This window comes from Leptosomus discolor, chromosome 20, assembly GCF_034619465.1.
Source record: "Leptosomus discolor isolate bLepDis1 chromosome 20, bLepDis1.hap2, whole genome shotgun sequence".
NCBI lineage: Eukaryota > Metazoa > Chordata > Aves > Leptosomiformes > Leptosomidae > Leptosomus > Leptosomus discolor.
In genome coordinates this window covers 5,914,098-6,056,222 of record NC_141410.1, presented here as the reverse complement: position 1 = coordinate 6,056,222, position 142,125 = coordinate 5,914,098, and the positions used below count along the sequence as shown (strand labels likewise).

The 142,125-nt window shown below is 44.4% G+C and overlaps 7 protein-coding genes across 8 annotated transcripts in view; 2 read left to right on the top strand and 5 right to left on the bottom strand.

Moving 5' to 3' along the window:
- The window catches only part of MASP2 (MBL associated serine protease 2), a 10,938-nt gene extending 8,455 nt beyond the window's left edge, over window positions 1-2,483 (bottom strand). Inside the window, exons 1-4 of the mRNA XM_086476034.1 lie at window positions 2,479-2,483; window positions 1,983-2,202; window positions 433-610; window positions 51-182 (exon numbers count right to left, since the gene is read on the bottom strand). Coding sequence (XP_086332160.1) covers window positions 51-182; window positions 433-610; window positions 1,983-2,202; window positions 2,479-2,483 — 535 coding nt within the window. The remainder of the gene's footprint in view (window positions 1-50; window positions 183-432; window positions 611-1,982; window positions 2,203-2,478) is intronic.
- Window positions 2,484-19,519: 17,036 nt separating this feature from the next.
- On the bottom strand, window positions 19,520-23,008 carry CORT (cortistatin). The gene is made up of 2 exons (XM_009955437.2): window positions 22,907-23,008; window positions 19,520-19,735 (listed from the first exon to the last, which is right to left on the bottom strand). Exons 1-2 carry the CDS (start codon window positions 23,006-23,008, stop codon window positions 19,520-19,522), a joined length of 318 nt encoding a protein of 105 aa, XP_009953739.1.
- An 8,380-nt stretch (window positions 23,009-31,388) lies between these two features.
- Window positions 31,389-37,062, bottom strand: SRM (spermidine synthase). The gene is made up of 8 exons (XM_086476172.1): window positions 36,902-37,062; window positions 36,594-36,714; window positions 36,155-36,247; window positions 34,789-34,942; window positions 33,847-33,930; window positions 33,379-33,524; window positions 32,333-32,455; window positions 31,389-31,748 (listed from the first exon to the last, which is right to left on the bottom strand). The coding sequence occupies exons 1-8, from the start codon at window positions 37,045-37,047 to the stop codon at window positions 31,731-31,733; spliced, it is 885 nt and encodes a 294-aa protein (XP_086332298.1). The 5' UTR covers window positions 37,048-37,062; the 3' UTR covers window positions 31,389-31,730.
- A 2,362-nt stretch (window positions 37,063-39,424) lies between these two features.
- Window positions 39,425-54,700, bottom strand: EXOSC10 (exosome component 10). Its single transcript, XM_086475975.1, has 25 exons — window positions 54,542-54,700; window positions 53,596-53,732; window positions 53,012-53,135; window positions 52,452-52,556; window positions 51,863-52,028; window positions 50,977-51,088; window positions 50,611-50,686; window positions 50,358-50,468; window positions 49,788-49,931; window positions 49,265-49,455; window positions 48,391-48,547; window positions 47,575-47,723; window positions 47,214-47,264; window positions 46,319-46,430; window positions 45,615-45,665; window positions 44,974-45,052; window positions 44,691-44,812; window positions 44,269-44,364; window positions 43,559-43,633; window positions 42,995-43,082; window positions 42,684-42,757; window positions 41,981-42,149; window positions 41,466-41,527; window positions 40,197-40,276; window positions 39,425-39,614 (listed from the first exon to the last, which is right to left on the bottom strand). The coding sequence occupies exons 1-25, from the start codon at window positions 54,698-54,700 to the stop codon at window positions 39,584-39,586; spliced, it is 2,721 nt and encodes a 906-aa protein (XP_086332101.1). The 3' UTR covers window positions 39,425-39,583.
- A 752-nt stretch (window positions 54,701-55,452) lies between these two features.
- MTOR (mechanistic target of rapamycin kinase) lies at window positions 55,453-123,151 on the bottom strand. The gene is made up of 58 exons (XM_086476208.1): window positions 123,032-123,151; window positions 122,558-122,666; window positions 121,038-121,270; window positions 120,486-120,686; window positions 119,605-119,739; window positions 117,753-118,028; window positions 117,319-117,427; window positions 116,224-116,410; window positions 115,905-116,033; window positions 114,851-115,095; window positions 114,457-114,672; window positions 113,584-113,789; window positions 112,922-113,044; window positions 112,476-112,565; window positions 112,290-112,382; window positions 111,647-111,781; window positions 111,171-111,300; window positions 110,697-110,947; window positions 109,788-109,829; window positions 108,592-108,678; window positions 107,831-107,998; window positions 107,458-107,570; window positions 106,823-106,985; window positions 106,470-106,562; window positions 105,598-105,744; window positions 104,642-104,784; window positions 103,330-103,492; window positions 103,051-103,196; window positions 86,557-86,632; window positions 84,479-84,618; window positions 81,812-81,912; window positions 80,429-80,544; window positions 78,996-79,073; window positions 78,501-78,608; window positions 76,277-76,402; window positions 75,506-75,637; window positions 71,854-71,969; window positions 70,440-70,557; window positions 69,455-69,661; window positions 68,658-68,758; window positions 68,299-68,395; window positions 67,554-67,652; window positions 66,851-66,973; window positions 66,040-66,222; window positions 65,237-65,371; window positions 64,784-64,958; window positions 64,417-64,552; window positions 63,585-63,732; window positions 62,750-62,872; window positions 62,210-62,292; window positions 60,612-60,684; window positions 60,016-60,090; window positions 59,377-59,512; window positions 58,916-58,981; window positions 58,126-58,206; window positions 57,745-57,825; window positions 56,996-57,101; window positions 55,453-56,442 (listed from the first exon to the last, which is right to left on the bottom strand). Exons 1-58 carry the CDS (start codon window positions 123,149-123,151, stop codon window positions 56,427-56,429), a joined length of 7,608 nt encoding a protein of 2,535 aa, XP_086332334.1. The 3' UTR covers window positions 55,453-56,426.
- ANGPTL7 (angiopoietin like 7) lies at window positions 95,965-100,856 on the top strand. 2 transcript variants are annotated; one of them, XM_009962187.2, is made up of 5 exons: window positions 95,965-96,343; window positions 98,012-98,112; window positions 98,448-98,642; window positions 99,491-99,689; window positions 100,687-100,856. In XM_009962187.2, the coding sequence occupies exons 1-5, from the start codon at window positions 95,965-95,967 to the stop codon at window positions 100,854-100,856; spliced, it is 1,044 nt and encodes a 347-aa protein (XP_009960489.1). The 2 variants fall into 2 exon arrangements, with proteins under 2 accessions (XP_009960489.1, XP_086332347.1); XM_086476221.1 differs by having other exon boundaries at window positions 98,009-98,112.
- A 2,349-nt stretch (window positions 123,152-125,500) lies between the features above and the next one.
- On the top strand, window positions 125,501-127,891 carry UBIAD1 (UbiA prenyltransferase domain containing 1). The gene is made up of 2 exons (XM_009958090.2): window positions 125,501-126,056; window positions 126,979-127,891. Exons 1-2 carry the CDS (start codon window positions 125,534-125,536, stop codon window positions 127,476-127,478), a joined length of 1,023 nt encoding a protein of 340 aa, XP_009956392.2. The 5' UTR covers window positions 125,501-125,533; the 3' UTR covers window positions 127,479-127,891.
- The last annotated feature ends 14,234 nt before the right edge of the window (window positions 127,892-142,125 follow it).

The following is a 142,125-nucleotide window of genomic DNA, read 5'->3' as shown; positions in this document are numbered from 1 at the left end:
AAGTGGGTGCTGTAGGTAGGGAAGTATCTCCCGACCTAGCAAGAGCTCACCTGTGCACGTCCTCTTATTTTCATGCAGCGTGTAGCCAATCCGACAGCTGCAATAGTAGCCCCCCACGTAGTTGTGACAGTGATGATTGCAGAGGGGTTCACCATCAAACAGCTGTCTGCACTCATCAATATCTAATGGGTGAAGCACAGAATTAGGCAACCAACACCCTTCAACAACACATTGTCTTAGTCTGAGCCACTCGGTGTTTTGTGAGGTCAGCTCGTTTGCCTTTGCTTGCTGTGCCCTTCTGCATCTGCCTCCGTACAATGAGGCCGCCTTCTCCCACCTCACACCAGCAGCCACCGTCTATGAGAGCACAGGGAAGCACCAACCCCACCAGAGCTGTGTCTCTTTGATCCACAAGAGGGGCTGGTCTCTTACCTTCAGCGGCATAAAAGGCCTCAAAGCCTGTGAATGGTTTCTCATTGGAGTAATCAGACCGAAACACTACCATGAGGTTGTTGTCAACAGAGACGTATGTCTTGTTGCCCGGAGCCTCCTCAGTGTCTGTACTGTCTTTGCCACACAGCGTAGCCAAGGTCCTCCCACCAGAGCTCAGCTGCAAAATAGGCAGACAAATCTACCAGATGAGCTCAGAGCTTTGCTCTTCCCAACCTGCTGCCACGGCTTGGAAAGTGTGTGTTTAATGGTGTGAGAAAGGAGGCCTGGATGCTCTCAAAAGGTGCTTCTGGAGGTCAGTCCAGATCCAGGGACAGATAAAAGAAGATTTCCCCTGTTCTCTGTGACTTAGGCCCATATTTTTGTCTCCCTTTTTCATCTGAGAGGCCCACGTGAAGCTGCGATGCCAGCTGGGGCTATCAGCACCATGCTTTGTTTATAATGCTCTTGTTAACTCGGCACTCTCAGGGACAATCACATCTTGGTAAAGCCAGAGACAACTGAGGTAAAAGCTTTCCATGCACTGATAAATTCAAATGTGTAGTAAAAGGCCTCTCTAAGCTAGTAACTCACTTGCTCTACGATTCACTTATTGCAGTTCCAGCTCTTCATTCATCTGGTGTTTTTAATACACCAGAAATGTTCTGACACACGGGGTTCACGTTGTACATGGCAGTGACAGGACTGTGTACTACAGACCTACCAGAACTGAGTACTCTGTCCTGCCCAAAGGGAGCTACTTTAAGAACAACAGGATTTGGGGAATGGGAGCAACTTTGCCATATAAAACCGCAGCAACGAGATCTTCCTAAATGGGAACAAGGCTGCCTGACTGATTCCGAAGTACTGCTCATGCCCTGGTTTTGCACGCTCCCCGTGTATACAGCTCTCCATTTAATGTACCAGGCCCACGCAAACAACAAGATGAGTACAGAGGCAGCGTGGCCTCAAGTCAGTGACAGGGCCCCCCAGACTACAGCACATGGAGTACAAACCTCCCAGGGACAGGGCTGATGGCCCAAAAACTTCCTGAAGACAGTATCTGTTTCTTTTCCTGAGGTTGTTTCTCACATTAGCTAGCAAACACACCACAGCAAGTGTTGCAAGTGCACGTTTAGACAAGCTGACAGTATCTTGTTTAGACAATCACTTACACTTCTATGGTCTCCCATTATACACCGTGTAAAGCACTACTTTTTAATTCAAAATGCACACTGTAACTTCAGCAAAATGAAGCTCAAATGTTGTTTTGGGCAAAATTTCAAACCTTTTGCTTCACGAGAGAGGAACATCAGAATTCTCTGAGCACAAACAACTCAAGTTTCAGATGTTCCAACATGACAACCAATTCTACTTCCTGGTCCCATGGGCCTCAATAAACACATCATTTAGAAATCAGCTGAGCCTGAACTTTACTAAGAGATTACAATCAAGTGCTTGCAACAGTTATGTTGGTCCTGCATGTGCCCAGGATCACATACATACAGCTTTTAACAACTCAGCCTGCTACATGTCGCCGGCCCTACACATACCTTCACGTAATCGTATTCACACAGGTAGGACAGCTCCAGGTTGAAATGGGTGAAGTAGATGCGGACAGAATAGCCCTTGGGGACAGTAATATTCCAGATTCTCTCCTTGTGATTTGGGTAGACGTTTGGGAAGCTGGGGGATGTGATCCTCCCATACATTTTCTGCAGCACAATGCTGCTGCTTACTCCACTGTAAAGCGTAGCTAGCAAGACGAACAGCCTGTGTCAAAGGATTAACGGAGAAAGACTGAGCATCAACTCTGATCGTACCCCAAACGCCACATATCCGAACTGCCAGTCTCGATACCAAATCAGGTACCTCTCTGTTAGCTGAAATCTTTACGCCAACACCCTGATCACTTGACAATGGAAAAAATCAGGAGGTATCAGCGGAGTCATACAGCCAGACAAGATGAGAATCACACTCGTGCCTTCCAATGCCTGCGCAAAGCCGAGTGGCCAGAGGAGCTGGGGAGGCCCCTGCGACTGTACTCACCTCATTGTGCTGCCCTCTTGTTGGAGCCTGCTCTGCTCTCAGCCCTGGGGAAGGAATCTCTTCTGATGTATTTGCATTCGGGGGCGGACGTATTTATTGTGTGTGCTCTGCTGTGTTTGTCTGGATGTTGAACTCTTGATGTTTATCTCCCTTCCACCCCCTTCAGCCTGCTGAGTTCTGGGAACAGCAATTACTAAAAACCAGGCTTGTGTTCAGCGCATGAGGCCTCAGTCAACGACAGGGAGAGGCAGACAGAGATGGAGCGGATGAATTAGGAATGCTGCAGGCTCTTGGAGGGAGCCATAGTATCGCTGCTCTGCAGGAAGGCAGGCAGTGGGAGGAGGTACAAAGTGTCTGCATGGGGGAATGAGGGGAGCTGGGCAACGCTCTTTCCCTCTAACCAACTCATCTACAACTCCTATTAATGCAAACAGCATGTTACTTTACTGGAAGCACAGTTTCTTCCGTTGTCAGAACAGGAAGGTGTTGAAAACAAAATAACAGGGCACATCACAGGACTTCAGAATAGTGAGTGAGCCTGGTTAGATGGATCTGTGCAACGGGACAGCAGTACTCAGGCAAGACAACACCACAGCAGACACAGGCACAAGTTTAAGAGATGCCAGTTTTCAGCTGCACGTTTTAACCCAGTGCAAGCTTGTGTTGACTGAAACCTGGTCCATGCCTTGTTTATACACATGGATTGCTTTTTATCCTGTCCACCCCGGAACACCCATATGGTAAAAAGTCGTACTTAATAAATGATGTCTTTTGAACCTGGCTTGCTACAGAACCAAGACAAAACTCTGTGCTCACACCTGCCTGTGTAACCTAGCTTACTAACTTTAAAAAAGCCCAACGGTCAATTTCTATCAAATTTGGCAGAAGAGAAGCAGTTCCAAGGATATCGGTGCAACAGAGACAGGCAGATGGATAAAAAAAATTAATTCCTATTACTGGGGATTCTCTGAGGAAAAAACTGAAAAATGAACTCAAATTTCTTTTAAACATTTGTGGATGTCCACAGGGATTTCACACCACTGTAAGACGCCAGGGAATTCAACTGGGAGAGCCAACACTATAGGACATAAAGCTTTACTAATTCCACTGCTTGCAGACTGCTTCTTTCCAAGTCAGCATTTATGTTTCCAACAAAACTCCTATTCCAGCGCATACGGAGATAGGCCTAAATTTATAGAGGGTGAAAAGCCAGATATGTTAATGCCGAACCCAGGTCCCACTTCTTCCCTGACAAAAATGGACAGAAAGCAGGAAAACTGATGTGCAGCAGGGAACAGACTACTGCACCATACAGGCAGGAAATTTATGCTGAGATATCCTGTAATTAAATGGACACCTTTCGATGCTCATTTTTGAACAGCCAAAAAATCATTACCTCAGGCAGTGAGGCTGGTGCTGGCAGGAAAGCAGGAGTTATTACATGAACAAAACTAAAGCCAACAAACCATTCAGCAGACTGCAAACAGAAAACATCATTTAATAAAGGCAAAGGAGAAACCAATAGCAGTAACAATTAATTGTGTAGCAGCAGTACCTACAAGCATGGTTAACAGACATGAGCTAGAGGGGACCAGCTTTTCCCATGGCCCACTAGCTGCTAAAACTATCCTACCAACACATGTAAGATGTGGACTTTATACTGGCTGGAAATGAGGGAAGAGAAAGAAAATTCTGCAAAAAAAATCAATCCGTGCCTAACCAAGCTGGTGCCCAATTCCCACAGACATAAATACTTCCAGAAGCATCCCACATCAGGCTTCCTGCTCAGTTCAGTAGCAGAGGCATGAAGAGTCAATTCTGATCTGAGGTCTAAAAAGTTTCTCACAGCCCCAGAATCTGATGAGGCCCCAGAATTCGATGGTTGACACCTAGCACTGAAATAAGAAAGCTGACTTAGTAAGTTGTAATCCTGGAGACTACGGAACTGAGTGCTTGGTGCTCATACTGGCTTTCCTCTGGCACGGTCTGCGGAGAGGCAAGACTACTGTGATTTTAGTCCTCAGCACCTGATGTGAACAACGCCAAAAACATTGTCCCTGTTTCTTTGCCCAGAAACCTTCCACTTCCAAAAGGCTGCTGGGCACCACCTAGCCAGGTGCAGCAGTACCTTGAGAGCAGGGTGACAGCTAACCTCAGGCCCCACAGATGCTCCTCTCGCCCACAATTTCCCTTTCGTCTGCACAGGACTAAGCCAGCCGGAAGGCTGAGTGGACTTCATCGGTGTCACTGTTTCCAGCGCTCTGTAACTTGCTGAGTTACCGATCCACTTTAGGAAGTTTGGGTGTTATCTGAAATGACAGATGTCTCTTGAGAAGTCTGCCCAGCTCCTTGTGCCCCTGTCTCCTTCCATGCTTGAGGGCTCAGGTAGCACAAAGGCGAGCCATCATTTTCAAGAGATTCCAAGAGAACCACCACCACGTGTGAAAGCCAAGGTTCAGAGAAACGACTTCCCCTTGGGAAAAAAAAAAAAAGGTCTTCTGTGGAATGGAGGAATATGGAATGACACAGACATACTGGAGAGACCACACACTCCCTCAGACCTTGTACAGTCTCTCCCAATACGCTTTTACTACTCAACACACTGAGGTCTGTCAAGGAAAGATTTCAGATCCCTCCTGTGGCAAGAGCAAGTGCAGACAGCTAAGCCAGACACATGAATAAATCAGCAAGAGCAGAGCTGCTCAGACAACACAGTGCCCCTCAGGCTGGTACCACTAAGATCCAGAGACCTGATCTCCACTTTCCCTGCAAAACCAGACAGCAGCAGTAACCGACCGAAAAGATGAGAAGGCTGGAAACCAGCTGTGCAGGTAGGGCCTTCACCAAAGTTGTGTGCGATCCAGGCTAAGTCCCAGGGCAGCTCTTCAGCTCACATTTCCCTCTGCCCCAAGTTTTGAAACTGCAAAAACGTTACCTGCGGTAAATTCTGCCACAGCTATGTTCCTATAGAAAGAGCTTCAGCTATGACAAACTGAGATGCTGTAAAAATAAAGTCAACACAGCCCCACTTAATCAAGAAGGTCCCAGACAGCTCTATTCTCAATGCAAAACCACACACTGCCTCAGAAAATCATCTTGTGCCAGGGAGAAAACCATCTCTGGGCCTCTGAAAGGCAGCTCCTGCGTTCTGACAGCCATTTCAGGAAAAGCACTGCAACGACTGATCGAAGTCAGGACCGGGTGTTTCAGGTGTAATAAACAGGATGGATCTGCCCGATCCAACACGCAGGTACAGCGCCAAAGCAAGGGGCTGGTTAATGAATGGAGGAAAAGCATGCACAGGCCTTCCTGGCTTCTAGGATGAGACAATACAGTCATTTAACATAGCAGTGGCTATCATTGCATCACAAACCAGGAGAGCAAATGAGCATAATAGCTGCTTGCTGTGATCCCTGAAGACATTGCTCCCCACTGCCCCTTATTTCTCAAAAGCCAGCTGCCTCTGCAGAGCCCTAAGAGATTGCTCGGATGCTTGCTGTTCCATGGCTAAATCCAATCCTCCTGCATTGAGGGGTTCAGAGGACTGGGGGGAGCAAAGGCAGCAGAGGAAAAGGCATTCTGTTTCCTCATTACAAATCAAATAGCGTGACTGACATCAAAAGACAAGCACACAGACGGAGCAAGCAGAGCATGGAGTGGGGTAGGGGGAAGAGCCTGGCTGCTGTGAACCAGGAAAAAAAAATTCTTCCTGGGGAAAAACAGCAGGCAGAGGAAGCGCATACAGTGGGACAAGATACCTTCTTCAGTTAGGGCATTCTTTCCTCCTTCCCACACTGTCTACTGCTACCTCACTGGTTTATATTCTGGTTGCAAAGAGGGACTCCAGCTGCTATAGAGTGCTAAGGTGCATTTCTCCAGCAGCAAAAATATCACCGGACTTGTCCTCTCTACCCTGCAAAAACTGACTTCCACAGGACACCCAATGCAATTCTACAGTGTCATCCTCACCTGAAAGCACTTGGACCTGAGCTCAAACCGGCTAGGAAGATCCACAAAAAACTCTGAGGTAAAGATACTGGTTGACAACTTTGTTCATCTGGCATGGACAGAGCTCTCAAGAACAAGGGTAACCATCACCTGTGTGGGGCTGGTCTCAGGCTGTGAAACATGACCTCTCCAGGAGCACCACAAAGCTCAGAGTGCAAAGCACAAGTCTCTGAACATGTGTGTCTCTGTGTGTGCGTACGCGCGTGTGTGTATGTTGGAGACACGCACACACAATTTCTACACTATGTACGTATACACACTCAAAATGATAACGTGTAAATACCTCTGTAACTTCTGTTCAACCACACTGCTGCAGAATCCAACAGCACGTAATTTTCACATAGGCCAGCCCATTTCAACCACTGCACGGCTGTATGTGCATGTACTTGTGCATGTGACTGTACAAATTCTGGGGCAAACTTCTGCACACAGTCATCCCCTTGGGAAGACAATATGACAGCACACAAGTTAAGAGATGCTGGTCAACATTACTCTGCCTTCTCCTGGAAAGAACTCCCACTCTGCCATGGAGAAGACAGCATAAGAACTGCATAGGTCAGAATCTCTCTTCCTCTTGCCTGTCTCCCCAGTGCCATTAGGCTGGCTCTCAAAAATTGAACTAGCTCACAAGCTACCGTCTCACTCCCGCCCACATCCTTGGTAGCTGCAGCATGTCTGCTGGGCTGGCTCCAAGTCTGTGACTTCACTAGAGCAGCTGTTTGTGCTGGGAAGAGAATTTGGTTACCATTCAGATTCAGCTAGAGCCAAAGCTATGAAATAAAGTGCTGTCTTCTCTCCAAGCAAAGATTCTATGCACGTTACCAGAACAGCCAACACACTTTCCTTGGGTAAGGCTGCCTCCAAACAGCTAAGAGGAACAAAGGGTGTGGGTGAATTACACACGTCTAACATGTACCTCTTGTCCAATGTGAAGTCTCAAAGCAGGGAAGGCAGACTGGGGGAGACAACAAAAAAAAGGCAAGAAAAATATGACAAAACTCTACTAGAGGACGCAAAGACCACCAAGGAGCCCATGAGGAACTCCCTATTGTGAACAGGGCAAGGCTAATCAAAAGCCTCCACTGAACCTATGATAGGTTCATGCCATAACCTCATTCAGCAAGCAGCTTGGCCCTGCAAAGTAATTAGGAGACTTTTCAGCTCCCAGAACAGCACCTAGGAACGACAATCTCATTTAGAGAGAGTAGTTTGGGCTTACACACCTGCCACGATGACTGGAAGGCCTGGAACATCACTTGCCAGCTTAGAAAAGGCTATTAACATGTGCCGTTCCCTCCAGCACAGTCTCCAACAACAGGATCCACTTGAGCAGTAGCCTCTCTCCAAAATCATTCTTTGTCAAGGGAGAACTGAAAAGCAAGCTTGGCAGAAGAACCACATCCATCTCCTGCTGGAGTTTCCATATAATCCTTCACTGTTACAGCCTTTTTTAAACAAAGCTTAAACTCTTTCCTATCTGCAGAACCTGACTGCAAAGTACAGTGACCACCACTAAGTTTGGGATGAAGCCCTGGTTTTCGAAAGAAGGGGAACCCAGACTTCATCTTCCACACCAAAACCACAGCAGACAAGTTGCCCTCAGCTGAGACCACAAGGTCTGCCTTTGGAAGTCAGAGCTGGGCTGCTTGGCTGTGTTTCCATCTCCCTTTCATTTCTTCCTTCTTCATGACTGCTCTTCCTCTACATGCAATAATTAACACTGTGAAGAACTGTATTCACCTCCCAAATGTATAACTTTCTGAGACTGGAGGAGACAGTAAATTCTTGAGGCTCCCTCCCGCCTCAGGAAGAGGGAGAAGCTGAGAATTGTTCTGAAGAACAGGTTTCAATAGCATGAGGACTGGCAAATTCATTAACCTGCTTGCAACAGGCTCCTTCTCCATACATACATCCAAATACATTTTCTACTTGCCCCTGCTCAAGTCAAAACCATTTTTTACCATTTCTCTTCCTCTGCAACTGTCCGTAATCTCGTTTTTTTCTAACAAAGAGGCTATTACTCCACTAATCTAAATAAACAGTAAAGCCAGCCCAAAGCACTCCCAAAATAAGAGCTACTGTTCAGACATTGAAGAGTTAGTATGATACATCGAAATGGACAAAACTTCCCTCTGGCAAAATCTCTCACTGGAAACACAAACCATTCCTGCCTTGGAGAAAATAGATTGAAGGCCGTGTCAGAGCCAACAGTCGCATCAATCAGAACCCGTATATTAAAGTGCCTGTAGCACTCCAGGAAAAAAAAAAACAAACCTACCGTGCAACCAGCTGTGCTAAACTTTGGCTTACCCCCTCAATGGAATAATACGCCCTTCCCAACCATTTAAAATTGACCCCCCTTCACAGAAGTCTGGGACCCCTGATCATTCTCCTCTCTTGGGAGGAGAAATTAGGGATACCTTCTAGGTACTAGGTACCTTCTAGATGCTTTGCCTTTCACAAAGACTGGCCTTATCTATCTTATTTTTAAGGCAGGAACGCCAAATCTGTTGCTGCCCAAAAGAACTGGAAGTGTTCAAAGCAAACAATGCCTTTCAGTCTAGATCTAAGCTCATTTTTGCCAGAATTCCACCCTGCAGCTTTTGTTTCTTGCCCTAAGGAAAAAAAAAAAAACAGCAGCCCACCAAAATGCAAGGCAAGAGTTCTGTGCTGCAGACACTTTACTCCTCAGCTTCTCTGCTCATTTTTGCTTCTCTCACAGAAATCTTCACAAAGTGATAACCAGCAAAACATCCTTTGCTCCTGTGTGCTTTTGTTTTGGGTGATGTCAAACACTTGGGTTTGAGGTGAGAGTGCTATTGTTTCATAGAGAAATTTAACTGTCTTTTAAATGAGTGGGACACTTACTTGGGCTTCCTTCTCCTCACTTTTCAACAGTTAGTGAAATCTACAACACTGAAGTTTTGGCAGGAGTCATGCCTAAAACTTGAACAATGGAGGAAATGTGGAAAAAGAAAATAACAGCTTTTAAATACAGTTTTCAACAAAACACAATTAAACAGAAGCATTACAGAGGAGTGAGCTCGTGCCAACGCAGCACTGTCTTCTGTCTCAGAAAAATCTGCACTTCAGAGATAGACAGAACTATAACCTGGCTGTACAAAAACAAATGCTCTCGTGTCGGTACTCTCCCTGGATTAAGAGGTTACCTGACTGCTGAACATAAGTGATTACATACGTGACTTTTTCATGCATGCTGGACATATTCCCACCTCTTTTTCCAGCAGACCCATCACTAGTTGAGTCTCAAAGCTGTATGCAGAAAAAGCCCATCAAAAACTGTTGTCATACCCTGGAGGCGTCGGGCCTGCTGGCAAGGGAAGGGAGATTTGGCAGATGCCATAGCCCTCTAACTTAAAACTAGGTAGAGAGTCTATGAAACTCTATCCTAAATTGCCCCAGCCGTAACAGCTGCCAGTGACTTCCGCTAGCCACCAAACACTTGCAAGAGCTCACTTTTCTCCAGCAATGCTCAGCTCCACTAGGAAGGCAAACAAAACCATTTAGCTATATGCAGAGTTAACTTGATACAAGGATATTGGATCTAACCTGGATTCCAACCTGAATGCCAAGGCACTCACTCACAGCACAGAGTGAGCCCTTGACTAAGGGCTTTAGTGAAGCTCTGAGCCTCCTTAGCTAACAATTAAAACTGAAAGAAGAAACTCTGGGGGGTCAAAATGAAAACACTTCAGATACATCTCTGTGGGGCAGGCAAAAGGGACAGTCTTGCTATAGCATGTGTTTACCTGAAATGGCAAGAGCAATACAGAATCACCAACCAGCCAGCAAATTAAAAGATCATTGCACGTAACTTAAATGTTTGGCTGGGATCCCCTAAGGTCCGTAGGAAGAATCTCTGAGGAAAGGAAGATATTTTGTTTGATGCATTAGCAAGGAGGAAACTGAGCCAGAGTGCTAGCACAGCTGGAAGAATTACTCTTGCTGAAGTCAGATTACTTTAACTTGTCTGTTAGCCTCTGCTTAGCAGCACTGTAACGACCCAAAATTGCAGCTGACAGATTGGTGCTGAGAGTTTGTCTCATTGAGGCTACCGCGTGCGGATGGGCCATTATTCTTTCAATTTTGGTCTCTGATGCCTGTTAACATACATTAGGCTTCTCCATATGCTGCTTCTTAGCCTGGTGTCCAGGGCAGCTGCCTGGGCCTCTGTCCCCACCCACATGCTCAGGCCCTGTCTAATGAAAATAGATGATGGCCCCAGCTTAGTAATAGGACACAGATGGACCAAATGGTTTTTCGCTTTGAAACATATTTTCATTTAAGAAAGTCTCCACAGACTGTGAGGTTTTTATTCTTATATCACTAATATTCCCCCCTAATATACTGCAATCTTCAGACAGGTGAGGAATTCAAAGTAGCAAACTTTCAGTTCAACTGGATCTGGAAGTCTACAGACCAATGTCCTATTCTACTACTGCTATCCTGCTGATGGCCTTGACAGTCACTTGCATGTTCTTCACTTTCTTCCTCTCCTATCTCATCCCTTCTACTCCCACTGAAAGATCTTCAGCATGAGAAGCAGCATTTTTGGGCAGATCTCTTAGAAGAAGGCCTGACAGGCTGTGGAATCAGCCTCACCTGAGGGACTGTACTGCCTCTTGCAATACAGATAGTAATGATAAACTAAACAACTCTTTTATTATTATGAAAGTCTTATGCAGACACAGCAAAAGGCAGCTCCACAGCCACATGTGAGAACACATGACTGAGGGGACTGTGCAATAGGCAGGGCAATCAAGGGTCATTTCCCAGCAGGACTCCTTATTCTTCAAGTTATCCTTCTTGTTAATAACACTTGTATTCCAAGAACAAATGGGCACAAGCAGAGTCCAAATGCCAGAGAAGAGCCAAACACTTCCACAGAATTTGTGGGAAAACAAAGCTCACCTTTTAGATGACATCAGCGTAGCACCGTACACCCACCAACAAACGTGCAGAGTTATGGTAAGCGGCAGGCAAACCGCTGCAAGATGGGAGTCATCTGTATCTTGGGCCAAGCGTTCTGTGCCGTCAGTTGCCACTGCAAGCCTACAGCCCAGTAGGGTTTTGCAAGCATCATTTCACAGGCCTGTTAAGCGAACTTGGTCTTGGTGGCCAGCCTGGGGCATCTTATACTCAATTCCATGCAGACTAGACAGGATTCAGCTGCAGCCTGCATTGCCACAGCGGTTTGGGAACTACAGAAGGAACTCTCCTCTGCTGACTGCTCTGGTGACCCACTTGCTCTGCAGTACACCTTCTAGGAGATGGAGTGCCGCTGTATTCTGCGTCTGTATTCTGCACTGGGAAGTTCCCAGGGGCTCATGAGGCTGTCTCCAACTTTCCAAAGTGCTTCTTGTTATTTACGGTTTCTGCCCTCGTGCCAAGTCTTTTCAAATAATTTGGAAATAATCCCCTTAACGCTAGGGCAGTGCTTGCCCATGACATCTCATTTACCAGGCAGTCTATCTTCCTAGAGATGTGAAGCCTAGTTAAATGTTTCTGAGGGACAGGGACAAGTGTCTGTATGTGCACATGTGAAAATGGGACGGGACTCGGGAAAACAATTCTCCTAGAATCTCTCAGCCTTCATTACAATTCTTCTTTCAAGTGCCAGCTCTGATTTATGGGCTGCCACTCAGAGGCTACGAAGGCCCGCAGCCAGAACTGACCAGCTGTCAGAACAGGGCTTACAGAAACAGCAAACACATTAACCTGTCTCTCCGCTGCCTAGATCCTGCAACTGATACACAAGCTGACAAAGATGGGCTGTTCTTGGCACCTTACTTCCACCCAGAGCACTGCCTGGGGCTGTGACTGTTCGAAGGTGGAGACACCCAGAACCACATGAAGACTCCCCAGGAGCAGTAATTTGGATACAGCTGTACCTTGTGCCCCAAGAGACTTCTGGGTCGTGGTCCTGACCCTTCTGCTTGCTTCCTGTAGGACCTTTGATACGTTGGCTGGGACTTTGGTTTGTCTCCTATTAAACGGAAATAATCATTCTTGTCTGATGCACAAGAATGTTGGCAAAGGTGGATCATCTCACGAAGACTCCTCCATGAAAACTCCTAGTTAAACAAAAGTGGAAGCAACTACTTATCTGAAAAGAAGAACACGCACATACACACGTGCACAGCCACTTTCTCCTTGCAGCAGTAACACTCAGTAATCTCATATTTTATGTCAAGCCTCAGTAATAACATAAGAGGACTGACAAAATGCAAGCCTGCCTGTGACTACATGGTTAAAGGGAGGGAGGACATTCCCTTACCTCACTCTATCAGGTTTATGCACCCTCTCGCACAGCTTCCAAGTCACACACTATTTAGACAGCTTTGCAATACGCAGGCATTCAAATTTTTATTCTGGAATGAAGGAAAAGGCAACCAGTGGCATTTCTTCCCAATTGTTCTGCTTCCAGCCCACTCCATCCCATGCCATGACAAGCTCTCTTCCAGCACTGAATAGGGTTCAGTTATCCTTTTCGGAAGAGCAATCATGAGGCACTTTCCAGCCCACTGGCTCCCAGCAGTGGGTAAATTCATCAGTTCACAGACAAAGATGAGCATTGCTTGCAAGCCAGTATTTTAGAGCATAAAGACTGCTGTTTGCTCCCCATGGTTCTGGGCTGCTAAAGTGTAAATCCATGGCTTTGCAGGCAGCTGCAGCTCCCTGTGTGTACACCTGCACCTCAGCTTCTGGCAGGGCACCTCTCACCATGGGACTGATTTACCTCTGGCTACACTAACAGCACAAGGTCAAGGACAGAAGCAGAGCTCTCAGAGCAAAAAAGGCTTACGTGGAGACATGTCCTGACCTCTGACTTTCACTCTGAGCAGGGGATTCCCTGCACATAGTCTTGTCCCAACTGGAGGAGTGAAAAGCTCTGTACAAAATATTATCACAGAAATACTCTCCTTTCCCTTTCTCTATTAATTAACCTTCTGCCTGTGCTAGGTTCACTAAAGCAGACCAATACACCCAGTGCTATCTAGACAATCTACTCTTGTTCAAACAGATAAATAAAGTCACAGCGAAATCAAACAGATTGGAAGACCCTTCCTTCTATCCAACAGTGACTGAAGCTACAATGTGCCTAAAATGATGAACCCTAAAACTATCATCTAAGGGACCAAAAGTCCCCTGGACGATTTCTGGAATGCTCAAGCCAGGAATGGGCAGCTTTCCATAGCCATAAATCCTTGGCTTCTTCCTCTCTGTCAAGAAGGGACTAAAATACACCAGCCAAGTACGGCCCAGTGAAACTGAAGACATACATAGACTTACCTAACCAGCAAACAATCTTACAATAGGAAGTAGGCCTGACCTCAAGCCAAATTCAACAAGGTCCCAGCTGTAAAGACTGCTTATATTTTTTTTTTTAACACTAAACATTAATTTGTTTAAAACAAGAGTCCTCCAGGTCCCCAAGGTACTGCTAGAACAGAAATTCCTCATTCCCAGCTGAATGCCCAGAGCCCAGGGAAACAGTATGCTCTCTCCTCTGGCACAGCTACACACTGTGGTCCTGCTAGACAACACCCTTACCCAGCCCAGCCTACCACTTAAGACTAAGACATTCTCTGTGGAGCTGGAAGACATGGATTTGAATTGTTCAGCTTTCCTTCACCTCCCAAATGCTTCCACTGAGACCTTCTATGAGCCCTACATAATTTTAACAAGTGGGAAGCAGACATGCTGGAAGATTTGAATATAGATTCAAACAGCTCTCTCCAAAGCCCCTATCTTAAGGGACTGAAATGCTGGCTTTTCTCTCCAAAGCTCCTGTCTTAAGGGACTGAAATGCTGGCTTTTCTTCTTCTGCTACCTCCCTTCCAAGGCTGCAAAAGGAGATACAAATCCAAGAGTGAGAACTCAGTCAGCTCCAAGGGTGCTGGAGTTAGCAAAGAGGAATACACAGATCAGACGTACCTGTTAAAGAAGGCCCAAGGCTCACCACGTGTAGTTAAACTGATCTCCCTTTGCATGGGGTACAGCTGCTCTGCAGCAGCCTGGGTTACAGGCTGATAGCTTCCAGAGTCTTTGCTTGTATTCACAGGCTTTTGCAAAGGGCTTATTCAAAAATCTGATTAACAGCAGTGTGCTTTTCTCCATGATACAGGCCCTTTGACTCCCAAAGATTTCCTACTCTAAAGCCTCAGTGATTACGATGAAAAGCAACTTTAACCACAACAGATATTCTGCAGTAATGCTCTGTCAGAATCTTCATTCTGAAAGCTCCCTCTATGCTGACAAGTCTCCGTTTGCTGTGTGTCTCTGGCTAACTGATTTTTACCTACCCACACTTCATCATCTGCTGCCTTAGTGGCAACTCTGACTGTGAACCTCTGAAGAAAAGCTACATCTCTTAAATCCTTGTTGGAACAGCAGAGAGCACCTTCTGCTTTCCCATCTCTCAGGCATTTACAGCACACAGACCTTCACACTAAAAAGCAAAACACATTAACACTGCCTGTCCTTCTGACCTAGTCTACAAAAACTAGAGTGCTCTGGCAACTCCCTCTCACTCCCTGGCATCCTCCTCTCAAACGCCTGCAAGTTCTATCAGGGTTCAGCAAAGACAGGAAAAATCCACTGTGTAAGACATCCTCCCAATTCACCAAGAGCTTGCACTGGGGATTTCCTATGTTGCACAGGTCTTGCACGAAACACATTCTGAATGATCAAGGCAATAGTTCTTTCACAGAGCAGTCTTCATGGAATATAAAATGCATTTACAGCCTGCTGTGGCTGAGGGTTTTGTGAGTACAGGAGCTCAGAGAAGTAACTGAAGTTAAACCGTCAAAGCCCACTTACTTCACAAGTAAGAGAGGCTTTCAGAGCTCAGAGAACAAGGTGACTGAACAAACTATTTACAGTGAGTAACAAATAGACGGTGAACAAATCCCTTGTTTGAGCTGTGCTATTCTTCCACCCAACAGAACCTAGTGTGGCAGGGAAGTCAGCAGAGCCACAGGCAGAGGTACACGTGGCATCATGGCTAGGACAAGACACAAAGCATGTCTCTTGGAACAGTATCTCCCACCAACATGCCTAAGGCATAAGGCAAACATCCCAGCCCATACCCAAGAAAGATAAACAAAAGCAGCACTTCTGTGTCACACAGATGTTGTCAAGTTTGTTGCTGTCTAAACCACCAGTTTATCAGGTGAAGGTTGTCAAAAACAAGCATCCCATCAGAACACATTCTGTGAGCCACTACACCAATCTACGGCTAAGAGTAACAGCAGAATTCACTCCACTTGGTGGAGAAAAGATTCCCCTTTAGTGCAAACCCAGTTACTCTTTTCCCAGTTTGTACCTGACTGCTTATAACACTTGCATCTGACTGCTTATATACCATCAACCTAAAAACAAATATTTTTTTAAATAAATGGGACTCACTGCTTTTCAAACACACGTTTACTGTTTCTGAGCAGAGCCAAGCATGATAACAACATAAGACAAAAGACACCCTGTGCAACCTTATGCTTCATTCTCCCTGCAATATCAGGTTTAACCTTAATTTTCTGTAGCTGTAATCAATGCTAAAGGTCCTCATAGCCCACACATTGTTTGAGAATAACAGACCTAGGACCACCAGTACTGCTGTGTTCCTGCTAAATTTAACTCCATTTGCCAGCTACCTGCAGACAGACAGTATCTTTGTGAAGTCAGGTCAGATTGCAACTCTCTCCTTTGTCCACGGCTGAAAATTCACACAGTGAAGCACTGACTCCCTGCTAGCTTACCTGAGGGTATATATTAAAACAAGATCTTTGCTACTAAAAGCACGTACAAACAAGTCACCGTGGAGAGTACTAAATTTCAGATTAATACCTCCCTACTTCCTCTCTTGTATCTGTCCAAAGATGCTGCACATGCTTTGATCTCAGAGTAAATGAGATTTATTCTGTTTTCATCAAGGAATAAGCTACCTTGGACTATCTCACATTTATCATGGGATAGGATATGCACACACGGAGTTACCCCTGGGTACTGAATATACTGTAGGTTCACAGCTGAGCTTGTCCCCATGATAATTTCTTCACTTGCCTGCAGCTTGATGCATAACCATGAGCTAGCTTGAGGTTAAAAAAAAAAAAAAAAATAGTAATAAAAAAAAAATACAGTGAATGCCACTGGATTGTGCATTGAATTAGGTGAGGTCATCACTGTGTGTGCTAGCTGCCTTTAAAAGTTTGCCTTCTGGCATCTTTCTTACTTTCTAACATGTCCTTTTTGCTTTTTTAACAATCTGAAGATCGATCATAGGTATCATCCACTTGCTCACACACACGCACACAATTATTTTGAGCTGTGACAAGATTTTAAAATGCACTGGCTATTGCATCTGAAAAAAAAAGTAACATACTCTCGCTCCCTTGTACTCAACACATTACCATCATAAGACTCACAATTCTTTTGTGAAAATTTAAACAGGAAATGCCCATATATGACCTGTTACTTATAACCCTTTGCTAAGCCCCTCCCACTGAACCCGATTTATCATGCTCCACTCCCTAGTATTAAATGCCATCATTAGGCAGGATATCATATTGCTTCAGCCTCAGCACATTGACTTACTACGGAAACTGCAAAATTAAATCCAACTCAAACACTGATTTCAGCACTGATGAAAGAAGCTGCCTCAACTGTGCTGGCCCCTCTCCACAGCACGTGCAGCGGCGATGCAGACTTCCTGCTTGGTGCTCAGCCAGCGTGCCTCAGCCCACATTAGCAGGAACCATCTGTAGGGATGGAAGAAGAGCTCAACTTCCAAATTTACTTCCAACCTTGAGACTAGCTGGAGTACCGTCTCATCCAGGAATCACTAAATAATACAGCATACATATAGTTTGCTGAACAGGCAGTCTCTGTTAGGGGCAATCCCTATGTCCACGTGCTGTGGGGTTTCTCATTTTCACTACACGTTGTCTTGAACATTACTATCACAGACAAGATTTAATGGTGGATAATAAGGCAACTCTTATGGGAACACTTGTAAGGTACTAGCAGCCTGGTTGGTCTCATACTGCTACAGAGGTCTTAGTAACAATAATAGCTATAATTAGCTTGTCACTTGCACTCAGCTTGTCACACATCACTTGTCACCCATGTATCATAAGAAAAATTATAAAGAGACAACAGCTACCACCCCATTTTAAAAACAGGGAAACTGAGGTATTGAAAGGGAGGTTAATGATAAAACATGAATGCCAAAAGCAAAGTGAGGCATAAAACCATGTCTCCTCTGTCCTAGCTGGGTGCTCCAGGCAACACAGTCGGAAAGCTCCATATCCCATTATCCATATACTGAGTTGCTGAGTTCCCCCAGCAAGGATCTTATTTTTCATTATGGAGTGAAAAATAAAACAAGCCACAGAGCTCTAACTCCTCCTGCAAGCCAGACACACACCCCCAGAAATTTCTACAGCAAACGATGCAGTGAAAATGCAGCCTGACACAGAGCAAAGTGGCTGTGGCAAGCCAGCCCATCTAGGTGCCGGAGTGGCTGTATCACTCATTATTCAGGGAGAGCAGGGGAGTTCGAAGCGTCACTTCAACTATAAGAAAACAGGCTGGCTGCTGATTAATCCAAAATGCTGCTACCGAGATGAGCGACCTCATGGTCACCGGCCTCTAAAAACAAAATGTAAAGGTTCAAAAGCAAGCCATTACAAATAACTACCTTCTCATTCTCATGAGTGGCCAGTCAGGCCTTGGAGACAGGCTCAGTAACATACAGCTGCTACTTTGTGTGGTCATTCCTGGCAATGTAATATAGCTGCAAAACGTGACTTACTAATCCTAAAAATTAAAGCCAATACAGCAACTGAATATCATACCCTTTTTCTTGTGAACATGTGCGACCAAGGTCTTGGCAGTCTCCTTTAAAGAGAAATACCTGTGCTGAAATCAAACACATCTACCTTTCATATCTCTACACTACCTGTTGGTTCTAAAAATAAGGTTCAAAAAGCTCCTAATCAAGACAAAATAAATAAACCAACAGACCCTATTGCCCTCCGGACAGCATATGGCACCCAAGAAGGTAAGTAAGAGAAATCAGGTGTTTTGTGTTTTTAAGCAAGATGACAAAAGACACCAAGAAACCATGAGAGCACGAGAGCAGAGTCAGAGCCCCGGGGATCACAACCAGTTTATTTCAATCCGTTTCAGATGCAGAGCCCAGCATTTCAGGGGCACATGCAGCCCTGGGAACTGCCCTGGAGATACCTGCCGGCAAACCAGAGCAGGCCAGGGCCCAGCTCTGGGCATGTCTCCCCCTCCCACATCCCCAACAACCCCCAGACGAGGTCCCTGCACCCCCCACCTGCGGGGCACTGCCTGGAGCACTGCTCAGCCACTCAAGTCACAGCCAACATGGAAAGGAGCACTGGGGGCTGCTCTCCCACGTACCTAGGACCAAACCCTCCTCTCCAAACCGTGGCATGGCACCTTATCCTGACGAGGGGCTAGCACAGAGGGCCCTGCTCATGAGGCACAACCCCTGCTGTCCAGGCCTGGGCCTCACCCCACCCACGCACAGAGCGGACACCCACACCCACCTGGTCCCTCAGAGGCCGAGGGGGCAGCTGCAGCAGCTTTAAGGACGGCTGCGGCCCCCCTCCCACCGAGATGCTCCACCCGGCGGGGGAAAGAGCCTCATCCCCACCGCTCACCCCTCGCCGCTCCGAAGCCCCTTTCCAAAATGGCCGCCCCCCACCATGGCCGCCCCACAAGATGGCCGCCGCCGCCACCACCACCGGCTCCCGACGGCCCCCGCGCGGCCGGTCCCACCCGTCTTCGCCGGGGCGGCCGCCCGCGCCCCGCACCACCCCGGCGCGGCCCGGCGGGGGCAGAGAGGCAGAGACGAGTCCCCGAGGCGCAATGCTTTATTCTCAGGGGTGGAGAAGAAAAGGAAGGGAGCTCGGGGGGACGCGGGTGGCCGAGGGGAGGGTGCTGGCGGGCGGGCGGCCCGGCGGGGCCAGGGCGGGCGGCACTAGCAGGAGGTGAAGGTTTTCCAGAAGAAGTTTTTGCAGGGGGCCTTGCGGTCCCGCTGCGATAGCTGGGCGAGCCGCCCCAGCACCACCCGCTCCTCCTCCAGCTTGCCCTCCTCTTCTACGTCCGGGGAGGCCACCTCACGCCCCACGTCCACGCCGTCCAGCAGGCCCGCCAGCATCTTCAGGATGGCGTCTTTCCGGACTGTGCTCTGTTCCTGCGGGCAGAGAGCAGGAGAGAGTGACAGATGGAGGCCCTGTCCCCCACGGCCCTCAAGGCAGGGGGATGTTGCAGGGTGCGAGCATCCCCCTGTAGGGTCCCTTCTCATTTCCCTGCCTTCCCTGGCGCCCTGGCCTCGCAGCTGATGCTTTTCCCATCAGCAGAGCTGTGCTGGAGCTGAGGAATCTGTGGCTGCAGAGGTCACTCCTCCCTTCTCCTGTCCCTTGTCCAGCTCAGCTGGCTGGACACGGGGACGGGCACACACGCCGTGTTGTAACTACTGATAAATACATATGAACTGGCTGTAAAGTCCCTTGCTGCCTGCGCTAATTAAATTTCAGAGAATGCCAAGCTGCCTTCTCTCATAGTAAGACCATGCTCCCTGCACTGCTCTAACTGCCCAGCATCTGCTGTGGGACAGTCGGGGAAGAGGCACGGAGTCCTGAGCAATATTAAATTAAGCACACAGAGGGTTGCAACCAACCCTAAAATGCTGAGAATGAGATGTAACAAAGGGGAGGGCTGGGTTGGTGAGGGGAAGAGATGCCCGAAGTGTCTGGAGCAAAATATTTAATCAGTGGAGGCAGACAGCTTGTATTTCAAGAACAAGAACCCGTATTTCAATGCCCTGACCTTGGGGGAAGGCAGAATGAAAGAGAGGTTGCTGAGCTCCAACCCTTTGCCATAGCAGTATACGAAAGAGCGTAGCCTGTGGTTTGGGGCTTGTGAGATTTCCATTGGTAACAAGCTGTGAGCTACCTTGTTTCTCTTAACTTTGCATCGCAAATTACCTCTTGCCTGGGCATTCCTGGTCTCTGCAACTCATTAACAGAGACAGATGGTACTGGACAAGGTGGGATAGATGGTCTGACAGGAGCAGATCCTGTTTCCCATGTGGATGGGAATCTTGGAAGCACATTTTCACATCATTTCTCACAAATGCCATGTTTACGGCTGGGACTGATGTATCTAGCTGATGGCTCTGTCAGCACCAGCATTCGCTAAGGACCACTTGGTGAGCAACTCAAAAGATGGATAAATACAGGCAGCAGCAACTATTCTGAGTTTACATTACAGAGTGTTATGGATATTTTTTACTACTTTCTTAGCTCTAGTAACTTACCCTGCTTCCACACAAGAGAAACCAAGGCAAAAAAAAAAAATAAAAAATCACATGATGTTTGTAGCAGAAGAAAAGATAAAAGCCAGTTTGTGCCCATCCTGATTCCTACTCATGTGCTGCAAGTACGGAAATGTCTTAAGCCTTTGGGAGATGTATTGAGACTGGGGAACTCAGCTAAATGTGTCTCCTTGGTCACATCTCCCTGGTAAGCTTTTTTCCTAGCTGCAAGCGCTATGTCTCGAAATAACCTGCTCCAAGCAGAGCCAGCAGCTTCAGACTCAGGGGTGGGGAAGGCAAAACTCGGCCTGCCGCTAGGGGATATTCCGCATGCATGATCGGCTGTGGCTGTTAGCGACACTAGGCAGCTCTTCCCTCGCAGTAATCCATTGCTAACATCCTTTCTGCTTATAGCTGTTCCCAAGCTGCAAGAGATCAAGACTCTTTGGCAGCAGCTAGAGATCTTAGCATGGGGGGGGCTGTGGCACACCTTTGGGTAGCTGCTCACTTTCCTGTACTACATCCACCAGTGCATCAGAATGCACAGATCTTTCTTTTGCATATTCGTTTTATGGTGGTTTATATGTAAAATCCTGATATTCTTCATGCTTAAAACATTTGCCTGAGTTACAGCAGTGGTGACTGCAAGGATCGGTTAATCACTATCTAACAATTTTTCAGTTTGCAGAATGCTCTAAAGAGAATCCTTATATCTATTCTAATGTAGAAGACTAAGTCATTACACTTTAATTCATTTTTACCAAAGCCTTATTTACTGATTTATTCCCTACAACTTGTTTCTTTCTTCCCCAGCAACTAGCATTTGCACCAGAAAGAGTTTACTTTTTAAGTACTGGATTTTTTATTGTGAGAATGTACAGCTGAAAGTTTACAGTTATCCCCAGAAGGGTTAATCCCAGCCAGCTGCAAAAGCAGAGATCAGGATCTCTAACAGAATGCTAGCCCAAGCACCTCACACTATGTACGTTTCTTTCTTGCAGCCAGTTTTGTTGTTAATGGGATGTGAGCCCACTCCTGAAGCAGTAAGACACTGATGGATGAGCTGGAGCCAATGCTAAGACAGAAAAAACGATGTGGATACGCACAAAGGAGAAGTTAGTGCTGAAACCAACATTGGGATCCTTCACTTCTCTGGGTAGCTCCTCTGCAGGGCTGTACGGACACAGCTGTGACCCGGACTGGCAGAGTGTGGGGTGACTAACCACGGCTCAGAGGAACATCAGGGATGGCAAGGAACATGCAGGTGAGAAAACTGCAGAGCGAGGGCAAGCGGAACAGAGCATTTGCTTGTGATTATGTTATGCTATTGCTTCCTACCTCTTTGGCCTCTTAGGGAAATAGTCCAGCAAAACAAAGTTATTACAGCGCTATAGCCATTATAATATTAGAGTTTTTCCAGTTGGTACGATAATTATATTGCTATAATAAGTTCTGCCACTGCATATAGCTGTGCTGGTTCAGAGTGTAATTATTCTAGCAGAACTATGTCAGTATAACTCCCCTTGTGAATACTACTCTGGAAAAAGCAATTTTATTCTGATATAATTACTTCATTTATTATTCCTCTGTTACTTTCCTACTGAACCCATCTTTTAAACATTTGCCCTTCCCATGAGTCCTATTTAAAATATCATCTCCCTTGATCATTTTACCAATTACGTATCTTTTCTCTCCCTCCCTAGTACTCTGCTCTATTCTCCCATGCTGTACTCTTTCAGCAATATTATTTTCTCCCTTTTCCTTCTCCTCTCTGTTCTTTTTGCCAGTTTTTGCTTAGCTCAAGACTTCACTTTTGCAGCTCTCTGGCATCTGCCCTGGTACCTTTCCTAAATAAACCGGCTAGTAAGCTGTAGTAATAGCCCGTGCTTCAGCAGTGCATGAAGCTGTATTGCCTTGGAATATAAAGGGGTGGAAGAGTTGTTTGCATCAGGTAAAGCCTAATTGCCCTTATTACCCCTCCCCTGGCTCCAGCCTGCTTCTGCGTGCTCCCACCTCACCCAGCTCCTGCACAGGGTGCATTATACTCACCCTAGGGTTCTGCATCGCGAGTCTCTCTTCTCCGGGCAGGGCAGTGGCTCTCACGCTCCATACCAGCAGCAGAACGGACACCAGGCTGGCCACCAGCTGCATGATGTACAGGCTGTGACTACTGTGCTGAACGAGGAAGACTGGGAGAGGGAGCTGTTTCTGGGCTCTCTTCTGCCTCAGACAATGGCTGCAGCCCCTTTTATAGCCCTCCCCCTAGCCCAGTGGGTGACGCAAACAATTAAGTCTATATCAAAGGCAAATTAGACTTTAGAGAGGTTGTTAACACTTGGCTGCTTGAGTGGGATACTTCAGTGCCTCTGGGCTTTCCATGTGCCAGACCTGCAGAGACTGAGGAAGCAAAGGTTTGGGACTCTCCAGTAACATGCTGTTTCTTCACGCCAAGAAATTGTAGGCACTATCCGTGCCTCTCCCAGGTAGCTGAATTCTGCTTGGGAACATAATGTTGGATAGAATAGGCCACCAGCTTGCACAAACCTATGGCCAGTGCTGGATGATTCAGAGGGAAGAGGTAAAACTTCTGGCCACCAGTACTTACATATGGGCTTGGACCCTGTGTGTCCAAACAGCTCCAGACTCTAGGGGTATTTGGAGCTGGATCTTTGCATCCAGTGATGCGTCTCACTGTGGAATGCCAATATGCCCGGCTTTCCCTTTATGGTAACACGGGGACACAGGCTGCAGCTATGCAGTAGTATAATCTGTCTTGCAAACGTGGATAAGACTACCTGGAAGCCAGTTGGAGGTTACTGGTTTTTGTTCCTAGCACTGTTTCAATACGACTCGAACCTATCCCAGAAGTATAGGTCAACACAGTGAATCCCGACTTGGAGATGTTGGGTTTAAATGCACTGAAGGGAAAACAGAGTACTGAAAGGCTGGTCAGAGCTGGAGCTGCTCTGGCTCAGTGAGGCTTCAGAAAAAGGCTCATGGTATGCTGGCACCGAGTGCAGGCTGCGGAGTAATTTCCTACCGTTTCTGATCTCTGGTTAGCAGTTGTTAATGCTTCTCCCTGTGCCCAAAATGCTGTCCTACCTGTGAGAATGGTTTGTGGGCCAGCAGAAGGTGCTATTAAGCACTGCTCTCTGCTTTGCATTGTCCCCATCATGCAGGGATGGCATCCACTGCCACACGCCTGTGAGACGCAGAGAGCGCTAAGATCCCATCTCACCACTAGCCCTTTCTCCAGAAGCACTTGCCTCAGGGCAAGTCCTCTTCTGACCCTGACGACAGTCAAAAGGTAAATTGTTATCCTAATCTAGCACGTAAAAAAACCCACGACAGTGAGGTGACTTGGCCAAGGGGATGCTGTGGCAGAACTAAGAACCGAAGGCAGAAAAACCTGTTCCCCTCTTCTATCACTTACCTGCATTACAGTTCCTGGAAAGAGCATGATGAACCTTTGCCTGCAAATAATCCAGCTGCTAATGCCGGTTACACCACCCTGGATGCTCTTGAGGAAAAAAATGCCATTACTTCCATGCATATTTGAAAAGAAATGCTGGATTCCCTCACTGAAAGATACAAAGAAAACAAATTTTTCAGAGTTGTGGAGAAAGGTGACAATCTAGCCATTTCTAGAAATGAATTTTCCTCAGGAAACTTTGTAACCTCATTGTTTCTTTCCACAACCACCACCCCCTCCCCTTGTGAGAGCTGGCTTTCATGCAGTTTCAGATGAAACATTATCCGTTTCCTTTAAAACCGATCTTGCTAGTTTATCAGAATTGCTGTTAGCCCTTCGTAATGGGTTCTGTCAAACACTTCCCAGCCAGTCTGGGGCTCGAGACAGAGAGCAATGAAGTACCAGGCTCCAGCAAGCAGACAAATCACAGGGACTTGCCAAATGACCCGCAGCTGATTTGCTCCAGGAGAGGTAAAAGTAGGGGAATAGCAAATGGAGAAAGCACACTTGGTTGCTCAAGAGGAAGGAAGGGCAGGTACCTGTGAGTGTGAGATGTGCCTGGGCTGACAGGCAGGCAGAAGGTGAATCCTGTACTGGTGGTTATGAGGCAGGACTAAACCTCGTGGGCCTACTAGCCCAAAAGCTAGACAGACAGCAGAAGCAGTGCAGCCAGGTCTCCATGCTGGGGGCCATCTGGTCTAACCAAACTGCTTGTTCTAATAAATATGGTTTTGTTTGCAGCTTTGCCTTCTGAATGGGCTGTTTTCCACAATGCTTCACTGAGCAAATGGGGTCACAAGTATGACAGTGCTCTTCTACCAGAGAAAGGATGATGTGCTGAGCCAGAGATCAACTTCTGGGGAGGCCCACAGGGATGTAAACAGTGACCAGGCTGCCCTGAATCTGTCCTGGGATTAAAGAGCACTAATAAACATAATTGTTACCTCTTCAGGGGGTTGGTTTTGGAGAGAGTTTCTGCCCAGATATGCCAGCACCAAACCTGTGGCCCTGCTGATGAGCACAGCGCAGCCAAAACCTGTACGTCTAGCCTGGGTGTCTCTTCCCAGCTGGGAGGGAGGGGAATCGGGACACATCAAAGCGCTTACACTCTAGTGCCCCCAGTAGGACTGGATCTCTAAATCTAAACAAGTTCCCTCTGGGCTCTGCTGCACCAGCCCTCAGTATCAGATGCCTCTTTTCCAGATTCCTTCATCTTCCCTAGTGCCCTTCCCTTTCCTCACATTCCCTCTGCTGCTTCCCCTATGTTAGTCTGTCCTCCTCAAGCTCTGGTCCTCTGGCCCCTTTTCAGAGACCCTGCTGGTTTTGCTACCACCACTGCTGACCATCTCCCTGTCATAGGCTATGGCACCATCTCCTTTTCCAAACGAAGTAAAATAACTCTGTGGTGATAAAATTTGCTTTTTAGTAACTGGGAAGAGTTTAGCATATAGCAATGTTCTTCATTCCTACCGTTCCCTGTCGCATTGGCTGACTGACCTTTAAAAAGGCCCCAATTATTTTTTTTTGCCAACCCTTAGTGCTTATCACTCTGTACTGGAAAAGTTAAAGGTCTTCCCTTGGAGGAATAAACATTTCTGACAATTCTTTCCTTGATTTCCTCGTACCACTTTCTCTCTCTGTTAGCTGACTCACCCCTTTAGAAGTCTTCTTCCTTGATGCTCTCTTCTGTCCAGAGTTGCACACAGTCTGAGTGGGTTTCCACCCCTGTACAGTGCAGGTAGATCTATCTGAAATCAGCATACCCATGAACGAGTCCATGGGAGCCTGGCAAGGGTGGGGATGCTCCAGAAGGAAGTTCAGCATACAGTAACTTGAAAAGGCCTGGCTATCCAAGGATTTTGGCTCACAGTTATCGTGGCTTCAGCAGAGATGCCGAGTGGGTTCAGAAGTACAGCAGAATGCACCTACACAATCACATAAGACAACCTCCATCTTTTTGTGATGAAGAGTGCACATGCAATGTGGAATGGGAGAGGTTTTATCTTTCAAGAAAGAGGTCCCTGGCCTCTCCTCAGTGCGTCTGTACAGCAGCAGCAAAGACTGGGCATTGCTGGAACGAAAAAGCTGAGACTATGTCTGGCACCAAATGCCACATTAAGGAATGAGGTGATTTCTCAATTGCTTTCCTCTATGGCCTGGATATTTGCTGTCTTCTGGCCATTTCTTGACCAGTCTGGGTTCAGATCACCGTGTCTTGAAGCACATAGCAGGATTGCATCGGGCTTCCAGAATGAAGTCTGGTTCCCAAAGGTGAGGCACTCAGCTGCAGCTGAAGGAAGGGTTCAAATGCTTCTGCTTTCCTGTCACTGGAATCCTTTCTCTCTGCCCTCAAGAGTCCCTAGCTGCAAAGGCCAATGCAATAAATAAAGCAATAGTCAGCTGACAGTTGTGAGCCTTCCTGGAAGGGGAAACCAATTTGTTCATAGGCCTGAAATCACAGCTCATTTATCAGGCCAGGCTTGCAGCATTCCCTCGCGCTGCACTCCCCAGGGGCCTCCGAGAAGCATGCAGGTGGCTGTTCCAGCCATGGCTTTTCATCGGCACTAATCTAACAAACCCAAGGAAGAAGCTGCGGGAGCGTGGGCTGGAGCCTACTGCTCGGGCTCATCTCTGCGAAGAGCTGCAGAGCAGGTGCAGGGAGGAGGAGGGGAGTACCGCAGGGATGCTGCTGTCAGAGCACGCTCCACTACGAGCCTGTTACAGCTCTCTAGGGAGGTGGAGCGGGGGGAGTTGTGCTGCCTTCTCTGTCAACCCCAAAGGGACTGCAGGAGGATGAAGGGAGGGCGAACATAACGCTTCAGTGCTACGCTCAAACCCTTTTGTTATTTCAAAACGCGTGCAAAGTTAAACGTATCAGTTATTCCACCAAAAATCTTCCTCAAAAATAACTACTTGCTACGAAACGCTTCTATTTCAAAATACTTCTATTTTCCACAGAAAATGCTTTGCCTGGGTTCAGGTAGGAGGCATTTCTGGCTGTGAAGCAGGCTGAGAATGCTTGGGGTTACCACCTACTGACAGATCAACTGAGCTCTGTTACACCAGACTCGTCCCACTGGTGGCAAGATTAACTGTTAAAGTCTTGTCCAGCCAAAGTGCTTCTTTACCATTTGGATTTCCTGCGGGATGGCGTACGCCCTGTGTCTTGTGGGAACCGAGTCAGAAAGAGCTCACCAGGGACGTTAACTCACGAGACTGCCAGCGCCGCAGAAGGGACCGCTCGGCTGGGAGAGCTTTAAACAGGAATTCACGTGCTCCAGATAGCGTGGGCTGCTGGTTACTCCTCTCCTACAGCTGAAGGGGGGATGAAACACATGCAGGGTCATCGTACCTTGCCCTTACCCCCGCACACAGACTTAACAGCAGCAGCCATTCAGTACCAAGGAGAGGACAGCCCCCTCCTGCGGGTCCCTGCTCCGGCCAGCCCTTGGTCCTCACCTCCCGCGCTTCAGACCCCATTAGCCACCGAGCTGCGTCCTCGAAAGGCCTGCTGCTGAGATCCCGAACATTCATAATAATCTACCCCCCCTTTATCTGCTTCACACATCACTGTGCTATAATTGAGATTCCCTGGTTCCAATACCCCACCTTTTGCATATTTTAAGTACTTAAGTCCATCCTATACGTGACCAGGGAAGAGCATCACCTAGACTTCTCAGTATTTCATTTAGACTAAATATCTTACGTTTTAACAACATTTTGTCTGACTCTTTTGCTAGACCTCAGCTGCTGTTTCATGCTTCTGTCCACACTCTTCCCTCTTCTTCCCACACTGTTTTATCAAAGCAACTTTCCTCTCCCTGAACTTGGTGGCACTTGTTATTACTTTTCTGACTGTTTGCTCACTGAGGCTGCTGTTCTCTGATGAAAGATGAATTGTCATTCTTACTTCAGCAGTCTCTTGCTCCAGCAAAGCTCCATCAATAATTCAGCCAGGCCTTGATAACATTAGCTCTGGGTGAATACAACATGCCAATTAACTGGGTGAAAGGGCTCAAGAGATACAGGCAAGAGACCTCTCAATTTTTTAAGTTCTTTTCTGAATTTCTAAAAATTAAGTGAGTTCAATGAGTAAAGCACAGGGAGTCTGACACAGTTCAAAAGGCGCCAAGAGGCTTAAGCAATTGACGTGCTGAAGCCCATCAGGCTCTGTTCCCTCGCTTGTCTCCACCTGCTTTGACTGATATTACATTGTATGTTACTTGGGACAAAGCCTATCCCTGTTCAAATGCTCCTAGCTTAATAAGGTGCTGGAACATGACTGCAGCATGTCTAGACAAACAACATCTTTGTGGATTTTGTTTTATGAACAGCCTTGCTTGACTAGCCTTGGGCAAAAGCCAGCTAAATCTCAGGAAAAGGTACTCAAGTATTTTAGTTGCTCACCTGGAGACACTGCAAAGATTGCTTTTGAGTGTCCAGTGCTCAGTTCTATACAAGGCCCCATTAGTTTTCTCCTGTTGGGCATTACCCAACTTGCCAGTCTCTCTTCAATCCCCAGCACCCTTGGGCACAGCAGCCTGCAGTAACAACTCAGACCTCATACATTTGGGGAAGGGATAATCAATCTGCAGACACAAGTGCCTGAGATGACTGCCACGCCAAATACTATCCTAGCAGCTTAAATGGCATGTAGACCTCGTGGCAGCTCTCAGCACAGGGGTGACTAACAGTCATAAAGCGCTCAGAGCTGCTCAGATGGAACTAGCTGCAGATGCACAAGCTCTTGCTCCCTCTCTCTTGCTGCATTGTTAATGAGTGCTTAGTTCAGGCACTGATCTCCATCTTCAACTATTGCAGGGCAATGAAGTATTTGAAACTGCCTGTAAAGAACAGTGATTTGGAGTGACTCAGAAACTATACATAGGACCTTACGGACAAAGTATGTGCGACTTAGATGGCAAAATCAGCCTTGTCTTCCTGCTCTCATCACTGGCCACTCACTGAACTTACACATTTGGAGAGAGCTTAGGGAAACAGAAGGAAAAAAATTAGTTGTGTGGAGGCTAGTAACAGGTTTGAGGAAGGTCTTTCCCTCCTGGGCATTGTTTACTCACCAAGGAGGGCTTGAACTTGTTACTAGTTGGCAGCTGCTCTAAGGCCTTCCTGGATGACAGTCCTGATCGTGATTCCTATTCCAGGGGACAGAAAGCGCCAGAGGTAGTTTTCTGTCAGGGATGAAGGGCTGAATGGGGTTCAGGTCCCACAGCAATTTAAACAGGAGTAGCTAGAACCAGCTTCCATTACTGGTCTGCTCTTTATAGTGAAAGTACAGGAGCTGAGCAATGAAAATGCCTCAATAGGCCTGACTATCAGTGGCTGTGGGAGAAAGGGGACAGCTACCCAGACAATTAAGGGACAAAATGGGTGTAATTTCTCAACACAAGAATACAAAGGAGATCCAGACTCAGCTCTGCAGCTTAGCAATGCTTTGCAAACCCTTAGGACCACAAAGCAGCTGTACTGGTACTGGTAGTAGAAGGGGGCACTGGGAAAGAAGTGGTAAATCTCATCAGAGAGGGGAGAAAGTAGGAGGGCTGGTACTGACACCACAGAAGCCCCTTGCTGTAAGCGTGCAGTGGCTGCCCCACCTGTGCTGCTAGGTAGGGTCACAGTTATGGTAAAGACCAACCTCAACCTTTGCAAAGGTTTGCTCCTTCTAGTTCTCTCTTATCAAGGCAAAAACCTCCCTCAGAAGGAGCTTTTTTGTCTTCTCCTGATGCCATCTAGTGACTGTTCCCAGCCTATTCAGCTTGAGCTTAGTACTTCGTTCAGGCCCTCGGAGCCACAGCAATTTTTGCAGAGGAAAGGATGGTACAACAGAGTGGGGCCAGGGATTGACAGGAATTATGGGATGCTACCAGGGAGATGGGCAGCTAGAAAACAGCTTGGAAAGCTGTACCAGAGGCAGCATTTGGACCAGAGAATAGCTGGGAGAGAAGGTACTGACTTCTGCAGCATGAAGGATGACAGAAGCTGGAGCTATTAGGCAGTCAGGTTACAATACAAACATACAACGGGATCACTCTTCAGAGCTTATTTTTGATGATAACTTGTCATCCCTAGAGACAAGGGAGAGAGGAAGTCAGACCAACTACAGAGCGCCCCTGGACGTCTTCTGACAAGCACAGCAAAACTTTCAGGGTCTCTGTTCCCACCCCCACATTCTCCCCAAAGAAGCACACTGACCCACACCGATGTCACCTTAACCAGAGCCGAGTGTTTAATTGATTGCAAGGGAGTGACAACCGCACAGTGGTTGTGCTGGGAAGATACCCACTGCACAGCGGTGGTATGGAGTCTTTAAAACAAAAGTAAAGAAGTGGAGGCAGATCCATCTCACAAGAGAATACAACGAAAACCAACTTATGCATCTGGGGATTCTGGGGGCAGCATTAGAAACAACGATGCCTCCCAAGGACTAGCAAATACCCAGGCCTCAGGCATCTCAGCATGACTGAGATGAGACATTTGTCAGCACAACTGACTCCCCAACATCAGTACTTAACAGCAGGCAATGGATCTAAGGTTTGTTTTTTATATATATATATATATATTTATATTTATATATATAAAGCGCCTATCACCATATTGATAAACATTCTTTGGAACCACTCTGACAGCAGAGGTAAGAACAGGAGTCAGCCTGTCGGTACCTCAGCACTTCTGTTTCCAACCAATTTAAAAAAAAAAAAAAAAAAAAGCCACAAGACTGCTGCCAGCCTGCCTGGCTGGTGTTTAATACTGCTACTCCATCAGGGTTGGAGGGAGACCTATTGTGAATGGCAACAGTTTGCACTGTGACTTCTCCAACTGTGCTGCAGAACAGTGCAGGTGTCGCAGAAGGGCAGTGGGACACGAAGGCTCAGACCCGTTACCAGTCAAAACGTCTCAGCAGCAGGGAGCTCCTATTAGGAGAGAGCAAGCTAACTTTACGCACAAAGCTCTCGCTCTCTGTGCTTAAGGCTGAGTCAGTGACCCTTCTGGACTCTTCCCAGGTTTCAGAAGATCACCAGACAGAAATAGGTGTCAGTTATAAATACATCATGTCAGTTGCAGGGGGTGGAGGTGGGAAGGGGACAAGGGGAGGGGAGAATTTAGAATGGGTGCAGGGAGGAGAGAAAGGAAAAAGACATCTTACGTTTCCAGCACTGGAAAGAACAGTTTTGACCTCACGCAATAAGTCACTGGACCTTTTCAATAGTCTTATCTGGCTTATGCCCCATCATCTTTAACACATCATCAAAGGGAATGTTGGCTGGCAAAGGGTTAAACAATCCCACACAGTGGAGAGTAAATCTGCAGTCTGCTGGGAAGGTCCCAACCACATCACTGGCGATCTCAGGGTCCAACTTGAAGGAAGGAAGCAGCTTCTCAGTCTCACACATCGCTCAGGGCCTGGAGACAGCCGAAGACAAAAAGGTGTCAGCATGGACCTGCTGCAGCTCTACCAGTTCTCAACAGAAATATGGCTCTGAAACACAACCATGGCATTTGCCTTCACCCCTAGGACACTCTAAGGTCTTTACCAGAACCTGCAGTTGCAACCCCGTTAGGAGATGATGGAATGATGCAGAAATAGACTACGCTTCAAGAGGATGGACTGAACTATGCTAGAGCATCCTTTCTTTACCCTCTGGTTTGGGCTAGAAACCACAACCACATTTTGTCTAAAGCTTTTGGAGCTTTCCAATGGGAAACACCAGTTCTGCAGCCTCTTGGATTTAGTTTTGGTAGGTGAAGTAGGAGCGATTTGCCATCAAGGCATGGGATATCAACCTGAAGAACAGTTCCAAACTGAACTCCAGTCTTCCCAGACTGACTCATACTCCTCTATGTCATACAAAACGCTGTCCTGCTCCAACTTGCCCACAGAAGCCTCTAGGGCTGCAGGAAATCCTTAGTCCTGTATACTCCCACTCCTGCCAAAGAAAAGTCATACCTCATCCTTGATGGAGGAGTAACAGCACAACCTTGCTTACCTTCCGTGCAAACTCTGGCAGAATGAAAGCTGCCCGATGAATGTCAGAGTTGTAGTATTTCAGACTCCTCTCCTCTACTTGTTGCTGTGAGAGCTGCTGCACAGGCTCCCGGAAATTTGTGTTCTGCAAAACAAGGAGCCAGGTAGCTCAGCAGCGTTTGGATAACGGGCAAAAGTCTGTATGATGGGCATCCCGATTCATGGCAGAGAAGCAAGAGGACTCGCAGCAAAACAGATGACTTTCTGTTCTAGTATGAGGTCAAAGGTTCTGCACAGCTCCAGCCCCAAAGGCTGGAGTTTACACTCCGTACCTCGTGTGACTAGCTCTTATTCACAGATGTCAGCGTATGAGGTCAGACTGCGTGTGAGCCATGTGCCAGATGAAGCTGTCAGATTCTGCCTGAGCATCTAAGCAGCAAGGCTTTTGCTCTGCAGAGCAGAATCCACATCTGCATTAAGTCAGGCACAGCACACACTGCCAGTGCCCCAGAAAAATCAAACACAGCAGCAGAAGTGCCACTGACTCCCTAAACCAAAGTGACAGTTGCATTACAGGCTTGCTGTAATGCAGCAGATTGGGAAGAGACCAGACCTCAGTGGTCTGACAGAGCTACCAGCCCACACCCTAACACTGACTCTCACTTGGAGGCCTCTGTACGAGCAGATTACCAGTCGCAAGCTGATTCTTATCAAGCAGCTGCCAACTTTATAACAACCAGCATCAATAAGCCAAAGCCTTAACAGGCTCTGGAAATTGGTAGTGGCTTCCTCCTTTCCAAGTCTGTTGCATTAGAGAGAAAACCATGTCCTTTTCTAAGGCAACTGGTTACGTTACTGGTCGATTCCACACTTCATTCAGCACTGAGCAAGCTGCACGGCAGCTCTGGGGCCCTGGGCTGGCAGAGACAGGGCCCAGCATGAGTCTAGAGGCCCCGCGGCTGGGAGAGCTCAGCGCCACAGCTCAGGCTCTGCAAGCGACAGCCTGAGGCACGCTCTGCGGGTGCTTTCAGGGAGTGGAAAAGGGCACTTCAGGTGCCTGAAACTCACCGGGTTCTTGCTGCAGAGCATGAAGCCAATCTGCCCGCTGGGATATGTGGGGATGGTGCAATAGGCGTATTCCACAACAGGGAACAGAGACTTGCAGAACTGACGCATCTCCTTAATGAGATCCAGGTGCAGCCACTGGCACTCACCTACAGGGAGAAAGGAAGACAGGAGGCAAGGTGAGAGCTGCCCCTCTTCTCTGCACAGGCCTGGGCCAGGCTAACAGTGGTTCCAAGTCCAAACCTGCTCTACTCTGCACGGCTCATGTGGTTTCAAAGGCAAGATAAGACCCTTATGGCAGTTTTACTAAGCACAGTCCAGCAGTTAACGAGTTGACGTACACAGATCAAAAATGCTGAAAGGGGTTTCAGTCCTTGTGTCACGTCTCCCCAGGAAGAGAGTCCCGTTTGTGCCTTGTACTTTGCATGCAATGATCTGGCGTCAGCCTCTGCCCAGAGACAGCAGCCTCACCTTGGCAGCAAAGAATCCCATCTTCTCGCAGGGCTGTCTTCATCAGCTGGTAGTAAGATTCTTTGAATAAGCTTTCTGCAGGACCTGGGAGAACAGTGAGTAAAGAGATATGTCTAGAGAGGGACTAAGATGATAGGCTTCTGAGAGTTTTCTGAATGCCCAGGGTACACAGGGACTGCACTGGAAAAAGAGACATTTCAAATAGCTTTTCAGCAATCACAAGTGTTGGAAGATAATCTGGAAGAGAAAAATTTTGACCCTGGATTCACCCAGCCTGCACCCAGCATAGCAAAACCATCAGGACTTTAGCTTTGCTCAACAGCAAGCCCAGGACCTTTATCCAAGAAAGTCCTAGCAGCTGCCTCTTGCTTCAGTAAGCATTTTTTAAACTGAACTCCTGCTCCAAACTGCCTTTTAGAGATGCCTCTCCCTGTATCAACTACAGTAACAGTGAAGGTGACTCAGGCACTTGTCATTAGGTCACTAAAACAAGGTGCCACAACTACATTTGGTCCCTCTCTACCTCAGTTTTCCCCTTCAGAAATACAGCAACCTCACTACAGCCATCTTTACGCTAGGTAGCTACACCAACAGCATGTGAGCCACTGCTTCATTAGCGGACACATGTACAAAGCCGTCTTTGCCAGCATGGTGCTGTATCCCCCACGGGATTGCTGGACTCAAGGATCAACTCTCTGCCAGAAGTAATAGCTGCTGGAGTTGAATTTTAGGAGGAAAACATGACAGCTGGCTTGATGCCCTGCTAATACAATTTTCTGGTCTTCATCCTTCCCTTTCTCTACAAAAAGAACTATGTCAGTAACATTCTTTTCACTTGCAAGGAGCCTCGGCAGGCTGGCTTTACTTCTAAGAGGTAGGCAGAAGAGAAAAGGAGGAGGAGGAGTGCAGAAAGCACTGCCCTTTTATGGCCAGAACTCTTACCCATGGGGTCAGATGAGTCCGTGATAATCACATCAAAGGCTTCTTGATTTTGTTTCATGAACTCAAAACCATCTCCCACATGCAAGGTCAGCTTAGCGCTGGAATACCCCACTGCCATCCCTGGGAGGTATTTCTTAGATACCTGGATCACATCCTGCAACACAGAGAGCACAAGTGGGTCAGTGGGGGCTCCAAGGAGCTGCTTCTCAGGCTACTGTGCAGCTGCAGCCAAAAGAACAGCACAATGAGTCATTTCCTTCCATGCCTTCAGCACAAATCCGACTCACTAGCTAGATCCTCAAGAGCTGTGAGCATCTTTAGCCAACAAGCTACACTCAGCCCTTTCCTATGGCCCCAGGGTTCAGTGACACTGTTAGTCTGTCCTTGCCAAACTCAACAAGAAGAACTTGAGGCTTCAAAAGCTTCCTGAGGAATTAAGAGGACACGATTACAGATCTGACTGCTCTGTGCACCTTTTCCCCACGGACATCACTTACAGAGGTGATCTCAGCTAAAGACCGACTGGTGGGTTTTTTTTCTTCCTAAATAAAATCACGCCAGCAGGTTTCTGGATGCAAGATGAGAAATATCCCCACCTCTGCTCTATAGTCATTACATCAATCCCCCTATAAGATAAGAGTTTTTTCTCCAAAATGGTTAGACAGCCACTGCCCTAGGCCCAGCAATTGTACTGAACACTACCAGCTTCCCACAGCTGGCAGAGACAAAAAAATATGCTGGTGTCAGGCAGTGCTTGTTCAAAACCAGGCACATATGCCTACTTAGCTTGGCAGTCAGAGGACAGAGTCTCATATAGCAGTGTTTCCCATTCCAAATACAGCCTCGCTTTGAGGAGACAGCAAAACTTTCTAAGAAAGTAAAATATCAGAACAAATTGACCAAGAGAAGGAGGACCAGCCCATCTATCACGGAAACAAATACCCCCCGCTTATTTCCTGCTTTGAGTCCCAGCAGACCGCTTAACAAAGTGACTCTCCTCCTCCGGCAGGAGCAGCACTCCGTTCTGCACTGGGGGAAAGGGAAAAGCAGCACCTTCACAAAGCCAGAGCTCTCCTCCTCCAGATCCCATGCTTGGCCCACGCTGGCCTGGAAGGGCCTCTACGGTACGTGTGTGAACGAAAGAGGCAGCCAGCTGCCACGTAGATGACTCGTAAGGCAAAGAGGTGGCGCTGTCAGTGTCACGCCAGCAGAGCCGGCAGCAAACGCACTCGCTACTGACAAGGGACAGCAGGTGAAGCAGCCGCTCCCCTGGATGCTGTGAAGAAGGGGCTGCTTTTTGCTGGGCGGCCTGACCGTCTGACCGAAGCCCCGGGGCACTTCCACGCAGCCGGGGAGCCCAACGCACCTCATCGATTTCGCACTGCACCACGGACTCCACGGTCGGGTGTTTCACCACCTCTCGCAGCACTCCCCCGTCGCCGCCACCGATGATCAGCACCTGGGAGAGGAAGGAGAGGGCAGAAAACCGGCCGTCAGCGGGGTCGGCTCACGGGGGGAACTTTCACAGCACGGCCTCAAGGGGACGGCTCGACACTCAGGAGCCCTCCGGGCTCGTCCTGCCCCGGCGCTTGGAGATGTGCTCCGGGGGCCCAGCGAGGGCTGCCTGCGACGCTCTGTCAAGCTCCCAGTGCCGGTGCCCCAGAAACGCCAGCCCACGCCAGCCTCTCGCCGCGGCAGCCCTGACAGGGCCGGTCGGTAGGACGGGGGCCGGTCTGCGGGCCCCGGGGCCGGCTCGCAGGCCCCGCCTGGGGAAGACCCCGCGGAGGGGGCCGGGGACGACTCACCTTGCGGGGGTCGGGGTGGCTGCAGAGGGGCAGGTTGGCGATCATTTCCTGGTAGGAGAACTCGTCCCGCTCCGTGCACTGGATCACCCCGTCCAGGACCAGGACGTTGCCGTAGGTGGTGCTGGGCAGAGCGGGGAAGCGGGGTTGGAGCCGGCCCGCGCCCCGCGCCCGGAGCCGCGCTCCCCCGCCCCCTCCCAGCGCCGCTAGGCCCTACCGCATGGCGCTGGGCGCCGCTTCCCCGCTCCCCCCCCCCCCCCCCCGCAGCCGCCGCCGCAGCCCCCCGGGCCGCTCTCCCGGCCGCGCCGCACCTGCGGAAGACAAGTATCTCCTGGTAGCGGGAGCGCTGGTGGTGCAGGAGCTCCTCCACCTGCAGCGACATGGCCTGCCCCGGCCACAGCCGGCACGTCTCGCGGAACCAGCCCTCGCGGATCAGCGCCGCCGCGCCGCGCTCCATCCCGGCCCGGCCGCCCCCGCCGCCCCGCGCCGCCGCCGGGCACCTGCGCGCCGCCGCCGCCGCCGCCGCCTGACCCCGCCGGCGCGGGAGCCGAGCAGAGGGGCCCACGCGCCGCCCCGCCCCCGGCCGCCACCGCGCGGCGCCGAGCTCCGATTGGCGAGCCGCGCGGCGCCGCGCCCCCATTGGCCGAGGGCGGCGGTGACGCCGGTGCCAGCAGGGTAGGGCGGCCGGCGCCCCGGGGCCACGTGGGGCGGCGCGCCCGCAGCGGAGCCGTCTCCGCCCCGGCGGTGGAAGGGCGCGTCGCCCCCCCCCCCGCTCCGCCGCCGCGCCTCCGCGCCCGACCCGCGCAGGGGCGGCCGGCTACACCCCCCCCCCCAAAGGCGGAGCCCGGACGGCGGGGACAGCCGCAGGCGGGCGGAAGGCGAGGCGCTGCCCGAGCGGGCGGCAGAGCTCCGCCGCCTGCAGAAACGCGAGTGACGAACGGCCTTCGGGGGGAAAAAAAAAAAAGTCTCCCGGGGATGGTTTAAGCGCTGGGTGTTCCCCACGCAGCCGCCGCGCTCCCGTTCCGGAGCCCTGGCGGGCGCTCAGAAGCCTCGCAACGCGCGGCGCCCACTGGCTGCGGGAGAAACTCCGGTTCTACCGGGAGCGCTCCTCCAGCCAGGCTGCGGCTGGATCCGCAGCCACCGCTGCACGGCAGCGAACCTGCCTTCGGTGACGGGACTCCAGTGCTACACCTTCCCCGAGTCAGGGGTGTAACCCGGTGAATAGAGCACGCACGGGTTTACCAGTCACTTCCATTAAAGGCGTTTTTAGAACCTACGGCAGTAAGCTGCAACTCGTAAATGGAAACCAGAAAAAGAGACTAAAATTAAGATCATGCTTGAACTGTCACCTTGCATGGAATTTTAACTAAAGGGCTTAAAGAAACTACAGACATTTTAATAGCTCTGCAGCCTGTGGGGCTTTTGGTAAGACTTTCTCATTCTTCCAGTTACAGACATACCAGAAGTGGTGAAGTTGACAAGAAGGGGAATGGGCAGCCCCTGCAAATGCACTTAGAGACAATTGCTATTTAAGTGCCTCTTTTCAAAAACATTCTCCAATATTCAGCCGTGCAAGCAGATTTTATGAGCAGAAAGGGACTCTGTTCTACCATTACAATGCTGCCCAGTCAGCGCTGTTCACACTAAGGTACCCAAGAAGAAAAACCCTTCCTCTGTTCCCTTCCCCTCCCTACTCCCCAGAAATAGGGGAAAAGATTGAAAACAAACAAACAAAATCATTCTCCAATACTCTCCAAGTCTTTGTAAGAGAGAAATCCCAAACCAAACAAACGGACAAAATCCCAAGTCTTTGTAAAAGAGAGCCCTCGGGTTAGGAACAGAAAGGGAAGTTTTTACCACTGCCCACTTGGTCCTTGCACCTACCCTAACAGTCAGAGAAGTAAATTCTGTCATTGCCAAAACAGGTGAGCATGAAATGGAAAATCCTGACTCGGAAAAGGAATTCACAAAGTAAAGACAAGGCCTTTGGGAAGGGCAGCAAGATCTATTGGCCAGGGCAGTGACCAGTAACCCAAGCAGCAGCTCTGCCACCGATTCAGTGTGGCTTCAAGCAAAGTCCCATCAGCCCCACCCTTCAGTACTCCCGACTGTTAAACTGCAACATTACTTACCCCTTTCCCAGCAGCGTTATCAGCCTTCAGTTGCCGGCATTTAGAATAAGCTTTGCCATCCATCCATCAAATTATGGGCTGATACTCTTTCTACAAAGACCTCAGGAGAGCTCACTGTGGGCATTTAAAACTTTGAAATGTTAGTAGAGCTGTACTGGGATTCAGCTGCAGCAGAGCCTCACTGGCTTTCCCCAACCCAGTATTGCACTCTTGTGTTTTTACCTTCTACCTAATGCTATCGATTTCACTCTATGGTGAAACTACTGGTCTCTGATCCAAAAAGTACTCTTTTTTTTTTTCCCCTTAAAATCAAATTTTTGCTTAAAAATACACAGACACTGCCAGGTAAACACACTAATTATTCATAATACCTTGTCTTGTAAGAGAAGAGCTGGGCAGTTCGATTTGTAACCAGGGTCTAACAGAAAAGACAGTCTGGCCTTATTTCCTCCTCCGGACTGCTGGGGTTTGAGTCACATCTACTGAATCTATTATTTTTGTGCTGGCTTTAGAGATGCCAAGAGGTTCCTTCCTCATACTCCACTGACATGCTGGTTCTGGTCTTGAAGCAACTCCAAGAAGTGACAAGTTCAGCCTAACTGTGTTTAAGGACACAGGATAAACTTTCAAAATTAGAAACAAAGCAACACTGCGAGTATAATTAGAAAAAAACCACTGGGAATATAACAAAAATGACATCAATTAAGATGTTTTTCCTTTTGGAAAAAAAAGGATTTTAATGGGTTTAAAAACATTTCTGTACAAAAACTGCTCCATGACCGGTATTTGCCTTCCCATGGTGACAATGCTTCTGACAATTGTTTCGTTCAGCAGCAACTCCCACAGGTCCTGTAACAAGGACTATCTCTTTGGCCAGTGGTGCCTGGAACCCCTGCAAAAGACAGCAACAGAAAGACTTTTAACTCTTGCTCTAGAGTCACTCAAGACTGAAAACCTATGTATGATAGATTATGATTCTATTGAGAAAGGGTCATGATGCAGACAGAACCTTTCTCCCCCCAATGCTGCCCTTAGGTAGCGCTGCTCTTTTATGACTAAAAAATACCCAAGGATCAAGCCTTGTAAGCTACACATTACGTATCTATTCGGAACAAGAATGTTCATATTTGGCAGTAGTTATTTATCCTCCTCCCAAGCTAGGGAAATGTTCTCCCCACCTCTACCCATCTTTGTGGCCACAGAGACTCCCACATCTATTAACACAAACTTTTACTTCAGCATTTCAAACCTTCCACCCAGAATTGTCTTTGATTGCACTAATCCTGACCAAGCTTTTTTCTTCCTTTTTTCCTTTAAGCTGACGTCAAGCTGTGATGCAATCTCTTCCTATTAAACATGTGCTTAAGCTCCCACAGCAATAGAGGACAATAGCTATGCTTTGCCCATAGCTCCAGGGCACAGGCATGAGAACACTCCACCACTGCGACGAGATGAGCGCAGGCTGACAACACACCTATCAGCTTTCCCCGCCAGGTAGGACATGCTTCGGTTTCCAGATTGTTGAAGTTTGTTAGCTCCAGCTCCAGCAAATTTCTGCACAGAAAAAAAAAACAACACACCACCACCACAGTGAAGTCCCTGCCAAATACAGTACATTCCGTGAGATTCATGGGCTGTCAGGTCCCTCCAACTTCAAGGAACACTGCTCGTTTACAGGCGAGCTTTTAAGTTTTAGGATTTCTTTATATGCACATGCACTGAATGCATCTGAGTTAGTGCTGTTCTACTGGTCTAACCTTGACAGGTGAGGCACAACACCCCACTGACGACAAATCTTACCCTTCTAGACAGAAAGATCTGCACAGGTTGTCCCAAATTCACAAACTCGTTTCTTTTTTTACCTCCCGAAACAAGTTTCAACTGACACAGCAAAAGGACTGCACAGAAAACTGTTTCCTACACTATCAGGCATAAACTTGTTCAGCTTCTAAAATACAACTTTTAATGAATATCTAAGATGCTTCCAGGTACCATTTGCCCTCTGGCTGAATTTGCAGGAAGGAGGCTGAAATGCAAGAAATGAGCTTCAGATCGTAAAATTAATGCTCAAGCGCCTCATGAGTTCACACATGGGCACCCTATTACTTCATGCCTGAACACCCACTGACGTCACACATCAGCACCCAAACGCTCCATGCATGAGCACGATGCAGAGTGTACATGGGGGGGTTTAGGTAACCCAGATCTGCAGTGAGGGGCTGGTCACAGGTCTCCCTAAGTATGTCTCTGTTTTCTCTCTTCTCTTCATCTCTCAATCTCAATTAGCAATAAATTAAGTAAAAATTCTCTGAGCTGAGACTGTTCTCCTAATGACAGTACCTGGTGGAGAATGTGGGTAACACACAGACCTGACATGGCCTGGAACGACTGGACTGACTTTGAGATTTTTGGCAGTGCCTTGAATTTGGTTTGGGAATTTGTGGTGCTGGGCTGTGGTCCAAGTGTCATGCCTGTGACGTTTGGAAGCGGAGGTGTGAACAATGTATGAAGAGGTGGGAAACAACAGGAGAGTCTGAGAGTTCCCAAGAAAGCCCTTTCTGAATGGGAAGAGGGGATAATATAAAGTATGAGCTTGTGATTGGAAGCTGCATCTCAGCACCAGGTGCTGTCAGGGAACATTCTATAGATCCAGAAAAAAACTCATCTGCCCTCCCCAGCGCGTCCCCAGCTGGGTATGTGCTATTGTCAACACTTCTGTTCTTCTTGCATGTCATGCCCGTACCTTGCCTGCGTAAGCTTGCTTGGCAGGATCAAATTGTGGCGACTGCTTTGATTTGCTGCTTCCTAAGGGAGAAAGAAGAGAAGCTGTCACTAAAATTTTCCATAAACCCCAGTACATTACACAGTGTTCCTCTGTCTCTCACATGCTAAAAATCAGAACAGTCTCTTAAGGGCAGGAGATGCATTTGAATAGATACTTGTCACAAAGGAGTTGAATCTCCTTTGCCTCCTAGTTCCTGGGGTCCAATTAAACAGGTAACTTCCTCTACAGAGAAAAGAAGCAAAATCCAAATCCACAATCCCCTTGGCCAACTCATTCAGGATTTTGCTTCCAAATTGAAAAAGGGATGATAAACTGCAAGTTCCCCAAGTTAATTTCTTTTAGTGTTCCCTCATTGTAAGGTAAGTGCATTGTAACAGTGCCTTGGCACCCACATTCATACACAGCCTTCTCGGGGCTCAGCTGGCAACGTTTTCCACAGCCTGCAGCACTCCAGCAAGAGATCCACATCTTACCCGCAAACACTTTGAAGTTGGACTTGCTGTAATCAAAGGGGGTAAACTGCTTCGGTGCTTCCAGCTCCTCTGGTTGCTGGGAGGCTTTTGGCCGCTTCTTCTCTTGTTTTGGCAACTCTGTTCCTGTTTCACTCATGACTCTTTCCCTCTTCTTATTAGCTTGTTCCTGCTGTGAAAGCAACCCACAGAACAGAAGCAAGGACAAGTTCAGGAGAGGAGAATGAAACATCCTTGCGTAGGCATGAACACCACCAGGCAGACAAACTGCCCAACGGACCTAGGCCCCAGTGACAGCTATTGCCTGTGGTAATAACAGTGCAGGGAGAAAGCACTGTGTTCTTCCTTGGGCCTAAACTGCTTGCTTTGGGTTTCTTCCTCACAGCAGGCACTTTTCAGACGAAAAGCCAAGTTGTCATTGCACAGGATACTAGAGACTGAGATCTGCTGTGGCCCCACACAGGCAGACTTGAGGGAACCTAGGCAAGCGAGGAGCAGAAAACACTCCCTACTGAAGAGATGGAGGGATGCAAAGATTTGCACAGCACAGTTCCTAGGGACCTGTTGCTACACACAGGGCAGAACGACAGAAAGTCCGCTATCAAAAGACTGTCATTCAGGTCTTTCAGAGGTGAGGGTTTCTTTCTGAACTATATATAAAGATCAAAAGGGGCAAAGGCTGGAAGTAGGGAATTCAATGACATACCATAGCTTGCTGACGAACAGACACGATATTTTCTGCTGCCTCTTTATACACCTTCTGTGCCTGGTCACGAGCAGCTATGGAAACAAACAAGCATTACTGTAAAAAGCAGGTGTATGTTAGCCAGGAGGTCAGAAAAAGCAAGCAAACCAGCTTGTAGCAAGTCTCAAACTAAACTGAGGACGACCTTTGTCACACCATCTCATCCATCACGAAATACATCACCTGAGGTTTTCTTATAAGTGGAAAACAAACTATGCGCATTGGGAAAAGCATGCTAGCCAACACATTGAGGAAGGGAAGAACGGCTGTACCTGACTGCTGGGCTGCTTTCTTTTTGGTTGCATCCTTGGACTCCTTCTGTACTTGTGTCTGACTCATCAACTTCCATCGATTGCTGATCTGCAATGAAAAAAAAATTACCTGGGATCACTTTCTTTGAACTTTTACGGCAAAAGGGAGTTTATAAACTTGCTACCACATGCTGGTCTTCATTAAGAGCACAAAAGATCAAATTGGATTGTAAAGGAGATTAAGATCTGCTGCACCAGGTAAAGTAAAACCACGCGCTGTAAAAGCTCTGAGCTACAAACAAGCCATGAGAACAAAGGCAGATACAGACTTCAGCAGTAGTCTGAAGCTTCCACAGACAGGGAGCATACAGCGGAATGTCTCCAATCCCTGGTTCTTCAAAGGGTACAAGTGCTACAGAAACAATGAACTACAGATTCAAAACCATGTCAAGTTTCTCAAAACTTTTTCTAAAGAGAATCCAAGGCGAAAAAAAAAAAATCTATATTGTTGAGGTTCCCAAAAAAGAATATACTTATATCTTTCTTTTTATACTACTTGGCAGGAAATTATAGCATGAGTCTTACTTCATAAATTTTTGATGATGGGTCAAACTTCGCAGCTTGTGAGACATAGGCAGGATTCTGTTCTGAAGGTAGGTACTGTAGAGAGGAAAAAAACCATTTCACTTTAAACACAGCACATGACATTCAGCTCATTGCTAAAATGCTACTTGAAATGTTTCAAATAAAGTTTATATTTAAGAAATGTTCTACAGACAGAACATCTTTTGGAAAAATAAATGTTACCACAGTTATGCCCAAGAGAAAAGTTAAACAAAAAACAAACAAACAAACAAAAACCAAAAAAACCAACCCCCAACCACACCAGCAAAAGTTGTTTTGATATTGTTTCCTAGTAATTTGCCACTCCAAATCTGTAATAAAGTATTCTATTGTTCTTCTGATTCATTAGAAGGGTAAAATCAGCTCACCAACTCTAGCCATAGAGATGAAAGTCTGATGCAAATTAAAAAAACCCTCAAACTTGACTAAAAAAAAAACAAAACAGTGAAAGGTCTGTTTACTATGTAGAAAGACATATATCTAAGAGGCATTTCAACGTGTTTTGAAAACAAGTCCACACGTGTGTGCTTTGCAAGGACAATCTCTCTATTCCAGTAAGAGAGCAGCAGGTGATCAAGCTCTTCCAGACACCCCTGAAAAAACAGCTCAGAGCACCCTCTGCACTAGGTAGTTTATGAGTCCCATTACAAACATGTATTGGGAGCTTTTACCATTCTAAATGGATTTTCAAAGGATTCCATTATACGCTGAGCTTTCTGCTGTGCAGTTGTTAAAGTCTTCTCATTTCCTCCTTCTTCATCACATTCCTAAAAAAAAAAAAAAAGAAGAAAAAAAGGGAAGAAATATTAACAATAATAATTTTGGGGTTTGACTACTGCCGTTTCATGCATGTTCCTTCTCACTCCATCTGAAACTCCACTGATGGCAGTAACCCTCCAGAGAGATGTAATTAACCTGCTGGCCTCCTAACCTAGGTGTCCTGGTTATGCCATACGCTTGACAGGAAGCCAGTACCATTTCCATGCTTGTCCCACCTTACTATTTCTTGCAACACTTTCATACAGTTTTATCAGATTATTAAGTATGTTTTCTAACACCTAAATACTGACATTATCACAAAGTTGTTGCTTACACTGAATATGCTGACAGTGGCAGTCGCAACAAGACATGTTGACTCTGGTTGAACACCCTGAATATTCATTGTCCTCTCACTGTCTGAAAAGAGACAACCATGTTCCAAAATTGGTGCAGGCTCTATGTGAAAAGGAGACAAAATTTTTATCAGATACTTGAATATTTTACTGCTCTTTTGTATAACGAGATTTCACTGAAAATTTCTTCAGGGCTGCTTATTTCCCCATATCAAAGCCACGTCATGTCATTATTAGCACAGTTTTAGGTTAAGTCCAAATTACCCAAGGCAGTGTTGTTCTGAAAATCATCCATAGGAATCCGGGAACTGTCATGTGGTCCAAAGAAGGTATTCTCCAGCCTCTGCAGAGAGATTCAAATTACAAACCATTAATATTAATATACTACTCTATGCATCTGTATATGTTTTCACATATTGCAGAGACACATTAATGTAAATTCAAATAAAAGCATGAAATTCAGAGACTGAATATTCTTAATACAGCTCACCTGCCAGAGCACATTGCATCTGGCATCAAAAGTCTATCTGTGCAAACACCCACGGGCTCAGGGAGATACTTTTCTTCGTAGGCACAAGGAGAGTAAACAAGTCAGCCTGGGAAACTCACCCGAAACTTCTCTTCTTACCAATCAGTCAATATAGGCTAACACACATGAAACTGTCCAGCATGTAGAGAGTTTGCTTATGAAGCCTTAAGTGCTGTTATTATGGTGGTTTGTAAAATAATACCAATTTACAGCTGGTAATGTTATGAGTCTGGCACAGAAAAGTAACATTAAACTAAAGTGGAGAGACCTGTAAAATGGATGAGAGTAAACAATTCACTAGAAGCTAGAATTCTGCTACATTTGTTTCTGAGTTTAAGGCTTAAAGCATTAGGAAACAAATACTACACAACAGTACCTCAGGGTTGGATAGAGGCGCTCTCTTCTTGACTGACAAAGCAATCTCCGACTAGAATGGGAGAGAAAGAGAAGTCACTTAAATGCACTTGCCCTATTTCTCCTAAGCTGGCTCCTTTTCAATGGTTTCAACACATTTATGACAAGCTATCAGGTTGTAATAAATTTACAGCCTGTCGTCTTCTCCTGCAGGGTTTGCAGACGGATACATTTAAACACCTCACACAGAAAGGACACATCCCTGCTCACAAACGGTTGTTTCACTGAAGGAGCAAGACTGTATTAATATCAACATGCTGACGATGCATTTTAACTAAGGAACCTCTTGCACCTAGAGGGTTCTTTTGCTTCTCCATAGCTGTAAAAGATTTAAGAATCCATTTACATGGCCAGTGAATTCCACAAGGTCCAGTTCTTCCTCACGCAGGCAAACATGATGTGCAATGTGAGACAGACAACCGCACCCTGTTCAAGTAGTGTCTCTTATCGCTCTAGTTCTGCAGGAAACTACACTGTGTGTAAGCCAGTACACAGCAGACAACAGGCAAGAAGGAGTTGCAATATATCTTTCTGCTCTACACTACACTCACAGTGTTCAAAAAGCAAACCTCAGCGTACACACCACCACAGGTCACCATTTAGCTCCTGTCCCTGGCTTACAGAAAGCAAGTGATGAGTCTCTTGCGTGGTACGAGCTACTCCTACCTTAAGCAAAGGCATCTCCCGGGCCTGCTGGATGAGAAGATGCAATTCATTAATCTGCTGGCGAACTAGTGGTGGGACTGGATTACAGCAAGCAATGATGCCCTGGGGTTCTCTAAAGAGAGATGAGAAAAATTCAGTGTGCTGTATTTATGGCCAATATGTCAGGCATTTGCATTCAAAGGATGTGCAACCAGATAGAACCACGTCCTGACTGTGACAGAATAAGACAAGTCACATGAATCTGTCAGAGTCTATTCTCTGTGATGGAAAATTCTTCTGTATTAGGTTTGTGCAGACAAGGAGAAACCATCAGCTCAGCTCAGCTCTCCTCTCACTTGTCTTTTCTGTGGTCGGTCTGTCTGTCCTCATCTTCACTTCATTCCTTGTTCAGTATTCATCTATAGAAGCTGAGCCCAGCATTGGAATTGCATTTAAAGATGCATTTTTATTATTCTCAGGTATGGATAGTAGATGATGAGTGCCAAGTGTTTGAGGAATATGTTGTATAAATTGAGTGTTCTAAGGAATCTGCCCCTTGCCCCCCCCCCAATCTCTTTGGGAACTGAAAAAAGGCCCAAATAAATGTTACAGGGAAGTCATCCCTCTCTTGCTCTGTAATACTGTAGGAATCTCAGGGGGGACGTGTGACATACAGCAATGCAAAGGAATGTGTTTTACTAGTGGAAGAAAATCAGAGATAGATGTATCCCAGAAAAGGTTTGGAGCCTTCTGAAGGAGTATTGCTATTTATTTCTCCTCCAAACTGTGTAACTATAGAGAAAAGCAGTATTGACACTGGAAATAAGGGACCAACCGCAGTAGTAATTACCCACTAGGAAACAACTTGCTGGATAGTAAAATCAAATGACACTCCTCAAGGGTGAACAAAACTTACTTGGGCAGCTCCTCCGCTATCTTCAATAGCATATGATTTGGTAGCACATATCTACAACACAAAGAGGCAGTGTCAATGTAACAATGTTAAAAACTCTTAAAAATACCTTCAAACTGCACAAGTCTGCCCCAATTACAAGGTCTGAAAAGACAAAATCAGTTAAAGAAATTAAGTAGGGCTGATCTAGATACCTGTAAGAATGTACTGCTAACGTAACAGGACTTCTGTGTAAAAAGCAGCCTGAGGTACTTACACTAATTTCTACAGGTAACAAAGTGGGTCCAGCTCAGGGGTGGGAGGGGCACAATCCAAGAGACTCACTGAAGTATTAAGTCAGTGTCTGTAACAAAAGACTTCTTACCCTGTACTCTCATCCTCTTGACGCGCCATCTTGTCTCTCCATGCAAACAGCAACCTAAATGCTGCCAGCTGCTGTGTGTTGAGGTGTTTTTTCTGCCTCCTGTAGAGCTCAAGGTAGGACTCATCTGTAAAGAGGGGCTTGATGTATTTCTGGACAGCAAAAAAAGAAACACTCATGATCAGTATCAGATTTGTGCTTTCTAGTTTGGCTTGCTTCACTAAGACACGTAGAATCTCACACAGACATAAGGGGACTGAATAAACTTGGGTACAGCATGTCTTGGAGCTTTTACCCTAAACTACTGGTAGGAGCCTATCCCTGGAAAACATACATCTCTCCTGTTTTTAGGGGAAAAGCACCCTCACCAACTCCAGGAGCAGCTTCAGACATAGAACATTTTCAAGCTAAAGTAGCCTGAAGTAGTAAACTCCATTAGACAAATCCTACTTTCATAGACAGTACTTTCCACAGGCAGAATGCAATTATCTCATAATGCAACTCCAGCTAGGCTTTGAACTTCTAGGAACACCCAGTAGAACTGGAAATGTAACATCTCTCCTGGAAAAGACACACCTGAAAGCATTGGGAGGCCAAGGAGTGCTAGCATTCAAAAAACAGCAAGAAGGTATATGAATCCAAGGATTTTAGCTAGTGAAACAAGTGACTGCACACAACTGAGAGTGTGTACAGGTGTTTTCAGACACACAAGGAGGAAGAAAACCTGCACCTATGCAACAGACGTAGAATAGGTCAAGGACTTTCTGTCCTACTAAGCCCATACTCTGATCCAGGTAATCCAACCAGGTGAAGCTTTACCTTCAGGCAGATGTCCCTGCTGCGTTGCCACACAACCTGCAGCTGAGTGGGCTGCTCGTTCCCTCTCTCCCACAGCGCCTCCCTCACTTTATCATAGATGTAGAGCAAGTAGTGAGTATCATCACGGGCATACCGAATCATTCCTTCTGGCAAAGGGCTAGAAAAAGAGCCAAAATTACACTAACACATTTCAGCTGACTTGCCAAACCCTCACTTTCCTCTTGCAAGGCATATTAGGGCAAACTGCACATAAAACATGCCAAGAAATAATATGGAAATTCTTCTGTTTCCTTACTGAAGGATTCATTGGGCAACAGCAGTAACAGGCTGTGTGCTCTCCAATTCAGATGGCATCTTGTTCACAAGCCAGAGAGCAAGACTGCCACGTAGCTTAGAACTGCAAGCTAAGAACTGCTTGCTATGGTATTTGTCATCTCTCCTCTCTGCAGAGCCCACACAAAGTAGACCTTGGATCTCTGGGGTATGCAGGGTCCATCTGCACAGCCAAGCTCATTGCTCCAACGGCACACTGCTCCACCTAGTGTGGGCGACTAAATGTTTTTGGGGGGGCTCTAGAGGTGCAAATACTGACTTTCTCCACAATACCGCAGTGTTTAAGCGCTGTTCCTAAGAAGTGAGCTTCCAGGAGCTTTTCATTACTTAGTCTTCCCAAAAGAACTAGTTTTCTAAAGAAACACGGGAAAATGTACACTCTTAAAAGAACTTAAGTACAGCCAGGTAAATTCTGTGCTTGTTCACTTTGAGACTAACCTACAACTATGGGGCTTGCAACTAGAAACACGCTCCTGCTCTAACAATACAAACAAGGATAAACGCTATGCAGCGCTAGCCCGTTTAAGGGGTCAGTTTTTACCGTATCCTCCAGTCAGCCAGCTGGTACTGCTTGTCAGAATCTACATTGCAATACAGCTTTAGCAAGTGGTCCAAAGAGTGCCTGCCAAGATTGAGGAGACGAGCAGCTTGGTGAGTATCAAACATGTTCACCAAGTACAGGCCAAAGTCTTTTTGCAGCCATTCCACATCTGAATCAGCACCATGAAGGACCTTGAAAAGCAAAACAAATTGAGAGTGATATAAAGAACATTTCTGCTCCAGACTGGCCGCGTTGTGGTTTCATATCCTTACATCTAGGACCAGATTTCTTTTCTCTCTGTCCTTCACTGTTAAGTGCAGAACTACTAAATGAGTGCACTTGGCAAGTAACTCGCCACTTACATGCAGGAAACAGGCACACGAATAATTACAATGAAAGCAGAGCCAAGTGACCAAGACAGAGCACACAGTGTGCTTTTAACTATAACAAAGCTTAAACTAAGGGGAGGAAAAAAAAAGAAAAAAGGAATTCTGGTGGTGAATTGGCGAATTTGGCAGCTGACCTTCACAATTGCAGGGTCTGTGAAGGTCTCATTGAGAATGTTCATGTCGCTGCGCAATTCCAGCGCATCAATGATGAAGTCCTCTGTTCGGGTGGAAATCTGCATCAGACATGTCAAGCCCAGGAAGCTCCTGTAGGAATGGTGCTGAAAACCACGGATGAGAGATGTAAGCTAGGATCCATTACAGAAGTAATACTATAAAACAAACAGTGCCCCAAATGAAGGAAGAAAAAGTAACAGAGGACTTCTTAAAGAAAAAGACAATTGGATGAGCAAGCTTTCTCTTTGCAGTCACTAACATGACACAAAAAACCATGGGATGAATTGAAAAAAGATCAAATTCAGCATGAAGTGTGCAGCCAGTAAATTGGAAAACTTGTAATACCGACACAGTTTAATCCAACCTTCTTTATAATATTTGACAGATCAGGGTAATGAACTGTCTTTTCATGTCAAAGTACAAAAAGCAGGAGAAAGAGAAGACTACAGAACAGACTAGAAGAATATAACCATCTCCTAGGTACTAACAGTACATATGTAACTTTCAAACAGAAAAGGCAATTTGATTACCTCTAAGTCCAGGGCAAATTCTTTACAGTTCATAAGCTTTTCATTTAGTTCTACCAGCTCATCCAGTGTGGTGATAAAATGACAGGGTGTTTCCTTGATGGGTCTGTACATCTGGCAGAGCAAATAATTAGGCATGGTATGTTCTCTGTTAATCCCACCCCTGGCCTCCACCCTCAATTCTGAAATTCGCCAGGTATGGTCATCTATAAACTCACTGCATCTGCAGTAAGTTTAAATTAATGTGGCCACCAACCTGGGGTTCTGGTTTCGTGAGAACTCCATCTGGTGGAGAAAAATGCTCCAGTTCATACTGGTAAGGGTGAGCAAACCTGTGGAAATTAGGAAGACAGGCACAGACTAAATTTCAGTCATCTTTATGAAGCCAGAGCACAGAGACTTTGAGAGCTACGGCAGTTTCCCTACTGAGTAGAAATTCCATCTCTTATTAAGCATAAGTTTAAAATAACCGTAGATGTCTAAAGCAAATCACGCACAACAGTGTGAGGACACAAACACATGCAGAGCTGTTACATGTCAGTAGCATCAGCACAACGGGACCATACAAGTGCCTGTTCACCAACGGTACTCCAAGCACCTTGCTGTCAGTTTAATATCTTACATGTCTTGCTCAGTTTGCTGCGTCCTCTGCTGGTGTATGAAGTCTGCCAAAGCAGCTGGCACATCCAAGTCTTCAGGGCGCTCCTTTCGTTCCCGTCCACTTTTTGTGAGGGCTGAACAACCAATATGGAACAACTGGACTGGGTCCCACACATAACATGTTCTCAGCCTACTACTCTCTCCCCCTCCACCCACCACAAGATCCTATTAAAATCATAAAATATCAAAAATCTTAACAAAGTAGACCTGCAGCTTCTGCTGTCAGCAAGATTCCTGTCTGAACCTCTAATGACAACTCAGTTACTAGGTTTTACCAGGCTGTTGTTAAGCAAGACACAAGGTGGTTCTGCTCAAGAGCTTGGAAGGAGATTGAAAAATCTTCAGAAAAATCTTTCAATCACTCCCAGTTACTAAAAGAACAACCACATCAGTGAGGACTAAGGATGAATCACCAGCAGCAGAATGACATGTTGCTGGGACAGGATGTCAGGCTTTGATAAAGCACCCAAAGCAAAGGCAGGTCTAACCATACCCCTGGTGCTCCTAACTAATCAGAAAGAAGCATTTGTAAAGCCAATGAGACTAGTCAAGACCACTTCTGGTGCCAGAGTGACTCTTATTGTGTACGTTAAATGGTGGTAAAGAGAAGCAGAATATCTGTTTGTAACAGATTATCTACTGTACACCAACAAGAAGATGCTGCATGCTGACCTACCCTTACACTACACATGTGTAATTAACAGAGTCACAGAGCTTACAACACCTAAACGGTCAACACCTCCTGCTATTATTTGTTTTTACAGTCAATGATTTCTCCTCTAGACTGTGAGGACAGATGTGTGTCAAATACTCCCAACAGGTTACCTAACAAAAAATAAACCCCTTACCTTCAGGCAAAGGTTTCAAAGCATTTGGCTTGATAAAAAGTTTAGGTACAAAGGGAGTGTTGGAGTTGTCAATCTTTTCCCGAAACTTAAGCTGTGGTCGAGAGATATTCTTGGCATGAAGCAGTCGGAAGGTCTCGGACTGAGCTCTCTTGTGGGATTCTCCCGCCTATTTAAAAAAAGGTAAACCACAGGTAAAACTCACATGACTTAACAGACATTCAGTTTCTTTTACTCACCCTGACCCAACATTCAGAGGAATAAAGTTAGACCTCAAACTCAAAACCGAGTCACTCTCTTGCAGTAAGTGCAGCACCTAAGAATGAAAGTTCTCTGAATCAGGATCCTGAATTTATATGAATAAGCAAAAGAAAGGCTGTTGTGTACATGAAACTGAAACAGCAATGGAAAGCATACAGAATCCAGAATCAAGTTTGAATAAATTGGAAAAGGAAAAAAAGAGAGGGAGTTGGGACATGTCAAAAACCATGACAGAACATTTAACTGTTAGTCAGCTCCACTGGAAAATCAGTAGTGACAATGCTGGGAAAAAAGCTAAGGTAACAGAGCAGCCCGAGTGTAGAGGCCTCACCTTGCGGTTCCAGCTGGAAATGATCGTCTGTGGGGGCTGTAACCCAGCAGGGAGGACCGGTTGCTGGTTTTTGTTCACTCCTGCTGCCTCGTCCAATAAAATACCCTAAATTCCAGAAAAACGTGGTGAAAACCAAACACCTGTTAAATCACCACGCTCAGCCACTCTAGTCAGACCGAATAAAGTCACACAGGTAGGTACCTCCCACAGCCGTTTCCCCTCAATTCCGTGCAACACGAGACAGACAAATGTGGGAGGAGTATGTTGAACATCAGGGGTAGGAAGAGTTTCCTCAGAGAAGCAGCTTTATGAATTTACAGATCTGTTCTCAGGTTGTGAGGTTCTTGTGCCAAACTGTATTTAGTTTCCTCGTAAGCCTTAGATGCTGTGACCACTGGTCTATCACATGGAAATGTTTTTAAAATAAAAAGGAAAATGACCAGATTGAGGAGACACTAAATGTAACTGGGCAAGCACTACCACTGAAATTCTTGCAATGAAAAAAGAACTTGTGGTCCCTAAAAGTTTATAAGAGCAACATCCAGAAATAATCTGCTTACCACTCTTTCAAGAATGACGTCATTGGAGTCAACCAGCATGTCAAATTTATCTTCTAGCTCTGTCACTTTGCTGCGATCTTTTATGTGGCTATGGCAGCCATGGTATTGCATCACCTTGCTCATGCTTGCAAGAGAACAGCAAAGCTATTAGCAATCTGAAAGCAGGCTTTCAAATTTTTTGTACTGAACACTAAACTGCCCAATTCTCTTCAACTTTCCGCATCTTCAAAGTTTAAAAATAAATCAAATGCAGTGCCTATAGATAACATCGCATGAGCAGTGAATAGAAGAAACACCTATACATTACGTTAGAATTCATTTCTTCTGAACCACGTGACTTTTAACATAGATAACCTAATATGCTTTATATCAGCCTCTGCTCTCTGCACAGCTCTTTATCCGAATCATTACGGAATGCCCTCTTTAAACTTTTTACTTAAACTGAAAAAAAGGAGCTAAAATTAGGTATGTGAAATAAAACATCTTTTTATCTACAGCAAGCTTAGTCTCCAAAGAAAAGTACTACCTTCTGGTTTGGACTGGAAGCTATTAGCAACAGCCCAGAGATGCAAGAACACCCTTACCACTGAAGGAGACGGTCACCCTGTCTTTCACAGTACGCCCGGAAGCCAGGGAAGCTTCGGTAGAAGTCGTACTCATCGCCAGGCTGAGGAAGCCCATTAGATGCCTTTGTCGCAGCTACCACCGTGCCAAGAGCATACTGTGCAAAAATACCACATTATTAGAGGTTTTTTTCAGTATTTTGTTCCTCCGTTTACCCAGGATACTGTTTGGTAGAAATACATTTTGCCTAGCTGTTGGACTGCATGGTTCTAATGCAGAATATCATGGGGCTGTTCAACAGAAGTGAGTTTACAGTCAGTTAGTTCATATTGTCTATTTAAAGACCTTTAAAGTGATGAAAGTCTAATAACAAGACTTAAAACTCGAGTTTGGTGTTTAAGGTCTGAAAGAAAGTTTGTCAAATCAGCAGGAACGCAGTAATTACTTTGTTATTTTAACAAAAAAAACCACCCTGCAATGCTTCCTGCTTGAGACCGGGGAGGCGTTCCCTCTCTGGGAAGCAGCAGCGTGCCCAGGCGCAACCCAGCGTAGCCGACACCGAGAACTGCCATCGAAGGGGCAATGCCCGCGGCCACACGCCCAGCAGCGGCCCTCACGAGGGTCCCGGTTCCTCTGTACTTCAACGACTCGCGTCGGGGAGGCGGCAAACCCCCACTCCGGGCCGGTGCGCTCACAAATCCGTGCTCAGGACGAGAGGCCCAACCCCGGGGCGGTAACAGACCCCCAAGGCGCCGCTCTGGTCCCCGGCACCCTCCCTGCCGCGCATGGCGGGGAGCGCCCACGGGGGCTCCTCACAGGTGGCACCTGCTGAAGTGGGGGTCCTCAGGGAGCCCCTCAGGGAAGAAAACTACAGCTCCCAGCACGCCCCGCGCCGCGCACGGCACGCCGGGAGAGGTAGTGCACGGCGCCCGCCCCGCTCCACCCAACCCACCCCCCGCCGCGCACCTTGACGAAGGCGTCGGCATCGTCAAAGCCAGGCAGCGCCGCCGCCGCGCTGCCCCCCGCCGCCTCCGCGGGCGGCCCCGCCGCTCCACCGCGTCCCTCCTGTCCCGCGGGGCTCTCCGCTGCCGCGCTGCCGCTCCCCCCACCGGCGGCCGCCGCCATGTTGCCCCCGCAGCCACGCGACGCTCAGACGCTCTCGCGAGAACGCGTCCGTTGGATGGGGGGGGGCGGCGGTTAGGAAGGACGGGGGAAACGCATGCGCAGGGGCAGAGGGCGCCAGCTCCGCTCTCTGGCGCCCCCAGGCGGCGCGACGGAACAGGCCCCTGGGCGGGAAGAAAGGGGGGCCCCCGGGGGGGGGGGGGCGCTGAGAGACACCCCACAGGGTTTAAAAGGAGCGAGACCCCCGGCCCTCTTCCCCCACAAGGCCAGGGCTGCCCACAGAGCAGTCCCCGTGACAGCCACACCAGGGCCCGGGGGCATTTCCGCCCAAAGCCCCTGCCTGCCACCTCCCTATTCCCATTTTCAGGGGGCAGCACCAGCACAAGCGGCTGGGGAAGGCCACAGAACCCTGGCCAGGACAGTGATACACCCCACACTGTCCCTCGAGCTGGGGCTGTGACCCTGAGAGCAAGAAAGCTGATGGTCTTACCGCACGGATGACATCACAGCTGCTGGAAACTAAAATTTTGGGGTTGTACGGTCAAGTTTCTTTTATACAAGTGACAGACATCATTCAGTCTTGGTAATTTTGCCTCCAGCTGCTATCAAAAGGGAAATATAGCCAACCACCTGAACTGATGCAGAAAAAGACAAGTGAAATCCATGGCAAGAGGAAACATAAAAAAAAATAAAAATCTTAATTTGCTTTCCTGGCTCTTCCTAAGAATGGAACAAACAAGAACACAGTCAAAATGTTTACATTTTGGTGTAATTTATTGGCACAAAAATATTCAAATACAACATGGCATCTAAACATGGCTACTCTGTTGTATTTTGTGCATTGTTTTTAATATGTTTAATTCATAAATCATAACTTTATCTTCACCCTCATGTTTAATAACGAATATTTTCTGTTTCAAGTTATGACCAGTTCTCCCCATGTCTGCCTCCTGTGCCAAGCACTACCTTTCCCTGGTTTTTTCCCAATACTGATTTTTAATCCAGACACTGCAGGAAGCTCCCAAGTGGTATTTCATTTGTACCCTGCATCCAGTTTGCCACCGATCAATCCGCACGGAGGCGCCTGACTTTGCTCAGCTCAAGGTCTTCAATTCTTGGACTTGCTCTGACAATCCTGATCTAGTCTGAAGCACGACTCCTGCACTAGTGTAATGGGCGGATATACAGTTTCCAATTTTGGGGCAAGAATCGAGTTTGAAAGCAAGGTAACAGGATGAAACAATGGTAAAATTCTGCATCTCATTCTTTCCAGTTATCCAGCTCACTCCCAAACCTAAATGAAGCCTCCTGCACAAGCACGTTGAACTCACTGCAACCACACCAACAGGACTGACCAGGGCAATAATGAATCTGAAAATGACTTAGTTACATTACAAAGTAAGTCAAAACCCGTATATACTTATTTTCAGTGGATCACCAGTTCCCCAAAGACCAAGTGGAACCATAGACATCTGTGGTACAATCAGTCTTCACTGTCCTGGAAACCCAAATCAAGTGTTGTGTTTCAGACAGCTTGTGTTTCTCCAACAGCAGCTATACATTGGCTTAAACCAACTTTTAATATACAATAACTCTTTTCATTTACATTTGAAAATATTTGACAAAGGCTGTATTTCAGTCCAACGTTCAGTTTGTGTTTGTAGAAGAGCAAGTTTGGAGTGCAAAAGCCTCCAGAATAAAATGCTGTGGATACTTTGGAATTCTTCTGTTACCAGAAAGGACACCTAAAGAAAACAAAGATACTGTCGTAATGCTGACTTGCATATAGTTTCACAAAGGCAACACTGAGAAGGACTGAGATTCCATACTAACTAGGCACCATTTTAAGTATACGAAAAGTTGACAGGTGATGCCCACGCTTCTTTCCAGGTAACTAATGTTCAAAAATGCTAAAAGATCTATTTCCTTAAGCATAGTCCAAAGTTAGCTAACTCTCAAAATGACAGTAAATCATCTTGGTTTACTTTAGAACACGTGGTTCCTCACTGTAACTGAAATCAGTGACAACCACATGTTGCATTTCAAACACTTCAAATGTGGAGGCTGATTGTGGTTTAAATATTCTAAAATCTCTGTCACTATTTGTAACAACAACTTTCTTACAGAGGACTGGCTATGGGATCACTGTCATAGGCTCTCAAAATTTACCAGAGCAGATGCAACATGTGGTAAGGCTCCTACATATAACTAACTACACAAGTGACATTTTCCTTAGCTGTTCTCTGCTCAGATTATTCAGAGAAGAATTTTGCAAGGTTAGCTGAATGAGAAACTCACCATCCAATGTAGCACTGGCACAGATTCTCATGAGAAGTAGCTTGCTTAATGAGCAGTTCTACTTGTGTCGGTACATCAAGAGTTTCGTCATGAGAGAAGTCTCGACCTTTGAAATGAAAGGATGAGAAAAACCGTAAATGGAAGTCACAAATCATATAACCTAACTCGCTTCTGGGTGGCAGCTTAAGGGCTGATAGGACTTTTAACTACCCTTCCCTTACAGTACATAAAATACAAGATTTTCCAAACATTGAGAACTTCTAAAGACCCAGAACCCTGCTTTCCCCATTATTGTGTTTTCTTCCTTTTATCTTCTCCCAATAATGGATAACTAACAATAAGTAACTTTCCAGTAGTTGGAATCCTGGTCCTAATCCCTTCAAGTACGTTATTTGGCAGGTGGGGGGATCATTTCTTACAAACTTCAAGAGTATAAAATTTCACAACTAAATGCTGCGAACTATAAAGCCAGGACAGTAGAAATTCAGCTTCCACTAAACAAGCTAAGACATGCAAAATATGAAGCCTGTTTAGTTACAATCACCTCTGTACTCTTCAAATCAGGCTCCTTTGTATCTAAATGCAGGCACCAGTACTTAAGTGTCAGACAAAGCAGGAAAACGGCCTCATCCACTTAATCAGAGTATGTTACAGTCAAGGACTAACACACAGTACAAACACTGAAAGTAGTGCTGATCCATCCCATCAGATTGTATCTTTACCTTATAGAAACATAAAAACGTGCTCACCAGTAAGCTTATCTCGAACCCTGTTGATGATCTGAATTGCCTTCTTATTTAGAGCTTCTGGCTTCACTAGACCATCTCCTACTAAAAGACAGAAGTGGGAAAGAGAATTAGGACTTCATCTGAACAATAAACACCTTTGTATGGTGTTACATCTGCCCTTCCCAAATACCGCAAATACCATTTTGAGACCAAAGAAACCCAGATACCTGTACATTTTCTGCCTTCTTTTCTGGAGTTGAGAACACAGGTAATTATATTCCTCATTTATGCTGACAAGGAACTGTATCTGTCCCGTCTCATTTAATTGTATCTGGATCATGATGAAATTTTCTGATCCAAGAACAATTTCTGCATCAGTATAGAAACAACCATGACACTTACTGAAAGAATGGATGGATTCAGGCACTGTGGTCCCAGTTTTCTTGTGGGCTGTCTCACCCAATTCCACACTGTCCAACATTTCTATTGAAAAAAACGTGAAAACATAAAAGCATAAATGTGAAGCTGAAAAGCAGATAAAATAATATTCTTCTGGAAACGTTAACGAAACTGTTAACCAGCTCATCTGAAAAGCATATTTGACTGTGACCAAATGTACCACACATCTCTGTCGCTAATGGAAGCATATCACAGGAGCAAACATCATTTTTCCTCTAACATACTAAAAGGCCTGATCCAACTTTTAGGAACATTTTGTATATAAGTGTAATTGAAAGACATTTTGAAATGACGTACAATTAACCTAAAACTACAATGAAATAAGTATGTTTATTTGCAGAGCTCTCCTGAAGCACTGTCCCCATTCTGCAGTCCAGTAGCAAACAACTGCTAAGTTTCAAGGCAAAGCTCTCAATATTCAGTCAGATGACTGCTTGCCAGGTTTCACACACTAATATTCGGTGGCTAAGTAAGCAACTACCACGTATCAGTGACAGCTTGGATTACATCCGTTCGTACGTGCTCCCGAAGAGTGTTAATGTAACTGTAAAGGAGCATTCACTTCTTGAGCCAAAGTACGGAACTCACCACTTCCAGACCTAAAGCTAACGATAATAAGCTGCTTATTTGTCTGCTTTTGAGAAGAGGACTGAAAATATTTACCCAGTCTTGTGCACTGCTAAAAAAAACCACGCTCCAAACATTCGTGACATACACCATCATTTCCACTCACCTACTGACTGACTAGCTGAGTAGGAGTCTGTTCGTGTTCGTGAGCGCTTATTGCCCTTTGTGTTTGCTGCAAGAAAATAAGGAGTTGAAAATAGGAACCGAAGTTTCAGTGTTTCATAGCAAGTTTGTCCACAAACAATAGAGATTTGACTGCCTTTCTCCTTCTCTAGATTTTGTCACCTGAAAAGAGTTTTCCACCTCCTGACAACAACTAATACAAAATCAACCCAAACAATTTTGCTTGTAGCTTCGTTCTGTGTCTGTGCTTAAGGGCAAAAGGGTTTTCATCACTGTGGTAATTTCACATTACAATCCCTAAAACCATGTGCGCAAAGAAGGAGCATATGCAAACCAACAATTTTAGATTGTCTTCAGACAGACATTGGATTTCAGGCTTCTGGATTTCTTGTATGAAATCAGACTGATTCCTCTCTTGCTGTCACTGTTACCAGAATCACTTACTGTCCATCAGCCGCCAGTTCAGTAACGGATCATACACAAAGGCTTCAAGCACAGCCATGACGCTGTCCTTATGCTCGCGCAGGACTTCCATCACCGTGTGACAGGTGATTCTGTAATTGCCATCGAGGCCCGTCACCTTCAAAAGAGAAAGAAGCGAATCCACCACGCCGCTCCCGTTCACTATGCAACTCCAACCCTAACGCTCAGGGAGCGGGAAGTGGCTTGTGCTTTGGACCAGAATTCACTGTCCTTTGGTCATTAAGAGAACAAGACAGCTGGTCATTACAAACTAAGAAGCTCTCTTCTGCCATTAAGGTGATCTTTCTGAAATACCATGCCATTGGCTGTATCTGGGTGATGCAAACAGCTACTTGAAACGAGGAAACTAAGTAAGGCCTAAGAAATTGTGAGAAATTTCAGGGGTTTTTGCATCAATGAAAAAGTTGCTTTCAGCTGTAATGTATTGTAGAGATCGCAGGAGATACTTTAACTTACAGAAAATGCAGCTGAAATATTAACACCTTTGGTTCTTACAGGAGTGGAGAGGTTCAGCCACAAGAGAAAATACAGGAAAACTGGAGAATCTGGTGCCATTTTCCCTAGGAACAATGCCCTTCACAATAAAAAGGGGATGCTTACCTCCATAGCATTTGTCAGCATCCTCGTTAACCTAAATGGAATCTTCTCAGGGAACTTTTCTCTTGTCATCGCAACCTAAACACAAGACAATGGAGAACTACTAAATTAATAGCTAACTTATTATTTCAGAGTTAATAAGCATTGGGTTGTTTTGCTACAGCCTTCGAGGTTGTTATTACAAAGAGAAAATAAAGTCCCAGCTTTAGGTTCCTCAGTTTCCACAAATTTTGGGGGAAAAACTAGATAATTAGCTTGATAACACAGAGGGAAAACTCAAGTGTGTGTCCAGTTGCTAGTGCCAAGTAACACAGATTGCCTATCAGCAGCTTAAATTGCTCCAAGAAATTTTATGGAAAAGTGATGTTAGCACGTCTTTGCTTGTTCTAGTGGTTAGCTAATCCCCAAGACATGCCTCTGAGGTAAAATACCTATTATTTTCATCTTGCCTGTAGGTAAAGGAAGCCCAAAAGAGAGCTAAAGGGCTTGCCCAGGATCACACTCCAAGGTCATTTTGTCCTGACTCATAGATTCATTTCTGTTCCACCAGAAAATGTGAAATATTACAGAAAATTTAATGTTCAAATACAAAGATTTACCTCAAAACAGTCCCCAAAGTCAATATGCAGGATCTTTCCACTCAGTCTGTCTAACATCAGATTGGAGGGGTGTCTTTGATGAAGGAGTAGGAGAAAAAACAGAGTGACAGACCATTATAAAAATCCAAAGTAAATCTCAGCAGCTCCAGTCTGAAATGATATTTATCTTCATGAACAAGAACAGCCAGTGACAGCTTGCTTGTCTGAGATCTTCAGTCTCAGGATGAACAGAATAGCCTCCTGACAGTGCATCTATCACATTATTTTTGTAATTACCTCTCAGCAGTTACAGATCTTCTCACCTTGGAAGATAAACAACCTATTGGACCAAAGCCATCAGTACATTTCTTGGATACGGACATTTATTTTTCAGTTAGGAGAAATTCTTCTACTTGTTTTATGCTTTTTCATTTTTTTCAGTACAGAAAATTGTAATGAATTATGCTCCAGGTGAAGTAATGCAAATCGGATTGCCACCAGAAGAGAAGAGAATCAAACCAGACTAGGAAAACCATGGCACTGATATTCATGCTGACTTGTTCCAGTTTTGCTTTAATTCAGTTTTCAAAGGTTTATAATTTCACTATAAACACCTTTAAGTTCAGGAATAACAGCTTTTGTTACGAAAACATTTGAGGGTTTAGCTGTTTTTTGCATTACAGACTTTAAATCTAAAATACATTGTCTTCAAAAGTATTTTGGAAATTATGATGTCCCCTTTTGAGAGTAAGCCATATACTAAACAAAACATTTGTTCATTTTACTTTTTTAAATTTCATTATTTGCCCAATCCATTTGGATTGTACATACTTCACTCCAGAACATGTCTGCATTGCAGATCAGAAAAAGCACCGCGTTAAGTAATAGCTAAACCAACATTAACTTTCATTTGTTTTAAGTCTAGTGCAGTCTGTGGGGAGTATTTATGGGGACTTCACGTGTGTCTCTCCAACAACTGCTGTGAGCATATATAGCTATAGAGGTTCCTGCTTCACAGAATAAATATCCACCAGGCAAAAAAAGCATGCAAAGTAAGTAGTGTCACTGAACCCCTTTGGAGGGAGAATCAGAAGACCTCTGCCACTAAATACTTCCTGGATTTCTTTTTGCTACTTCAGAGAACAAACACTGATGCTTGATCATGGTGCTTCTTTCCTCCCCAAAAAGCTGGATGTACGTGTACAGCCCTAACAAACTTTGCAAAAGAACTGCCATCTCATATGCATGAAGCACACATGAGCACACAGATTGGTGGCAAAAGTCAACAACATTTCTGTTTTATAAAATGGACGCAGAAAGACTTCCCATTCTGTGAGTGAAAGGACAAAATTAGAACTGATGGTCCTTGATGTAATCCTGTGTGTATTCCTCTCAAAATGGAAGAAACTCTTATTTGTACTCAAGATAGACAAACCCTACACCTGACGACCGCAGTGCTGAAAATAATGGCAGCACAATTAGGTCCTGAAAGATGGTATCATTACAACTCAGCAATAACCACAATGAAAGATGTTATGATAAGAACAGATCCAAGGAATTAATTGATAGGCTGACACAGTCTGTGCTTTTATTTAAAAGAAACCTTTAATTTCACTTACCTGTCCCCAAGGCCCAAAATGTACCCAACCATTGACATCACAGCTAGTGAACGAGTGTAGTTTGTTCTTCTGTCAAACCACACCTACGAGTGGAGACAAAGCGGAAAAAGTCAGGCAGGCACGTTGCATGTTTCAGCTTATGTTTTAATTTATACATTAACCACTTGCATCTTGCACAAAGCAAAACTGTGATATGCTTAGGTTCAATACACTCCGTAGCCTGAGGCGTTTCAGACATGCTGTGGCCTTGATTTAGATGTCTAAGCCATTAAGAGAATATATTCTGAGGCTCCTGCTTTTCTCTCCCCCTGCAAGTATACGGAGCTCCAGTCTCCAGTCTTGGGCTTCGGACGGCATTCTGGCAGCCATCGTGATCTGAGCCTTGTAAGACCCCTTGTGAGCGGACGCCCATGTGTGGATACATGTTCTGCAGTGATTTATCTGGAGTTTATGATGAATAAACACCACTCATTCTGCAAAGCAGGTTAATTCCACATTTGCTGGATGCCGAACACAAGCCATTACATGTGCTGAACTCACCTCTGAGCTTGGACTTTTCAACCACAGTAGTTTGGCAAGGTCATCACCAGCTGTGTTATTGACAGCATGTTCAAATACTTCTACTTTCTGCATCAGAGTCAGGTGGTCATAATCTGGAGCCATCTATAATTGAAAAGTGACACTCAGCAACTTAAAGAAACCACCTCCAGTAATCCCTAGTTGTACTATGAGAAAAATCAGTAATCATAAGCAATTTCACATCAAATTTATATTGAAATTATTTGTAGACTGACCAGTATGTTCCCAAACACAGTGACTTGAGCACCCAACAGCAAAGAATTCATTGTAAACGAGATAGTAAATGATTTACCACCCACACAAAGTGCTCCATAGCCATATTTAATTAAAACACTGCAAAGGTAATTATGTTTCAAAAACCATTATCCAAATAAGTCTTCTGGGTTGGCACATGCCTTCCTTTTTGGCAGGCAATTCCAGCTTTTCTAGTCATGTTCAGTTTCTCCAGTCTGTCTAATTTTGGCCCTGTTGCTTAGACACATTTGTAAATGCCAGCAGCATGGCACCTTGTATAAGGCACATCATAGTCACACAAAATTCCAAATGCATTTTAGTCACCAGATGGTAACAACTTGCAGTCACTGCTAAAACAGGAAAGGAGAAACAAATAAATGTATGGCCAATTTTACCTCTTGGTAGCATTTTATAACTCATCTGATACTTTTGCATTTATTACTGGTACCAACGACAATCAGAAAACAGGCAAAGGAAGAACAAGCTGCACACCATTATTCTTCGTTAAGACAGTCGAGTCTTACAAGAATGTACCAAAAACTCTACCAGCTTTGCCCTTTACCCTCAGCATGATGCGATGTTCAATGTTGAGCAAGATCTTTTTCTTCTCTCTGTAGTCTCGGATGAGGGCATGCAGTGTGTCACAGTGGGGGACCCAACCAATCAAGCCTGAATTTGTAGACAGTGGAATAACAGCATATCTCTGGATGCTACAGGGGAAAAAAAGAAGGAGAATCAGATCTCAAATTGGCGTATGTTGTGAATCGTCACATTTCAAGACGCTTAAAACAACTACTACTAAATCGGATTCTGATCCAAATTCTCTTCAGTAGTTGCCCTGCTCTTCTTTTCAAACAGACCTGAAACATCCATATGGACAGATTGCTGCCAGATAATCTACAGACGTTCTCAAAGCTTACGTGGTTTTCACTGAAAGACTGCTTTCAGAAGGGACATGTCACGTCACCCACCATGATCTATTATTTGCACATGATTGAAAGACTTTGTAGAGAATTGCAGGCAGTTACTATTTACTAAGCTATTTAGTGACTGTAATAAAAAACCCTTGACAAAAACCCCTGTTCTCAGGCTCCTAAGGTAGCAGTCAAGCTATCTTGAAATTTGGGTTGCCTGAAAGACCAGAACTATTTATGAGATGGGACTTCAATTAAATAAAACAAACAATCTCCTCAGGATATATTTCCTCCAAGTTTGAATTCTATGGATGTTTTTATTCTTTCTCTCTCTCTCTCTCTTTTTAAAAATTAACTTAGTACCAAGATTCACCATTTCCTCACAAACCATCTCATTGTGCCAAGGGTTACTTGGAAACTGCGCCTATGTAGGGAGTCACTTGTGTGTAAGCACATTCAGTGATTATCCACAACACGTACCTGAGGTTTTTACGAAGAGAAGTTGGATCATTTGCTAGTAGAGTATTGACCAACCCAAAAAGCTGCATCACTCTCTCATCTTGGCGAAGGTCTTCATGACCTTTCAGAAGGAATACAAACTCATGCCCATTGCTTCCTGCAAGAGAATTAATACACAAAAGTTTGCTCTTGCTGAACAAACAGACAAGAGTAAATACATGTGCCCCCAAGAACTGGAGAGTGTGGCAGTCAGACTGACCAGACCACTAAGTACCACCTCACTTGAAAGGAAATGTTGGAGAGGCTTTCCTGGTAAATACACAGTTTGACCTAAAAGCAACCACTGTTTAAATACTAGAACAGCCGAGTGAAAACCGCGCTCTCTTACCCATTAATGTCAACTTCCTGGGCCGCTGCTTGGAGGTGATGACCTGCAGTGAGGGTGCAATGGACTGAATGCGTATGATGGGCTGGTTGGGATCATATGTTCCTGGCACTGCCAATTCCAGGTCCCGGCACATTAAGAGTTTTGGTGACACATACTGTAGTTCCAAAGAAGTGAGCTACCAAAAAGAAAAAAAAATACAACCCCCCCGAATTTCAGTTAAATCTCACAGAAACATCTGAAGAGTTTACGTTGTTGAGGGACCTAAACCAGTTCAGTCAGCCGTCAATACTTCAGATGCTTGCAGGAAGTGCAGCAAACTTGCAGCAAATCATATGCAGGTATTTCCAGAACACTGAATTTGAACGTTTTGAATAACCAGAAAACATGAAACAAAGATCAGTCTTGACAACTTGCACTCTAAGACCCACAACAGAACTGTACCTCTCCCCCCACCTGAGGCAGCTGCTTTGATATACGCCGGAACACATGGTAATAGAGATCCCAAGCCTGAGTTAGGTCTTTGACATTTCCCGATTTCATGTACTTCCTGCACCATTCCTGAGCTTCCATCAGATCTCTGCCATAGGCCTAGGGAGGAAGTGAAAGACAACAGAAGAAAAACATTTCTACAGACTATAGCGGAACAGGTGGAGACTACTTAGTACCTACAAAGAGCATCACAGTCTGTCTTCAAATGCCATTACAAGTACTTGATCTCACATTTTTATAGCCTATCAAAATTAAAGATCCAGAAATTCCTGGATCCAAGACACACACCGAGTTTATTAGGCAACGTTGCTCACAAATAGACTTCATGATAGGAGGCAACAGAATGAACAGAATCACCCTTTAACAGTAGGCTCACAAGCTCAGATTAATTCCTTTTCCTGGCTTGACAGAGGTGATGTCTACTATCTGTGCTAGTGGTTACCATGAAGCAAAGCAGACTGGAGTGAGAAGAATTAACTGCAGAGCACTCTTATGTTTTCTAGACCCTATCACACCCAGCTGATCTAAGACTCCAGGGCAACCTGTACTACCATGGCTCCTGTAGTACTGTAGTCACCAAAAGCGATAGAGATCTGAAGATAAATGTCAATAATGAAGTCTGAAGTCTGCAACTAACGTAGTGAGTCCCAAGAGATCTACTCTTTGTGTCAGGTTGCAAAGCTCCTTGTAACACATCTGGGCAGGTGGCTGTCCTGCCTGGTTTTGAGGGCGTGCAGGAGGCTCTGCTCTTGGCCGTTCGCTGATACCTGATTGAAGGATGTCTCTTTCAAAGTCTGAGGCCCACGCTCCATCATTGCATGAAGTGGTTCCAGCACCTCAAACATTCCCTTCACGTTCCTTTCTCCGAAGTATAGACGAGAAGCTTCTTCCAGCCCTTCATGCCACATCTCATGCCATAGGATGGCTACACGGATTAGCTCTTCACTCACCTATTTTAGGACAGGAAAAAAGATTAAATGCCTAAAGAAAAACCCTGTGACTGTACACTGACTAACAAACGCAAAACTACTTTCTTCTCTAATGATTATGAAATATTTGTTGCTGGCAGCTAGAGGGAGCCACAAGAGCTCCCACAATGCTGCCGCACTTTTCTGCAAGAAGCTGATCAGGCCTTTCCCACCGTATTTGTTGCCTTTGAAATTTTCTATGTATTTGTATAGCTTGGCCTGAAAGCATTACTTTTCAATTATTCATAAAAATCTTTAGTAAATGAATTAAATTACCCTTTCTACGCTATGCTGAGTAAATTTTGTTTCCACTTTTCATTAAGCAAAAACACCTCTTTACAGAGCAATGATTCCTCATTTATTCTCTAAATTTATTCATAAGGAGACAGTGTTTGAAGAACTCAAAGTGTCTGAACGTTATGGTCCTTTTTAAAAATTAAAGCATTCTCTTGAAATTATACTAATACTGTAACTTCTACCAATTGCAAAAAAAAACCCAAACTAATTGTACTTGAACAAAATTAACAATGAATGGTAATTTTGTGTTGTTATATCTGTGGTACATCCATTCCTGAAACACAATACACTTCATGGTACACTAAGTACTCACCATCATTGCCTGCTGCACCAGAGTGTTACTGTGCTCACACATGTTTTTCAAGATCTTGTTCGCAGCGTTGTGGCGAGCAGTGGTTGTAGATTTAGAGGCCACAGTCAAAGGATAGATCAAAGCCTACCAGGGACATCAACCAATAATATTTTAGAACCACATAGAAGAGCTACATAAATGGAAAGCTTAGCAAAGCATTAATAAATAGCAGACAAGAGAAAGCAACTTGCTTTTGAAAAAGGTGATAGGAATTTGCCATTTAAAGTCTTCCAATCTGAAAAGCTTACAAGACTTTAATTCACTGAGTAGCAGAATGACTTTGAATGCCTGTATGAAACTGGAAGAACAAAAAACTGGTTCTAGCATTTTGTCATTTTCCACACCCTAGGAAGAAATTCAGACAAAATATTGTGAGGGAGCCTCTTAATAGTCACTTTATGAGATTTAAGAAGGTGATTTGCACTACTCAGTATTCTATTAGACAGAGAGAACTTCCCCCGCTGCATGGCTCATGCCCCTCTTTCCATTTTTATGTGAACAATGCTGAGGTGAAAGAAGCAGCAGCAGAAATAGCCCCGTCCTCACTGGCTGTGACTTCCAGTGCAGGCATCCAGACCAGGTGAAATGGAACGTAGGAAATGCCCATCAGTATAGGAAAGGCTATCTCAGCCTACAGAAATTCCTCCTCTAGGCCAAAGCGTACCTGGGGATGGTACCGTCCGATATCGGTGAGGAGCTGATGAATGAGACGTCCTACTAACGGTCGAGGGGTGTCAATTCTTGCGATGAGCTGAGGGATAACCTAGTAGTAAGAATAAGTAAAATAAACATCCCTGTCATCACACGTGTTTAGTCACAAGCTGTTCTGCCTTCTGCTACAGACCTCAGCCTCTAAAGGAGACAGAGAGGCCCACCACTCGTTTTTGAGATGGTCAGAGGATAACACAAAGTTCCAAACAGGATCAGAAAAGCAGAACAGCTCAGTGAGATCACACCTGTTCCGTGCAAAACTGTTACTCTTTCCGTAAGAGGATCCTGTAAGATGTGTCTTAAAGAGTAATGCTTAAATAAGAAATAAAGCCTTTTTTATTTATTTACAGGAGTCATTCTACAAGGCAATCCTGAAATAGACTATCTGAATTACATCAGAGCAGCACAGTGGTGTTTTGTCCTTGATCACCACTGAACGCATGTCAGCTTCAATTTCAAAATTTTCATTCTTTCTCATTCATATGCATTAATTTGCATATAAATACAGAAATGCATGCAAGAACGTTTCTCATGTCTCTGTTCAAGATGCTTGTTAAATCAGTTACAAATTGTACTGCACACTGCTCTCACCACTCACCCTCAGAGGATTGCTTAGTGGAGGATCATCATGGATATGCAACAAAACCCCCACGCTCCCCCCAGAACTGAGATTTGCCTCGGCCCTTTGTGTTCCTTACCTGCAGCCAAGTGTCTATCTGGATTGCCTTGACTCCTTCTACCAAAGCCTCATTCACATCAGGCCAGTGACCATAGTCAAACCACAGAGTAAGGACTCTGAAAGAGAGAAATACATTTCTTAGGAATGAAACATAAAAGCCCCACTCCAGTAAAATACCTTCAGACCCATTTACAACTGACTCTTCTTCCCCAAACCTAGAGATACAGGATAAGGGCTAACCCACCTAAACAAATTAGTTGGACTGAAGCATTCACTTGGTTTAACCGTAACGAAAAAGAGCAGAAACAGGTTTTACCTAATCTTAAACAATGTGCCCTTATCAGTTGGATTTCATTTACTATGTGCTTTATCACGTACCTTAGAGTGTCTTGCAGATTGTTTCCTCGAGACAGAGATATGGATCGGAAGAAACCCTGGACAGCAGGGACTGTGTACATCAAGAGAGTCTTGGATAAATCCTTTTGGAATGAAAATTGCTGCATTAGTTCTACACAAGCACATCAGTCCACGTGAATCCTAAACTTATCAAGGGGAAAGAGGGAGAAATATGTGGAAACACGGATCTAATCCACATTATAGTTCTGCTCATACTTCTCACAGGACATGTTGCTCCTGGAATTTATGTTTTGCTTGACTACACATAGGTCTTTCAGCCTGGCAGGGGACATACCGTGAAGTGTTTTTATACTTGTTTGTTGGCAAGACTACAGACAGCAAAGCAGCCTGAAAACTACAACCCTACTATAACTGGTAAGAGATTCTTCAGTCTTTCATGAAGGATTCAAGCAGCAGAACTTGTTAATGCACACTGTACCACCTATGACAGCCATCCATGCCTTTGCTTTAGTTCACAGCTAACTTACCATCATTTGCAGTAATGTAGTCTTCTTCCCTCAAGGCTGAGTTAACCTGAACTTCCTCACTTCTGGTGTAAGCTACAAGCACGCATGCACACATACACAGACAGACAGCTATAAGCACGCATGCACGCATACACAGACAGACAGCTATAAGCACGCATGCACGCATACACAGACAGACAGACAGCCAGCTTCCACAAGCCCGGTATGCACAGTAGCTTGTTCCCTGCCATAACATGTTCCTGCATCCAAGCAGTGAGTACCAATCTCTCAACATGACCAGGAAGAAGGTACCTCAGTGACCTTCTTCTGCACTGGAGACGGGATGGGACTGTTCTCTGTGCTCTCTGCATCACTCTCGCTGTTGCTGCCCTCAGTGTTAGCGCTGGTGATGCTGGCTCCACTGGCATGACGTAGTTTCTTCTTCTCATCTCTGGCCTGGTTTTGATGTTTGTAGTGAAGCACTGCTTCAAAGTTCATCACTGCCCAGGCGTGCCAGGCCTGCCAACAAGAAAGAAGGGAACATGAGTCCTTTCTGCAACCTGTACTTTCTGATTATTAGAGATAATAATCTGAAGTTTCTGAGTCTGCAGACAACAGTAGCAAGTAACACCCTGCAGACAACACAATGCTTTGCTTTCTCTAATTGCTTGTAGTTTTAACTGTCTTATTATCTTAAATAATGCCATGGTGAGTTCTTGGCCAGGAGCTCCCTGTTGGAAATTAAGGCAAAGGAACTCAGTAGCAAAAATTATATCCAACTCCATTCACGTACACCTTAATTTTTCAAAGCTTAAAATGAAGATTAACGTTTAGGACTAGGGGAGGTGCAACAGGAAGACATACAGGAGATGGCTGCCCCAGAGAAGATCTGGCACCAAATATTAACTGAAATTTCACAACTCTGAAATCAAAGGCTCTTTGAGGAATTGGCAACAAGGCTACTTTCCTAGTTCAAGTATACTGAGTGAGAACAAGTTAAATCTTTTTCCATTTAGGTTATCCTTTCTCCTTCACTGACAGGAGAGAAAGTCCCAAAAGCAAGAACAGAAACTGAACTGTGGCCTAGTTTTACCAGCCAGATAAAATTCTAAACAAGAATCTCATGGTTGCCTTGGTCTGCTTTCTCTGGGATTTTTTTTTTTAATCCTACTTGCAGTAACAAGACAGATAGTTATAAGAGATCTTCCTAGTGAACACCTTCCTTTCCTGGAGTATGGGATGTGACCAAATTTACTGATCTGTCTGTAATGGTGCCTGGAACCTTTTCCTTACTGACCTTGTACCAGTTGCGATCATGCTCTGTTGCAGCACTGTAGTATTGCAAGACTTTGGGGATGGTACTCTCATTGATGCCTTGCAGGTTCAGCTGCCACTCACCCAGTTTCAGGAAACACCTGGATAAGCAAAGGGATTATTGACTCAGAACTAGAATGAAAACGAAGCCTGCTGGATTAAGAAACAGACTTCTTATCTGAAGTCTGAAAGACATTTCATGGGGTAAACCCACTCAGTAAGTCTCTTTGCAGACACATAAGTTTCAAAACACCTATATCCTGCTTGCAAGTGTGGAACTAACTAGTTAATAGTTTAATTTTTAGTGTGAAAGGTGAGAGTCAAACTTTGTTCCTCATTTATATCAGTTATAGAATAAACATAAGTAGCAGCTAACAGGAGCATCGGAAGACTTCATCAGTATCGATAAAATGCACACAGCATATGTGCTGGCTAGCTATACTTATCACCATATGAAGTAGCCTTCTGGAGAGAACACTGCGACAGACAAACAGTGGAAACACAGAGCAACTGCTCTTCCCCCAAGCCAGAACCCCATTAAGTCATCCCCTCTCAGAGGAAAGGAAAAATAACATATTTTTACTGCAGCAGGGTGGGGCTGTGAAGGTTTGTGCAAAACTTAATACTTTGCTCCCTCAGCAGGCTTTAAATACCACAGTTACACAGCTGTCCTTTCTATATTTTGTTTTCCAGAAAGCACTGTGCCATAAAAATACTGTGCACAACTCATTGTTAGTTTGTCTTCCATGATAGTCACTCTGAAAAAAAATAAGATGATGGTGTTATCACGTTCCCATTCTCAAAAAAGCAAATTAAGTGCACGCCTCCCTTTAAAAAAAGCAAACCTTCAATAGTAAGCACAATGCGATTTCTTCTTTAAATTTGAAACGACAGATCTGGCACCTCCAGATCATAGAGGAAAATGGAGATTATAAGATGTGATTTTAATGCAACAATATTTCAAGAGACCATCACATGCTGGGCATCTGTTGCCCAAAGCACTGCTGTTGTATTAAGGGCACATGCTGCCAAGCACAGATGTGCCAGGCATGTGGGAAGTGTTTATTTCCTACTGACTGGACCTCCTGAAAACCAAAGAAATAGCCATGCTGAGAGCTCTGCCTTCTGCCAGTGAGCCACAGGGCTGGAAAAATACAACCAGGGTCAAATACAAGCTTGTTTATGCTGATGTGTCACAGTAACATTTACTGAAAATTACATGATAGATAAGAATGCAATACCAAATGGGTCTCTAGCACCTAATGAGAAATTCCCTATTCCTTTTAATCAAAGCACGGGCCTTGTCTGAAATGTGTCATCTGCATGGACCCTGCCACCTCAGGAAAGACACCACTTTCACTATATAGCTAAAGGGCGTCCCAGGAGCAGGTGCTGACCGTGCCATGAGCTTGTGGAGTTCCTGCTTGTGCTGCTGGTCCTCAGTGGCAATAGCATGCTGTGCCTGCTGCTGCATCGTCTGCACAAAGTGCTGCATGTGCTGGAATGCATCAATCTGTAATTGAATGATGGTTGCGTTAAGGACCGCAGGGGTTAAAAAACAACTTCACAAGAGAGGAAGACAATGAGGAAATAAATTTTCACTGAAAGCAAGAAATACAGTTTTGTTTTCTTTCAAAGCTTTCTAGCCATTTACATCCTCTAAAATCAGTTTATACTCTGCATATGTAGCACTGAATAAATGAAGAGGTTAGAGACTCTTGATGTCTCAGAAATCTGGCCATTGAATTGCTACACTGAGGAACAAATAGCTGCACCCTTCCAATGCTAGGCACACCTTCATGTCATACATACAGTCAACAGCATGACCAACCATAGCATAAGCTAACATTGTGCTCTGACGTGCAAGAACTCAACTCTGGCAAAGTGACAAGGCCACCTGCACAAGAAGAAAACTTCAGCAGCAGAGAATGTCCTGTTACTGCTCACGCAGTGAGATTCTAGTAATGATATAGAGAGGTCTCATTTGCAATTGAGCGTGCACAAAGACAGTCCAGCAATTCCAACAATCAAACAAATGTTCATAGCTTACAAACTGTATCTGACCTTGCCACTATCATAATACACAGAATCACAAATCCAGAGAAGCCTGTCTATAATATGCTATGGCCTGGGGGAGGGGGAAAAAAAAAAGACAAAATACACACACAAAAAATTCAATTTGAGAAAATAATGCCTAAAGGAAAACTTTCAGCTTCCTGATCTTCCCTCCTAACCCCTCAGCTTTGGCCAGGCTTACAGTACACACCATGGGATGTAAACTTTGAGTTGTTTCAACAAATTAAGTCTAGATTTCTCCTAAGGTTGTTTAAGAAGCACAAGTTTATATTGCTCCTTTGCCAGCAGATTACATAAGGCAGTAGTATCAAAGCAACTTGTATTACCAAATTTTGTTGGAAGACTCTTTTCGAAATTCCTTGGAAAGAATTATGGTGTAAGAAAAATTAAAGATTTAAGAAAAAACGTATGCACACTTCAGGGGAAACAGAGTAAAGCTCTCGCAATCTGCAAGGTCATTTCAAGTCAGAAACTGCACAATATGCCACTACGAGTCCAATCTACTTCTGTTCCATCTACAGGAATGAGCTACTTTAGAGCAACACAAGAGTCACCTGAGCTGAAATGCCTCATCTATCCTGTTCAAATGTCAGCATGCACAAGCCAATTGCCACAAAAAAGGGTATTAGCCCAGGGTGAAATAAAAGAAAGTATCGCACCGGTAACATTAACAGGGTGCATTCCACAGATTGTAACCTAGACAATCGGTTAGAAGTGGGCAGGGGGGGAAATAACAACCTTATAAATAGTTATACTGTTATGCCAGGTCTTTTCAAAAACATAGACAAAAAGTTATTGCCGAACAGTTATGTTCCCCTCTCGTATCTAGACACACCCAACAGTCTGCTCTTCAGTTTCCGTTAATATTGAAAACTGATCACCATAAACTGACAGGCAGAGCACTTCAGAGTGAAAGCAGTAAGTTTTCTTTAACAACTGAATTCCTAAGTTTGTATGTGGCCTTGTTGTATGTCTGTAGAATGCAGCTACTAGCAAAGGTCCTTGTTAGAAGAAATGCAACAGGGTTTACTTATCCATCTTCTCATCTGTTGTTTAAGCTCTGCAAATGACTGTTGTGCAGCTCTGCAAATGCTATGTGGGTGGTTTCCATCTAGATGCTAGTTCTTTTCCTGCTGGATCTGGCAAGTGCCAAAATGGAGGTAAGGAAAACTTTTTAGGTCAACCAAGCCACCTTGAACTCCTCAGCTAGAGAAAATGGTCATTTCCTACCATACCAGCCTACCTCAGTAGCTTATTACTTCGGATACCAAATCAAGTGAACACACACAGTTTTCTAATGCTCGTCTACATACATCACTAGGTATAACTATGCATTATTTAGTTAATAATAGTCACCCAAACAGGGCATAAGGATATACCCAACCATGTAATGCTCCTGGTACCAGGAGAACTCCCTAAACACTTTCAGGGTTTGGTGCAAACGAACACTTAAGTCTCACTCCAGACTGCAAACTCTACTGTACCCTAACACAACCCCTTCTGTCACAGAGCTGCACCTTTAACATGAATTTCAAAAACAAGCATCTACTTTGTAAGTGCCACAAAGGACTGAGTCATTGAGTCAGCCCTTCCAGCAGAAGAGTGCTCAGAGACTTGCATGCAGGTCTAGGATTAGTGCTACTTTGGCTAAAGTGTTTCTCCCTCAGCACTGTAAAAGGTGCTGCAAACACTGTAAAATTGGGTGTAAAAAACACCCAGTTTTAGTATGTTAGAAAGAAGAAGAAAAAAAGCCCCTAAGCACAGAGTCTGTGTACTGTATTTAAATAGGAAATCATTCAACAAGCAAGAAAAGGTGATTCTAACCACATCTGTTCCTCCTTCTCATCTTTGCTGCTTTTCTAATTTTCTTTTTTCCTGTCTTCACTGGCTCCACGTATTCTTGCATCAGTTTATTTTAGGTACGTTCTCTTACCCCATCCCCTTAATCTTTGTGCCTTCTTTCATTCGGCTTTCTAGAACTGCGCCCCTTTCCTGCATCTTGTCTATTTCTTTATCACAGATCAAACACAGGAAAGTCCACTTTCACTCAAAGAGGCAGGCAGAGAAGACCCACACACTTCTTGGGTCATTTACTGAAGAAAGTAAGAGACCATTACACTGTTTTACAATGCCAGTAGAACACGGCCTCATCAGCAGCTCCTTCTGGTTTTTAAATTCAAATAAAGAATAGTTAGGTCATGGCAATGTTCCCATAGCAGTGGCTCTGCTCCAGTGCTGGCAACCCCAAAGACAGGAAAAATAAAAAAGATGTGGCAGAATATGAGAATAAACGGAGGCTTTAATGTATATTAAAAAAAAGATAAGTTACCCAGTCTGGAGCTTATTGGATTTGATTATGTAAATTCTCCCTGTGTTGCAATGTCAAAAACATTCACCCTAGGCTCTTTGGAGACAAATTGTTCCCATGACAAAACCCTATGTACTTTTCAGCTGTCTTTCAGCTAGAAATTTTCAATAATGTCCTTAATAAAAGTCAGTTCTGCTCAGCAACTAAGTACAAACTGTTCAGGATATTTTTCTAAAAGTGCTAATAAAAACCCCTTACTCTTTCAGCATGTAACCCTGACCATAGGTACAGTGTGGAGACCTGGCCATCAGAACGGTGGATGAAAAGTCAAGTAACAAGCCTACGCAGTAAAATTCTGGTCAGGACAGAAGAGCTACTATCGGCCGTTAATCTTGGCTGCATCCCTTGGGTACCTGGTTTAGCAAAAATAATCTTTCCACATAGGAAACAGAAATAGCGGCAGGCCTTCTCTGTCACTGCAGTTTGAAAGGAAAATTTCAAAAGCTTATCTTCTGAATAACAATAAGGAAAGGGATTAGTTACTCTTTTTTAGGTGAGCAAAAATAAAACCTTCAGCCTTGACTTTGCTCTGTGGGGATTATGAAGGCATGCCAGCGCACAACACCGGAGCAATGAAGCGTAGAGAGTACTATGTTCTTTTGTACCTTACGGGCGCTCTTCCACATGTGTTTCATGTATGCGTAAGTCACTTGGGGATGTACTGTTGGCAGCGGGTGATCCAGCTGTCGAGATGGGTCTACTCCCAAGAGCAGGACAAGTGTCTTATGGGCCAAAGCCTGGATAAAGTTGCAAAGAGAAAAGGCAGGTGAAAACAAGGTCATTCTTACCTCCATTTCATATTGGCCACAGAATTGCCTGCCACTAAAATCACCTTCAACACTCCAGAAAAAACACAGACATAGCAGCCTTATTACCACTCCCTGGACTCATAAGAATACCCCACGATAAACCATATGTATTCATCTGGATCAGAGTGTTCCGTTTCAGAAGCCAGTAGAGAGTGTGAAGTCTCCGTTCCAATTATTTTTGCTAATAAAACTATTGGTGAATGTTGAAATAGGATTGTAATATTCAATGATAACAACATCACATTCATGATTTGACAGAGTGCTTTAGCAGAGACAGCTATTATTAATAATTACCAGTGCTGCGTAAGAACTTTCAGGTATAGTATGCAACAAAAAATTGGCTCTGAGGCATAACACTCATCTCAAAAAATAACCTTGGCTACAAGCATAAACTCCATGCTGGTTACAATTTTAGCATTTCAACAATTTCTGACCAGTCCCCTCCTCGGAGGAAAGCCCATCCCACTTGGGCAAAGAAAGTATTTGGAAATGCTCAGGTTTGAAGGAGCATGACAAAGCCAATCATCTAAAAATGTTCTGTACAGGGTAGAGCTTGATAATGCTCACCAGTCTCCCACTCTTGCCACACAAGCTGGCATACTTGAGCCAAGTTCTCATGTCCTCATGAGGATTCACCACGAGAGATCGGACCATCAATATTCTTTGCCAGTCCTCCACAATTCGTTGACAGCCCTGAGAGAAAAAGGAAGAGAACTTGTCAGCGTTTTATCTACAATCTACTCCACAAAGCCTTAATTCAGAATCTGAGGGGCCTTTTCCCAAAATGGAGAGATTTCGGTACCCATAATTCACAGCAGGCCAGCATTACAAACCAGCTGGCTATTTCTTTAATACTGCAATGTGTCAAGAAGGTTAAGTCCTTGACTCTTATCCTCTGCAGCCAGCTCAGTGTTTGCAGTCTAACGATATCCTCTAATGGAAAAAGGAGGAAAACTTCTAAAGCAGAAATGCATCCAAAAATCAGGAAAGCTCTTTGTGCAATTCCAAAACGAGTCAAGAGTTTTGTAACCCTTCTCAACCTTGCCTATTTGTCATTTAAATAGTGACAAAGCTCAATATGGAGATGGTACAAAACCAAATGTTTGCAAAGATATTTTTGTTATCGCCCTTTTTCTTCTCCTTGCGTGTGTTGCTTTTAGAGGCTGGCATGACCGAGCTGATATTCTGCCAGAAACTGCAGCTCCAACTGCTATGCCGCTTGTGCAAGCACTGTCTGGTTCTTGTCTGTCTGAAGGGAGAGGCATAACAAAATTGTCAGTCAGAGCAGGGTGAGTCTGTATTTCAAATGTTCAAGGATGCTACAGAGAAGCCGAATTGTGGAAGTGACAGTAACAATCAAACACATGGTGCTTGCTCTAATGGCCAAGTACTTCAGGGTAACAGTGATGCTCTGAAGGTCGTATTGATCCAGAGGTGACTTAGACTTAGTTTTGTGGTAAACAAAAGAATTTCCAATGGCAGCAAGCACCTTAGCACCACAGCACCTATTTCTTTTCCTTTTTCTTTTTCCCCAAAATCGAGGGCTGGGAAGTTAGACAAAGCTTGTTCCTTAACACCCAAATAAACTTCATCCAATAGGCATTTTAAAATTATTGAAAAGCAGCTATAAAATGTGCAAGAACTGCACGTACTGCTTTCAGCACTATAAACAGCTGTATTCAGACATTACGCTTCCTTTCACTCTCAGTTTCTCCACCCCAGTGGAATGGTCCTGAGCTCTTCCAGACAGGAATGCAGATGGGAGACTAAAAGCTTTGTCACAGTTTCCCAAACAGCTGAAAAAATACACAGCAGCAACAGCCTTTCATAAGGAGGCAGATATAGCAGTCACAGTGAAGAACTCTGCATAGGGAGAAATTCTTCCTCCACACAGTGTATGAAAATTCAGCATAATGAGAGCTTTTTTACCCTAACTATGCTTTTTTTTTTTTCTCCTTGCCTTGCAGGAACCACCTCTTTAACCAGTATTGCTGTATGTACTGCTTTGTCTGATGATATTCACTTTCACTGTAGGGATGCTTCTTGTAAGGAAATAGTCTCAAAACATTTGGCTGATTTAAATTCTTCAGAGGTGCTTTGGATTTTTGCCGTTTAGAGTAAGGCAGGCAAAAACTTCTCTTTAAATACAGGAAAAACAGCATTGCTAAAGGTCTCTTAAGAGGACAAGGCTAATCACTGAACCATTTAGGTTGGAAAAGACCTTTAAGATTATTGAGTCAAACCATAAACCTAACACAGCAAAGTCCACCACTAAGCCATGTCCCTAAGTACCACCAATACATTGGAAACGTTCTTGTAAGAGGTCAAAAAGGAACGGGACAACCTTTTACAAGTATGCAAATTCTCTGTCCAGTTTTCCAGCATCATGAGAGAATTCACTTCTTAAAATGCAGCCAGGCAGGTAAAAAGTTCAAACTAGCCTTATGCAAACCAGTATTTCCAGTGCAATCCAGCACTGACAGAAACAGCCTTGGAGATGTTACTAGTGTCTCCATTCTGTACACACCCATTTTAAGGCTTATATACTGAACTGTCACATCAGTAGACACCTCAGGAACACTAACCAAAAAAAACCCCCAAACCACCACCAAACAGCCAAAAAGAACCAGGACAAATGCAAAGGAGACAGAAAGCATGCTGCCATGTAAGCATATATGCTACTGGGAAGAAGAGAAACAGAAAGGTTTGCTGAGCCATCACACTGACTCGAAAGGAAGCTGTTCATGCTAGCACATCAGCATCTCCATCCTTGATCTTTACACAGAGGTACCTGAAGTCTTTCCCACCAGATCTGGCGGATGATCTCACGACGTTCTGGTACAAGTTTATACTGGATAACCTCTTCCAGCTCTGACAGCATCTGGCAGGATACCATAGCCTGAAGGAAACAATCACATTCCATCCCAATCACTACAGAACAAATCCATAATTAAGGAACAGTATTTTGGCATCAAAATCTTAAGTACATATGCTGCCCAACAGGCAAAGGGCTGATGCTATATACTGGTATCTAGACAGTCTGCTGATTCAAACTTTCTAAATGTCATTTCTTACCTCTTTTAAGAGGGTGAAGCTCACTTCACTGTTTAATTTGTCCCCAAACTGCTCCACAAAGTTGTATTTCTTATCTGACAAGAGCCATTTAGCGTGTAGGCCTACACAGGTCTTATGTTTGATACAAGCCCTACTCAGAAGTTTTATGCAACTTCTAGAGACAGTTTGAAGCAGCAATGAGGAGAATGAAGGCTGAGAGTTAGACACTTACCCCATAGGCTCGACTGTAGCTCTCTCCTGCCATGGCAGTCAGCTCAGCATCTAGCAGATCTCTGGCTTTGTCAATGCACTGAAACAGATATTGGGGCCAAGGTGATACGTTTTATCTAGAGTCAACTGTTGGAACTGCTATTTGTCTGTTCCATCTTGTGAACAAAGCTGGCATTGTTCCCAATCTCCAACAAGAACCAGGAAAGCATGTTATCAGTGGAAAGAATTGACAGGAAAACAGTGTCCAGGGGCAGGCATAGGGGAAGTCAAGTGGGTTTCTCTTATCACCTGCACAGTCTGAAGTTTGTCTTTCTACCAAATCAAAGTCTGCAGCGTTTCTAATTCTACCCTCATTGTTGAGATCATCATTAATAACATTTATAGAGGAAAAGAGAAGTTCACATTTTAGTGCAAGAGAGTCAGTTACAAAAAAGCCTCAAGAAATGTCTTTTGATAATATACAATGATAGAAAATAGCTTTCACTGTTTTACGTAACCCAACAGGTTTTTATGAATTTTACAGGACGGTAAATTCCATTTCTCCTCCTCCAACTAAGATGTGCTCTTCAAGCATGAAATAAATCCTGCTCTGGTTCCAGTCATTATATAATCTCTCATCTATAGTTTTTCCTGTTCAAAATGTTAAAGGTTAATCACAAACTCTGCCCCTTTGAATGCCTGGCTGGTTTTACTGCACACATCACCCAAAAATATATGTACAGGTTTTGACAGAGCAGACTGAATTACACCTTTATCTAAGTTGGCAAGCCAGCACAGAATTCTGAGAAATGGTACTTGAGCTTCCTTGGAAAGTAAACAACATGCTTCACATCTACAGAGGGGAAAGTCGCTCTGCAAATCTCCTCTGTGATAAACAAGCACACCAATATGGCTCTGTTTCATAGACTCATTCCTTGCCTTGATTTCTTATCTCAATTGAAGATTTAAGATTTATCACTGCTACCAGAAAAATCAGAGGAAAAGTTCTGGTACATGATACATATGAGCACTTTACTGAAAAAGCTGCAACAGACAGAAGTGCACAGAACACCCACGGAGAATCTTATGTGTGTCTTATGCCATGAATGCCTTTTATCAAGCAGTGCCTTGTAGAATGGAACCTCTGCTGAGATAATCCTTGTGCACTGTCTGCCTAGAAAACAGACATGAAAGTAAAGAAGCCTAAGAACGACAAAGGCATTCTTACACTCTACAGCACCGGACCACTACTATCTGTACATATATTCACTGCTGTGTTTCTGGAAATGTAAGATAAGCTCAATCACCAAGCTCTAATACATCAATGGAAAAAAGGTTACTGGAAAATTCATAGGTTACAGCCAACAGCTTTAAAACAGCATATCTTTCCATGCAGCAATATAGCCTAGTTCATCTTAAACTAGGTTTTGGGAAGCCAAAAAGGAAGATAATTACCTGCTGAGCCAGTGAGAAAAGGTCTTGATGAAGAGCCAGTACAGCTCTGTAGAAAGCACCATCATGGGTATCCCTTGGGATCATGCAGGTATATTCTTCCATGCTATCCCACTGACCTGCAGAGACACAGATATCCTCATAACACAACAGTCTTCTCTGCAAGATAAGAACAGAATCATGCTACAGTGCTTAGACACCAGCAGCTAGGCCTGAATGCTGTGTTGTACTTCTACATTTAAGTCAGCTCTCCAACAGTCTGTCTTTGGCAGGGGCAGTCTGTGTTATGTACAGAAACTGCATATATATATATATATATATACAGAGTTAGAGACAAGAAAAAACATAGGCATTTTTATTCTAGGCAAATTGTCATCCTCATGGAAAAGGTTCTTGAATTCCTTGTGATGAAAAAGTTGAAATGGTGACATTTCCAGCACATTTGAATGATTTGGTGTCCTACAAAGCAAAGATGATTTTTCTTCAGCAAAGGCTGGCAGACAGCAAGTGATTTACAAGCTTCTCTAGTAAATATCCATTGTGCCAATAGCCAGATATTTGGACCATTTCGAGATTTATTCCACTTAAGATTGTCTACTCAGCATACACAACCTACCAAAATGCGCAATGGATATTGTTCTAGTTTGTAAACAAGCCTGTCACAACTGTAAGAAATTCTATTAATCTCACTTCAAGTCTGAGCTATGTTTAATGTAAAACTAAGTAAAAGGAACCAGTTAGCAACTGATTATCTGCTCAGACCAATAAGGCAGTTTCTTTGTTACTTGAGACCACACTTAGAGACCTTACATAAATGCAGGTTTTCCAAAGGGCTTGTGTTGAATGACACTTAATTTCCTAATGTAAATAATTTTGTCTTTGATTTCAAGAAAGGCTGAGAAAACTGGGTTTGTTCAGCCTTGAGAAGAGAAGGCTTAGGGAAGACCTTATTACCATGTACCAGTACATAAAGGGTGGCTACCGAGAAGGTGGAGACTCTCTTTTTACGAGGAGTCACATGGAGAAAACAAGGGGTAGTGGATACAAGTTACTCCTGGGGAGATTCCTATTGGACTCCAGAAAAAACATTTTCACAATGGGCACAATTAAACATTGGAATAATCTCCCAAGGGAAGTGCTGGATTCCCCTACATTGGACAGTTTTTAAGACTCAGCTTGAGAAGGTGCTGGGCCATATCATTTAAACTATACTTTTACCTTGAAAGGTTGGACTAGATGATCCTTGAGGTCCCTTCCAACCTGGTATTCTATGATTCTATGATTCTATTTTGCTGTTCCTTATATTTTGTAGTTCAGAAATAAATTAAAACTATCTGTACTTCCATATTGTGGGCTGTCATATACTACCACACAAGGATACCTTACCTAGACCCCAGGCAGCAGCAGCAGCCATCCTGGCCATTTTAGCTTGAGTTTCATCATTGACCTGTGTCCACTTTTCACAGCATTGCTGGTGGAGCTGCCCCCTAAGAAGAATCCACAATTTCTGATCAGCAAGCAGCCTCTTCTAAGAATTCCGCCTCGTTAAACAACCACTTTCCACAGATAAGATGACAACCAGCCCCATCGTTTATTTTATGTAGAGTGGAGGATTATTCTCTCTGACCAACTCAGACATACTAGTCTGATGACAAATATCCCATCAACAGAAAATAAATTAAAGGCACACTATGCTTTGAAAAAACAAATCCAGACAGAAGTTTGCATTTGTTCCTCATCAGCCAGCTAGTAATGCCTACTTTATGAACTGAACTGTCAACTCCAGTCTATAAATACAGAAAAAAACCCCCATACCCAAGAAATTAAGCAAACCACCCCCAAATAAGGGATGTTTAAAGTTTTTTGCAAGTGGCAGTACAAGAAGCATATGATCTGAATAGCTTGTGCATGGCTCCTGCTATCAAACATTTTGGATTAACACATCATAAGGTTGAAGACAGCAACTAGAGAATCAATGCTGCTGTAATCTAGTATGAAGACTTGTCACGGCAAGATCTCAGGGGGGATCTGAATCTTTCATCTCCAGTGGAGAGGAAGCATCGAGATTTTTTATATTATTTCTTTTAAATCAACTGTGAATGCTCCATTAATCAAACCAATTACTGTGGGTGTTACAGCTCCATAATTTCTAAGGCTGGATACTCTGTAGCAGTGGAATAGCTGCCAACTGCGAGGGAGGCCAACTTGCCTTCTCTACTGTCACCATCTCCCCCCCCAAAAAGGAAGATGAGTTAGTCAAACAGAACTGATGGGCTGCCACAGGCAAGATAGTCATTCTGACAACTTAATGGTCCAAAACCAAACCAAAACAAATGAAAAACCAAGCCAAACCTAGCAACAGCAGTAAATCAGGACCTCATAGATGCTAATAAATTAGTAAGGCTCTTGCAGACATAACTACATCAGGAGACAAATGGCTAAGAATATTTTGGCTGTACTTTGAAATCATCACTGCACAGAGTACTGAAATAATGACGCTGCACAGTATCAGTTCCAGGTTAACTGTCATATTCTGCCAAGCAGAGCCCAGCAGCACAAATAGTCAAGTTGAACAGTACTGAAGAATTTCAGCAGCCAAACCATGGAGTTGTGAGTCTCAGGATGACGTGTCTCTAGTCAGTTGCAAGGTAGGAGACAGTACTTTGCAAAGGCACTTCTGCATTGTAAAACACATCTGCATAGAGACCTATCTGTATAGAGTGCAGTTGCACAAGAGCAAGCACACAGATCTTTGTGAGACTAACTGCTCTCATCACTACAGACTATCAATAGATGCTAATATCTAGCTCCAACATAAGAAAAGTATCCTTTTGTACTACATTTGTCACTGATATGTGAAGAAGCAGGAGGTTCAGAGAGGACACTTCACACGAATGCACGTCCTGCAGGAGGGAGAATTTCTGTAAATCCCTGGTGGGAACTGCCTACTCCTAGAAAAGATGATTGAGAAATGCTCAGTAAGAGGACCTATTTTTCCTACTGAAAAAGCTACACCCAACATGCCTCACCCTCATCTAGAAACAAAAAGGGCAGAAAAACGCTGTCAGAATTAGGTTTCTCCAACAGCTGTTTCTCTAACAGTAAAATGACTTTAGTGAAGAGGAATCTCCTCACTGTGCGCCGTCCCATGGGTTCACGTCAGGACCCATCAGGGGAGAGCTCTAGTGACATGAAAAGTTCAGCAGAAAGGCGGAACCTGGACCAAATCACATATGCCCCTGGGTAGAACTGCATGCTACAGTGCACAGGATGCCTTCTCCAATTACCTTCTTTGAATTGAACACAGAGAAAAACAGAAGCCCTCAGTTAACTAGCAAGCTATAAGTCACTACCAGCTCACTCTCTCACAAATACTGACTCTAATCAGTTACATCTTGACACCCCACATTAAACATAGGGTTTGAAACACCAAATGTCCACAAACACAATGCTTAATGAATGCTAAAAGAGACTAATAATGAAAAACTCAGCTATTTACGAGATGGGCAAAAGGGTTTTAAAGTAGGAGTCCTCTACTTGGCATAATCTTACACCCAAGTGACTCTTAGGAAACAGGCAATTTCACTAACAGTTGTGCATAAGACCGTGCATTCTGGATAGGCATAGGTCTGATCATGAATAAATATAGAAATCTCTCATGTTTTAATCAGAGTTCAAAAAGGAGGGCCACAATGAGCTCCTTTCATGACTGTTTTTGACAAGTGCTGCCCAGTTAATAGTACCCGAGAGCACCCCTCTATTTACAATCTCTTTCTGTGTTAGAAATGGGGTTGCTCTGATCATAAGACTGCAGATTCTCTTTCAGAGAGACCTTAATTTATCAGATGGCCCGTCCCAAAAGGCTTAGAGATGTTATTGCCAATTCTGACTTCAATGAACAAAGTGAGAAGTGGTTGGAGATACTCAAACTATTAACTAAGCAGGACTAAATAGGAATTCAAGGGAAAAAAAAATTCACGTGGATAACAGCATCCAGAGAAGAGACAGGCACCATTTTTAAAGGCACCATTTTCCTCAGTCTTCCCCACTTACCATTCACCAAGTGCTTCCAAGCACCGCATCCGTCCTAGCATCAGCTCAGGATCATCTTTGTTTGTGTCCATCTTCTTGTCATAGGCCACCAGGGCATCTTCCCATTCATGAAGCTTTTCATACCAGGTAGCTTGAATTTCCTAAGGGCGAAAAAAACCCCCAAAAATCAGAATAAATCATGGGATTAATATTCATCACTCTATATTAACTACTGCAGCTTTTCCCAAAAAAATTCAGTGTCTATGGTGGTCACTTAGCCCTTTTTTTTTTTTCCATTCTAAATATCCTCATGGACTTCTGCAATACAGAGAGACGCCTTGAGCTCGGACGAAAACATGAATCCTGAGTATTGCTCAACCTGCACAGAAATGAATTCAGGCGTACCAGAGGGATCAATCCAACATCATCCCCCTCTTCAGTGCCACTGAAAGTCTAGCTCAGTAGCTGGTCCTTTTCTTTTTGGAGAGGGGGAGCGAGCAGAACAGGAAAAAGGGTAAATCTATAAAATATTCCACTTCCCATTGTTGCACACGTTTGCATTTAAACAAGAACAGTCCTGTGTTCAGGAACAGAGTAACTAACCAGGAAAAAAAACCCCAAACCCCAAAAGCACACTGTGCATCTGGCTGCTGCTATGCAATTTTTCAATACAGCAGGTAGTACGATGTTGAGCTCTAATCACAGCCCTCACAAGGAAAAAGGCTGTGGTTTGTAACAAAGACTTTAAAAGTAAGCCAAGCAGTGATCCTTATCAGCTGCACAAACTTATCTTCAGTCTTTGTTTCTAGATTTTGTTTCTAATTTTCAAGAAATAAAACCTTTTAATAATTTTCCATACTTATCTCTGCCAAAGTTTTTCTGGTCAGTCCTTGGCAGCTCATGTCTTGACACAGGCTGCAGAATAGACTCTTCCCAGCCCTGTGGGCAGGGTCAGTATAACCCATGCTCTGCATGCCAGATTTTCCACTTAGGACATTTATATACCAGCCCTTTAACTTCTTAGCTCAGTCATAACGTTTCAAGTAAGTTCCTGAAAGTGGAGCTCACAGGTCCTCTTAATTTCTTGCCTGTTCTGGCAAACTTTGTGTTTTCAACTACATTTACTGCTAGAACTGCTAAAGAGTGAGGTCAGAATTAGGTAACAGAGAGCTTTGCTCAATCCACCCAAGGCATCATAAGAAGCTGCAAAGATGTTCCATCCCTCTCCCAGAAAGAACTTTTCCAGTCTAGGTCAAAACCACACATAATGCTACACCAGAGGAATTCCATCATTTTGTGCTCACACCTGTTCCCACTTTCTAGTGGTTCCTAACGATAGAGGCTAGTCTACTGTGCTTCCACGGCTGCCTGCCTTTTCCCAGTCACCCTAAGGCACTGCAAGAATTATCATTGCAAAATTATCTTTTTAACAGAGTAGAATTGGCAGGAGAGCATAGATGCTTTGGTCCCTGAACACAAATTAAATACTTATAAAAAAGAAGAAAAAAAGAAGAAAAGGTAAGTCATACAGAGAAAGACAGAACAAATACAGAAGGGGGTTACTTTATTTCTGCAAGCAGTCAAAATTGTAAGGGACTGGCTAATCTGCTATTTTAAATCATATCTCTGACAGGTTCATGTGCCTCCTGGATGATAGAGGCTGAACTTCCATTAAACCCTTACCTGGAAGGTGTTGATGCAGTTTCTCAAAAACTCTCGAGCATTTAAAGCTTAGAACAGAATTTACTCCCTCCATTCCCAGCTTCTTCTAAACAAAACTTATTTTGTTAAGTTGCTAGTTGCCCACAGCTGCATTTAGTGCCAATGACAGCTTCTAAATTCTCCTCGAAATCACGTTCTGGCAGCCTTCCCCAGCTCTCTTACCTGTATGCCGTGCTTGCTAGTATACATTGAGGTACACAGTATCTAGCCTCACAGGCAGCAAGGCACTTTCCAGTACCAACGATACAATATTCTAAGTGGGGACAAGAACCTCAGCGTGACTGAAAAAATACACCACCACCACACACAGGCAAAAAAGCCCTACAAAAACATGAAAATAGAAGACATGAAGAAGAGAGTTAACCAGCGGGACTCACCAGTTCCCCAAAGTGCTTCATGGCATATTCCAGTACCCCAGCAGCCGCTTCTGGCTGTTGCAGTTTATTGTTAATGCTAAAAAGGTAGGAAAAGAAAGAGCATTTAACACAGTTGGCAATTATTAGGGGCTGGTATAATCTTCAGCTTGATAATACCAAGCTCTAGCATTTAGAAATACCAATGGAACACCCTCCTTTTTGTTTAAAACTTCCAAGTGAACAATTAAGACTATATAAGACACACAATGACTACGTATTTGCAAAACAACAGGTGCATGCATATTCTCTGCCCATATTCTCAAGACTTGTTACACAAAACAGTGGTTGTATATGATTATCAATTCTAAATAGGGAGAAGAATAGTTGCCAATAGTTTGAAAGGCATAATTTCTCTAACAGGTGCACTTAAGAGCTTTACAGTACTGATTTTTTCCTCCCTTTCTCTTAAACAGACCACCAACCCCTTTAAAATTCAAAGTAGAGATTTTAATGATCCAGGAAATAATCTATATCATTAGAACAGTTGACAAATGTCTCCAGGAACACACACAAACAGCTTGCGACCCTACTTTCAGTTTCATATAATGCCTTTGCACTGGTACTAACCAGTACTGGTGCACTTCCTTCACTGGTTTTCAAGAACATGTCAGTAACTGCTGCCACCACAACCAGGCCTCATTCTGTACCATTGACACATGTTGCTTGGCAAGGGCAGCTGAATTTTGTGAAGCAAATAGGCTACTCAGGAGCCTGGTTCTCCAGTTCAGCAACATGATGTACAGCTATTCACTTAAATCATTTCTATTTCACATTGGTTTTCTGATCTTACTATTAGAAATGACTCTGTCTGTACATTGGTGCTTAGTGATCAGCACTTCTGCTAAACCCAAATTTAATGAGGAAATAAACTTTTTATGAAGCTCCTGCTATTTTATAAAGCTTATTTATGAACAGTGTCTGGCTCATTGCCCTCCTCTGTCCCTAGTGGCACTAGAGATCAAGAAGTGCAAGTTGTTCAAAGCAATGTCACAACACCTGAGCACGCCACAACACACCCTGCAGTCCCATATTAATACCAGTTAACATTTGGAATGGCAACAGCATAACCTAACAAAACAAAACATGTCAACTGAGAGCAATGCAAAGAGACTTTAAATGGTCTTTGAGTATGCTGCTACAGATACGGACAGCTTTCAGAAATGTCCCTTCTTGCTGGTGATCATCAGAACAACTGCAGATTTCCATCCCCCGAAAGGCCTGTTGATCAGTAAGACAGGGAAATCTAGAGTATTAAAGGGAGTACTCTGAATAGACAAAATAAGGAAAATTTTCAAATGAGTGCTGTATTTCTTCTGTCTGTGGGAGTTTCCTTTCCTGACAACTAAAGAACCAAGCTCCTAGACCCACGCTGGATATCTGGGAAGGTCAAGTAAAATACTCTTGAAACAGGACTGGAGAATGGCTTGAGCTCAAATCAGATTTTGTCAGGCTAAGAACGCACCATAGTCACAGTTCAAGACGACAGGTACCCAAAACCGGGAAGTGCTTGAAATACATCCATGCCCTTTTTTAGTAAGATAGTCAGAGAACACACTACCTCCACTCTTCCCAAGGGAAAGCTAGGCAGCAGTGCCTCATAAAAGTGATAAATGGCTGTCACAATTCATATCCTGATGATTTAAAGAGCCATTGGCAGACACATCACTTCCAGCATGTCAGACAGTTAATTACTTCCAACTTATCTTCCTTGTCAATGCTTCCTGACAAAATTGGCCATTATCTTTTATTCTTCAACAATTAACACTGCTCTTTTGCTGATGCTCCCCAGTGCACTCAATTACACTTTTTTTGTTTCGTACTTTCTTGGCTGTCCAAAGTAGAATTAAATGTTTCAAAGCTGTCTATGGCTAGGTTTAAGCAAAGGGAGGGGAAAGAAGGGAAGGGGAAAGAGAAAGACTTTGATGTAAAACAATACACAGCAGTAGATGTGATATTGTCTTGTCATTGTTACTCATAAATTACTCTCTTGTAGCAAACAATCTAGCCCACACAGTGACTAAAGACAGGTAATTCTGTGGACTAGGATAAGCCACCGATTGGGAAATCTCCCATCGATCATGGTTTGATGTACCACATAAAAATAGCGTATATGCAAAATTTGGGGGGGGGGGGGAGGAATGAGCAACAACATTCACTGCCTTCTCAGAAATGGAACTAAAGACAGAGAAGTAAAACTGTCAGGAAAAGTGCAAAAATCCCTCCAAAGCACAACTCATGCACAGTGGGCTTTATTAATACGGCTGAACATTCACTGACTGACTTCTTCAGAGTAATAAAACCTTGGTAATCACTGCATTGTTTTGCTATTCAGTTTTACAGGCTAAGGGAAACGCAGTTGCGTGTGGATTAAGTTCTGATCTTGTGTTTTGGAGGTTTTTTCGTTTGTTCTGATTTCTGCTTTTTCTCATCTGCTGGATGTGTGCTCTGGAGTGTTGGAAGTACACTGACAGTTCCCAAAAATCACTACTACCACAGCTGACTAGAATGCGTTTTCAATAGTCCCACAACTCTCTGCATACAAATTCTCCGAGAGTGGGCCTGCAGATTGTACTTCTCTTGGAAAAGCATTTCCACATGGAGTCCTGTTAACACATTCAAAACGCGTGTTTAGAAATCACAGCATTCTGTCCTTCCCTACCCTTTCACCTTCCTACCATTAAGGCATTGTCCTCCTCCCTCCAGATCTGATGAGGCCTGTGCTCAGGCAGAATCTTTTTAAGTTTTGTAACACTCTTAAAGCCCTAGAGAGCTGTTTTCTAGTTACTGTGCTGGAGACCGGACAGAATGAACAACGCTACAGAAAAGCATCCAGGCACACAGAAGAGGCCCTGAAGGGCTAATATTCCAGCCGGGCAGAGTTGCCAGAGGGTTTTAGTCACACTGCTGCTGCTGGAAATCAGGGCAGTTTACTGGACTAGAATCAGGGGGATAGATTTCTCATATCTGGAAAAAGATAACTGCAAAATCTTTCTGGATTAAAGGCAAGTGTGGGAAAACATCTCTCAAGATAGAAACAATGCTGCTGGCTAACTCAGCAGACAGTAACTTAAGTCTTTGTTTACTGGGTGGTGTCCTTACAATCGTTCCTAATTTGGGATAATACGAAGTTTAATATTAGGGTGAAGATAATTGTTCTCCATATCCACTGAGGGTAGAACATATTCATCTGGTCATTTCTATTTAGAAGCTAGAAAAGAGCCACCACTACCCACTGCTTTACATGAAAGCTCAGCAGCAAACCATAAAAGATGAATACCGTACTTGGAAGCTTTCAGGTCGTCGGTTACACATGTCATCTTTCAGAAAAGGCCTAAGTATTCAGCTGTGCTGCCTGGTGCAGACTGGCAGAGTCTTCAAGTAAAATATTTCAAAATTTTATATTTTAAATGCCACGTACACACATAAAATCTTCTGAAACTACTTCAAGACAGAGCTGTCCTCATGTTTGCAGGTAGATTATTAAAATGGGAGTCCACAAAAATAACAAGATTGCCTAAGTCGTATCAACAAGATTCTGATGGGGTTTGAACTAATTTCACCGTTTAATACTCACCATTCGACTTCACATTTTATGCAATAAACAAAGTGATTAGAAGAAACAACAGAACAACATTAAGATCCTTATACTTCCCTTCAAAATGAGGATTAATTAGTTGCAAAACTGATTTTCATCAATGAAATTTTGTATGAGTTTGGCTCACCTGGACTCACCGCATAATTACATAATGCGGCAGAGAAAATCAAAATTTATGTCGATCACAATAACAAAAGCATTAATTCCTATATTCCAAGTGCACAACCTTCAGCAGCTGTAAGGGGCAGCTGGATAAGGAAATGAGACTGGCACACAAGGCTTTGTGAGAAGCCAGTTAAATCCAAGATTATAGATAATTTTTCCCCCTCTGTTTATTAATCAATATTCTATACTGTAGCCAGGATAACATGCAATGCTCCTGTCCAACCCTAACCTATTTGTAGCACTTGATCATGATGAGTGGGATATTAAAATGTGACAAGCCTCTTGATGAAAAAAAATTTTGGAGGAATGGAATAACACAGTAATTGGAAAAAGTGACTACCCTTGGCAAACTCCCTGATATAAAAATCTTGGACAAAAATCTTAAATCTTTCAATTTTATTAGTAGTGAAAGGTTACATAAACCTACTGGTTGATTATTAAGATATCAAATAAACATGTAAGTCTTAGAAAAAGAATGCTGTTTAAGAGAAATATACTCCTATTGCTTCTACATTATAAAGTCTTATTTAAACAGAAACCAGACATGAACTGGGAATGAAAAACAACTTTACTGTCTTCAGCAGGAAGAGCACTCAAATGATGGACTCTTCTCCACAAACCACAGGCATAAATGTCTAATATTTACTAGAAATATTCTCTTTTATACAGTCCTGGGAGCTATCCAGTCTTCCATTATTTTTGACAGTCTCTAACAATATTCTCTGTCACTCAAAACATATTAGATTTTCAAGAACTCAGAAGTAAGGGCCTGGACTCTTCCCTATCTTGCCATGAAAAAGAAAAACTTTCTTTTAACAGATCTTTTCAGGAGGTCCCAAGCTTATCTGTGAGGGAACACACACATTTTCTATTGCCAGAAAGCATCTCAAAACTTGGTAGAGAAACCTTTTTGCAATAAATAAATAGCAGCTTGTGTGCAAAGACTAGTCAAGAAGCCAAACTTCCTTTTTTTTTAGTCTCCCCAAGTTTGTTTAAAAAGCTCCTCTATGTGACAGATTTTACCAACCTAAGTCAAGCTTGTTTTTCCTTCTGAAGAAGCGCTGAGAGCTTGCTTCTGGGATTAGAAGTGGAAGGCACTGCTACTTTGGATACTGTGGGGAACAGATAATCCTCTGGCACAAGGAATTGGCTTTGTTGGCCAGTTTCCTCAATTCTACAGTTTATTTGTGTTCAGGCATCCCCGAGTCCTCGATTCAGCAAACCTCAGAAAACAACCAATTGCCCCCAAACAACTCCAAAACCCAATGCATTTCCATCATGCCACTGAAACTTATTTCCATGCTGGGAACAAATATGTTTGAGAAACCAATTACCAGCAAAGAGCTGTTTTCAATAAACTCTTGTGACGATTGACTGCTTACAGGCCTGAGCAGCAGCCCCTTCAGCTTTTCACAGCAAGGGCACGCACCACATTGCTCATAGGCATTAAAATTGGCCAGATTCCCAATCTTAACATAAATGCTTGCAAATTAAATAAAAACATTCATGAGCTTTGAAAGGAAAAGCAGTGAAAACCGTTAGAATAAATTTCTTAGCCTGCCCTGCTGCTCAGGCCACAAAATGTTTTCTATCGTCCATTCTTTATTAACCAGATTCAGTGAAGGTAGAGAAGAGCAGAAAAAGGTGAAACACAGAGCCAGAGTCTTTGTGTCCTTTCTTTGCATAACCAATACACATTAAATAAAAATCATTTATGGATCGTAGGAAGTATCAGCGTTTTGTTTCTCATCAGGCTCTCTCACTTATTCTACCTGTTCCTACATAACTTCAGAGATTTACAATAACTGTTTGCAGTAAACAACAATTTTATTTGCTTTACTAGGGCTTTAGTCATTACTGTAAAGCAGTAGCAGAGTGAATGTTAGAGCATTCATGAGTATCTCCAAAGCCAGAAGTGAACAGTTTCACACTTCCTGGGAGAGGACAGCTCTATTTCATAGGGATTCGACAAAGCATGGACTCCTGCAATCTGCCAGCAGAGAGCTGATGAGCACCTTTGCCATCTCAGCAAGCACCAGGAATGCTAGATTCTAAGCATTTGCTGGATGCATATTAAGGGGTTTGCAATGACTGGCTACCAAATAAATAGCCACAGGGCACTGAGCTTTTCTTCTTGTCTCAGCTTCACATACACCTGCCAGAACAGCTTCCCAGAGAAGGCAGTCATTTAAACCCATCTCTGATTTAATCTGGCCCTCCAGGGACAAGAGATATCTGGTTCTGATCAAGTAATACTAATACGCTTGAATTTGGTAACATCAACCAACATTATAAGCACAGGGTACATACTATATGCAACCATGTTTAGACTCAATTCTCCCAACCACTTCAAACCTACATCGTTAACTAAGTCAAAAAGGATTTGCCTCATGTTCTTGACTTTAGGATCTCATCTTTTTAGCTACCATGTAGCTAGGGTGATGCATTTCAGACCAAATGACACTTGATTTCTGTCAGTACTGGGGGAAACGAAAAAATAGCACTAGGACCCACTCAGTAATCATGGAACTAGTTTCTCCCTAGCTATGCCCAAAGCTGTATCTCTTTCCAAAATATAACAGGATTCTGAATTCAAGTTGCAAGTACACCAGTACATAACAGTAGGACAGTTTCCTACAGACTGTCAACTTTTACAGCTGATCTAATTTGGCAATGACTAGCATCAGTAGCTATTGCTGCTTAAGTGACTACACAGTTCTCCATGCAACAGGGAAAGATTCATCTTTCAAATACTCATAAAGAAGTCAAATTCCATTAAGGCTAAGGTCTCTGCCAAGAGAGATCTGTCTGCCCAAATCTCTCTCAATGCTTCCTCAAAAGTAATGACAGATGGGAAGATTTGTGCTGTTTTCCATTCCTGCATAATATGTCTGTCGTCACCCCCTTACACAGAACAAAGTGAGAGAACAAAGAAGCACTACCTCCGTTTTAAAACAGGTAAATCAAAGTCTGCAAAAGAAAGATGGCTTGCATTAGGATACACAAATCAGAGGCTGAACCCAAAATAAAACCCTGCCTGCCTCATTTCCAGTTAAATACTGCAGTTTAGAGAGGGGATTTGGAGGCCTTTCTGCACTGTTTCGTAACATCTGTGTGCAACAGAGAGTTTGGTTGAATCTTGGATCCTTCCAAAATTTTTATTACAAAAGGGAATGCATGGACATACAAGTCACTCCCCTCTTCCACACCTGCCCCTCATGATGCCAACGTGTGTGAAATCCAGAGTGTACAAGACAGATAGAAGAATTACAGCGAGTGAGAGCAGCAGCAGAATGGATCGAAGTCCTATGTAATACGATGGGGGTGTTAGCAGGGTGGCTTTCTGGGGCGGAGAAGCCAGAGTCTGGCCTGTCCCATTCTTTGTTCCAACTTTGACAAAAACATGTTTCTCATCACGGGAAGCCTGAGAAGAATTTGCCCCTGGGAATGACAGAAGCTCCAGCTGGAAGAGGGCTCAGACAGGATTAGAGGCAGAACAAAAAGGTCAGGCTTTCATCCATGTGCAGTGGCACTTTCTGGTCTGAAGTATAAAAAGCAATTTTGCTATGGAAGGTTTCTGGAATGTCCAGGACAAAAATGTGACTGATGCCTATGGTCTGCTGTGGAGGTACCCTCAGTACTTTAATCAAATTGTACTTGCATATCACTGGCAGTATCTCAGGTCACCGATACCACACGGTAGCCTCACCAGCTGATACTACAGACTACAGCAGTTTCTGCCTGATGTGCAGCACACACACAGTCACCCACAACGCAACTCAAGACACACTGCCTGTTTGGAGATCTCTGATTCTGACCTCTTCCTCCTCTAAGAAAATGCAGCTTTATGAAATATCTGTGTTCATATTCCACCTCTTCAGTGCTTTAATACTTTCATCTTCATAAATCTTGGCACCCTGTGGGGTCTCTCATTACTGTTCTGCAGAAAAACTATTAGCCAGCTGTGGTACAAATCAGGGGCAGAAACAAAGCATCTAGCAACAAAGTGTAACAAAGCTAGGGAGGAAGAGAAACTGCAGCAACAAGAAACTGGGCTTCCTGTTTCTCTAAAAGTGGATGTCAGATCATCACGGCTTTTCTAATCTTTTCTAATGAAGCAGAAATCCTGCAGCCACTTTGGATCAGCAAAAGGCGGCTAGATGGGATAGCATGTCTTAGATAGGTTGGTCCTAATTTTCTTTGTAAAAGGAACAAGATTAGCTTCCTTTTGTTTTCTTGGACACCAGAAGCTTTTGTGGCATTTACCCCAGGAGCAGATACATGAGCCAATTACTCCTTCATTTGCATCTTATCTCTGCCAGTTGCCACAATCAGAAACTTTGCAGGAAGATGCAAGAACCCACGTGTCAGGCAGTTACAGAGCAGCTGGCCTGTGGAGAAACAACTTACCCGTAAGAATCTAGAACAAAATTTGCAGACCTTTCGCAAAAGGCTGCGCCATTGCTGACAACAGTTCTACCTGGGGATCAGACAGCTATCATCAGCTTTTGAACTGCTAAAAGGTAAAAAAGAGGAGACTGGAAGTTGCTATCACAGCCAGCTGGTATTTGACTTATACTCTGAGTCTCAAAAGCTTTAAGATTTACTCTTCAATCTACACTTTATGTAACTGTGGACATTTTAATTAGCCATAGATTTTCCTCTCTTAAAATCCTGTTAATAAACTGCTCTCCATAATACTGGAGTTAGACAGATCACATTGCCTGTAAAACACCCATCTCATCAATTTTAAGTAACTGTCTTTCAGCATTAATGTACTTTTGCTTGTTACTATGAGTAACAGAGGCATGGGTTTTGACTTACATATTTTGCAGACTTCTTTCCATCCCACCCTCAGATATCCCATCTCTAAAAAGAACAGCAGTGAACTCCACAAAACAAATAGTGCAGAGACACCAGTGTCCAGAGAAAAGAGGATTACATGCTGAACAGATGAATTTACTCAAATATTACCTAAACTAAGAAATACTGCAAACAGTGTTACCCCTACAATTCTGGGGAATATATTAGTAGGACTTGTGGTAGCTAAGGCTACCTGCTAGGGAGTTACCTTCCTCGAACTTTTACAAACTCATCCTGTCTGGACAGCCTTTTCTCACTCTGGACCTCTAATGCTCTTATGTTACTGAAGTGCCAGAACAAGAGGGCTACAATCCAATAGGCAATAATTGCTGGAAACTCCTCATTTCCTAGCCCTCTCCCACACCCCTTCAAGACAGAACTGAGTAAAGTCTCTTCTGCTCTCCCCAACCTTTCTCGGCTGAAACCTGTTCCAATTTCACCCTGTAAACACCTGATATGAACAGATGAACTGGGAGGGGCCAGAAAGCTCTTCATAGCTTCAGAGGGGTGGAGGTAAACAGAAAAATATATAAGATGCTTTGAGACAGACTTCCAATGTGCATAGACTCTGACAGGAGGGGTCTGAAAAAAAGCTACTTCTCCAGGCTCCACCTTCAGAGAGTCACTTCATTGGAAGAAAGCTAGGTACCAGTCTGCTGTAGCACTTGCAGAAAGTTTCATACCTACCCCAGCTGCATTCAGACTACCCGCAGTCAGCTGGAAGTTTTCTGTTGCTGTAAGCAAAAATGCCAGCAAGATCCACTGCTCAGCTGGCATGGCTCTGCATTGTCACTGTGTCCGTGGCAATCTATCCTGCGCTGCTGCAGAAGCCTCCGAAAAGGAGAACGATCAATGGGAATGCACAGTCCAAGATGACAGGCTGCTGCGATGAGATTAAAGAGCTCAAGTTGCAAGTAGCCAACCTGAGCAGAATGCTGCAGGAGCTGAGCAAGAAGCAGGAAGGTGACTGGGTGAACGTGGTCATGCAGGTGATGGAGCTGGAAGGGAGCACCAAGCAGATGGAGTCCCGCCTCATTGATGCTGAGAGCAAATACTCCGAAATGAACAACCAGATAGATATCATGCAACTCCAGGCAGCTCAGACGGTCACACAAACTTCAGCTGGTAAGGAGGGAGTTGCCAAGCTCCCAGATACACCTCTTAATTCAGAAAATTAACTAACGACTAGTTCTTAATGCTAGTACGTCCCACTAATGTGATTAGCAAGTATGCATACTGAATGCTTCTGCTTAAAGTACTTCTGTAGGCAGGTGATCCTGAGAAAACTAGTTTGAATTCATCCGTCAAAAGCCTAAAGATCCAGCTGTATTTTAATATCTGTATGTTTTATCAGGGAGCAGAAAACCTGAACAAGTACTGTATTTGTACAGTGAGGAACTCAGTCTAATATTTCATTGCCTGAGCACTACAGTACCAATCCAAAAAGACAGCGAGCTGGCTTTGTCAGGGAACGGCTCTGGCAGTAATATCCTCTGAGTTTATAGTGCTGACAGGAGACTAGAAGTTGGTAAAACAATTACAAATGCTCTCCAAGCATTACTGGAGATTTGTAATTGTATCACTATGACTATTTCTGAACCAGAGTAAGAGAGTGATCCATTATTTGAACGGTAATTCTCAAAAATTCAAGGCTGTAGATAATGCAAGATGCAAACTGTGATATAAGCCTAGCCAGAACACAGTTAAATTGTTCAAAATTCTCTCTTCCCTGAGGGAAAATTTCACTGCACACAGTGATTGCACAGGCCTGTACTAAACGTGGAATGCAGGTGCATTTTGTAGGTCAGCTACCTGTAAAGCCACTTCTAGAAGAAAGTGTCCTTTTTGTTGACTTTTCTCTCAAAATGAAGTTCACTGCAACAAGCTTAAAACGTCCTTAAAAAGAAACTGCTGTTTTCTGAGACAACCGGGTTTGCCAAAAGACTTAATTTGGAAATTTTTTTTTTTTAAGGCAAAGGAAAAACTTCTAAATCTATTCAATAAATTCTTCTTACAAAAAGTTCTCCTTCGCTAGCTTTGACACACCACTGCTTACAGTAGGTCTTAAAAATTACACCATAACAAAACTCTTTGGAGCTGTAGTAAAGGTTTGGAAAAAATACAGTAGCACAGAAGAAACTGGCCCAGAAGGTATTTAAAACAGATGTGTCTCACCTCACCAGGTAAAAGACACTTAGTCTGTACTAAACTGAAGACTGTCAGAATGGATAAAGCCTTGCATCAGCTAGTTTATCTTCCTCAGAAGAATAGCTCTGCATTTTACCACCTTCAAGTCAGCTCCTGCACCGGGAGGAAAGGAGGCTTGCAGAGACTGATAGATTGACTCAATCTCTGTCTCAGGCTCTAGTGCAAGAAGTGCTAAGCAAGTATGTCTCATCCACAAACCCGGCTAACCTGTTGAAGCACACCATCAAAACAGGCACCTGGCAGCAGGCCTAGCCATTCTGTTAGATAAGCCTGTATCACTTGTTGGGGGGACAGCATACACCTTTGCACAGACAGACTCAGCAGTGATGTGAAGGGACAGCAGAGGTGCCTCTTTGGATAGGAGAGGTAAAGAAAGAAAAAAAAAAATCAATGTCCCAGTGCTACAACCTCTTTTTCCAACACATGCATTGATCAAAACAAAACCCTGTCAGGAAAATATTAGACTTGTGGGAAGTCTTCTTCACTTAATTACTCCTTGTATTACAAGCTAAGCTTTACAGAAACCACACTTACAGGGGAGTTCTTGCTGTTCAGATTCTTACTTTCTGGTTCTGATTCAAGTAGATGCTGTCTATGACTGCTCCTCACTCTACCAGAGGAACTACCGAATCTCTGGTGTTTACAAGCTACCTCCTGATGAATTTTTGGGGAGTCCAGATCTGGAGGTAAGGATGCCAAGTACAAAATATATATTACATGCCTTTTCAAACATAATCAAGAAATACTTATCTACCACAGAGATTAAAAAAGAACATACTGAGTTATGATACCCTGCACTTTGAATCAGCACCTTTTTGTAGGCAAACTTCAAGTAAGGAAAGAGTGTTTATTTAAGAGGGAAAAGAGAAAAAGGTTAATTTAATAATTTTTTTTCTCATGACTTAAACAAAATAGGAATTTCTTCAAGTTGTGAAATCAAACAATACCTTGTCTTGTGTTAAGAGAATTGAACCTTCCCAAGTCTATTGACAAGTAAACACTGCCTTTTTTCCTGTTCTAGGTGTTCTGTGACATGGAGACAGATGGAGGCGGCTGGACTATCATCCAAAGACGTAAAGTTGGCTTGACATCATTCAATAGGGACTGGAAACAATACAGGGATGGATTTGGCAATATTCGGGGAGATTTTTGGCTGGGAAATGAAAACATCTACCGACTTTCAAGACGTCCTACTGTTCTGCGAGTGGAGTTGGAGGTAATTAATAAGCTCTTAATTTCAGCAGCAAAAGGTTTTTTTGTACAAAGTGACTCTCTAGTAACAGATACCATCTCCTATCTCTACAGAAGGCTCAAAGAATTTGCATGCTTTAATTAGAGGAGAATGAGGTAGGACGGACTTAGTGATATATTCAAGGACAAGACAGAATTATGGTCTCCACCGCGCAAAGTCAGTAGGACAATCTTCTGTCTGCATACAGATTGTGTCTTAGGGAACATGTGGGGCTCCAGAGAATCCTACAGAACCCATTGCAGACAGAGAGCAAACTGCTGACCACCTCAGATTTAAAGATTCACAGAAATGCCCCATAAAGTATTAAAGACTCTTAAGTCTTTCCTTTTGCAGCACTTCCTTCCAGCCTGCGTACAAAAGAGTTTGCATTGTATTACCCCAAAGCAGTTTCTACAGTGTACTAACGGCTTGGGCTTGACTTAGACTAGTTTCTAGCTGGTACAATAGCTTTGTGGGATGGGATATGTATAACAGAGGAAGCGAGCTGAAAGGCTCTATATCTAAAAGTCACTGTTTCAGGAGAGGAAAAAAAAAGATTACTTGAGGCAGCACACTACAAGACAAGGATGTTGAACGCAAGAGCTTCACACCAGGTTTCCATGCACATTGTTTAATACCAGTGCAGACAAGACTTGGAAATACGATGCTTTGCTCCAGAAAGTTTCTTTGCCTTATCTGTTAAGTTTCTGCAGTTTGTGACCAAAAAAACTCGAAAAATCTAGGTCAGAGAAAAGATTATGCAACAGGCACTGCATATAATCATAGACGGTGTAGCATTTCGTAACTATTTCTTCTTCACTGTTCTGTGGCAGGACTGGGAAGGTAACATACGCTATGCACAATATAAGCAATTCACCCTGAGCAACGAATTAAACAGCTACCGTCTTTTTGTGGGGAACTACACTGGCAACACAGGGCGTGACTCCCTAAGGTACCACAACAACACAGCCTTCAGCACGAAGGACAAGGACAATGACAAGTGCGTGGATGACTGTGCCCAGTTCCGTAAAGGTAAAGCACATATAAATACCTTCCTGCTCCAAGAGAGCTGCCTGGGTAATTTGTAGAGAACTCAAGACTCTCTCTTTCCAAGTCACTAGTAAGTAGCATCTGGATGACAAATCAAGGGAGAGGTGACCAGTTCTGGAATAGACACTTCTCAGTTATGGGGGAAATCTGGCAGTTAAGGCTGATTTACACAGAGCCAGTCTATGTTATAGGCATCGGTACTCTTCAAATGATTTAGTGTATGCTTTCACCTACACATACTGCTATCCATAATGGTATGCCTGTCTGCCAGACTATCTCTGATGCAATTCAGTGATGCAGGAAATTATTCCTGTATACCTATAAGGTTTTTATTTTTTCCTATATTTTTATGAAGTTTCAAGTTGTAATTATTCTCCTTTATTATTACCCTACACACACCTCAAGGTTCAACCTGAATTCTAATCTTTATCCCTACTCTATTAAAAGCCTCTAATAAGGTAACTCTCTTCATTCAATTTATTATCTTTATATGATGCCTGTCACAAATACAATTATCTTCACTGCATCATGCCCTTTTTTTTTAATTTCCCCATTGTGCCCCCATGCAATGTGCAAATAAAATTGTTGATAGCAGTCGCATAGCGCAGCTTACTTGCAGAGTCCAGAAACCTTTAAAACACCTTAAGATGCCCAAGCTAAGAACCCAAATTCATTTCCTACACTAACTCTCAGAGTCAGAAACATGTCAAGGAAACATTCTAAGAGGAATGAGCAACTAAATGAAATGCTACCGGACTAATTTGACTACGGATTTGTGAAGCCTTTATGTATTTAGTATCTATGTTAAGTCTTGAATTTACCTACAATCCCAGCTATTAGGGCCATAGGCTCCAGGGATTAACTGCTGCGTTCTGGTCACCCTCCTCCAGAAAGAGCAATAAGTCTTGTTATTAATAGAAAACATACCTGTTTTAAGTAAATGGCTCACCAGGAATCTATTAATTTGTTCTCTGAAAAGGTGGGTATTGGTACAACTGCTGCACAGATTCCAATCTGAACGGGGTCTACTACCGCAAAGGAGAACACACCAAGAACATGGACGGCATCACCTGGTACGGATGGCACGGCTCAACCTACTCATTGAAGAGAGTCGAGATGAAGATCCGGCCAGAGGATTTCAAACCATAGAGGGAACCAATATTCGATGGTACAGCTATATGATGCTACTGCACAGAAGGTGGGCAACAGACAGCTCAAAATCAGCCAAATAATTGTTCATTTCGTCTAATACGTGCAACAGCTACGTACACACCAAAGGCACACTAAGTACCAGCCACAGTCACTAGCGTTAACAGGGTTCAAATTTATTTCCTCCTCTTAAGGTTCTTTCCAAAGGGAAAAATATTGTGTCAGAACAGGTTAGAACAGAATACATTTACAGCACCTTCAGAAAGCCTCCTGGTGTGTTTTCACTAGCGTTTTGACTAGTGGGGTGCCTTAGCACTAACCAGCCAGGCAGGGACTGAAAAAAGAAAGCTTCCTTGTTGCCTTTCAGTGCCTAGAGTACGCATCGCTCAGCAACTCCTTCCAAGAGGGACTCAAATCACAAAAACAACATACTCATTTCAAACCAGAGGAATCAATCAGAAGTGCCCCTGATGCATCTTTCTTTAGTGCACAGTAAGTGGCTTACATTCCCACAGAGGAAAAAATGAAGCTCAGAAAATTAGTATTGCCCAGGTTCTCTCCTGAAGTTTTACTGCCATCTCCTGCTGCCGCCTCAAATAGGTTCCCACAGAGGGCTGCACCCAGCAGATAGTAACCCTGGAGGAAGGATTTTTCCCGTACGCTCTGTGATGCTTACTTCTACCCACAGATCACCTAAAGGTTGATAAACTAAAAGACAACTTTCTGGGCTGCCATAAAATTATGTTCAGGTTAGGACGTAAGTGTGCTCTATGTCAGTAAGACTAGAAGAGAACAGCGGGTCAGCAAAAAAAATCCGGACCCAGCAACCTAGCCAAAAAACTCAACTCCAACACTTAAAACCACTGTATCCATGAGCAAAACACTAGTACACACCAGAGAATCCTAAGTGCAAAGGTTATTCAGATGTAAGGGAATGTTTGGTAGCAAACCGTGCTGATGAGTATTAAAATCTGTTCTTAGGACTAGCCCAGTCACAAGTTACCTAGAGATGCGATGATGAAAATCAGTGTGTTTCTCCCTTATATAACACAGTGTTAAAAATAACAGTTAAAAGAGACTCCTCCTGTAGCCATACTGCTGTTTGAGTATGTTGGAGAAGACAGTTATAGGTAATATATCTTTTTCTATTCACCTTAAAGAGAGTCTGAATCTAATTTAAATTGTTCAGTCTTGTGTAAAATGGGAGATAAAGGTGTCTCGGGAATTGCCTTACAGATGTTTCACTATTCATACTGCAAATTTCAACTGTGTGGAACTATAGTTGGAACTATTTTAACTGTGGTCTGTGAAATGGATTTTTAAAGGTTTATAAACATTTTCATTCCTAATAAATTGTCTTTCATTTTTAATCCTGTTTTACTTCAAGTCTTTGCTCCTTAACCTGCTTTTTGATACACAAAGAGACAGCTGCACAAGTGATTGAGGCCAAGAAAGGGAACACAGTGAATTCTATATTTTCCTCAGAAAAACAAGAAAGGACTAAGGATGAAAGAATAAAAGACGAGGAAAAAAAAGGAAAGGACAACTCCAAGGAATTAGGAGGGCTGAAAAACTCACTGCATACAGACAAAGCTAAGTTTTTGCTGAACCAACATCAGTTTGTCCATTTCAAATGGTAGAGTTAACATCTCTGTGATACAAAACCGAGATTCATCTTTTAGAACATGTAGTTTAGTACTAATCGTGTGAAGGTATTTCAGGCTAACATCCTTCTTGTTGACAAAGCTCAGGAAACAATACAGTCTTGTTATAACATCTTCTATTTGATATATGAAGAATGAGACTTACTTAAGCTAGATGAGCAGTTTGATGAGAAACTTTAATTAAGAATTTCAGCTTTTCTGCCTTATTTGTATGTAGGTGTAGAAATCTCTCTCATCTAACTTACAGCCACTCTACAACATCCCATAGTGAGCTTGAAGGGTGAAAGGTAGAAACCAGGAGATGCTACTTTTTCCTGCACAACTTCACACAGCTTCTATCATAATTTTAACCACATAACAGAAGGGCAGAACTCAGCAGCTAGGAGTGTACATCTGCAAGCTAGTTAGTAAGCCTCCGACAAAGTCTTGTGGCAGAGAGTGAAATCCTAAGAATTGTCTAGATTCATCCTAATGGTATCCTAAATCGGGTACTGATGCAAGAGCAGAAACCTACTCAGTTGTGGTCCTACCTGATGAGAGACTCTAGAATGGCCGGAGTGGGACCCTTTTGAAATTCCAGCTCCTTGTAGTGAAGGGCCTTGGCATATGCTCGACATTTCGCAGCTCTTTCCCCCAGGAGGACAATGCCATTGTCATCTCTCAAAGGCAGTGGACCCTGGGAAGAAGCACATACATCAAAAGCAGGATAAGTATAAAAAAAGACGAAAGTATGCATGAACTCTTCACACCCTTTCCATGGACTAGACATAAACCAGCATTAGAAAAGAGTGGCCTAACAGCATTTCTACCTTGTCACTGTGTTCCATGAATTCTGCCAAGTTCAGCAGAGTCTGAGTGACTTCTGCAATGTCCTGAGAAGTCAGGGCCAATTCAATGCTTCGGATCAGCTCATCCTGCTGGTCTTCATTCAGTTCAGACCAGCATGAAACAAAAGCAGCATTGAAGAGATCTCTGAGGAGGAAAACAAAAGAGAGTGAGAAGTAGGAATTAATTATGCATGAGAAAAAGTCTATTTGACAGTGGACTTGCCTTGGTATTCAGAGAAAGACAGCTACAAAATGCATTTATATGTCTACCTGCAATAAATAGTGATTAGCTTTTACAAAACTAACTTCTGCACCAAGTACTTAGTGAAACATGCATTTGAAAGAAAATACTTCACAGGATGGTAGAAATACTGTCCTATCATATGCAGGTGAGTGTTTCAGGCTAGAACACTTCATAGCAGCAAAGATGCTCTTCTCTTCTGCTATGAAGAACCAGGCCTAGTCTGTCTTAGATCACAAGTGAATGTAGTGGACAAGACGGTTGTACATTTCTCTGGACATGTGTGCTGCAACACCTGAGTTTTCTGTGCACACTAGAGGACTGCAATAGCTGGAGTTTACATTAGCAGCAGAGCTTGAGAAGGATGAAAGATGATGAAAAACAGATACAGTGACAGCCCTTGTCAATGCTAGCACTGTGGAGAAATACTGTGGGATGGGTTTCAGATGCATGAGTATACATGGAGGATATGCTAGCATTACCTCTGCCTACCTAGGAATTGATGACTTTTCATCATGCCGTTTACCCTTCTACTCCAAAAATGATAAAACTCACATTAAGACAAAATTAAACCATGAACGAACACTTTTTGAACAGCAGCAGTCAGATTCATATGCAGAGATGACAAGTGTGTATCATCAAGAAGAGTTAAGCAGGCAGCGGCTTACAGAAACTCATGGTTTCTCCAGATGTAGGGGTTGCAAAAAGAAATAAAGCACTGCGGCTTATACCACTCAGAGAATTTTTTTTTTCATGCACAGTAGATCTTCAAAACTATTTCATACTCAGCTATTTTTCCAGCTTCACTTTTATGTGCCTTATGTTATTTCTTGGCTAATATGCAGAATTCCACAGAAAGATTTTGTGCACATCATGAAGCAGCCAGCTGGGGAGGGTGGAAATGAAATCGTTGCCAGCTATTTGATTTGTCCCACAGCAGGAGCTATCTCTACTTAGGGAGCCTAAGAGCTTTCAAGCAACTAACTCTCTCCTTATAATATCTGGCTTGCATCTGCAATTTCAAGTGATCCGAAAAAAACGGGATTACTCTACCGAGCCATGGGATTATATGCCTGAGCCAGGGCCCAGCATGAGCGCAAGGATGGCGAGGAGGAATCTTTCAGCAGCTCCAAACTCAGTCGTCTTAACCATTCCAACCAGTCATCTTTGGAAACTCTTCTGGCTGCTCCCCAGGCCTGCAGTACAAAGCATGACAACTCAATACCAAACGAAGCACATCCAAAAGCGGAAGAAATCCATCAGCCGGCGGTATCACTTCTTTACAGCTCTAAATCACATTGCTGAGATTCCCTTTTCAATTCCCTGAAATCCATTACCTTTACTAGATAATTTGCAGTACTTCAGTCTTATTTCTAAGAAATCTTCCCTAAATGTATTCCTGTCATGACATGCCAAGTATTTAACATGAATAATTCTTCCCGTTAAAAAAATATATCAAAAGCTGAAGACACTGTTGAAACATCAGCTTAAAAATACTTAATGCATTTAGCATTACATTTTTAAGTCCAGCATTTTCAAACCAATCCATCCCACTACCGAACTGAGTGCTACATGCATTTACTATTCAAATTGGCCAGTGCTTAGCTGTTAAGTTCTCTACTGGCTTCAAGAGAACATAGCACTAAGATATAAGAGAAGTGGCTGATAAAAAAAGGTAGAGGCTCTGAAACTAGAAACTTGTCTCTAGAAGCTACAGATGATTCCTTGTGATCTAGGAAGTCTTGTTCCTACCTCACAACAAAAAAGTGTCAAGGTTACTTCACGGCCATTAATAGCGATAATTCAGCTGCTCCTATCTTTAAAGTTGCTTAGCACCTTCTAAAATTAGAGTCTCAGACACTACTTTGACCTCAGTTTTGTACAGAGCTGGCAACAGAAGAGAGATGTAAATAAATGTAGTTTAGACACACTGGACAAACTCCTTAGATGTAACACAATAGCTCCTCCCTTCAGCAGCAAACTTGGGCTGTGCAGGGCTGCAGTCTTACCTTCTGCAGATTGATGGTGCTAACGTGCAATTTCTTCATGGGACCTGTTTCCACAGGACCACTGGCCAAAGTTTCTCCCTGGTTGCTTCTCAACATTCGGTGCTGATAAATCAAAGGATCCTCCTCTTCATCAGCAAGAGTATAGCCCTACAATAAATGGCTTACGATGAATATCACACTCACACATACAAAAGCAATTTTCTACAAGCCAAGGGGATGATAAAGTCAGAGCGCTACCCAGTCTCAAAGCAAAATTTATGAAGCAAAGAACCGTGTTTCATTATAATGATTACACCTTATAAACCAAAGAACTTGAATGACATCCCTTTTCTATTCAAGGCAATTGGTAAGAAATCTTAGTTTGTAGTATTAAAAGCCAAAATAATACAGCCTAAACCAAGCACTCCTTCCTATTTGACTCACTAGTAAGCCTAGAACAGCAGTGTACTACTTGTTCCACACTAATCAAATTGCAAAGCAGTTACTGAATTTTTGAAATGTGGGACAAACTACGGAAAATACTGAAATAACAAGTTCTCCTTAAGTTCTGAAACTGTGGAGAAAAAAAAAAAAAAAAAGGTAAATCCACATTTAAGAACTACTGAGAAAAAAATACTGACACTGTCTGCCAAGTCCAAGTTCTTACCTAGAACTTGCAGTGATTTTTCTATAGGAAATAATTTATACCAGTTGACAATAATTTTCCCAATGCAATCTCAGTCTCCTTAAAAAGCTGTACTTAACATACAAATACAGCAACAACCATTCTTCATTTTATGTGTAACTCAACGTGAAGCTTCCAGCTACACCTGTTTCAACATGAAAACATCCCCAAAGTGTCTTTAGGTAAACAACGATACACTTCGACTCACCTTTACAATTCTGCAGATGAGAACATCATAGCGTTGATGGTTAATTCTGTGTCGCACCAGAACTTTGTTCACCATTGGGATAAAAATCTGGTACTGTACAGGGGAATGCATCAAAACCTAGTTACTCGGTGTCACAACGAGCAGTAAAATTCCACCTTTGTTTCAATGATCTTGTAAGAAACCAATTCTAAAAGTCTGATTTCAGTAACTCCTGATTTCAGAGACAATTAAGAGAAGAAAAATCGGTTTTCTTTAAAATCCAGAATGGGTGCATTACAAATGTTCAACTTTAAAGCCTTGATCTTTGGGACAGTCCCTTTTTCTACATGCTTTCAAGCCTACAAGAACATTACCTTCTTTCCCAGCTGGAAAACCAGAGAGGACAGGGTGTCCATTGCAGTTGTTCGTAGCTCAGGGCTCTGATCTAGTGTTCGCACAATGGGATGAATAATCCGTGAAGCATAATCAGTGAAATCCAGGGACTCTGTCAAGCGGTCCACTGTTTCTAGAGCAGCTCTAAAGTCACAGCAGAAAGAAGGGAGGACTTATCTCTCGTGGTACAAGACAGGAGAAACAAGATGTAAAAATACATAAGTGATTTGGGCTCAGCCCTCCCAAGCATCAATAGTAATAGGAAAAACAGGTTACCAGAACTCTGTTAATGCAGCCAGTACTTGCAGGACAGCTTGAAAGTGGCAGCCACTGAAATACTGGCAGGTGAGAACCAGAAAGTAATAGTCTATACCCAAGAAAAGTTAGTAACAGTGCTGTGACATCCAACCAAAAATAACATTCTGTAATGATTTAACACAGAGACAACCTGTGGAAGGAACCATTCTACATGTGGCTAGGGCAGTCACCGCAGAACTTGGGTATCACAGGCATAGGCAAAAAAAAAAACAACCCCAAAAAACAACAACAACAACAACACCCCAAACAAACAAACAAACAAACAAAAAAAAGAGACTGCAAAGCCACCAACACTTACTTGCGAGCCACCACTGGGACATCTGGGGCATCAAATAGCTTTACAATCGGAGGTAGTAACAAATGCAGGTAGTCATCCAGGTTAGCTCCAAAGAGCTGGATCGCATTCAATAGCTGGAGGGAAAAATGACCCAATGTGACTCAAAGTCATGAAAGAAATGGATTTAAATAAGTCAGTGTCCAGTGAAGAGTGGCTTCAACCCTGCCCTTTTAACCTACTGTCTGCATCATTTCACACCAAGCCACGGCTGAACAGCACCTATCCCAGTTGCTTGCAACACACAAGCAAGAAGACCGGCTGGAGCATGGTGCGCGGGGCACGCACCTGCCTCGGCAATACCCACATCGACCCGGCTGAGCAGCTTCCCACTCACCTTGACAGAGACAATGCGACTCTGACTGTTGTCATGCATGAAGACCCGTAACATGTGAGGAATGAGCTGAGGCAGATAAAGTTTGAATTCGCCTCCTAGAGCTACCACAATTTGCTCAATAAGTAGGATAATTGTGCTCTGTATGGAGTTGTTCATGACCCAGAAGTCCTACAGAAGAAAAAAAAAAAAAGTGGGAAAAAGTTAAACAGTTGTTCAACTGAGCTGTACTGATTACAGCAAAGGCAAACTGTAGGAGACAGTCTCTAGATGAATTCAAGATTGCAGGGAGGGACTATACTTCCCTTAAAGACTAACATAAATCGGCAGTTTTGGTTTGTTTCAGAAACACTATATGCCTTTAGTATACTTATAGCTGTTAAAAGCAACCTCTAGGCAACTGATTTTTCCTAATCCTTCTAAGTATTTACAAACAGTAAGTGAAAATGAAGTGAAATGCCACCTATTTATGAACTCCAAACACCTCTTGCTAAAACTATGTTTTTGAAAGTAATAAGTGCACCAAATCCAAGTGCTCAAAAGAACTCAGGCACTAGCAGTACCTAGGAGCTGCTCTTATTGCGGTCACTAGTAATAATGTACGTTATTATTTCAAACACATTATTGCAAAATACAATTTTTCTTCAAATGCATGTAATTCTGCACTTCATAGGAGTTTACGAAGTAATTGATACATTTGACAACAGCAGAAACACTATCCACCTTTTCTGACAGTTAAGTGTCGGCTTAGAGATTGTACTCACTCTCATCAGGGTGACAATTTCATCCATATAGGGCCGAATATGACTTCTCACAAAGGACACCAACATCCCTAGCTGCTGGAACAGGAACTGGAAGGAATAAGCATGGAGTGTTCAGTGTAGCTTATTCAAAGATCAAAGCAACACTGGGTAAACAGTGTTTCACAGGCCAATTGCAAGCTCATTTACCAAACAAATAGCATGCATAGCTCCTATATGCTCAAAATCTGAGGCTAAATTCTTGGCAGCTTCAGTTCAGTCGTCTGGGTTGTTTTTTGTTGTGTTTTTTTTTTTTTTTTTGGGGGGGGGGGGTGTGGTGTGGTGGGGGTGTGGGGGTGTGCTTTTTGGTGGTTTTTTTTTTGGTTAGTTCCCTCCCCCCCAACTTGCATCAAAAATTTTCTGAGCACAAAGCCTTAGACAGTCAAGCAAGCACACCATAGGGGTTTATAATGCATCAGAAAACTTATGAAGTGTCAGAACGGACTTGTAAGCACAAAACACCTCAACTACAGAGCTTTGTAATTTAGGTTTGAAGGATGCTTCCAAAAATTTAGCCCCGTATCTTCTCCCCCTGCTTGTAAACCAAACTGGCACACATTTTAAAATAGTCTCTCTGCACTCTTTCCCATCCCCACCAAGATATATTGGTGAAAAGTTACTGGGGAAGAGAGTTCGGTCCTTGCCAGAAATACCACGTTTTTTCGAAAGATGGGTGATTGTACCATAGAAGAATTCTGACTGAGACAATTTTATCCAGAGGTACTATGACAGTTTTGCAATTCCTTTTGCCCCAATACAATCTTACACACTCACTCATGACAATGAATTTTGAGATTGGTATGAAACAATGCGGGTTAAATCGCTTTGTTCACAAAATAAATGTATATAGTCTTTTTTCCTCTAGGAAAATAGGAAAAATGTAAGTTGTCATATATTAAATTTCATTTCTTCATGCAGTATTTGAAGACCATAGCAACAAAATATAAAGTGGAGCTCAGAAAGAGAGATGACTGATTTTTGTGAAAACTAAGAAAGAAATAACATCAGCTTCTTCAGTGAGAGCAGTACACCTACATTTACCAAAAATGAACCCTGAGCTCCTGTACTGTGCCTTTTTTTTTTTTTTGGTGTAGTGAGAGGATGCTTACACAGAGGACAAGGACCTGCCTCCTTTAGGCTTTAGTGTCACGCGTACCCACCTCAGCTCTTCTCCCCAGTACACTTTCACCATCTTCTTTTACCTGAAAATTTTTAAACAGAGTGTGCACAACTGCATAGCTTTCAAGCAAGTTAGATCAGTCAGGTCTAGGAGTTCGGCCAACCCAGGCGTGTGAGATGTTTTCCTTCCAATCTGAGTAGTAGTTCAGTCTGGGAGAAAACAGCGGTTCTATAGCAGGGTTGGGATTCTGCTAAGGGAGCACCCATCCCACCTATAAAACACAGCACCAATAACTAGAACAAACTGCCCTTCCCACCCCAGAGATTGTTTTCAGTTGCCTGAGGAAAAGGCTTGGCAAACAGCAGCCATCTCTGGTTAGGTGAACCTTAAGCCCATTGTCGTCTTCACACAATTCTCTTTTCCTTCTAAAACTGTAACTTAAGTGGGAAGGAAGAGAAAATGCTGCTGCAGAATCACCACCCACGCTGCTCTGAATGTTAGCAGACTGTAGCAAATTGAATTTTCCTTTTCACAGATGAGCCAAAGTACATGGTTGCATCAGAAATTTAAAGAATCTACCTCTATTATTTAATAATACTGCTTGCAACGGTACATTAATGCAGAGATCACTGAAAGCTCTGGAAGCTGCACAGGCTGTTTTCCTGAACAAGACAAGCTTGATAAAACAAACAGAATCAAATAATGGCATTTTAAGGATTATGCTCAGAAACAGCTGTTTCAATAAGAAGCAGAAAAATTGTTTCCACTGGATATTCTACCAAATGCTCACAGGAGAGAAAAAGCAAAGCTGAACCTCACTTCTGCAGCATGCTTGGCAGCAACACATAGCACAGCAATGCCCAAAGCCAGTCGCATCCTCCTTTAAAAAATGGATTCTTATTTTAGGGCAGTGGAATAGGAAGGAAGGAGTGGTCCCTAGTACACTCACCTCTCGGATGGCACCATCACAAACCCGTATTACATTAAGGAACGTTGGCATGACCTGGGGCAGGAACTGCACACACTTCAGCCCAAGAGATTTGAAAATAAAGGTGATGGCCTGAACTACCATAGTGTGGTGCTGGGACAAGGATTGGTCTCGGAAAATTCTCATCAGTGCCACCATAGACACAGCTGGATAGAACTCATCCAGAGGGAGGTTTCCCATGTTCACCAACATCTCACTGGTACTGTAGTCCGCTAGGAGAAAGAAGGTAGTGTCACAAGCTATGTATTAAAGTCTTGAATACCAGTTCAGGAGCACACAAATATTAGATGAAAACATGTACACTAAGAATGTGTTAAGAAGAGAGGACAAACTGGTAATGACAAAACAACAACAAAACCACAAACAAACAAACAAAAATCAAGACCTGTTTGTAGGTCATAAAGCTATTCACTTGAAATAAATTCAGAGACTTACAAGAATCCTGGCTGGATTTGGACTCCGAGAGGCTGACAGCTGAAGCATCTCGTGACTGATCAATCATGCCAATGTTCACTTTGTGTTTGTAAGGGTCCAAAGCACCCAGCAACCCTAACACACGAATAGCCTGATAAGACAGAAACAAAAAGAAAATTCATCAGAACTTCATTGCCAAGGTAAAAGTCAACACATGAACCCACATGTTTGGAAAGGTCCTGAGGATTAAAAAGGGAAGATCTGGAACTAAAATGACTGCCTGGAAAAAACATCAGTGCTTTCCATTCAACAGCTGAAGGCCATTTCACTGACTCAACACTTTCACCCTCTTAAATCTGCTTATTTTACTTCTATCAGCCACACCAATGATCTTTCACCTCCCTACCCCCCTGAATCTATGCAGACACATTTATTTGAGACCCCTTTCTCCCCAAAAAACTTGCGGAAATGGTTGTGCGATAGCTTCACGTTCATACCTCTCTGCGGGTGCCCTGGTTCTGCTCAGTCTTCAGGAAGTTCAGAAGCACCTCCAGCAAAGTTGGGTACTTCCTGTACGGTTCCACCACATAACCAGTGCTGGCCACAAGCTGTCCCAGTGTCCAAAGAGCTACCTGGAAAGATCAAGCCCAGAGAAGATTAGTTTTGACCAGGGAATTTATTATGTCACTTGATCCATTAGTCATTCAACTCCTGTAAAGTTTCTTTGAGCATTTTAGCATCACACTGCAAGCCACAGTCCACAGTTTGAAAGCCTCTATAAAAACTGGGTTTTAATAAGCAATAGTAAAGAAAGTGGTAACAATTGTTAGACTCTGACTGCCATAATTGCCCCTTCTCAGAGATACAATTCAAGCAGGTACTCAGCTCAGTGAGTCCAAGCCTTCCAATAAAAACTCCCTTTTTTTTTTTCTTCTTCTTTTCCTTCAACAGCTCTGTACTATGTCACAACAGACAGGCACTGCAGTCCCTCACCTGTGTGCCACGACTGGCCTTACACTCCACAAGAAAGACTTGAGTGATTTAGAGGTTCACTTTAGCAGCTATGATGGACACATGGAAGTTTCGTTACAGGTTTAGTCTCAGTGGATGACAAGTTTAGCACAGTTGTCAAACACTTACTTGTCTCTTAGCCAGCAGGGAGGAGTCCTGTAGCATGTCCATAATTATAATGAAGAGCTCATCCACCCACTTTCTCATTTCTAGCCCACTGACCTATTGAAAGACAAAAATCAAAGTCCTTCATCTAGCATTGCCAAGAGGTTAACAACTGACAAGCACAGCAAAAGGTACCTGCAGAACCCCTACCTGTGCAAGCTCCCCTATGGTAGCCAGGACGTTGTTGATCACCCCTGGATTCGGATCTGGATCAGGATCTTTCAGTTTCACAATAAGCGCCTGGTACGTGACAGAGGAACAAATGAGAATGTGATTAGAAGACTCCTTGCTGTACATACAGTACTCAAAATTATCTTTCCTTTTGTTTACACCTGTAACTGATTCCACAGGGGCTCAGCTTGCATCATGGTGAGCAGTTCAACTGTAAGTGAAACTTTCATTTCACAAACTTTATGTGAATCCAGACTCAAGCTAGGCTACGCTGTCACACACATGTATTACTGCGGGTAACATCCACACCAATCTGATTTTTTTTCCTGCTATGACGAAGCAAAAGAACTGTAGCTCCTGAGGGCCACGTATCCACTTGCTATAGCATCTCACTTCAAAGTCACCAGGAAATGTAGAGACTCTACCTTAAGGATAGGCTCCATATACGGACGAATGAGGCGTGGAGCGTTAGAAACCAGGTGACCCAACATCCTGGCACTTTGCTCTTTAATCCTGCCAACACCGCTGTGTTCCAGCTCTGTTAGAATCTGCACAAAAGACAACGGAAGCATGAGAACAGGGAGAATAAAGGTAGGCAAAAATTCTTTGGATTTCCTCCTCTCCTGTCCAATGACAAGAAGAAAAAAAAAAAAAAGTCTCAGCACTTGTAGAGGGTGTTCTACATTTACACTCCATCCAGTCATTTCTGTCTAAATAAAGCTAAAATCAATTAGCATAAAACTGAACAGATGGCTCCAAAACCATCTACGTTTATGAAGTGGTGCCATCCATTCACCTAAATGAAGCACAGAACATTCTCCCTCCATACAGATGGAAAGCACTCCAAGATGATAGGTCTGGGGCGAAATAGCGACTGCTATCTACATCCTTAGAGCTTTACTCCAAACATCTATCACTAAAAAGACTTCCTGAAACCTACTAAGCTAGCTAACAAATCTTTTCCAAAAGGGAGATATTCCCCCAGTCTCCCACACATCCACTACAGCTAGATAGCCCAATTCTTCAACATCATCTTAGTCTCAATACCAACTACTCTATTTCCACTGGAGGCATCCCTTTTCGTTACCTGGATCAACATCTTGCGCAGGAAAGGCATGACAAAAGCAGGGTTCATGCTGCTCAGGCGTCCCACAGTACAGATGGCCAGCTCTCGGATCTCAAATACTTGATCATTCAGGGCCACAAAAAGAGCTTGCAAATTTTCTGCCTGGGCAAGGTGAGCATCAAATCGCTCATCCAGCGAAGCCAACACACAGAAACGTATATCAGGGTCTGCAAGAACACATTTGTTTCTCTTTAAATGCAGTAAACTCCTGTTCTAATTATTGCCTTTATTCACAAAATTGGCCTCAAAAATTCTTCACAACCTCAGGGAAATGCTGAGGGCTTCCCCAGCATAAGATGCTACACCAGTGTTTTACACTTGAGAAACAGAATAGGTCAGCCGAAGAGATTCAGTACCGCACCAGTACTCAGACTAGTACAATGCCAACCTCTTGCACCTACAAGTGGCATATTTAGAGGCAATGTGCAGAAAATGAATTCATCTCGGGTTACCATATTGCAACTGAAACATTAAAAAAATCAAGTAGGAAGAGTCAACAGAAGGGAGCAATCCCTTCCCAGACTACAAAGTTGAAGGCCATGACACAGAACAACAGCAAAAGAAGTCTCAGAGCTCTACCTACTTCAGAGCTCTACCTACTTCAAAGGATTACCAAGGGTGCAGTTTGAGCATTTTACACCAGTGTTCTGTTAATACCTCAAAAATCAAGATCTGGGAAGATAAATTGGGAGACCTTTTTAATTTGTAAAGAATAACAGCTTTAGTTAGTGGCAAATAGGTGCAAATTCTACCATAACCTTAATACCATGACCTGTTCGCGGGCTAAAATTAACACATGGTAGCAGAACCCTTTTCTCTGAACCCCACACTAACCTGGGTCAGTTATTCCAACCACAAGCAGTTTGCTGAGAACATCAGCCACAACCTGCACTGCCGTCTGACTGACCACATGGGCATGACCGCTGATCAAGTGGATGGAAGGGGTGAGCAAGCGAGAGCAAGTGCGGGCTGCTTCCATCCGGATCTCCTTGTGCTCGCTGTTCAGAAAGTGGTCTGCGCAGTGCCGAACAAACTGAGTCAGAGAGTGGCCTAGAAAGAAGAAAATGGGGAGTTTAACACAGGTTTACACCTCAATTACTGGTCTTACCAGGGAAGAGGAGTTTAAAGAAAGTGCTCTCAGAGTCTCCCTGCTGCTTGTACTCTACTGTAATGCTCTAGTGTTTATACCCCATACCCCTTGGCCCCCTGCTTCCTTCTTTCATCTTACCTTCAAACTCAAAGCTACCCAGTGTACGGAGGGCAAGGGTGATGCTACCCACGTCACTGGCCTCTGGGATGTTGGTGAGGCTAGGGGAGGCAAGCTGGTGGGCAAGGCCCTTTGGCATGCCCGGATGTCGCAGAGGCTTGTGCATTAGAACAAGGGAGAGCATTTTCAGCAGCCCATCCTGGATATCCTTCTTTAGCTGGGGGATCTGACGACTCAAGTCATATAGCACAGCTGTTAGGGCAGGGCTGAGGGCAAGAAGCAGGCAGATAGTCATTAGAACACAAACCATACAAGGTGCACATTTCACCCTTTTGTTTATGCCTCTGCCCATCAGGAGATAATGGTGCCATTCACGCACCACAGCAACACCTGCCAGCAGAGCTTAGAGGTCCTTGTGCGATCTCAGTCACACGAGATGACCTTCTTGTATGAACCCGGTGAGCAAACTGCCCGACTGCAGCACACATTGCTACATTAGGCAATATTGCTAGAGCACTGCTTTTTAGACACTAAGGCAGCTAAATTCACTTCCAGATGGCAACATTCAGCTAATCTAAACAGCTTTGTGCTACCTGGACACTTTCTCCCTACCCCCCCCCCCCCATACTAACAGCTTCATGAGCTAGGAAATTTCTAACAGCAGCTATCAGCTCCAAAAGTGAAAGAAGCTAGAAGCAAGAATTCAGCGCTTCAATTCTCCTTCCCTGCCAATTTGATATGACAGAAGTCTGCTGGCCTTCAGAGGTTTTCAAAACTTTTGCAGGCTGCTGCCAAACGTGATTGAGTAGTGGAAGGTAACAGAGACTGTTTTTGAATTCACTAGCTGTTCTACAAAAAGATTTCTTTACACAGAGACCAATGCTCTTAAGTCAACAGACACATTGACACTTAAAATACATTACTCTTCCAAAAGAGCTATAGTGATCTTCTGAAAGGTCATTTAAAAGCAATAACCTTCCTTCTCAATCTGAAGACTTTCAAGATCTCATTCTGCATGGCCAACAATGCCATCCAGTGGCTAACAGAAAAATATGCTCCCATGCCTTGTACTTACCTCAGGCCCACAGCCAGCATAGGCTCCAGAAGTTCTTTGATGTCCTGCTGGATACTGGGTCCCATGGCTCGTGCCAGCATACTAATGCAGGTGAAGACTGTGGCATCGACCTGCACAGACTTCTGCCTCCTGTAAAGGGACCACATAAAAGTTAATTAAGATGAGCTGCTATATTTCAAATATCTTTCCTCATCCCACTTCTGTGTCATCCGTCTTACAGAAATACCTCTGATTTGAATACAATAATTTGATCCCACATCACAAAAATTATACAAAGAACAGGTGTTTCGTTTTTTTCTTCTAATCTTCACATACTTACTTGTGGGCAAAGTCCTTTGGTGGAAGAGCTGCTTTTATGATTTCAAGGACTTTTGGCAGGTAAGCTTGAAACTCGGACCTCACAGCCACAGAAAGCAAACCCAAGGCCTGAAAGGCTGCTGTTCGCTCCTTCTCCTTCTTCACACAGCTGAGAACGTGATTCATTGTGTCTGGAAGGTACTGATCAGCTGCCCACGAGAAAGAACAATACAGGTTCTAGGTTTATACAGTTGCACCACATTTGCAACTAAACAAGTATACGAAGTATATATATAAATACACACACACACACTTGTATAAACAAATATAGGGAACAGACACAGCCATATAAAATTTATTGACATGAGCAGTGGCAAACACATGTCACCATATAATAAAATTTCCAAAGCCCAGAAGGCTTTCCTTTAAAAAAAAAAAAAAAAAAGTTCACTAAAATAAGAGCTATGCGGAAAAAAACCCCATTGCAACAGGTTCTATACATAGGTAAGAGCCAAGCATCTTGTTTTTATAGTGATTGATTGGAAATTTGGAATAACGCCACAAAGTTTGTTCCAACCCATTTAGAGCAGCTTGGTGATTCGCCTCCAGCTCTGATGCTCTCCTAAGTTTGCTTGTTAAATCAACTGAACCGCTTTAAGGCCGGCAGGTATTTCCCATTTTTACTTGATACTTCCTAGCACATGCAACAGAGAAAATGGAAGACAACTCTGCTGATACTTGGGATTCACCGAGTGGGAGCCAGAGAGCAGAGTTCAACCCCAAGTCTGACATACTGAGGGGAAAAAAAAAAAAAAAAACACACCACCAAAAACCAGAAAGGAAGTGTTCTCTCTTATGGTATTGATCATATTGATCACAGAATAGACAATACTTTTCAATCCATTTTCTTCATCAGAGCAACATTTTGGCATCAGATATCAACTCATACTTCTTCAGAAAAAAAAGACTGTCCTCCCACAGAGGAATCTGCTCATCTTACAAGCACCACATCTGTACTGCTGCACTGCCTGCACAAGCTCATCTGGACCAAAAAGAGCTGGAGAACTTCCAGCCCAATTTCAGCAACACTTCTAACATCCAACATCTGTCTTGTCACCTGTGAATGCCGAAGGACGGAAAGCCGCCAACCGTGGTAGCAGATTGAGAACCGTCATCTGGATCAAAGAATTTTTGCTGGTTCTGCACTTGAGAACCCACTGGCACACCTAAAAGGAGATAGATTGGGCTTTGAAGGACGGCCATTGACAGTAATGCACAAATGCTTATTACCTGGGTGCTTTAAGGCATTCTACTGACATTTGGCTTCAGAGTTCATCAGAAAGACGGATAATTAAGACTGTTTCCAAAGAAAGTAAATCTCTTGCTCCGAAAGACACAGTGACAAAGCCAGGATACATATAATTAATGAGTTTTGATGCCTCAGTTCAATACTAGGCAGTACTGACTGCTAAATAAGGACATGGAGGACAAATGCTCTACAAAAACTGGTGTTGTGAATGTTGGCAGACAAGTTGAAGACCAAACACTTACTTGATCAAACTTCTCTTCCATTAGATCCCTGCAGCATCGACTTTCTACCAATGTAGACTTTGCCGGGACAGGTGAGGTTGCAAACCCCATGATTCCTTGGTGAGCACTGTACCCCAGAAGACCAGCCAAAGCATTTGACTGAGAGGGCTGAAGAGACTGGAAGCTAGTGAAGGGAGTGATGTGGCGAGGTTTGGTACTGAAGCCCATCAGGTCTTTGCAGTACTTGTCATGCACAAGCTGCTGCTGAGTGATCTCTTCCATCTCCTCTCTAAGGCGCTGGACAAAGTACAAAAGCATGTTAAAAAAAAAAAAAAGGTAGTTGAATAAGAGATCCCCAACAGAGCTACCCAAATCTCCTGAGCAGCATCCTGTACCAATGATATCCAGATGGCTGTAAAACATCAACTAAGCAAAATCCAGCAAAACATGCAAGAGTCCTCATTCTATATAAAAATCTTTTCCATTGTAATTAATCCAGATAATAGCACTTTCCATCAGAGTTTAACAGCTACTCAGCCCAAACTTGCCGCTGTTATTCCTCTGACACACTTCCATTTGTAATAATCAATGCTCTGACTCCATGTTCAGATGACTTTTTAGCCCAACAACCCCATTTCAAACACAATGGGGTATTTCCACAGATTGCAGAGTTGCTATACACTGTCAATCAGTCTGGCAATTATGATCCTGTGGTGGTTTGGCCCTGGCCAGATGCCAGGTGCCCACCAAAGCCACTCTATCACTCCCCCTCCTCAACTGGACAGGGGAGAGAAAAAAAAAAATACAACAACAGGCTTGTGGGGTTGAGGTAAGGACAGGTAGATCACTCAGCATTTACTGTCATGGGCAAAACAGACTCCACTTCAGGAAAATGTAATTTATTACCAATTAACTCAGAGAGGAGTAATGAGAAATAAAACCAAATCTTAAAACACCTTCCCCCCATCCCTACCTCCTTTCCCGGGCTTAACTTTGATCCCAATTTCTCTCCCTCCTCCTGCCCAGCGGCACAGTGGGGGAACAGGGAATGGGGGCTGGGGTCAGTTCATCACTCTGTTGTTCCTGCCGCTCCTTCCTCCTCAGGGGGAGGATTCCTCACACGCTTCCCCTGCTCCAATGTGGGGTCCCCCTCACGGGAGAAAGTCTTCCCTGACTTCTCCAGCGTGAGTCTTCCCACGGGTTCAGTCCTTCATGAACTGCTCCAGCGTGGGTCTCCTCCATGGGGTGCCGTCCTTCAGGAACCGACTGCTCCAGCGCGAGCCCCCTCACGGGGCCACCAGCAGCAAACCTGCTCCAGCGTGGGCTTCTCTCTCCCCACGGACCACAGGTCCTGCCAGGAGCCTGCTCTGGTGCAGGCTTCCCACGGGGTCACAGCTTCCTTCAGGCATCCACCTACTCCGGCATGGGGGCCCTCCATGGGGTGTAGGCAGTCATCTGCTCCACCGCCCGTGGGCTGCAGGGGGACAGCCTGCCTCACCACAGTCTTCACCACAGGCCACAGGGGAATCGCTGCTCTGGTGCCTGGAGCATCTCCTGCCCCTCCTTCACTGACCTTGGTGTCTGCAGGATGTTTCTCTCACACATTCTCATTCCTCTCACTCGCTGCAATTACTGCTGCGCAATCACTTTTCCCCTTTCTTAAATACGTTATCACAGAGGTGAAAAACACTGTCGCTGATTGGCTTCGCCTTGGCCAGCGGTGGGCCCCTCTTAAAGCCAGCTGTCATTGGCTATATCTGACATAGGGGAAACTTCTAGCAACTTCATACAGAAGCCACCCCTGCAACCCCCCGGCTACCAAAACCTTGCCATGCAGACCCGTTACAGATGCCCATGTTGTTCATTTGCTCACCTCTCCCTCCATACTGCTGATTCTCACTAGCTCATTGAGGATCAGTAAGGCACCATGGATTCGGTCATCACGGTTCATTCCTTTCTCTTTGGCCAAAGTCTCATCAAAGCCCTTCTCAGCCTCTTCATACGTATGCTTGGGGAAAAAGGAAAAAAAATCTCAGTGACCATGCAGAAATAAAGCCTGGGGAAATAAAGTAGTGCTGCCAGTCAAGAGTTACTGATGTCCTGTAATTTTCCAAGAGTAGCCACAAACCCCAACTGAGTAATAACAGAGTATAACACTACAAAATTCAGATTCACCCAGAAGCTATGGACTCTGCTGCAGAGCATTTTCAACAGCACTAACCAAACAGCCCATCAACCATGCCATGGTATAAATTTCATCAATATCTGCATCACATATTTGACCATGAGGAATCCAAGTTCACAACATTTGACTGCACTGTCCAAACCTTATTTGATATTACAAAGCTTGAATTGATGAGACAATGGCAGCCAAGCTAAGGTTTGGACAAAAGACTCCTTACCTTTTTCACTCATGTTTTATCTATGCTAACAAAATGATCTGCTAGTAAGAGATGACAATAGATAGATGACTGCATGGCTGCAAAACTAGGTCAGGCTCAACAGCCAAAAATGAGCTGCAGATAGAGCAATGGATACTTGATGGAGTTAAGTCTCTCTATTAGTTTTACAGTGGGCTAAAGGAACTACTCATTTTGTAAGCCATTACATTTTCAACCCTTTCAAGGGGAGGCAGTTGTCTACTGACAATCAGGCATATTGACAAAGGCGACAAAGGTTGTTAGCTTAGACGGCTCTTCTAAAATTTGGCATTGCATTACAAGGAGCTGCTTCAATTCAAAGTTATTTTCTTACTCTGTACCACTGGGGCTTCTGCATCTCTTTTGGCTCCCGTTGAGTGGTGAGGATAAGGCAGGCTCTTAAGGCAGAAACAGCTCCCTCTCTGATGGCCTGTTTGGGATCCCACACAGCCACAAATATATTGTCAAAGAACGGCTGCACTTGTTGGAAGAAGAAGGTAGGCACGCTGATTGCCAGCTCACGCAGGACAAGAACCTGGGGGCGGGGGAGAGAAACAGTGACAATCTGTGAGGATGAGCACCCGTAGACAAACCTCATAGCTTCTAGACCATAGTATAATTTATTTAGACTGTCAATGTCTGTGAGCCTGAGGTGTTTCCAGCTCTATACTTTCACAGTTCCTAGCACAATGGTGTCTCAATCTTCTTTAGTCACTGGGATAAGGTAGATGCGGCACTGTATCTGCCAGAAGAGCATCACAGATTCTCAGACATGGACTGACAGACATTCTGAGCCTGACCAGAGCTTTTCCACAGCTCCTACCACTGTTAACTAATCCTAACCATCCCATTCCAGGATAGGTGAAAACAAAAAGAGATCACTTACAGCTGCATGTCTTCGACCTTCATTCCTGTCAGCTCCCAGCCATTCCAGAGCTCGTTTCACCTCAAACTCCACATATTCAGCTGTGAAAGTGTCACCAGCCATCGCAAGCCGCCCAATAGCCTTGGAGGCCATCTCCATTACAACAGGGTCATTGGATGGCAAGAGGTTTCTCAGGTAGTTGGCAAACCTGCCGATACGGGTGGCATTACCTCCTTCAACACCAATAAGGCTTGCTGTAGAGAAAGGGAGCAATGTTGTAGGTTCTCCCTAAAAGTCAGCGAGGTAGACAGTAGGTAATCCATGGATAAGAGTTAGTATTCCCTATCCATTCCTTAAAGATTCCCATTAACTCCTCCTGAACTGCAAAAAATAATCAAGCAATAGGAAAGGGCTACCATTCTTTCGAGTCTGAACTTGTTAAGTGGGCAAGAAAATGCATCTAGTAGCTTTACAGATTTTCCCCATTTTAGTTTAAAAAGAGGAAAAAAAAAAATCCACCCTGGGATCACAGCCCCATTCCCAACAGAAAGGCATCCATCCACATGCAACTAGTACGGCTGGTCCGCCTCAGTAGAGAAGTCAAAGACTGAACGGACCAAGGAAACTGCTCTCCCCCTCAGCCCTAGGGATGGTCTCTCCCAGCCGGGCAGAGGCACACTGGCAGGCAGCAGCGTGGCAGAAGCTTTCACTGCCAGTGCCTGGGTTGTACCTGCTCTGTAGATAAAGAGGCCATCAGTGTCCAGGGTTGTCAAGCCGGCACCTTTCAACAGCACTAAATTCACAGAAACAATTTTAAAGTGATACTGTCAGCTTAAAATAAGATGTTGTCAACAAAGATCTCTCTAGCTAGGGGACTTCCACCGTCGTCAAACATGTTGGGATTGGATGATTATGTCTGTGAGACTAAACCATAAGCATCTCCTATTTGGTTATTAAAGAAGTAACTGCTACAATACAGGCTACTCACTTGGAAGGCAGAGGATTTTTGCGAGCTGATTTCCCTACAAGTGAAAGTGCAGGCAGCTCTGTCATGTTACAGCAAAAGCACAACCAGAGCAACTGATGGAGCAGCAGATCAGATTTAAAGCAGAAGCGATGTGAGCCCCTCCCAGGGATGGAAGCTGCTGTTATTATTTAAATAACAAGAATCAATCTCCTCAGACAGAAGAGATTTGAGAAAGGGAACCCACCCTGATACATATAAATGGACAGTACAAACTGTTCTCAGCTGAGCTCAAGAAGAGAATTTTCACCTGCTCAGCACTCACATTTGATGCTTGACTCCCGGCAGAGCTCAGGGCCCATTACGCACCGGGTTTTCAGCCACTCTCAGCACTCAGCAGCTCCCATGCTGACACTTACAGACAGATTTTTCAGAGCCCAGCAACTATAGCACGCCCCCAGCGTACTGAGTAGTCAGACATAAGGCCCCAACTACAAAAGCTCATTCCTTTTGAAAATCTGTCCCTATAGATGCATGAAGAGAAAACTCACCAGAGGCATTAAGCGCTTTCACTCACCTATAGCCAGAATGCCACCCTTCCTTTCATTTGCATCGGAGCTAGAGACCAGCTCAAATATGTGATGGTTCAGCTGATCATAAAACCTGGTAGATTCTTCCTGACTCATCTGTAAAAGCAAAAAGTTCAAATCAGCTTTCAGAACTCTTTCCCTTTTTCCTGCCCCCAAAACCTCCCTAAAGACAACACTTCACAGGTTACTTAGAAAGAAATTAAGTCAACCATACATTACAAACACAAAACAGTAGCCCTAGACACGCCAAGTTTGTTTATTCTGGTGCTTGACCACCTATCTTTGTCACCAACTCACTCACCTCTCCTACATGCTGGGGCAAAGGTAAGTTCCCTGCTATGCCCCACCTCCTCTCTAAGACCAGCTTCCATATTCCAAAAATCTCCATCCCCAACGTACCCAGCCCATACCCTACACTCATAAGATAAACAAGGATAAATGATCTCATTGGCAGCACTCACTTCACGGAGCTCCATGGTGACATAATGCTGCAAGTCCTTGGCAGCTTTCGCCCTCGTCTCTTCACTGCGACTCTTCAAGCCATTGGCAAATTGTTGGAGAATGGACACAGTGCCCGACATGGTGGCGGTATGTTGGGGCTCGGGGGCATCAAGTCCTGCAAGTTCTTCAGAGAGACACTTTTTTTACTGCTTTCAGCCATTGAAATCTCTAAGCTTTTTTCTTAACGCTGCCCCTGCTGCCCGTTTCCCAAAACACACATTCTATTGCACGCAAGGATGCTGTGCCAGTAGAGCATAACGTTACAAGTAATGACTACATTCCGTAGGCCCTACAACCCTGTGATAAAACTGTATCACCACCTAGTATCTCGATCCCCAGCCTATTTGCTCTCTAGTTCCTCAAATACCAAAATACGCTCCAGTAGGTCAGGTGCCCAACCCCATGGTGATCTAATTCTAAACCAAGGGTTGTGCAATAGCTGAAAAATAGCAGGGTCAGATTAGGGTTTACAGTTATCCTACAATAAGTAGGCACAAACATTGCCATGATTATCATTGTCATATCTGACTCCTCCTTGAACACTTTCATCCAAGTTTCTCCAAAGAAATCCTAGTGTTATGCCAACACAAGGAAGACTCAGCACTCAGGGCCTGGCAAGTGTTACGTTCTCCAACAGATATTTAGAGATAGGAAGTCTACTTATAGCAACACCCATCATCTCAACAGGATGTTTACTATCATAATACATAACCAAACTTTCTCACGAGTCTTTCTTATGTGGAAAATATTCCAGAGGCTTGACCCCCGGCGATTTTCAGATTACATAAGCGCAAACCAAGCACTTGACAGAAGGCCCCACAGCGACACAAGGCACCAAAACTTCTTCTTCCCCAAATACCACCCGCGCCGTCACAAAGATCGACAGAGATTACACAGTGAGGTGCCTTCAGGGCTTCCCCAGAGCCAGGAGAAGCTCCTCCTGACGAAGGGACCAGCCTGGGGCTGCGGCCCCCTCACCGCCGGCCGGGCTGCCCCTGCGCGGGGCTTCCCTCAGAGCCGCACTCGCAGAGGGACGCGACAGCCGGCGGGCAGGAGCCGGCAGGCCCGAGCCCGCGGGGGATCCCGCCGCCGTCGTTCCACAGGCCGGGAGTGAGGGAGGATGCGAGGCAGGGCAGGGCGGGCACCGCCACCGGGGAGGGCGCGGGGCCTCTGGCGGCAACGCCGCGGGGGCTCGGGCAGGCTGGCGCGGGCGGGGAGCCCCGGCGCGGGGCCGAGGCGCCAGCGGGAGCGCCGGTACCGCTGACAAGGCGCCAGCCCGGCGGGCGCTGAGGCGGGAAGGCGCGGGGAGGGCCGCGACGGGAGGTGAGGGGAGGGGGAGGTGGGGGGAAGGGGGAGGCGATGCTGAGGGGAGGCTCCGCAGCCGCACTCACCGCCTCCGCCCCGACCGCCGCCGCCGGCTCCCCCACTCCGGGCCCCGCGCCCTCCCCTCCCCCGCGCCTGCCGGACCGGCGAGCCGCTACTGGCCAATAGCCTCACAGAAGGACTTTGATAGGCAAGACCTCTGACCAGTAGAAAAAGAGCAAAAGGGAGAGCGCTCACAGCTCCGCCCCTTCTCCCAAAGAACAGCAAGTAGATACCGTCGCCTCCAGGCCAATCATCAAGCCAGCCGGGAATGAGTGGCAGTGCAGCTGACCAGTAGAAAGGCTGAGCGTGTTCGATTGGTGGAAAGTCCGCGCTAGGCCCACCTTCCAGGCGCCGGCTGGCTTCCGCCCGCCTGTAAAGACTGTGCGCTGTGTGCGCATGCGTGCAGGGGGTAGCGCGGTGCAGGCCCGGGCCCAGGGTGCGTCGCTGAAATGTGTCCGGCTGCCCATGACAGGACAGAGGGCAGCCGGGGCGGCGCCCCGCTGTAGGCGCTCCGTTGCCGTAACGGCGCGTGTAGCAGTGCTGGGGTGCGCCGCAGCGTGACCCCTCGCAGCTGGCTGTGACGATGTCGGCCGTTTAATGTTTACACGGGGCGCCGGGAGGTGCTGGCGGGGCCCTGCTCTGGTACGTCACCCTCTGCGGAACGCCCCGCGCGAGGCCGTGGGGGCGCGGGGGCGGTGAGGAGGGGCGGGCACGGCCGTGGGGCGCGGGCGCGCGCGGCTGGCGGGCGGTGGCGGGGCTGGCGGTTGGGGAGCGCGCGCGCGGCGGGGCAGGCGCGCGTCAGGCGGGTAAGGGCGGCGCGCGCGGTTCCCCCTCAGGCGCCGCGCGCGCGGTTCCCCCTCAGGCGCGGCGCGCGCGGTTTCCCCTCAGGCGCCGCGCGCGCGGTTCCCCCTCAGGCGCCGCGCGCGCGGTTCCCCCTCAGGCGCCGCGCGCGCGGTTCCCCCTCAGGCGCCGCGCGCGCGGACATGGCGATGGCGGCGCCTCCTCCGCGCTGAGTCCCGCGGCGGCGGCCGCCAGGCTAACGCGAGGCCCTTCCCCTTCTAGGTGCTGGTGCTGTGCGACGGAGCGGCGGGGAGAGCATGGGGCCTGGAGACCCGGTGCAGAAGATCAGCATTAACGCCGAGAGCCCCCGGGGGAGCGAGAGGAACGACTCCGGCACCGCGCTGGCAGGCGCTGAGAGGGTCCCCCCCGGTACCTGGAGGCAGAAGTGTGCGGCCTATGTGCTGGCGCTCAGACCTTGGAGTTTCAGTGCCTCCCTCACCCCCGTGGCCCTCGGCAGCGCTCTGGCGTACCGGGCCGAGGGAGCGCTGGACCCCCGGCTGCTGGTGGGAAGCGCTGTGGCTGTCCTGGCTGTGCACGGAGCCGGGAACTTGGTGAATACCTACTACGACTTCTCCAAAGGCATCGATCACAAGAAGAGTGATGACAGGACTTTGGTAGACCAGATTTTGGAGCCTCAGGACGTGGTCCGGTTTGGAGTCTTCCTGTATACTGTGGGCTGTATCTGTGCTGCGGGGCTCTATGCTGTCTCAACGCTCAAGCTGGAGCACCTGGCCCTGATTTACTTTGGAGGACTTTCCAGCTCCTTCCTATATACTGGAGGTAAGTGCTGTATCCCATTTGCTGTGAACCTGAATGGGAACGTGACCGAATTAGCTGACCTGGCAAGGGTTTCCAGAAGACTGATCTATCTAGTTAACTGCCATAAAAATATTTGGTGTTATTTCCTGGAGTACTGGTCCATAAACTTGTATTCTTTGGCCCTGATTGTTGTGGGCAGAGGCACGCTAAGTTCTTCAGTTGGAAAGTGGTGTTGAGACTGTTATTTACATTTGTGGCTTTAGATGCGTATCAGAACTATTGCTCAAACTTTTCATGATGCGTATCTTGTATCCCTCAGCGATATAGCTAACTCCATATTTACTTTTCCGTTGGTGGGATCTGTAACTTTGTTTTGGAATGTTTTGTTGTTATTCTCTAGCTGGAGCTTCATTGTGAATGTGGAAGAGTTTGTGTTGGTTCTTAATAAGAAGACGATGTATTTAGTGTCTTCCTGTGTTGAGTAGATACAAACATAATTATTAGGAAAAGAAACAAACTCAGTTTCAAACTGTCAAACTTGCAAACAGTTACGTTGGTTTCCTTAAAAGAGTCTTGTCAGCTTTGCATTTTCTTCTGAGCATTTTACATATTTTCTTCAGGATCAGGTTCTAGTATGCATGAGCACACTAAAGAGTACCTTACTTCTATAGATTTCTGCAGAAATATGTACTTATAGATGTGAAGATGGGTATTAGAACTTGGCCCTTAGTTTCTGTTACATTGTTTGACTGAAGAAATTGAGAAGCTACATTTCTTTTACAACCTTTGGAGACAAGAGAAAATAAGCTTCTTGACCATAGCTACATGCGCATTGGTTGTTTTACGGTATTTCTGTGGGAAGGGCTGATCTGTTACGTTATCCATTCTTCTGTCATTTGAGTTGTTTGATGATGCTTCATTTTATTCTTGTGTCTTGCCACAGGAATTGGATTTAAATATGTTGCACTTGGAGACGTGGTGATCCTGATCACCTTTGGGCCCCTGGCTGTCATGTTTGCCCATGCTGTGCAGGTTGGTTATCTGTCTGTCTCGCCACTGCTCTACGCTATCCCGCTAGCTCTCAGTACTGAGGCCATCCTGCACAGCAACAACACACGAGACATGGAGTCTGACCGGCAGGCGGGTATTGTCACCTTGGCTATCCTCATCGGCCCTGCGTTCTCCTATGTTCTCTACACCGTGCTGCTCTTCTTGCCCTACTTGATATTCTGCGTGCTGGCCACGCGCTATACCATCAGCATGGCCTTGCCACTACTCACCATCCCGATGGCATTTTCACTGGAAAGGCAGTTTCGGAGTCAGAGCTTCAACAAAATTCCTCAGCGGACAGCCAAACTCAATCTCCTCTTGGGCCTTTTCTATGTTTTTGGTATTACACTAGCACCAGACGGCGCTCTGCCCAAACTGTCACCAGAGCTGTAGAGTCAGGCCTCGCGATTCAGTGTTACCGCTGGTAAACGCGGGATGATGTGGGTAGGTCACCCATTATGGACAGCGGGAAGAATGGAGAGACCGTCTTGTTGATTTCTGTGAAGTTTATAATTTCTGGTCGTGGTTAGCTTGTACAACAGACTTTTAAAAAGTGGTTTGTCGGTTCTTCAGAAGGAGTGAACGGTGCAGCTTTGCTTCAGGGGAGCAAGGTGACGTGAGGACAAGGAAATGTTTAAAGGACCTCATCCCCCTGCCACTGAGTTCTTTTCACTGTCGACTCAATGAAAGTAAGATTGAGCTTCAAATACAAACTCTCTGTTCCCTTCACAAGCACAGTGATTGCCCTTACAACTCCTTTTCCTGCCATGGTCAAGGAGTCCAGTGACTCCTATGTGGTAAACAGAAAACACTACCAAACATTTAGCATCACAGCAATGTAGGTGCTATTACTTCACGCCATTGTGAGCATAGTTCATCTTCATCTGTTATATGTTTTAACTTTTGTTCCTAGCCAGATTTTGAGCTTTTATTTCCAAGTCCTCTGAAACGTGCTAGGTACTAGATCATTAACTATTGGTTCTGCTTGGTCCTTATAGTCTAGAAATTTTGAAGTTACATATCTCTCTGGGCTGTTGGTGCTAAAATGAAGCACGAATAGCCCACTGCACAAACTTTAAGCCAAAACCAGTAAGTTTATATCCTGCTATGAAAGCTGAAGCTGTAAATGCAGGTCATGCAACTGGAAAGCCCTCAATGCGTAGAAAAACAAGTGGTTTCTATTTTTGCATTTGCTTAGAATTTACTCTCTGAAGTGACAGTCTTGGAGTTAAGGGGGAGCCAGCAGACACAGTGCCAGATTTCTCTGGCTGGATATGGATTAGTGGATACATGAGTGAAAGAACAAATTGTTAGTTTAAAAAAAAAAAATATTTTTCAATTGTCATTCTCTATTTAGTTGGAGGCCTGGAGTATTGTGGTCAATTGTCTTATTAAAAAAAAGCCCGAAAATAAGCCCAGTTGAGCGAAGAAGAAAGGTACAGGGCTAGAAAAAAAGAAATCAGGATTATTGCCTAAAACTTAGGACTGGAAACAGGAAGAAACAGTGTTTTTAACAATATTTTTCCTAATAGAGTCCAGAGTTTGTGTGACTGAGTCACATTTAAATGTTAAGTTAGCTCTGAGGTGAAGTTCCCCACCTCTTTTTTCCTCCCCTACACATTATGGTATTGTTTTGTTTTCTCCTGCAGATCTTGCCACTTGATATTCACGTGGCCATTTGGAGAATGGGTTGTTTCAGCAGTTGTGTAGCAGTGAGAAAAACATGCCAAACACAACTGGGAAAAAATGTGATTTCAGTGCAAAGATGAATTTGATCCATACTATGTTGCTCAGTGGCAACTGAATTCTCTTCTGGGTTGAAGAAAAAGTGTTGGTTTCCTGTATGTGGGGTTTTGGTGAAAAGTTTGATTACAGGAGTTGTGGAAAGCTTCAGAGGAATTAAAACAGGTATTGAACTAGAGCTGCTGGTGCCTGGAGCACAACCTTGCTTTGGAACCCAGTGGGAGTGCACTGACCACTCTATAAAGAGCTTTTAAACACGAGCAATAAACTAGCAATAAACTAGCATGGTGTTATCCTGCATCAGTCATGGGTAAGTTATGCCCTTGTGGCATCTGAAAGTGCTGAGTATTATATTAGTGAATTGTACTGACAGGAGTAAAGCTGGGTTGATGGTACAAAATTACATGGGATAGCTACGTAAGTGACGTGTTTTTATGGCTTCATGTTATCCAGTGTTACCCAGCTGTTGGTCTTCTGCTTTACAGCTGAGCTGTAGTCAATCAGAAAGATTCTTTGCAGGCATATTTTATGAGCCACAGTTTCATCCATTATTAAAATTGGGCAAATGATGTCTCTGATGTGACTAGGCACAAGACAAGAGGAGATGGACTTCAGCAGCTGTGTGCTGTTTTCTACAGCAAAATACTTGTTTAGATTAGAAACACGAGGAGAATGCAAAAGTTCAACTTGGCTGGATGGAGGGAGATAATGAGAAGGTTTTGGAAATTGTTTTCAAAACAGACATACGCAACACGGTAGCTACTGTTACTTTTTTGTGGACCTACAGAATAAAGAAGAGCCTGGCTCTGAGACCCACTTCACTTTTCTGCAAAGCAAAAGCTTTTCTAAGGACATGGACTGAGCTGGTGAATCTGTTAGCCTTGCAACTGGGCATATGTGGGTTTATTAGGCTAATCCCAGCATGGCTTTGTTGCTACCCTTTGTAGCAGCTGCGTGCTTTATTTCATGATAGCTTGTTTTTGTATAGCTATCAGTTTAAAAGAATGGATAGTTACCTTTTTTCTACTCTTTTTACATAAACTATAGTACTCAAGCTAAATTCCTTAAAGTGACTAATACTTGGCTCATATCTTTCATTAACTGTAGTTGGAACAGTGGAAAGATCTAGGATATGATCGTTGGTGGAGCAGTGTTTGTGACTAGTTGTATCTAGGCTACCCTTTACTAGCAGGGAAAAGCCCGCCCCCTGTGTAGGATGTGTACTTACTGCTGGAAAGGACCAGTGCTTTTTGTTACAGAGATGAAGGAAGAACTCACTGGTGCATGTATAAGTTTGTGGAACGCTTTTCAAGGTGGGGGGATTCAAAGCGTTATAATAGTAAGAATGAGATGAAAATTCGGTAATTCCTTACTAGCAGATGCTGGTTGCCTCCAGTTCTCTGTCTGTGAAAAGTAGTATCATTCCAGGTTCTGAAGGATATTAATAATAAATAACACATTCTTCACCATTGCTTTGAGGAACTCATTTAGCTTCTCTGTGTTTCAGAAACCAGCTAATTTTTGCCTACCTCACAGGGATGCTGAGCTGACATTGTTGTCATAGACAGCTTTGAGAGTAAAAAGTGCTTTATCTCTGTGTGCTTTCCAAAAAGCCTGTTAGTACTAGAAAACTTTCTAGGTATGAACTAACCTAACAGGTGACTTAACCAATGTAAGGAGACCAAAATAATCTCCACATAGACATTGAGTGGTAAGAGAGGTTCCTTTATTGGTTTGTTTTGTGATGAGGATGCTGGGTCTGTTTCCCTGCCCCTCTCCTCCCTGTCCCATGCTGCTTTCCCTGAACATAAACTTCTTAAACTTCTTTCAGGTCTCCCTTGATGAGCTGTGTTGCAATGTAATGAGTCTGCACTGGTAGATGAACAGATCTGTAGCCCATCTGTTAATGTGTCCTGAAGCACCTCCTGGCCTTTATTCTTACCCAATAAAGTGTCTGAATGGTATTCTGCTAACGATGCTGTGTTTGATTATTTTATATCACTCCAGTCATATTTTTGCACATGTATTAGCGGATCTTCCTGGAAGGAGGGTCTTTGTCTGCTGTGTTTATAGTATAAGTGCATGAAGATCATACTTTTTTTTTTTTGTGTAAGGGTCCTTTTATGAATCACATAGTCCTGTCCTTCCGTGTCATCGGGTAAAAAGTTCAGTAGCAGTGATCATCTCATGCTGGTGGCATTCTTCAGAGTAGTCTCAGTATTCCGATCAATAAGCAGAATTCTCTTTTGATGCGGTTTTCTGTGCCATGTACTGTTCAGCATTTGTAAGGAAGTTTCAGCTGAACTTTTAATCTTTTTAATAAAGATGGACTTTTTCATCCTCACCTGTGTGGTCTGCCATTCTTCCAGTGCCATGGTCTCTGCTCCTGACTTGTAATGATTTTATTTGCTCCGTAGGATTGCGACAGCGTAACGCCTCCCCAGTGTGTGTCACAACTGAGCCTGAAGCATGGTTTGAAATTTTCCTGTCTTGGCCACTGGTGCAGTCTGCTATACGAATGCATGTACAATTAGCTTAAGGAGACTAAGAAGTCTTATTTGTCTCACATGCTTTCTGGCTCTTTTTTTTTTTTTTTTTTTTCATGTGTGCCTAAAGTGATTTGAACACTCTGGAGACTCTTGGCTGTGCCACCTCTGCTGTCTGTGATGCACATAGCTGAAAACACATACATAGAAGAGGGATTTGTGAAACATGATTCCAGTTTTTGCTTCTAGTTTAAAATCCACTTGAATAGGAGAGAATGAAGGAAGTTCTTGCAGTAAAGTTTAGTGACTATAAACCGTTGTGGAGCTAATGCTTTTAGCTGCAATGTTATCTTACTGCCATTGTCTGCTTGGAAGTGATTTCCCCTTTGGGTTTGCAGGATGGTCAAAGACTGCTAAGGCCTGGGAAATATTTTTCAGCCTTTCTGAGGTGCAGAGTGGGCCCCAAGGTCATAGCGTTTGGAGATACTTTTAGAGAGTAAAATGCAGAATAGTATGGCATCTAGATTCATGTGGGCTGTACTCAAGGATCCTCCCAAAGATACTTGATAAAGCTCTTTTTTTTGAATCTGCTGAGTATCCTTTAGCAAGGCATCATGTTGGGTGTTTTGTTACTACTGCGATTGTTCTGCAGTTAAAAACATGCTCTAATGCTTTGTCCTACTAGCAGACAGAGTCTACTCGTAGTCAGCTTAAACTCATCTTAAAGAAACTGGACCTCTAATAGAAAATGTTTTGAGATTTGAAATTCATGCAACATTGAATACAATTTGTCAAGTGCCTGTGCAGGTGGAGACCGTAATTTCGATTGCCCGCAGATGGCAGCATTGCTCTGCCAGCACTGCTGCCGCACCCTGTGGTACCTGTCCCCTAAGCCGAGAGGTCGTCTGCCAGGCAGACAAGGGCCACTGCAGAGCGCTAGAATGGTCCTGATGCCTTTGACCTTGTTCCACAGTCTAAAAAACCCCCAGATTTCCCCGTGAGAGTGGTGGACCAGATTCTGGTATTGCTGCACCTCCACTCTTCTACAAGGTTGATCCAGAATCCTAGGTCCACTTTTTATCGAGTGGCAAAACGTTACATGCAGCAGACTGAATTGTTGTTGCAGGAGGAAGGAGGGGTGCCCCTCCTCCGTTTATGGTTTTAGGGCTTGCACAGGCCTAGTGCACGGCATTGGTCAGCACATCCTCCTTCTTGGGGAGGGGTTTTTACAGGAATTTTTGGGAGTGGTTTTCCCCTCTGCAGCCAGTGGCACAAAAATCTCCAGGACAATGGAGACTTTCCAAACGTGTGCTTAAAACTGCCTCTATAAGAATTCGTTAGCTGTGTTTGCATGATTATTTTTTGTTTTAGTATTTGTCTGGTTGTACCTGATTGGGTCTCCTCTGGTGTTAGGAAACTTGGAAGGTAAATAGCTGCAGATGAATTTCTAACACGCAAATTATGTCTGGACAGATGCTTCTGGCTCAGGCAGGTAGTGGCAGAAACAGGCATTTGAAGAAAGCCAGTCAGCTTTATCTTACATTTTTAAAGCCTTTGCTGGTGCCTTAGTAAGCCTATCCTGGTCAGATGCGGAGGGCTGAGCTTTCAAAAGAGCCTGGGCAAGCTGTGCATCATGGGTAGTCCGCTTTTATAGTGGTTTTAGGAGCTTGGACTGTATTCTCCCCATTTCTTGGATGAGTAGACTGAGTCACTGCTGCTTAATCAAGGTCATGCTCCTTGGAGGACAGTACTCCTTTCCAGTACCGAGTTCTCCTTTCCAGTCTGGTGCCTTAATAACTAAGCCTTTTCCCTCACATACTGGTTTCTCTTTTAGGTCACTGGTAGATTATTTTTATTTAAATCACCTTTGGTTGCTTTATACTTGGAGTTTTGTGCCTGCTGAATTACATATTTAAGGAACAAAATGCTGCTCTGGCTTTTTGTAGCTATTTTTCATTTTAAGGTGGAGCTAAATATCTACCCAAGTTAAAAATGCATGGCTCCCAGAACTGCTAAAAAATTTGTGAGTTTTAATAAAACTCAGCCCGGCTGGCTTATTGCAGCTGTATGTCTAAAGGAAACAGACCCAGCACTGGGTAGAATAACGCCCGTGCTTTATTGTCTGAAGTAAGGTTTTTGCTCTTCTGTGTCACTCAGTAAGACCCAAAATGAACATGTTTGTCAAGTTTTCTCTTACACCTGCTTCCTATGATAACTCTTAATGCTGACGGTGCTTATCCTTTTTATATAGATGCCTTTCTGTACAGTTGCATCACAGGAAGGCCTGTGTTCTAATCTGGATGTTTCAGTGGCCACATGGATTTGTCTGAATGAGAAATACTTGAAGGACATAGTTCAGCGTTGCCTTGGGGTCAGCTGAGAGAATGCGACTTGCTCCAGCATCCAAGTCTCACTGTTCTGCAGGCACAGTGGAAGGAAAGCTATGCTTGGGCATCTGCCCCAGAATTCATATGTGCACTGTTTTGGGAGAGAAGTTCACGCACTGGAGTTCACAACCTCTGCACGTGAAGACTCAGATGTTTTTTAAAAACAGAACAAATCCAAAAAAAAACTATAACCCCTGACTGTCTGCTGCTGACTTCTCTTCAGGCTGCCGAGGCCAGAGTTGTTTGAAGAATAAAAAATCTGCTTTCTTATGAAAACAAGGAGGAGAATCTGCTCATTAATCAGATGGCTCTGTCAATAGTGAATCAAGAGGAACGTGCTGGCTGAGAGATGTGTCACGTAGGCAGTTAGGGAGCAAGGAAAGCCTTGAGAACCTCACTAAAACACAGGACCTGACATGCTGGTCTAAGAGCTTGGAAGTGGTAAGAGCTCAGGAACAGGAGAAGAGGTTAGGGTCTGCCTCTTACAGTCTTAACTCTTGGCTGGCACCTTCCATTTGTCTTATCCTAGGCTAGACCAGTACTGGGCAGCTCTGCTGGTCTGGCAGTCATTTTAGGTGCTAATTGAGGTGGGAAATCTTTGGTCTAGTGCTAGATCAGTGGCCAGTTTGTTAACTGGGAAATGCTGAGTAGCCCAGTAATTTTAATAAAGGCTAGAGTCTTCTTTCCTCCTCTTCTTTTAGGATAGAATGGAAAGTTCTTTTAGGCAGTGGTTCGATTTGTGTGGGAAACTGTGCCTTGTCACTGATTTAGTACGAAGAATAAAGACAATGCATGGTTTTAGGTGTCCCAGTAAGCTGAAAAACAAGGCCTATTCCCCTAATTGGCTGACGTACCAGTGCTAAGGGAATAAACCAAATGCCTGTTCCATACAAGGGGCAAATTCAGGCAATTTACGTCTCGCGCAGTGTTTGCAAATAAGGCTGTGAAACATCGTCGCACTGTGGGAAATAAGCAGTTTCTCAGACTTTGACCTAATGGAAGGAGGGTCTAATAAACCATCTTCCCAGTCTTGTCAGCCATTGGCCTGAGGGTTGATGAAATTATTTCAGATAGATCGTAAATCACTTTCTATATGGCATGAGGCCACTGTATGCCACAGCTGAGTCATATTTTCACCTGTGGGGGTTAGCTCTACTGCTGTATAAACCTTAGCTCTGGTCAATATAAATAAAGGAGAGTCTGGGAATAACATGTGAGAGATTCATGTGCTTTTTTCCTATGTGTTCTAGAGCTCAATAAAGCCTTAAGAGTATACTTGGTGCTGTGCCATACCATTCTTCATCTTGTCTTTCTTCTTCCTTAAAGTAGTTCTTAAGTAGAAGCTAATTAGCTTCCGAATTCCAGTTAGCACAAAGCTTCCACCATAGTGATGTGCTGTAAACTTTCTCTAAAGTCCCTTTCTGCAGGAATCCCCTGCACCATCCCTGCTTCTTCAAACCTTTGCAGTTGAGGTTTCCAGGAAAAGATGGAACAACATTTGCACATGGATGGGGAGAGGAGGATTGAGGGGAAAGATCAAGAAGGGAGTTGGAGAGAACAGCTGTGTATTAATGAACTTCAGAAGCTGAAATTCTGTCTGTCTTTGAGCCAAAAGTTTTTTGTTTTTTGTTTTTTTTTTCCCCACTGGCTCACAAGGCAGGAATCACATGCTGTTCTGTGAGCAATAGCAGGTCAGCACGGCACACAGAGCTTCCCTGCCTCTGTCCTCCTTTCAGCAGTGATAACCTGAATTCACCTGTATCCCAAATTACCTGGTTTTCAAAGTCATTGGATCACAGGATTTTAACTTGTTCAAATGCAAGAGAAAGGATGAGCTGGAGAAGCTGAACCTAAACTATTCCAGGTTTTGTAGTGTTTCTGGCAGTATCCCTGCATAAGATGTGAATACGCAGAAATTCAGGTGTTCAAGAGAACAAAAAAAGTTATCTTTTATATGTAGGGAATTTTTCGCATTTTTATATAGTGCTGCTTCATCCAGAGATACTCAGCATTTTCACAAAAAATTTTCACTGAAGAGCCTGGGATTTGGAGAAGGGAGATGACTTGCCCTGGTGTGTGAACTTGGCATTTGCCTTCTGAGATTACAAATCCTGTGTATTTGTCTGCTGGCCAGCTCCTTGTCTTCTGCAGAGCTATGTCCTGGGAAACCATTAAGCAGGAAATTGGTTCATTCCCAGTGTGTGTGTGTGTGTGTACAGGAGTCTCCGGTTTTGAACAACATTCATGGCCAGAAACAGCCAAGTCCTAAATTCCTCTGTTCCTTTCTGCAGCCTCTGATCAGTAGGTAACACGTGAGACATCCCTATGGACGGAAGAGTGCTGGGCTGAAGGCAGCAGCACCAAGGTGTTCCTGCTTTCCGTGAGTTAGGAAGGGTTGAATGCATGTACATCTGTGAAGGTGATGCACGTTCCCGTTGAGAGTTAACTCATCTCCAGATGGTGAAGAAATGCATCTAAGTGATTTAGAGGCCCTGAGTGTCTCCTGAGGGTTGAGACATAAAAAGAAGGATATATCAATCACTCTAGCAAGCTAACCCACAGGAAAAAAAAAAAAAAAAGATTGTTTTCTAGAGATCTGTATGCTCTTTTTTGTGTGGGAGAGAATGTGTGTTGCATTCCGACTTGTGCAAAAAGCATCTTATGGAGGAAAAGTTAAAGAAATGTTTTCAGCATTTACTTCAGCAAGGCTTTGTACTTTCTAGGGAAAACCGAATTTGATGTAGATTCTTTCTTTTACACTCAAAACCTGGCCATCCTAGTCACCACTCTCCTGCTAACAGTTTTGAGGGGAAAATTGAAATTCTGTGAGGCCCTGCCTGTGTATGGGGAAGGGACAGGGAATAGTTTGAGTCCCAGGGAGGCAGTGCAGCAGAAATGCCTATCCTGTGATGGGAATAGTGGAAATAGACTATTCAATTTTCATCTGCCAAAGAAGAGCCTTGACAGTAAAATTGACCCAAGTTGTCAGGCTATGGTGGTCCATATAGATATGTTGCATTTGGAACTTGTGTAGCTGTGAACACACGAGTGGCTGAAATGGTGGCATAAAGCACCTTGGGGATGAGGCTGACACTGATGGAAAGGGCCCCACCATCAAATGGTGCCAATCCAGGGGTGAACATCAGCAACGGCGTCCTGTGACACAAGGGCTGTTCACAATACTAGCACAGGCGTTTGTACAATGTCAGTGGCCAACCACAGTCTGTGCCCCATTTTTTGTCCTTGATGTGAGGCAGCTGTCCAAGAGGCTATGATGTTCCAGCAGGCACTGCTTCCCCTTTACTGGAGTGACAGCCCACTTGGACAGGAAAGGACATTTGAGTGCTGGGAGCTTTGAACTCTGCACGTGATACCTGTCTGCAAAAGATGCAGACAGCTGCATTATTCTGTGTCCTTGTAGTAATCAATCAGGCTGGGGTCCTTGATCAGTTCAGGGACCAGCTAGAGGAGGAGTCAGAACAACAAAGCTGATGTGGGTGGGCACAGAAGTAAAGGCATAAAGATGAAGGCAGTGCCTGGTGGAGCTCTAATACAATGCATTTCCAGAGCCCATTCCTGGCTGCAGTTGTACAGGTGGCAGCTGAATCAGAGATAGAAATAAAATAGTTTCATTATCAAGTCCTTACACTTCAATTTGCTATAAATTGTTCCAGTCACTGCCAAATGAGTGACAGTAAAGAGAGTCGCCTGGCTTGTTGCCTAGCCCATGAATATAATTTCAGTCAGTGCTCGCTGTAGACATCCTGGATGGACAGAATAGCATGTATACGTGGTTGCAAGGCAGGACTGAAGTGAGCTGGAAGAGCTGTATATGGGGAACCAAGATGGGAAACAGAATAGAGCAGAGGGGATCTAGCAGAGCTTTGTATAGTCCTAGACCCAGAAGAGCTGTCTAGGACTTGCTGGCATGTGTCAGGAGTCCTCCTGATCATGGGGGAGCTGGCTTGCAGCAATCCCCTGTGCTCAGCCCCTGGCCCTGATGCCCTGTTAGCACTCTGTTATGTTAGTCCCCGGGCTTTGTCCTGGAGCAGGGCTGTGCAGCTGATGCTGCAGCTTACCGTATTGCCTCACCCATTGGGATTCAGTGCTTGCTAGAGATCAAGGTTGGGCTATAAAATTCTGTTCCAGTCTGAAATCTGACATAAAACTGGTTACATGCAAATGGATGTATTTACCAGGCTGCAGGGGGCAATGAGCACAGCCATTGATAAAGGAGAAAGTCTTGGTTTCTGACAGATTTTTTTCGTTTGTTTTATTTTCAGTATAACCTTAAAAAATCTCCGTATTTTTCTCATGCAGGCTGTTAGCACACTTACTAGAAGTTCTTTTTACCCAATGTAGTGCACACCTTTGTGGCCTGCGGTGAGTTGGAAAGAACCCAGCAAAATGTCATCCACAAGACAGCACTGGTGTGTGAGGATTCAGACAAGATCCCTGGCTGCTCAAAAGGTGTAGTTAACAACTTGCAAAATAATCTGTGTACAGGAAGCCTTACCCACCATATTAACAAACCAGTGGGTTTGATTTATCTCCAGGAACCACGAGGGTTGAATTTTCTTTTTTGCAATGCTCTGTGCTGCTGCAACCACTTTAGGTACCTGGGAGATGACATCGTTTTATCTGATTGCCCACGATCTTTATTCCTATTTAACACCAGCCTTTGTCTAGTGTTGCATTCAGAAAAACGAGCAGTTCCTTGAGGATGCTTTCTTTTCCAGAGACAGGTTCCTTCTCCTTATTCATTGGTAAAGTCCTTGCATGAAACATTCAGTGGTTGTTGTTAGCAGTAATACTACAAAGAAGTAGTATTGATATAATATGGACTATGATCCAGATATAACCTGCACTATGAACTTCATTAGCTTCTGTGAAGTGATCCTTACACACCACTGCTGATTTTGGCTCCTATTTTTTTTTTTGGCTTGGGGCTAGATTTAAGCCCATCAATGTTGTCTGTTTATTTCCTGCTGAGATGTGGATAGTGTGTTGGACTGGCTCTCTGTTTTGCTCTGCACTTGTGAAGATGTTTTATAAGAACTAGCTTGGTTCCACTGTATTTACAAGCTCCTCTGTGCTGCAGCCAAACACTTCACAGTCCTTGAGAGATTATTTTGTGATTTAGTATGGGTTCTCAGTCAAGAATAGAACACCTCCCCATCCCCCATGCTTTTCTGCTAATGCTACTGCCTTTCAGTGCCATAACCTTGAAAAAAGCTGACAACACAGCAGCAATACTGTCTAGCCAACTTATCTTCTGAGCACTTCGCAGTGGGCTGCCAGACCTGGGCTGGAAAGGTGTTTGTCTGGCTCTGTTTAGACAGGAGCAGGCTCTTGCTTACAAGCTAGCCAGCCACCACCCTTTAGAGAATGGACTTTATCATCCTTTGTGTTTGTGGATGTTGTGAGCTGTTGTTTCACAGCAGCTGGGAGAAGGGCATATCCAACTCTGTTCCAGTGAGAAACACAAGGCAGAAGCTGATCTATCAGAGCCTGACTTCCCTGTATCTGCAACATCTTTATTTTTTCCCTGCTGTGATGATTTGCGAATTGTTACCCGTCTCTTGCAAGCAAGGCTGAAGCCTGCACTGGATCATGTGATATAAGACTAATTGGGCATCTTTTGTCCCAGAAGAGTAAACTGAAATCATAACCTTTCAGGGATTAGGAATCCAATTATCTGGAGAAACAGACACCAGATTGAACTATCCCTTCTAACCTCTTACTGCTTAGTATTCCAAACCTGTATCATCTTCCTGCACTGGAAGTTTCAAAAGTCACCTAATAAAAAAGATTACAATTACCCTTAAATAGCTTCCATAAAGATTATTATTATCTAGTGATAATTACATCTCTGAGCCTGTCTTTAGTATTTTCTGGATCCAGATGGACCAAAGAGAGCTGGTGGATTTAAAAGACTACACTTATTTACAGGCCCTACAGGGTGAGGCAAAGAGCTCGTGGGACTAACTGTGCACTTCAAATGCCTAGGAGGAGGCTTTCCTCTTTCCTCCCCACTATTTCATGTTTGATTGATTTATGGAACTCACCACTGCATGACAGGACTGCAAACTATCTACAAGGACAAAACTGAAGACGGGGTTACAGAGGCAGATAAAAGGCAGCTCCTTCATTATATTGATATTAGCGAGCATCTGAATAAGCACTTGCCTCACAAGGTTTAAAATGATTATTGGGTCAAGAAGACATTTGCCTCCACAGATTAGCACAACAAAAGCATTCAGCACTCATTACCAACCTGTAATTGCCAGAGTGAACATCTCTCTCTGCAATGGATGAGAGAGATGATTTTGGTCTATGAATCCCCTTCTGACTGCATATGCCAGAAGAACAGATGCCCTCAGTAAGGGGGATTCAGAACTATTTATTTTCTACAGCAATCTACTTGTTTCTGTTTCCAGAAAATGTGTGTGGCTCTCTGGGTTTCCTGTTTCTTGGGTGAGCTACAGAAAGATAAGTGAGTAGATTTACACAGTATATAATCCAGTGGAGTGTTATGATGCAGAACAAGCAAGAGAATACTTGAGAGACTGAGGATACAGGTAAGGGAATGAGAGTTTAAGATGTGATCCAAAAGAGTTTCCATTTTATACAGAGGCCCAGTGAGGATTGTGTGGACTGAAAGCACATCTGTTTCACAACAGAGGGCTTGCATTTGCTAAACTGCTATTTAAGTATCTACCTTACCTGTAGATTACTGCAGAAAATCTGTATGAGCCAGACTTCTACTCCTGCTCCAAGAGATGGTAATGAAGGAGATCAGCAAAGCTCAAGAGTGCAAAATTCCAGCGTGCCATGGGAATGTTTCCTTCTACTTGTTTGGTCTGGCAGCAGGACAGACATAGTGGGAACCACAAGAACAGAAGAACTGTGAGACACTGAGATTATTCCCTTCAGCGCCACTGCTTGTGATTGCTCTCCATTTGCAGCCTTACAGAGGTTCTAGAGCTGAAAGGAGTTTTATGCTGTATTTACTGCTTTTTCGTTTTGGCCTTACACATTTTTTCCCAGGTTTTCCCTTTCTTCTCTTAACCTGTTGAGTCAGATAATGCATGTCTTTCCACTTGCTGAGGGACTGAAGGGCAGCGCTCCCACTGCAGTCAGTGAAGACAGGTGGCAAAGTCAGAAGCATTTCAGGGGGACTAATGGGGAGAATTTGGGTTGAATTGTGGAAGTCCCTTGCAAACACTATACAGCTTCCATTAATTTCAAATGGAGCACCTCCAGGAAACAAGCATCCTATGAATTGTTTTCTTTAAGTTTTTAGAGAGTGACACAGAGGTGTGCATTTATTTTGTTTGCAAGACAGAAAATATTAGCGCAACAGACAGTGCTGTTGCTTAATCTGCCCGCTGCTTGTTCTCTGTAGGATAGTGGTACATAGTGGGAAGTTTCCCACCAAAGGAGTTAGGAACATACATAGTTTGTTCTTGTCTGGGTTTTGAGCATAGAGGTCACTATGGCCGTTGTTTTTTATCAGTTTAATATATGTTGAAGTCTACAAATAAATGCTGGGACCCAGGTGGAACAGATGAGATGTGACTAAGTTCTTGGATGATTGATAATGAGCAGGGACTGGAAAATCAATTGTGTTAATTCCTGGCTTGTCACTGGGACGGAGAATTAATGAGAAAATCTGTCTAACTTAATGGTATTTACACATTATACAGACTGTGATAAAATTGTCTTCAGGCGCTGCTTGGCATCACAATTACAGGATTATTGTAGATCCAGAGGCAGGAACAGAAATCCAGAAGCACAAAAACTCGCTTCACAAACAGCAAACAAGTAATGACACAGACCAGCTAGGAGGACTGAAGAGAAAACAGACAGGCATCATTTCTTGCTTCTTGTGACGTACACTTAGGAACTTATTGTAGGGGCTATGACACTGGTGTGTGATGCTGTGCTTGTGATAAACACTATGGCCCGTGGGAATCCTTCCCTCCAGGGGTCTTAAAGCACTTTGTGGACAGCAGGGAGGCTGCTCGTCGTGCAGTGCAGTGGATTCTAGGTGGCTGTTTAAAACATTTGGAAGACTTGAGCCCCCATCTTCCTCTGAGTTAGGGAGTGCTCTGCAGTTATGCTCACTGAGCATGAAGACTTTGTGCCAGACCAGCAACAGTATTATGGCACTGAGGGTGAACCAGTGGTGCTAGCTTCCCTACACTGACCTGCCAAAGAGGTCAGGTAGGAAAGCAGTAGGTGGCCATTGGACTCCTGCAGAAATCTGTGAAGCTGCCAGTAACTCCTCTGCAGAGCAGAGCACACACGTTCCTGCCTGAATGAGTGGGGAATGCTGGTCTTGATCGTGACTGACAGAAAAGTGAATCCATCTCCCCAGCTGCCTCCTGTCCGCCAGGAGTTAATCCAGCTGAGGCAGCA

Bases quoted from the DNA above. Each gene is read 5' to 3' on its own strand.
- CORT (XM_009955437.2), bottom strand. From the start codon at position 23,008: ATGCAGCTGGTGGCCAGCCTGGTGTCCGTTCTGCTGCTGGTATGGAGC. The intron at 19,736-22,906 runs GTGAGTATAATG...CTCTGCCCGCAG, and splicing joins TCGCGATGCAGAACCCTAGG to GAACAGAGCACAGTCCGGAA.
- SRM (XM_086476172.1), bottom strand. From the start codon at position 37,047: ATGGAGCGCGGCGCGGCGGCGCTGATCCGCGAGGGCTGGTTCCGCGAG. The intron at 33,931-34,788 runs GTAAGAGTTCTG...CTGTTCTCCCAG, and splicing joins GGACTCATCTGACCCCATGG to GTCCTGCAGAAAGCTTATTC. The intron at 33,525-33,846 runs GTGAGGCTGCTG...TTCTCCCTGTAG, and splicing joins TGGGATTCTTTGCTGCCAAG to GTGAGTGCCAGTGGCTGCAC.
- EXOSC10 (XM_086475975.1), bottom strand. From the start codon at position 54,700: ATGGCGGCGGCCGCCGGTGGGGGGAGCGGCAGCGCGGCAGCGGAGAGC. The intron at 47,724-48,390 runs GTAAAGCTTCAC...TTTGCTGTCCAG, and splicing joins GCAGGGACATCTGCCTGAAG to AAATACATCAAGCCCCTCTT. The intron at 45,666-46,318 runs GTAGGAGTAGCT...CTCCCATTCTAG, and splicing joins GGGAGATGCCTTTGCTTAAG to TCGGAGATTGCTTTGTCAGT.
- ANGPTL7 (XM_086476221.1), top strand. From the start codon at position 95,965: ATGCCAGCAAGATCCACTGCTCAGCTGGCATGGCTCTGCATTGTCACT. The intron at 98,113-98,447 runs GTAAGGATGCCA...TTCCTGTTCTAG, and splicing joins TGGGGAGTCCAGATCTGGAG to GTGTTCTGTGACATGGAGAC. The intron at 99,690-100,686 runs GTAAAGCACATA...TTCTCTGAAAAG, and splicing joins CTGTGCCCAGTTCCGTAAAG to GTGGGTATTGGTACAACTGC.
- MTOR (XM_086476208.1), bottom strand. From the start codon at position 123,151: ATGTCGGGCACTGTGTCCATTCTCCAACAATTTGCCAATGGCTTGAAG. The intron at 122,667-123,031 runs GTGAGTGCTGCC...TTGCTTTTACAG, and splicing joins TCACCATGGAGCTCCGTGAA to ATGAGTCAGGAAGAATCTAC. The intron at 68,396-68,657 runs GTACGTGATAAA...TCTCTCTTTCAG, and splicing joins AATCTGCAAGACACTCTAAG to AGTCCTTACTCTGTGGTTTG.
- UBIAD1 (XM_009958090.2), top strand. From the start codon at position 125,534: ATGGGGCCTGGAGACCCGGTGCAGAAGATCAGCATTAACGCCGAGAGC. The intron at 126,057-126,978 runs GTAAGTGCTGTA...GTCTTGCCACAG, and splicing joins CTCCTTCCTATATACTGGAG to GAATTGGATTTAAATATGTT.